The 121,896-nt window shown below is 40.5% G+C and overlaps 2 protein-coding genes across 5 annotated transcripts; one reads left to right on the forward strand and one right to left on the reverse strand.

The window, feature by feature from the left end:
* Nucleotides 1-2,688: 2,688 nt before the first annotated feature.
* On the forward strand, nt 2,689-40,330 carry PLEKHG7 (pleckstrin homology and RhoGEF domain containing G7). The gene is made up of 17 exons (XM_065830444.2): nt 2,689-2,948; nt 4,667-5,409; nt 6,616-6,638; nt 11,679-11,806; nt 13,132-13,172; nt 15,057-15,152; nt 16,267-16,416; nt 18,382-18,477; nt 19,945-20,040; nt 21,289-21,402; nt 23,076-23,250; nt 25,148-25,263; nt 28,111-28,204; nt 31,471-31,550; nt 32,855-33,014; nt 36,090-36,187; nt 39,561-40,330. The coding sequence occupies exons 2-17, from the start codon at nt 4,705-4,707 to the stop codon at nt 39,666-39,668; spliced, it is 2,280 nt and encodes a 759-aa protein (XP_065686516.1). The 5' UTR covers nt 2,689-2,948; nt 4,667-4,704; the 3' UTR covers nt 39,669-40,330.
* Nucleotides 5,257-120,146, reverse strand: EEA1 (early endosome antigen 1). Of its 4 annotated transcripts, none has more exons than XM_071799987.1 (30): nt 119,993-120,146; nt 110,777-110,869; nt 107,807-107,929; nt 95,588-95,715; nt 91,705-91,759; nt 91,512-91,577; nt 90,634-90,673; nt 89,690-89,797; nt 89,482-89,603; nt 87,716-87,871; nt 83,066-83,182; nt 77,990-78,328; nt 73,847-73,996; nt 72,747-72,866; nt 72,313-72,516; nt 71,517-71,717; nt 69,944-70,057; nt 68,777-68,932; nt 66,764-66,903; nt 65,828-66,158; nt 64,298-64,399; nt 62,685-62,879; nt 61,649-61,831; nt 55,301-55,486; nt 54,712-54,843; nt 52,738-52,923; nt 52,204-52,442; nt 50,625-50,745; nt 50,180-50,278; nt 5,257-5,277 (listed from the first exon to the last, which is right to left on the reverse strand). In XM_071799987.1, exons 1-30 carry the CDS (start codon nt 120,014-120,016, stop codon nt 5,272-5,274), a joined length of 4,236 nt encoding a protein of 1,411 aa, XP_071656088.1. In that variant the 5' UTR covers nt 120,017-120,146; the 3' UTR covers nt 5,257-5,271. The 4 variants fall into 4 exon arrangements, with proteins under 4 accessions (XP_071656088.1, XP_065693468.1, XP_065693478.1 ...); XM_065837396.2 differs by lacking the exon at nt 5,257-5,277 and adding an exon at nt 48,004-49,126; XM_065837406.2 differs by lacking the exons at nt 5,257-5,277; nt 107,807-107,929 and adding an exon at nt 48,004-49,126 and having other exon boundaries at nt 119,993-120,145.
* Nucleotides 120,147-121,896: the final 1,750 nt, after the last annotated feature.

Here is a 121,896-nt window from a genome sequence, read left to right on the forward strand (position 1 = left end):
GCTCTGTGGCTGCACCTCTGGGACAAGCCAAGACTTTCCAACTGCAAACAGGAAGATTTCTTTCTTTTGTTCTTCCCTTAGGGATGGGGGAAAGGAGGCTGTAGGCTTTTAGAAGACCAATATTTTGACTGCAAAGATAAACACCCAGAAATGAGAAAGCACCAGTACATAAATCCCCTTTGTTGCGTTTTTTTATCTCTTTGGGGAACGAATGGAAGACGATTCCAATTCAGATGGTTGCACAACCTGCACAGCTGCCTGCCCCACTTCATCCAGTTCTGGCATTATGATGGGTCTTAACTGCACATTCATGCTGTGTGTTGTACGAGACCCTTCCTCGGGGTACAGGATGTCCCATCTCTGGGAATGGATCAGCACTAAGGCAGGTAGGAGGCTGCTGTGTTTGGACCACTGCTCTTTGTTCAAAAGCTCAAGGCGTAAGGTGACAGAGGCTGGCATTCACAGGAAGAGAAAAGGGAGTTCTCATGTGAATGTTTCCCATGAAAAATAGATTTCACTTCTCCATCTACTGCACAGCTTCTTTGTGGTGCTGCCAAAGCCACTTAAAGTGAACTTTTCTCTAAGTGCATGCTCTTTTATTCTCTGTGTACTTGCCTCAGGACCTGAGGTCTGATTACCAAGGGAGCTGAACACTTACAGCTGCAGCTAATGTCAATAGCATCTGTGCTCTGAACCTGGTAAGAGTTATTCAGAGCTAAGTACATGGAAAGAAGGATCTAAGATGCTTTGATTTGAACAGCAAGAATGAGGGGTTTTCGCCAAGTTACTTTTAATTGGTGTGGCTACCTCTACCCTGTCTTGAGAAAGCATCCTTGCTGAGACCACATCTGCCAACTTTCTTACCACAGAAATGCTCCTAGAGGAATCTCACCTATAGACGAAGAGAGAAGATTTCAAGTGTTTTCTGAAGTTTTAAGCCCTCGTTAGGATGCATACACATGCGGAGTGTAGACTATCTGACCTAGAACCTGGTTTTCCCTGACCTGCACTCTAGATGGAAGCCCATAGCCTCACACCATGCCCAGTACTAGTAACACACTGCACTTGGTCTGTTCCTACAAGAGTGCAGCAAGTGCCATGGGATACGCAGACTAATTTTTAAGGCCAGGTCATACTGCAAAGCTGCCACAGACCCCATAGGGCTATTATCAGGACTACAAAGACAAGCCATTTGCTACTTCTCTTGTTTTGGAATGGCAGACATAAACATGTCATATGAACTCAGAAGCAAACATCCATTTGAGAGACCAAGCTTGGGAGCAGTTCTCAGGGAGTGTAATAGCTAGATTATATGTTCAGGATACACCAACCATTTCCCCTTGAATTATTTGAGCTTCGTTCCGCTCCCCATCCCTGTCTTCCAGCTCAGGAGGATAAAGGCTTGCAAGGGGCAACCTAGATACTCTCATATAAGTTGTGGAGGTAAAACCATAGTAGCAGCTTTAAAGCATATTCCCAAGTTTTCCATTAGGCAGCACAAGAGCCTGTTTATGCTCTACATAAAAACAAAAAGAGTGCCAGGAGCAGAGAGCACAGCTCTCAGTTCTCCCCACCACAGAGGTGGTTTCCTCCCCCAGGAAGGGTCTGACTGTTCATCCCCTTCCCACAGAAGCCTGCATGTCTTCCTGAGGAGCTTCACTGCCCCAGCCTGCCCAGCTGCCGTGCACCTAGGTCACTTCTGTGGAATTGGAAGTGGCAGCTTTGAACACTGTAAAATCTCCAGACATTTGCATATTCCATCAGGCAGCAAGGTCTGTTCTGCTCCATCTGATCCTAGTCTCAAACCCCTACTTGAAATAAATATACCTGTACTATCACCTATCAGATAGGGTGATCACTTAAAAAACAAACAAACACACAAACAAATTATCCCTTTTCCTTAGAAGTCGAACAATGAATACTGAATTTAATATTTTCACCATCTTGCAAAGAAAGTCTTCAAGTTCGTTTTCCTCTTTCATTCTCTTGAAAGAATCCACCCTCAATCCGGAATCACATCCAATGTAAAGAAAAATCAAGGCACTTACTCATACCAGTTTTGGAGTATTATATATTGGTTTGTGGATGAGTTTTGGAAAAAAACCTTTGCAGAAAATGAAAATGCCATAGTACAAAGGTTATCTGCATTCTGAAATGTTCACTCAGCCCTCTGAAAATGTGTGTTAATTACACAATAGATTTGACCATTTGTGGAGGTTAGTGCCTCCTCACAATTTATCTACCAAATTAACCATCTTTACCCAAATTTCACTTTCAGTTCACCCAACCAAAGAATACCTAAACAAATTCTGATGGTTTCAAATCAGTTCTGCAGCAAAACAACATAGTGAATTATTGATGTTTGGATTAATTCTCAAATACTCCAACACTAAAATCTGAGTTCAGAATTACTCAGAAACCACACTTCTTGAAATTAAACTCTGATTGCAAATAATTTAAACAAGGGATATATCACTACTATTCCTCCATAAAGGATGAACAATGCATAGTTAGATGCAGCCAAATGAATCTAGACAGAAAAAAAAAAAAAAAAAGGAGGGGTGGAGACTTTTCATCTGCTCTTGCAGCTTATTATACACTTATTATACGCTTGACTGAGAGCTCTCTTGCCAAACTGTATCAAAGTGAAAAGCAGAAAGAAGAAAATATAAAGTGAATTAAGTTTAATAAAATGTATGAATCATGTTACCTTTCATAAATGGGCGTTGATCCTGAAGCCACTTCCGTCTGACCTGATAAACAAATCCCCTAGAAACAAATCTACAAGAAGAAAAACTAGTTCCCTATACCAGCATCCAGTGAGGAGGCTTTAAAAGAGAAAACGCTACTGCTGAGCCTAGTATCAGGTAATCAAGCATTTGTTGAAAATTTGACTTAATTGCATATGAAAAGGATGTGACATACTGGAGGTTCACCTGGCTACTGTGGTAAGTATAATTATATACAATTATTTTTCTGCGTGTATGTGACATGTTTCTGCATGTTTTTTTAATAATTTATTTTCTTTACAAATGTTTTGCTGCTGATTCTAGTCATAAAAGTAACTCACAAGTAATTGTAAAAAAACTAATAAGTTTTGACTTTTTTTTTTAATAAAGCTTGGTGAACTGAAAAACAAAAAAATATATATTTTTAATATAAGACTTCTATGAAAATACACCTTTAATCTTTTCTATTTCTGCAACAGAACTCTATTCACATGAATATCTGGAAGTTCCATGCAGAGTTGCAAAATTCTGCGTGGAGAAGAGATGATTATTTTAAAAAATGCTAAGAGAATACCTGGCTAAAAATGATCAACCTTTTTCTTTCATTATGTAGCTTAGATGTGGTTGCGTTTCAAAAAATAAAAGTCTTGAAAGATTCAAAAACAGTAATAGCAAATCTTACAGCAATTATATGCAATCACATCTTTGCTCAGAAATGGAAAAACATTAATAATTTCTCATTATAGTAATTCATGATATATCTCAAATGTGATTTTTAGTGCTTGTCCGTTTTAATAAACATGTGTGTTAATTAGACTTTATCTATTCAAGAGAAATGGATACATGCAAATATATTTGTGGCTACTTACTGCAGTTGTGAAAGAAACCATTTCCATGATAAAGATGTGCTTTTTCTTCCTGTAAACTTCTGAATGATTGTCTTCTAATGGCTGAAGAGTTCATAAAAAGCAACACTTTGAACTAGCAAGCTTGACAAAATAATTTGTTTCTGATCACTTTATACATCAATCTGATGGGACTATATTATTAGATGAAAATTGTATTCAATTTGTGGAATTCAATAGCTCAAGAAAAAAGTCGTCATATGTTTGAATAAACTCGTTCTAATAAATAAAAGTGCCCAAAGAAGACAGCAATCATGAACAGTTCTAAGATTCCTCTTAACAAACAAAGAAGCTGAATTAAAGAGCAAGTTGAAGAGGTGGAATTAATAAGCTTCAGTTTTAACTTGAAATGTCAGTCCACTTTTAGAGAGACTAGTCATCAAAATACCTTAAAATAGAGCTTCATGAATCACAAAACATAAGACTATTTACTAATTAATCAACAGATAAGTAACTTTGATAAATCATTGCTTTCATTATTTGATTACAATGTGAACATAATGTTCACCACAAAATGCTTTTCCTGCTAAAAATAAAAGCAAGAGTGATTAGACTCACCTTACATAAATGTTAAATTGTATTTACTTAAGCATTCAGCAAGTAATTGCTATTTGTACATAAATGATTTCACAACAAGTAGGAGCCCTGAAGAGTTGGTGACTTGATTTTTATCCATGTACAGCAGTATCAAAATCTCATCGATGGGGGAGTGGCAACAGGAAATTAGGTGGCTGCAGTACCGGATGAACAGAGTCCCTAATCACACAGCCTTTACCATCTAATTAGTTCTTCTGACTGATGCCGACATGGCTTGCACACTCAAAGTTAGTGGCTGTTTAAACATTTTGCTGAAATAAGCTGCTGAAGCTATCGAAACCTGCGTTTAAACAGGATATCAAAGTGCAGGCAATTGTTTCTGAACTGGTGCACATATCTGCATTATTTTGGTGAGATTTTTTCCATTCGCATATTCTCCCATGTGAAAATGTATATGGCAAGTTTCTAAGTACTTTTTCTGATCATGTGTCCTAGGTACACAAAGCTATAAATCTTCAGGCTGCATATAAAGAATGCAAAAACCAAGCTCTGATTACTCTCCGGATCTGGTCAAAGAAACCTGCATCAGCATGGAGCTCCTAAATAAGGAAGCTGAGCTTCATAAAGAAAATATTGCTTTGTCTGGAAGCCGCAGTCCAGAAGATGTCTTCAGTCCCTGTAAAACGCAGGCAGCATCAGTTTGTACGGACACAACCCTGCCTCCAGGTGACTACATTCGAAGACGAAGTTATACAGAGTCTTCACTTCTGAAGCTTCCCACAGGGGAGTGCACTGGGAACCATCATGCACCTTTCCAGTTTGACCGGCATGCTTTGGCCAGAATTTCCACTTCTCCAACTTTAAGACGTCTCAGGATGGCCTCTGCTTCACCAGTGCTGTTACTTCAGGACAGCTCTGACACAGTTCAGCAGGGGAACCAAAAGGAATACACGAGCTCTCTCCACCACATTTGTAAGAGTCCACCTCGGTGCACTACAGCTTCCTCACCGTCGTTGCCTTCTTGTGTCCGTGCAAAATTACTGTCTTCCAAAGCCATGCCTGAGACAAGTATAGCAGATCCAGAGTCTTCCAGCCCCAGATCAAAGCTGCAAAGCCAAAAAGGTCCTCTCAGCAATGGCAGCCCCAATGATACACTCAAAAACTCTTGGAGAGCCAACCATGGTACACTGCCTAGGAGACTCCCTTGCCCCATCCCTACATCACAAGAGGGTGTCCAGGTAAGAGGAATAGAATGATGCAATCTCTTTTTCAGTGTTACATATTCAGCGTTTGTCCCTCATGGCCCAGTGTATAAACAAAACCACATTTCTTAACCTGAACTGCAACCCAGCCCTAGTTCCTTTGATACAACAGAGCAACTTATACTCTCATCAGGAAGGGAGATTTTCCTTCCAAATCAGCAAGAGACAATGGTCTCAGCCTTCTCTCTCGGTCACCAGATTGGCCTAGTATGCTCCTGCACATGGCCACTCTTCTCCACATCTGTTCATTCACCCTGATGGGCCCACATACATGTTTGTGGGGCCATGGAAGAACAAGACCAAGTGATATATCCAGTTCTGGCTTGGATTTTTAGAAGATTGTTGTATTTCCAGGGTCCTTCAGCAGGATTCTCTTTAAGCCAGGTCAGTCCTCTATTCTATTTTACTGAATAACATTACAAACCAAATAAAACAAAGAATGAGGACATTCAAGCCAAATTTAATGTTTGCTACTACCAAAGGAAAACATTTCACTCCCTTTCTTCCACTTACCTAGCTCTACCACTCACTAGCCCCCTCCATTTTTATATTCAGTTCCATAAATGAGTGGACAATTGTGCCATCTTTTCTTTAAAAAACAAAACAAAACAAAAAACCAAAACCAAAACAAAACCAAAACAAAAACAAACACTGATCCAGTGAGTGCCAGAGTCAGCAAAGAGAAATAAGCAGTGGAGGAGCTAGCCCTCTGTCTTTCCCTGGTGACCAGTGACACCAGGGAACTGGTGTCCCCCATAACTTCACCTCAAGGAGAAAAGGAGAGGAACTGCAGAAGCCAGGTTTGCTACTATGTCTACTCTCAAAGACCTTGCATTACTTGCACAAGCAGTTAAATTTGGACACACGCCTGACTCTGTCCTTACACAAAGCACCTACACACACATTTCACTAAACACAGATGGTGTCAAAGAGGTGTATAGCTCTTTGCTGATCAGTTAGTTTCATGCCACAGACCAAAAACTATTCCCAGCCCCCCCTTTCAAATACAGGAAACGTTCTGGATATCAAATGAATTCTCATTTCTTCAGAACAATGAAAATAATCAGCCAAAGTCTAAGTCTATGTAGCACATTTATTTTAACAAATGAGTACCTTTTTCATAAATTCAGATTGTTTGCTTCCTTTCTGACCAAGTAACAGGTCTATCTTGCTTTCTTTCAGAAGCATGGATTGCCAGTACAAAGGTATGCATCTATTTGTTTTGTCATATTTTAAGCTTCACTTCTCCACATTTTTAATGAAACTGCTTCACTCTAAGACAAAACTGAACAGTGAGACATGTATGTGTAACTCAACCTTAATTTGTAGATTTGCTTTGTGAAATGCCTATCACCAGCTTGGTAAACTAAGCTTTTTAATGAGATTTGCTTTCAAAGGTGGCCCTCTCCCTGACATGTTTAGCTTTATTTCACACAATATTTCAGCTGGACCATTGGAGAGCTCTGCATCAGGAACCAACTGCCAAAAGGTCTGGCTGTTTGGATTAGCAGTGTCAAATTTCATCTTGAAGAATGTGAAACATCTCATAATCTTGAGCGACATTCTTCAAAACTTTGTGGGAGGGAAAAGGGAGCAAAGAAGCTAGCAGAACAACTCAATATTGTTCTCACACATGAGCAAAGCGGATCTAAGACTGGTACTGGATGAGGGGATTTCTGATCCTACAAACTAAGAAGAATATTTGAATTTTGTAAGTTAGTACAGCCAAGATAAGGTGTTGTGTACTGTAGATCTGTGCAGTGAACTGCATTAAGCTCTCACAAGCAATTATCAGAAAGTAAAAGCTTGATTAGAAGTAAGTTTGATTCAGCCATGTCTGTTTCCTTAAGATGTTAAAATGTTTACAGAAGGGAAATGAAGTTCCTTTTCTCCCTAAACAACAAGGAAGCAGGAGCTAGTACCTCCCTTAGTTACCATACCTCTCTCACTGATGGTGCAGTGCTCACTTTATTGTGCGATCCCCTTGAACATTTCAGGTGGGGCATGTGGGTGCATGACATGCATTAAAAGCACTGGCACTGGTGAGCAAGGCTTGGGAAACACAGAGACAGCCTCACAACAAATAGCCATACACTGCTTTTGTGACTCTACCATAATGTGTCACACTTCTTATGGCAGTAGACATCATTAGTTGAGCTGTATCTCCCCTTCTTCCCAATGTTTACCCATTTTTCAAGTGCAAGCTGTTATAACCAGCAGTTTGCAAACAGGACCGTGTTTGGGACTGGGTATATTGGAGCAGGCTGGTACAATCTGAGTCATTATACAATGCGGTTCCCTACACAAGGCTTAACAAGTGTGTGTATGTCTACACGTTCTCAGCACAAGAAGCTTCCTAGATTTTCCAAATTGTTCTGATTTCCAGATAGCTATTTAGCATTTTGAATTTACAGTAGAAAAGGGGAGAGGGAGAGAAGGGAAAGAACTTTGCATCTTGGTGTGAAAACAAATGATCTGCACCTATTTTGGGAAGAGTCTGCACTGATTCAACCCAAAACTGTAATACATAAGCGTATCTCACTGACGGGGTGAAGATTTGTGTACCCTGGCAAACTTCAGGGGAGAATTTGAAGGATACTGAATGCAAATGGATAAAAAGGAGAACACTGAACATTTAAGATAAAAATCTTCCTCTTGGTGCCTCTTCCCTGGCAGCTTCAGAGGGAAGCTGCTATATGCCAGCTAGGACACTGGCTCTGGACTCAGACACATTTTAAAATCAAGAAATCACACAGAGAACAACACAAGCTTTGCCCCACGGCCACCAGCAGGAAAGATTAAGAAAAAGTTGTTTGGAAGATGCATTATGATTTTATTTCTTGTCTCACAGGCTGTACTTTCGAAAGCCTTTCTTAAAGTAGCAATGCTCATTTTAAACAGCCTTTCCCCACAGAACCATCAATCAGGAATATCAGTACATCTCTGTCAGCATGGGAACATGCTGAACAGATGTAGATTAAAAATAATCAACCAAAATAAGTAAACAAAAAAGGAACAGAGGGACGGTACAGGGGGAGTTGTGTGTGGTGGAGACAGGTTGAGATACTAAAGCCAATGCTGCCATGGAATAAAATGCTGATAAAACAAAAGCTTTCATTTACTCTGAGCTCATTTTCTCTTTGCCCTGTTCAGCATATCAGAGACTGGGTGCAAAATTGGATTGCACTGTTTCCTAAAGACAATTAGATAATGAGTAGTCTTCTCAGTAACTGCCAAAGAAGCTCATTTTTGCTGAGTTGAGGGAGTTGGGCTCATCTATCTTGAGGTGCTCCTCTTCCTCTTTAATGTCTCATATGCCCATGAAGTGTCATGTTGACTCTTTGAATAAGGGAGTTCAAATACCTCCCGGAGTGGCTTGGGTGACATTGTCATCACCTGGCAGCTATCAGAACTCTGACCAACCTCTAAAGTTGACCCTTGAAGCCTCTTCAGTTTCTTTTATTCCCATCTAGTAGGCATTCCTTTAAATAACATATCCATTATTTAAGTAAGGTGATTTATATAGATGTCTATTCCCTGGAACATCCAAAGGTCTTGTTAGGCTAAGATTATGAGCATATCTAGACACAGACATCTAAAAAGCAATTGGTTGAAACTTTCTGTGCCCTAGAAACAACTGTATACTGAGGATACTTGTTTTTCCAGACCATGAGCTGCTTCAGTGTCTTTAATAATTTTCCATAACTTTGTAATGCAAACGTGTGACATTCTCTTGTTTCACAAAACAAGTAGATTTAAAACTGATACTATTGCAGATGTTATCTGCTTAGGTGTTTGAGCTCATCCCTAAGTACAAGTGTTTCTTTCACTCCAGTGCTTCAGCCCCCTGCCTCTAAGAAAAACATAAACAAAAAACAAAACCACCACCCCGTAGAAACAAACAAATAAAAACAAAACAACAAACAAACAAAAATCAATAAAAAGGCAAAACTACAGAGTCTGCAGGCATGAAAAGATGGTAGAATATTGCACACAGACTCAAAAACTGATCACACAATACTTCAGTAGTTTCATTTTTCCAGTAAAAACAACAAGAACATCTAACTTATCTGTGTACAGACATGAGGCCAGATGATCACAGATACCTGTACCTTCATCTGTGAAGCATGAGTGCACAATTTAGGCATGTAAATCATTAATCAGACCAGACATATTAGATTGCAGAGGTATACTGTAGATACACATCCAAGTGACCTTGACATGCTCCCACACTTCACAGGTTCGCATACCTATGTGAAGAGCTTGTTTACACCTCTGTGTCTCTGAAGTTCAAGGCTTTTTTGATCTAGAGAAATAACACTGTTTAACTCGGTTACAATGAAACTGCGTTTCCCATTACTAATCTTCATAACGTTCAGCTTCAAAATAAATTCTGCAACTGAAAAAGGCTAGATATTTAAGAATCAATAATATATTTTAAAAAATTTATTGTGAATCCAACCTGAAATAAATCTCCTGAATTCCCCTGTACAGGAGTGACAAGTTTTAGAATTATCCTTGTATTATTTTGCAGCATCTGGCTTGTATAATAATCCTGCTGCCCAAGAAACTGCATGGTGGAATTACTAGAAGTTTCAGAAGCATCTTAATACAATTGTTACCAGAACTTAAAATTTGCACTGGGTAGCACTAAGTGCACCCCATCAGGAAACGATCTCCCTTGCACTGGTATGGGCTTGCAGACAATCAAGAAACAGACCCCATCCATAAAAGCTCTCAAACCACATGTTAGGTTCAATTTCATGACAAACTTCAGAGTTTCATTGTAAATCCCCAAAGTTAAATAAACAGATCCTATATTCCCTATTCAGTAGGACTACCAGAAAAGGAAAAGCTTTTAAATAACTCATACATTGCACATTGTAAACTCCTCAACACTTGGTTGTAAAGCCCTAGTATGCCTGTGTTTCAAGCGTTAAGGTCCCAGACCTGTCCTTCCTGTTAGCCTACAGCTCTCTCTGTTGTTAGGAGCAGACTTGCCTTCCACCCACACAATTCAATTGATTAAGATAAGGCAACTGCAAGCAATGTCACTTTCAGATCATAACAAAAAGTATCATCTCCATGTCCTGCTATACATATCAAATTTGCCTCAAAGTTCATCTCCCAGTTGATAAGTTGTCAAGTGACTATTCATGCACTTAAGGGGAAAAATATACCTGCCCGGTTTCACAGCAGGTGTTGGCATATAGCTAAATATTCACAGTAAGGTATCTGCCTAGGCAAAAAAATAAAAAGAATTATACTTAACTGACCAAAAATACTATATGCAATAAATGATGACTAAAAAAGATAATTCTTATATATGCCCAAACATTTCATGCATCCCTCAGCTGCTTAATTACTGACCCTTTGAAATCTGATGCAGTCTTCATGCATAAATTGCTTGAATACAGAAGAAAAAAGCTATAGACACCCATCACCTTGCAAGAGTACTCTAGCACAATTAATTAGGTGTCAGTGTGAGTTGTTAGAAAAATCCAAAAAGGTTTTTGTTGTGCACCGATAATTCCTGTATTTGAATGCAAGCAGCCTCTGGCACAAACACACTGTTGGATACAGAACGCCTGTCACTTCACTTGATGGATCTACATCCTGGACAATGCCCTCCATTAGTTACAACAATAGCTGGAGCCATTTGTTTTCAATCAGCAAGGCCGCTAAGTCATATTATATTCAAAGTACAAAATGTTTGGATTAGCAGAAAAATGCCATAAAGATTCAGAAAGAAAATAGCACAAACTAACCAAAAGGTTACATATTAAAAACCACCAAAACAGCATTTGAACTGTTTCATTAGTATGCTGTCTTTTCTTTAAATCACCTGGGTTCTGGGAGGTTAAAATAATGACAACCCACATATCAGCTAAGGACATGATATTTAACTGCTCCTTTTGACTCCAGTGCCAAAACACAGATTCTGAAATCTCCACTCACTTTTTGCCTAATCTCAGAAGAAACCAGGAATTCCTAATATTTAAATTTTTAAAGTACTTATTATCTGAGGCAAGCCATGGCCGTAAGCACCTTAATCTCAGCAACGATGTGGAGTTGGAAAGATAATTAGATATTCACTGTCAAACAATGAAATTTTCTACTTATTGCTCATTTCACACATTACATCACAGTGACCGTGATTTGGTTTTTTAGCTCATTTCCTCCTGTATAAGCAAGGAGCACCACAAGCAGAGAGAGATGAAGTGTGCTGTTGTTGCATCTCACAGATCGGCTGAGCGCAGACGTAGCTCCGTGGTGGTGAGTCTGCCGGGACTCGAGGTGTTCCCTGGAGACCTCCTGGTGTCAGACGGTGCCATGGACTACCTGCCCCACACGGTCCTGATGCTAAGTGCAGGTCAGACACAGGGTGGGGTTTGCTGCTCTGAGCCCAGCAAAAGCCATGACTAAAATACTTGTGGATGTGGGATGTGGAGGGAGGATCAACGCAATGATGACACACAAAGCAGCACAGCCTCCGTGAAGTTTTCTGTTACCCTACGCTGAAGTGACTGCATCCCTCATTTTAAAATTCTCCGCAATTTACTTTGTTTTGCCTGCATTTTGATGTTGAATGCAAAATGTAAGAGGTAGATGAGGGAATGTAGGATGTGGATCACCTCCCTCCTCCACAGGTTATGAGCAACCAGAGCCCAGGCCAGGATCTTCATTTGCAAGCAGCTGAGTTACAAATTCCTAGCTGCACAGCTTCAAGTAGAGGGAAGAGAATGGCCCATGCCACCCTTTCCACCCTAATCATGAGTGGAGCAGACCCAACTCATGGCTAGAGGTTACTCACAAGCTATTTCAACACTGAAATGTAGACCTGCAAGCAATTTCCACAGATATTTATTGTGGAGTATTTGATAGTGTGCAGCGTGATTTCCAGAGACCAGAAAATGCTAGTGACCAGAAAATAAAATTTTCTCAAAAAATAAATAAGTTAAGGTCACAACCAGCAGTTTCATGACAGTAAATAAGCCAGCCATCCCCTGAAAGTATGACCAAGGCTTTACAAATCCAAAAGGAGAAAGTTTTAACTGTGATGCCCAGTTATACACAGGCCTGGAGGAAGGTACCACATTTAGAAAACTCTTTCAAATTTCTTGCTGAACAGACACAGGCATTCCTCACCTCTCAACAGTGGATTCCTACATCTAGATTCCCAGTTTTCCCTGTGCCTCACTAAGGATCATGAATCACAGCCTGCACTACTGTGGCAGTCCCATGACAGATCTGAGGCTTATGGTTTGTAGGATTTTTTTATCCATAGGAATTTCAAACACCTGCATAGCTCCAAGATGTCACTAATGAGCAGACGTAGCCTAATTCTTGCTTCAAAACAATGGATATCTTCAAGAACTGGCCTGAGGTATGGTCTGTTTTCCCATGTAAAGAATTGGCAACCACACACTGATCATCTGCAGCAAGTGGGAGTGTTTAGCATCATCCAAGATTCCATCAGAGACAGACGTAATTCTTGCTGGGAGGAATTCAACAGGCTTAATAGGTTTTAAGTCTGGTGCACAAATTGCCTAAACACAAGTATTAAATCTGAGCCAAGTAGCGTATGGTGTATCAGGCTTCACCTAAAAATAAATAAGTGTTTAAAATCATATAAATGACAGTTTTATTTTTAGCTATATGTTTCTTTACTGATAACACATTTGTTTTACCCATTAGAGACCAAAAAGCCAAAGTGGCCGTTTGCCAAAAGAGGAATTGTGAGTATTTCACCAAATTTTTTTCCTTGCACTGACATTACCTTCTCTCGCGACTAACCTGAGTAAAAAGAGTTTCTTTATTGCCCTTGAAGAAAAGCAGCCAGCAGATGAGCTGAAATCAGAGGTGCCCGCCCATGCTAGGACTGCTTGGACATTAAAGGTTGGGTGGTTCCAGTGCAGCCAGCAGTGTCACTGCACGTGATGCACGTGAAAACACAGTCGGCACCACAGGTCCCCATCCCCATGGGTGGTGGGAGGAGAGGTGCCTGTGGCACCAGGAGAGCAGAGTGGAGAGCACTCATTTGAGGTGTTCAGTGGTGGCAGCAGGTCTTGTGCAGCTCCCCGGGGTAAGAAAGCACAAGGTGGGTAAGTTAGTTGCATAGTTTCTTTGACCAAATTGTATTCTGTATTTTCTGTGTGCCAACCTAGACCTTAGCACCTTTGGGCTCTGGAGCATCTGCCTAACAACCACTCACATGGAAGGCTCCTAGGCTTTACCTATCAAAGTAGCTTTTAGGATGCCTTCTTAGACCTTTCCTGTCCTTGTGAGAAACCTCACAGTCTCCAGTAAAAACATACACACAAACACAATTCAGTTAATTTCCTTGTTCAACACATTTTCTTGTCTTTTCCAGTTACAAAAGTTTTAACTTACTATAGGATCTGAATTTTCTTTTTGAGTGTTGTTCATAATTTAAAAAATCATTTGCAAGTGGTTTTGATGATTTGCACCCCTAAACATGTAATTGTGAACAGTCCCTAATATATTTTGCATTTTATCTTCTAAACCTCAAATAAGAGTTTGTGTAAGTGAAACCAATACAAATACTCATATTAGCATGTACAGGACTTCCCACTTCATTTGATAGCATTTCTATAGCATTTGAAGGAGCATGGCCTAAAACTGAAAATTTTTAAATTCAGCAAAATATTTGAAATTTGCAATAAAATGCATTTGATATTTAGCCAAAAGCTATTTTGGAGACTATTAAATGTAATAGAATTTAATTTATGAAAGCCCATTTGCTGGTGCATTGCTTAAGTGTGTATATATATAGTCGCATTATTGGTTTTGCTCCATTGCAAGCTATCTTTCAAATCTCGAAGTTGAGCTTAAACTCTGAATTTCAAATATTATAATCAAACACATATTTCAAAATTGGCTTGAGTTCAGTGCCTAAAATTCAGACAATAGAAATCCATGAAGTAAGAGTATACAGTTCCAGAGAGCAGATAAAACTTGGGCAAACACCTTATAAGTCTGTGCTCATGGCACTAAATTAAAGTTCATAAATATTGGTTAAAATTTTTACATGGCACTGTCAGCCTGAAAAACAAGGCCAAACCAAAAGCAATTGTTTTTATTTCATGATCCCTCACACAGACAAACTCTTCCTGCTTTTTAAGCCTTCTAAAAGCTCGTTTTGTAGACAGTGCTCTGCAGATGACCAAAGGAGTTTTATCAATGTGTAGCTCAAATAATTTTTTTAAAAAATTAAATAAAATAAACAAGCAAAATTTGTATACCTATGGCAGAAAGATGATTTCAACTATGGGTTTGTTGTCCCCTACTTCTGACAGTGCTGAAAGATGCAAAATATTTAACTTGTTCTGTCTGCTGAGGGTAGCCCAGTGTCTGTTGCCATACCAATGATTTGCCCTGCCAAAGACTTCTGTGTTACATAAATAAGATTTTACATACCCACACCTAAGCCACCTACACACTCCGCCCATAGCTACAAATAAACTTGCCATCACTGTCTCATCTGTGTGTAGGAGAGCCTGGAAATATGAAGAAATCACTCAGTTAAGGGCAAGCTCCTTACAGATCGTGGCAAGGGGTCCTTGTATGAGTTGGGGCTTTGTTTTTTTGTCATTCAACAGGGTAAAGACAAACAGAAGCAAGCATCTGATCTGGAAAACTGTCTTTCAACCGTTGAGATCACAGACTGCAGCACGTATGATTTTTTCTTCTTTAAGGTATCAAAATAGTATACTATACCAAGGACACTTAGAGATGGAGATTAAAATTCTGTGTTCAAGTCGCCTTTTTTTACTACATTAATCTGGATATAAGACCTTTCTGCAAAACTAATGCATAAGCATAAGGTATATTTGTTGTTTGAAATGGAAGGGCAAGAGGGAAACTGTGAGTGTTGTAGGTGGTTAGCAAGGGCCCTCACAATCATCTGGATTTTGCCAGGCTTCCAGATTGTCCTAAATCAAGGAGGTACCACCTTCAGAAAAAGGTATCAAGGCAACCCTCTCAGGAGTGCCTGCAGATCTGGGGAAAAAAATCGCAGCATCAAAAAGGTACCAAATGGGGCACAGTCACCCCCACTGCTGCCCTAGGGGTATGTTCAGAGGTGGCCACATAGAGGTCAGTGCCAACACCAAGGTTCAGCTGCAGAAATCCCACCAAAGCCTGTCTGCCAGATAAACAAGACTCCCAGCCTCCGAGGCCCCAAGCCATGGACATACCAAGCTTGGGCTACCAGGGTGACATTCAGATAGCCCGCATCTCACACCATTCCCCCTCCAGGGCAAATCTTTTTCTTCTCATGGCAGGCTGTTGTGTGCAGTTCCCCATTGAACTGGTTGTTGAGGACTCCTGTTAGTGCCTAACTTATATGTGAATGTCTGACTTGGGAGCAGGTCAGGAAGGTGATAGAGGCCACTTTGGGACTAAACAGAAGAATTTCCAAGTACCTATGAAGATCTAGTCCTTTGGTACCTTAATTTATCCACCTGGAAAATGGGAAGCTATCCCTGCTTTCCAGGAGCGGCAGCTGCACGACAGATTCAATTCCTCAGCATTTGCATGCTGCCCAGTATTTTTTGATACAGCATCCTACAAACAGAAAGTATCATACTGTGTTACTTTCAGTTGAGTGTGTTTATATTATAAATATCTTGAAGGAGAACGTCAGGGGGTTTTTAATCTTCTTAAAGGAATCTTTAAGCTTCCAGAAGATGAATCACTAATACTGGCGGCCAGGCTCTTTACCTGGGCAAATAGATCACAGATTCTTTTCATAAGGTCTGAAGAAGCTGATGTAACAGTCAGTGGTTTTCTTTCTTCTTCAATCAATAGAATAAATCTTGGCATGAGTTTATAAAGGTGCAACAGACTGAGCAGAAAGATGCCAACAGCCAGTTAGAAGTGAAAAAAGAAGAAGCAGTGTGGGAACTTTTCACAAGTGAATGCACTTACTTTCTGGATCATTTGCTGGTTCTCAAGACGGTAACTTCAGATTTCATTTCTCAAATATAATGAAACGTTATTTGCCTTTCTGTCAGCATGGCAGACATAAAGCCCCTTGTAACCTCTCTATGGGTGTCTACAGGGGAATGACTTAAGCACTTGCTATTTCTCCTGCATCTCGCCTGATCATTTTGTTTCCACGATGTTTTCCTTTGGTTTTTATCTTCCTTACGGCATTTCTTCTTCTAGACATCACTTTCTTATGCTTTGTAAACACCATCTGATTGCAGATCCTTCCAGTACTTTCAGCTGATATTTCACTATTCCTCTGACTAATTCTGAAGGCACTCTCCAATTGACTATACTGGATATTTCTCTACCACTAGTCTGTAACATTATACTCTTCATTTAATTTCATATAGAGCTATGGTTAGATTATCCTGACTAGAGCATGAAAACCTCAGAATTCAGAAGACCTGTAGTTCTACTGTTGCAAGAAAACAAGCAAACTGAAAAACAGCTCCTCTCCCAAAAGTTCCAAATTGCCTCCATCTTGGTGAATTTTGAGAGCTTTGAAATATGGACAAAAGTACTGTACACTATTAGAAGAATAGCCGCACTCTTTACATGTGTTGCACTTCAAAAGTTAGTGCACTCGTTTAATAGGATGGAAGCTTCCCTAAATATCTTCCTGTCATCTTTCTCTTATTCTGCACAGACAATTTCTGTTTTCTTATTAGCCAAAGGAAAAAAGATTAGTGAAACATTTTCCACGTTGCTGAAGAGTTAGCATAAGCAATATAAGAAGTACCACAAAATAAAGGGAATAAACAGAGGAGTGGATTGAATTGGTAGGGCAGAATGGGAAGGGAAAGGGGCAGCAGGACCAGCTACAGTTCCAAGGCAGGATGGAAGTGTCCTTCCCTTGAGAGTCTTTCTTCTTAGAAGATAAAAAAATGAGTGAATCCTGGGAAGGGTGAGGACATACAAGTCGCTTGGTGAGCCTGACGTAGGAACCCACGGACAAGCCTTAGCCAGCCCCGAGTAACCCATGAATGATAAACTTTTCAGCCATGCCCATTTCCCAAACACTCCTGTCAAAGGAAGAATCTATTGAATTTGAGTAGCCAATTTTACAGATACCTTCTACTTTAAGTACTTCCCAGTATAGAAATATTCCACTGATTTTAATGATTCTGAACATGGAACTTTAAGAACACTGTAAATCCCCTTTAAGCTCTCCGGTCAACTGTTCATGGTGACTTAAGAGTTACACAAGGCTAAGCAAATAGTCTTACCAGCTCTTCAGTCTTAGCACCTGGGTGATGGGGTTTTTCATTGATGCTTTTCACACATATACAAAAAAATTCTACTCCGTAATGTACATTTTTAAAGTTTTTTCAGACTTAGGTCACATTCAGCACAGCTCCAAGATCACCATCAGAGTTTAAATAATATAAACCAGTCAATAAACGCACATGTGATTTTCACTCAGTACAGGTTAACAGAACAATCCAAAGAGATTAAAAAAATTCATGAACCCTCTACTTATGCTATTCCAACTTTTTGTTTTTCCCATTGTAACTCTAAACAACTTATATAACAGCTGATGCATGGAGTAGGAATGAAAGCATTTAGAAAGGCCATAGAAATCTGTAACTGCAGCTCTGATGTTATTATTTCCTTCACATGAATCTGCAGGGGGCTCAGTTGTCCCCGTTCAGCCAGAAAGCACAGCAGGGACACAGCTGCCTCTGTGACAGCTGCAGAGACACCCCAGAGACATCACTCATACCCTCTTCCTCACACAAAGCCCAATATTTAGCCTTCAGGCAGGTCAGAAAAAGTTTCTCAGAGTGTCATCTTCTGCTTTCCCCAAATCAAATCATCATTTCATGAGAATTAAAATACAAACATGTTTTTTCAGAAAGAAAAAAATATATTATATATATATACTGAATTGGCAAAAGAAGTTAATAACATGGATTTGTTTTGGTTTTTAAGATATTTATGAATACTCTAAAATACCTCCAGAGTAATGAATTTCTCTTGGATGTGGATTCGTGGAGACTTTTTGCAAATTTAGAGGAGTTAAACAAGGTGAGTAAAAAAATAAAATCTTACTGAAATCAGAAATCAACCAGCCCAATAAAAGGAGACAGGAAACCATCCATAAAACTTCTCTTCAGATTCAATGCTCACATTTGGAACTTAGTTCAAACAATTAGTTTTTCATCTCTAATTGGTATATCAGTGGGGGTCAAATTTCACCAGAACAATTTATTTTCATGTGCCTCCAGCAAAAGATAAATGGGCATTTGAACATAGAGAAGAGCTCATTTGGCAGTTGTTTCTGAAGGAAACATGAATTTGAGACTAATTCTCATAAGCATTATCTTTTTAAAAGGATTTATGAAGATAAACTCCGACTGCACAGTCCTTACAGCAAAACAGTAAGAATGGCAAAATGACTACAATAACAACTTTCCTTTCACAAACAGAAGGGCACAAAGACTTTGCTATTATACCACTCCAGTAGAGCAAGTGAACACAAATTGATAACCTACTCTCTCTAATTTTGCTTTCCAATTTTATTGTCCTTATTAATGAGGATGAGAAATGACCATCCATTACGCATACTTGTGCATGAAACAGTGATCAAATGCAGCAGAACACAGCCACTCTCCACACCTTTTATCCCTTTTTATAATACATTTTATAGCATGAATTTCTACTGGACAGCAGGCTGAATCCATGAAAAAATGCATGCTGTAAAAGGTGCAGAATGCACCCTTGTCAAGATGAAAGAATTAGCATCATCCTATAAGCAACCTTGTCCCCATAAATACACCAAATAAAGCGGTATGTGCAGCTACAACAGCAGTTCATAGCAGTATCACAGAGGGTGATGTTCCCTTCCCTTTGGCCTAAAGCTGAGCTGGGTCATGACTTTGTGTGCAAATAGTGTGTTCAGGAGGCAAGTGTAGGCTTAGGAACAAGCTTTCATCCACATCTAACTGATAATGTGGGCACACTTGAAATCTGATGCAAACATATAGAATTAATTTCTGGGGAGTATGTGATTTTTATAGCACTGTATAGTAATTTCCTGTCCCTCCAATAGTGTGAAACAAACTCAAACTGTGAAAGACAGTCTCTTCTTCAAATGACCATAAACACTTATTTAATTGTCACAGTTCTGTCATACACAATCAGTGTTTTCCAGTAGATACCATTAATGTATGGTAATTTTCCATGCCAGTTCATGTTAAATACAGTTGCTGCCCTAAAATAAGTCTAAGTGGAATAAACGTAATCTTGTTTCAAAACTTTTGTCAAATGACATTATCATGATGTGAGTATTTGTGTATATTTGTTTTAGCTTCTGATTAATTAAAGAATTTCGGGTGTAATTTTGAGGCTAAATCTGGCAATGTTAGAAAGAAAAGTATAGGCACTCCATTAGGCCTGGAACCTTAGGGAGACCAGGGATGGGAAATAAAGTTATTTTAAGCTTAACTTCAGAAGACTACTGATGCTAATTTCTCTTTTCCCCCCTTACTATAGATAAGTCTCTGTTTTCTGAAAACTTTTTTTGAAACTGTGAAGGAGCATGTCAGCAAGTCAGACTCTTCTATGGATTTCAGTTCCATACTCAGAAAGGTAACATAATTAGAAGTATTCTTGCTTAATCTCAGCAGGTCCTGGCGGCAGACCATTTATCATAGTGTGCCAGTGTTTTAGAGAAGTCAAGTGAGTCAAGGACATGTCACTTGTCACAGGCAGTTTGGTCTCAGTCTCAAGCACCTTCATTGACATGTTTGAGGTAGCTGTGGAAAGGTGTTCTCTATGTGTAACGAAGTGTGGGAAGATTTTCCTTTCCTGGGCAACAGTAGCCCAGACCTTGAGTGGATTCTGCCAACAACATACATGAGCTTCTCGCTCTATGGAAGATATTTTCCTGAGACCAGACCCCAGCCCCATCACTGTTTCCTGTCTCCTTCCACTCCACAGCATAGATCCTTCCTCTAATCCATGCAACAGGCCCACAAGTGCGTTTAAGTGCTTCATTAAGAGTCCAGTGGGCCTGAAGTACCTCTTGCCCTTTTGGCCTGTATCTGGTCAGCAAGAGAGAGGCACGGACAGAGTTGTCCTGCCACTGCCAAGCGCTGCCCTGCAGCCCTTTTGGGCACCGTGCATGAGGAACAAGGCAGTTGTTCAAACAGGAGTCTCCAGGGGCTCTATCTCCTGCACTGCTTCCCAATGACTGAAAAGTTGGAAATAGCAGTACAGACAGAAAACCAGCTCATGGACCTAAATTTCCCCTAGTAGCAGATGCCATTAGAAAACTTCTGGGAAAATACTAAAGTGGACCATACCTCAGGGTAAGGACTTTACAAAGGGAAAGGAAGGCTGGAGCTTGGCTTCTCATCCCTTCACCTCTGACTTCAGGCATTCTTATCGATAATGCTTGTGTGAGACAGACAAAATCCCAGACAAAACTCAGTTTTACCGTGGATGGCATTCAACATTCCTAAAAGTTAACACACTCGCATATAAAATGACATGCTCTATGAGGCCATGAAAAGCTGCTGCATAGGTAGTGACTTTTATCTTCAGCTTCTACATGAATTTCACATAATTTCTTTCTAATGAGGACAAAGTCTGAGAATGTTTCACACCTTTGCAGAGCTGTTAGAACTGTGCTCCTATGCATTGCTTGAGCACTTTTGTGGTGTTTTACCATTTTTACTACTTTTTATCTTGCCCTTTGCTTTAATTCCCTCTTCCCCTGTTTTCCCAGGTACAAGGAAATCCCAGGTAAAATGCACATTACAAAACCAAAACTGTTGTTCCAGCCTTTGTCATGACATTTTTCTTTCTTGGTAAGTTTTCAGGTCTTTTCTGTAGTTTTTCCAGGGTGACCTCTGCCAGACACACCAGATTTATTGCCTCAATTATACCTCCGCTGTCTTCTACTTGGAAAACCTGAGACAGAGAGAAGATTTTGGCATGTACCTGAAAGTAAAGTGATGGTTTTGTTGTTGTTGTTGTTGTTGTCTTCAGCCTTCCTGACTTACTTATGACAGGGTTATCACATCAGACAAGGAAAGTTCACTGGAAGCAAAACTGTATAGGTAGCATTTTACACTGGTTTTTGAACTGCAGAGGATATGGCAGATCATCCTTTTGAGTGTATGGTCCCCTGCAAATGTGAAATTCCATACATGTAATTTTGAACAGGCAGCAGGGGAAGCCAAAAGGGAACAACTAGCTGCATTTTTGCAAGGAAACAAGTGTGTAGGGCCAGCCCCTATCATTCATATATCATTCAAGATCATTGATCCCAACAACTAACCTAATATTGTCACTAAACCATGTTGCTAAGAATCTCATCTATGCATCTTTTAAATACCTCCGGGGATGGTGACACTATCACTTCCCTGGGCAGCCTCTTCCAATGCCTCACAACCTCTTCCATAAAGAAATTTTTCCTGATATCCAATACAAACCTTCCCTGACACAACTTGAGGCCATTTCCTCTTGTCCTATCACTTGCTACTTGGGAAAAGAGACCAACACCCTCCATGCTACAGCCTCCATTCAGGTAGTTGTAGACAGCGATAAGGTCTCCCCTCGGCCTCCTTTTCTCCAGGCTGAACAGCCCCAGTTCCCTCAGACGCTCCTCATCAGACTTGTGCTCCAAAATAGAAAGCCAGGAGCATGTCAGTTGTTTCACATGCCTTAGGGTCCTGCGAAGAGAAAGTGGGTTAGCTTTGGTGAAAAAGCCAGGCTGCTTTCCTTGCTCATATGTATTCACTGACCCATGTGCCCACAGGGAGGACACAACGCCTTGGGTAGCACAGCAAGTGCGGCCTCTGCAATAGCCGTGGTTTAGCTCCTCTGACAGGTTTTGCTTTTGCACATAGATAAAGCAAATAAAGAACCTGTTATCATAACACTACCAGCAAGTGGGCATTTATCTCCCTCACATAAGGCTGGAAAGAGCTGCCAGTGATGTCTTTGTACAGTTACAGCACCAGAGCAGGTTCTGTCTGTGCCAGTGCCGTATCTGCCTGAAAGCAACAACTCCAGCCAGTACAGCGGTAGGACTCCCAAGGAAGAGGGCTCTGCTCTTTCTGACTTATGATAAGCAGGACACTGTCCTGTAAATACTTCAGACTGATCTTAAACATTACAGAGTTAGAAAGTGAAACTTAAAGAAGAGGTCTTTTCTCACAGGCAGCCCAAGACTTGGTGGAGACCTCTTTGTAGCAACCACAAGTACTGCAGGTTTCATGGCCTGGGAGATGCACATTGCTCACTACCTGACGAGGATTTCAGACAGGGAAAAAGGTCCCCAACAGGAAGTAGTAAATGACCATAAAACATAAGGTGACCCTCAGATGTAACTGGGGTCTTCCTGATGGACTTAAATTGGCATATAAACAAGAGCATCACTTGATCCCCTAGCATGGCCATAGCATCTAAAATGGGGAGCAGCAACATAGAATGTGAATTTGAAGGAGCGATGTGTGTACCCCTTTAGAGGGTCTTTACACTACCCTCACTCTCATTGTGTGAGAAGCTCATCTTTAGTTGGTCCCTCTCTCATTAAAGTCAGCTGATGATGCAGAAAACTGCTTGCTGCCTCCCTGCCAGCTGAGGCCTAAGCAGGTTCTCCTTGTCTTCAACAGTGGTGTGAACGAAACAAACAGTGCAAGAGGCTGCACCTGCCAGAGCTGCTGGTCGCTCCTTTGCACCGACTGACACGCTATCCCCTCCTCCTTCACAACATCTGGAAGAGGAGCTCTGATGAGACAGAGAAAGGCTTTTACTGGTCACTTAAAGAGAAGGTGGAAAAGTCCATACGTAAGTAGCTAAGATGAAAAGTCAAGCGTGCAATTAACAATTCAAGTTATGTGGCCTTTTTGTGCGTGTCCTTTGAGCGTGAATGGGTCTGGTCTCCCTGCATTAATGCAATGAGGATGTGCATGTCTTTCTACAATCCTGAGTCCTTCCTCATCCTGTAGGAAATGATTGGTGCCACCCTTGTGCTGTCAAAGCCTCTCTAAGCAAGGTCACAGGACTCACAAATCAGTGAGTCACTTGTATTGGCTCAGAATCATCTGTAGTGACATGCAAACAGTTAAGAGCAGATCACAAATGGGAACAAATCAAGAAAGACCTCGAACAAAGAAGTCTCTCAGTTGGATTTATGTCTAGGGAAGATTTTCTGGGGGTAATCCTTAATAGGATAAAATTGTACTCACAAGGGGAATATTATGTTAGTGACCTTGCTCTAAATTACAGGGTTCTACCATATAAAGTAGCTGAAAAAATATCACGGCTACAGATTTCCTCTAGCTATTGTGGAAAAACAAGGAATTGGTCCAGGAAGATTTTTTTTTTCTTGCATTTTGTTTTAAGTAAATAATATATTAATCCAGTCTTGTTCAGGAAGCCATAAATGCATTTCTAAGTGTCTTATGATCATACAGTACATCAGCAGATAGGTGAATTCTCTAAAGGCCTTGTGCAGCTCCCACTGAAATCAAAGATGACTGTGTATCAGCAAAATGCCCATCCTGTCAATCTTGACAGGGAGAGGCTCCAGGCAGTGTGTCATCCCTACCAGCAGCCCACCAGCACCACAGCACTGCCTTGAGCTACCCAGCATGGTGGCACTCTCTCTGCAGCTGTCCTCCCTGTCCTGTAGGCTGAAGGGTCAAACACCTCCTTTGGAGATGAGGCAGAGAGAGAGTTAATGTCTTCTAAAGACAGATAAATCTGGAGGTGCTGCTTTGTGGGTAAATACTCCAATGACTGAATTACCACCTTAAGGAAAGATGCGGGTTCTTTCTCTTCCTGCCAAGTCCCTGTGAGGAGTCTAGCCTAACGGTCCCACAAGGAGCACTCTTTCCAACAGAAGACACATCCCATAGGAAAAATAAGTTGTTTTTATGACTATACTGGAGACTTCTGCTGGGAGGTGTTAGGTATGGTCTCAAAAGACCAAAGGATATCTGGGAAAATTACTGGCAAATAAACAGGTCCTTCCAGAGTTAAAATAACTCTAGGCCAGGGAAACCAAAGATAGAGGGGTGACACATCTTTATTCATAGACACCTGACAAAGATCTGCCTCCATGTTTTGACCAGTGAATCAGTGACATAAGGAACATTTGCAGTCCATCATTATTTGCGATATCACTCTACACAAAAACTTGGAATTTAAGCTTCAGGTTCATTAAAGTTTTCCCCAGAATGGCACTGAATCAGCAAAGAGTCCTCATTTTTTACATTCTGAGGTGCCCCCATCACAGTTAATACTTCAGTCACTTCTGGCACCACTTCCCCTGAAATTAGTTCTCATTAACTTCAACACCATGTTGATCAGGCTGTATGTAATGAAAATTCTTTTTCTCTCAGTACCCCAGACAGTTTAGAAAAGCAGGATTTTTTTTTTAAGAACTTTTGAAGATTACAGTTTTATCAAGTTTTACATGATTCCCCCTCACTGAGACTAGTAAACATAACCTTTGCATTTAACAGTGAATTTAAACCTGTTTAAATGCATAGTTTGAAATTCTGGCTCTGCTGACCTAGGAAGAGTTTAGTAATTTTTTACAATGATACCAAGATTTCATCTAGGGCTTCACATGTGAGGTGCTCTGGCTTCCACTGGAGTAAAATCAGTATTCAACATCTTCTAGAAACACAACTGTTTTTGCCAGTCTTGGCAGTAACTGATGTTTCACATATTTCAGGGGATCTGGAAGGTAAAGTCAAGTGGTTGGACAACTTTCAGAAGTTCAAGCAGCTGCAAGAGGTCATAATTTGGCCCCAAGTTTGGGATCGTGACAGGAGATTTTTTGTCCCAGAGGTAAGTGGGTTTTTTTAAAGGACATTTTTTCACAGTATCACAGTATCACAGTATGTTTGGGATTGGAAGGGACCTCAAAAGATCATCTAGTCCAATCCCCCCGCTGGAGCAGGAACGCCTAGGTGAGGTCGCACAGGAATGTGTCCAGGCGGGCTTTGAATGTCTCCAGGGAAGGAGACTCCACAACCTCCCTGGGTAGCCTGTTCCAGTGCTCTGTTACCCTCACTGAGAAGAAGTTCTTTCTCAAATTTAAGTGGAACCTCTTGTGTTCCAGCTTGATCCCATTGCCCCTTGTCCTATCATTGTTTGCCACTGAGAAGAGCCTGACTCCATCCTCATGGCACTCACCCTTTATATATTTATAAACATTAATAAGGTCACCCCTCAGTCTCCTCTTCTCCAAACTAAAGAGCCCCAGCTCCCTCAGCCTTTCTTCATAAGGGAGATGCTCCACTCCCTTAATCATCTTTGTTGCCCTACGCTGGACCCTCTCCAGCAGTTCCCTGTCCTTCTTGAACTGAGGGGCCCAGAACTGAACACAATATTCCAGATGGGGTCTCACCAGGGCGGAGTAGAGGGGAAGGAGGACCTCTCTCGATCTACTGACCACCCCCCTTGTAATACACCCAAGGATGCCATTAGCCTTCCTGGCCACAAGGGCACAGTGCTGGCTCATGGTCATCCTGTTGTCCACCAGGACCCCCAGGTTCCTTTCCCCTACACTGCTCTCTAATAGGTCATGCCCCAACCTATACTGGAACTTGGGATTGTTCCTGCCCAGATGCAGGACTCTACACTTTCCCTTGTTAAATTCCATCAGATTATCCCCCGCCCAACTCTCCAGCCTGTCCAGGTCCCGCTGGATGGCGGCACAGCCTTCTGGCGTGTCAGCCACTCCTCCCAGCTTAGTGTCATCAGCAAACTTGCTGATAGTACACTCAATTCCCTCGTCTAAATCATTAATGAATATATTGAATAATATTGGCCCCAGTACTGACCCCTGAGGCACTCCACTAGATACTGGCCTCCAACTGGACTCCGCACCATTGACCACCACTCTCTGGCTTCTCTCTTTAAGCCAGTTTGCAACCCACCTCACTACTCTATTGTCGAGACCACACCTCCTCAATTTAGCTGTGAGGATGCTGTGAGGGACTGTGTCAAAGGCTTTACTGAAGTCAAGGTAGACCACATCCACCGCTCTGCCATCATCCACCCACCTTGTTACATTCTCATAAAAGGCGATGAGGTTGGTCAAGCATGACTTACCCTTGGTAAAGCCATGCTGACTGCCCCTAATGACCCTCTTATCCCTGATGTGCCTTGAGATGGCACCAAGGATAAGCTGTTCCATTACTTTCCCAGGGACAGAGGTGAGGCTGACCGGTCTATAATTACCCGGGTCCTCCTTCTTGCCCTTTTTAAAGACTGGAGTGACATTTGCTTTCCTCCAATCCTCGGGCACCTCTCCCGTTTCCCAAGACTTGGCAAAAATGATGGATAGCGGTCTAGCAATGACTTCAGCCAGCTCCCTCAGCACCCGCGGATGCATCCCATCTGGACCCATGGATTTATGGACGTCCAGACTACTTAATTGTTCCCTAACCCAGTCCTCATCGACTAAAGCAAACTCCTCCATTAACCTGGCTTCATCTGGGGTCTCAGGGGTACAGGGTTCCCCAGGACATCCTCCAGCGGAGTAGACAGAGACAAAGGCGGCATTCAGCAATTCTGCCTTCTCTGTGTCTTCTGCCACCAGGGCACCCACCTCATTCATCAGTGGGCCTACATTGCCTCTGGTATTAGTTTTATCTGCTATGTATTTGAAAAAGTTCTTCTTGCTGTCCTTGACCCCTCTCGCCAGCTGTAATTCTAAGGAGGCCTTGGCTACCCTAGCTGCCTTCCTGCATCCTCTAACAGCAGCCTTATATTCCTCCCAAGTGGCCAGTCCCTGCTTCCATGACCTGTAAACTCGCCTCTTCTGCTTGAGCATACCCAACAGATCCCTATTCAACCACGCAGGCCTTCTGGCTCCCTTCCTCGACTTCCTACGTGTGGGGATGCTCTGATCCTGAGCATGGAAGAAGCAATCTCTGTGGAAGGTTTGGTTTCTTGTCTATATAACATGGTCTGAAGTTGGCTGGTTGTCTATATCCTATTTACTGGGGAGTGGCTCTGCTCTCACAGGAGTAGCTGCAGCCTGAGCACTGCAAGCACTATCTAAACGTGCAGGCTCTGCACAGCACTTTAGATGGCTGCACGGGTTGCTCTCTGCTGGTATCCAAGAGAGTACAATCATATGATCCAGGACAACTCTCCAATGCTTGCTTTTAGGGGGCAGAATGAAATTGGATTGATGTAAGTATTACTACCTTCTGGTAAAGATATGAAGTATAATAGAAATTATGCGCTTCTTTCACAAGGTGAGCCAAAGAAATTTCTATTTACATTTAAATAGCATTGTAAAAAATTATACAGCATACCTGGGGACATGTGCACTTTTCTGCTGTGGTTACCCCCTTTCCCATACAAACAGACTTTAAGCATCATTATGGTAACATTATCAGATGGGTGACACATCAAGGATTATATCTGTTTATACGCAGGTCTGCAAAAACCATTAAACTCACTCCAGAAAAGAAAACCCCAGCTTAACATTTCAAAAGCCTAAACAGATTGAAGCAATAGCACTGCTGAAAAAACACAAGCATGCTCGGCTATTAGCTGTGTGATGTATTTAGCCTGAGATAGCAATCCGTGAGTGTTCAGTTTAACTGCTAGTTGCCTCCTATCTCATCATCAGATACGCAAGATTCTCCTTTCTCTCTCTCTCTCTTTTCGGTCAAGTGTTTGAAGCAAAGCTTAAGAGAAAACAGCAGTGAAAACATTTTGTCTTCAGCGAACAGACTTCTCCTTCATGAAGGGAGGCTAACACTAGCAGGTAATGTCCCTAAATGTCCCAATATTAGGAGTTAGCTTAACAGAATCACATTTTGTTAGGCAGGTCCAAAATGAACCTCTGCAACAGTATTTGGGCAGGTGCAGGAAAGAAAAAACAAATGTATAGCTTGTCAGAGAGAGACTGAGAAACAGTCAAAAGGATGGGTAATCTGCATGATGTTCTACTGTCACATCTGGATGTTCAATCTGCCAGGTGCTGAACAAATCAACTGGACTGACCAACGCCTGTCACTCAAAGGGAGAGTTTTACTGTCATGTTCAAGAACATGGCAACAGGAAATCAGGAAGTTTAGACTGCCCTATACAAGGTGTCCCACATGCCTGGGGACTGAAATTAATATACCTTATATATCTGCTATGTGTTTCATCAAAAATTACTGAGAAGTCCATAGGTTTTTGCTATTTTTGTTTCATACTTCACCTGTGGTAAGACTGCTGTTCTGAGGGACAGCTTGGAACAAGAAGGTGCTATCCTGCCAGGTGGTTTCCTTTTTATGAAGAGAGCACTCATACAACATGCCATGAACTCCACGGGTAGCACAGTTGTCCCACCCAAAGATGTTGATTTCTACAGGGCTGCTCGCAGCTGCTGTCACCCCGGCAGAGCAGAGACTCACGTCTCCAGACACACAGGCATCATTATGGAGCAGAGCAGCTGCTTTGCTGCTTGCTGGGGAGCTGCTGCAGAATCTGTACCTGTGTGGGAGAGAAGGGTTTCCTCCTTGCCAAAGCAGGAAGCAGAGCCTGGGCATTTTGGAGAAGACCAGCATCTGAAAGGACGCTGGAAGCTGCATGCCAAGGTGGCTGCAGGGCTGTAGCAACCATTTGACAGAAATAAGCACTGCCCATATCTTACGTTTCCTTCACCACCTCCTCAGGAACAGAGGTGAAGAGAATAAGCACCCAACCCTTTCTATTTCCTACTACCATTGTTGTAAAGGGAGCAGCAAAAGGGAAATGTTCCATTTTTCAGTGTTTTTGTTTTCCTTCCCTCATGAGGAGAATTCTAGCAGCAGAGGAGAAGGCACAATATCAGGGACAGCTGAAGAAAAAGTTGCTAGGATGTTTAGGTGGTGGCAGGCAGAGGAGGAAGAAAGCCAGAGTCCTCTCCCACCAGTCCTTCCCTCTGCACTCATTGCCCTCTTGATGAGACATCAGCCCCCAGTGCAGGAGGTAAGGGTGGCTACCAGGTGTCCACGTCTCTTTCTGAAATACGTCATTAGAAAACTGAGAAGGAGCTATGAGCGTAGCTCTTACCCATCACGACAGCCAGCTGCTTGCAATATGCCTGGGATTTGGCCACTTATCTGAATGAAATATCTTTCAAGACAAAAACGAAATCACAAGTCACATGTAATGCTGCACAACAGAAAAGAGCATGTTCTAAAGTCACAACTCTGAACAGGCTCACACAAGTTTTGTGTTAAGGTGAACTGTGCTTCTTTGAATTAAACTGAGATCACTGAGACCACCATTGCATGAGGTTTTTTGGTAATCCTGTACTTGAGAATAGGAGCAGCTGAGAGAAGTGAGTTCACATGTAGAAAGACAAGGCTCAGGGAAGACATTACGGTTGTCTTCAACTGCCTAATGGCTGATTTAAGGCAGATGGAGCTAAAGGATGAGACATAGCAACACAAGTTGCAGCACAGGGTACTCCCCCACCAGATACCTGGAAAAACTTGTTAACAATTAGGGTGGTCAAATATCGGTACAGGGGAACAGAAAGGTTGTAGTGTCTCCATTCTTCCACATATTCAAAACTTGACTGAACAACCTGTTCTAGCTTGGCCTGCTTGGAGCAGTGGGTTGGACCAGAGACCTCCAGAGCTTCCTTCCAACTGATGCCATTCAATGACTCTCTGAACACAGTATAAATGAAAGAAACAGACAGAGTTTAGGACAAATAATTCTTTCCTGTGTAATGCCCACAAAAGCCTACTGCTGTGTAAGAGATGCTGTGGAGAGCCCTCTAACATGTTTTTGACTTCATGGAAACTTACAGAAGACTAGTTTTCATAAGATGTCTAATACATGTTAACTTGTCATCTTCTGAATCTCCACTGACACATAACAAGGTCCTCTTGGTAGTTTCTTTATCCTCCATGCAACATGACCTAGTTAGAATTTTAGATTTCAGTAGTTACTGATGTTGCTTTGTGCAACATTAATGAGATTAGAAGTTTCCAAACCAAACCTTTCAGAACCAAACACCCAAGAAAGTATTTTAGGATCTTGTAAGATTGCCTGGAAGCAATAGCTCTGACCAGCCTTATTTGCTGTGAAGACTAGCCAGGCATTTCATGACATCTTTTCATGCCGAGAGATATCCTGTTAGTATGGACTAGCCACTGAAGACACTATATAGAATAAAGCCTGCAGCAGTGAAAGGAGGTGATTCTGGAAGTGAATTAGGACAGTAAGTTGAGAGCAAAAAGGGAAATAAAAGAAAGATTCATGGAAAGGGATAGAAGGAGCCATGAACAAGAAAGAGGTCAAAGGACAAAGCTCTGTAAATCCAGTAGAGAGCCCAGGTTTTCTGCAGGAAGTTGTTTTAAAAATACTCTTGCTTTTGTTAAATTGTTCCCTATTGTTTCTTATAATAATACCCAAATTTTCAACATGGCTTGGAGATCAACCTAAAAGACTTCGAAGCATTCTCACAGACAGTTGTTTCTATATTCTTCACATTCTCGTGTCATCTAAGCTAGGAAGAAATGATAAGTCAATACTCTTTTGTGTAGTTTTTGAAAGGCTTTTGTGATACTGTCAATTAACATTTCATCACTGCAAGAGCCTGTGAAGAGGGTAACATAGCAGCATTTAAATGTACCAGGAAAAGTTTGCATTTCCCTGTTTCCTTGTCTCTGCTGTTTTCAGAAGGTTCACTGTTTATCTGGTAGGATTTGCTAGTTCATAGCATGCTGATTGTTGTATTCGACAGTACTCCAGGAGAGCCAGGTCACTTTTCCTAGAAGGTAAGCAGTTGTTTTTTCATAATGAAGTAGCTGCTGCAAGGTACAAGTAATAGTAGTCAAATTCATCAAGAGACATATTATTTTTTTAAGCACTACATTTGAAAGCACAGACTAGGAGATGAGTAATTGTGTACTATGATGGAAATCATGCTTCTTTGATAAAAGTATTTTGTAAGACACAGTGATTCATAGGTATGCCTGATCTTAGATGTAGCATTTCCTTAAAATAATCATGCCACCAAGTTGATTTTTTTTGTTTTCCCCTCAGAAAATACAAGACTCCTTGATGTCTATCTCTTCCTGTTTGATGATCTTCTATTAATTACCAAAATGAAACGTAACAAAAAGGTAATAATGGATAGAGATATCCACTGTTGAGTTATGGTTTTTTTAGCTTGGTAAATATTTTGAATGTACTTTGGGAGATTGATCTAATGATAAAAATACAAGATGTCTAATCGGCTTGAAGGACAGGTGATAGTTCTTTATGCAAAGAGCAAACCATAACACTGATTCTAAACCCTGCTTCTAGGCTCAGTATGTTACAGGAACACTATGACAGGCAGAATTTACATTACAAGATCTTAATATTTTTCTGGTGTTGTTCTGATGTGCTAGATTCCTGAAGCTCAGAAAAGTTTCAGGAATGTAAGAGGTTTTCTGATGACTCGGTCCAGCAAACGGAGAAATTTTTATCCCAGAGATATCGGAACTGTTGGAAAGCTGGTTTCAGTCTCAGTTCCAGCACTGCCTGTTGTATGTTGCCTCTCTTTTCTTTGATTTCCCCTAGTTTAAAATGGAAACAATGACTTTTCTTAAGAAAGTTATTACTGATGAAAAATGCTAGAGAGAGACTTCTATAGATGATACATCCCTGTATTTAGTCACATTAAAAAAAAAAAAAAAAAAAAGAAAACAGATGACCTGACATTCCTAAAGCTTCAATGCAGGAGTTCCTCTAGATAATTAAGTTGATGAAGCTGATGTAAATTAAGGCTAAGTGGACCTGTCCAAAATCTCAGTAAGTTTGTGTCTGATTTAAAGATTTCTTGGTTTTGATTTCTTTTTTTTTTTTTCTAAGAAGCAGGTGTTCTGCTTTTGTAGGAGATAGAGAAGGCAAGTAGTGAGAGATTCTAGATCAGCAGCACCATCCCTTAACAATGGCAGGAGGGGATGAAGGGAGCAGGAATTCGAGGGACCTGGTGCTCACAGGCAAATCTCTGGGGGTTGCCCCATATACATGTGTTAGTGAACCTTCTGTGAAGGGCTTCAAACCCTCTGGAGCCCAAACAATTCTGTGTTCTGCATGTATGTGATGGGAGATGGGGAAGCACACTTCCAAGAAACATAGAGGAAGTCCTGCTATTAAAATAAACGGGGGGTGGGGGTGAAAAAAGACCTTCTAACACCTTAAACTGACTCTTTTCTGCCTGTGGACTTGTGTTGTGTTACTATTGTGCCTTTTTAAGTACAAGGTGTCGCCTTGCAGGAGAGCTCTAGGTACTGAGAAGTTTTTTCTGAAGTTCCTCAGGCAAACAAGCTGTCTGAATACCTTTGATAAGAGAAAGCACATAATTTAGGGCTGTTTAGTGCCTATATTTCATGAGCAGATGGCAGACAACTAGCTAACCAACTTCATTTTCTATTCCCAGAAATACGGGGGCTCAGACACCGGCTTAATCCCTGTCTGTCCTTGCTTCACTCCTGAGCTGCAGTCCTTCATCAGAGAGGGTGGGTTTTGCACAGTCCTAGACCAGCCCATCCCACTAGACAGACTGATACTGAAAAACGTCGATCCTGTCCACAGTACAGGTATGTGCGCACATGCATTGGAACATCTTCATAAAAGCACCCCATGTTCTTTTGCTGTGACTTGCACATACACACCAGTGACTGTCAGATACTATCCATTCGCCCCAAAGGAGGTATCAAGACTCCAATGAATTCTTTGTCAGGAGCCAAGTATTTCCTTGCCCTAACAGTCCCAGCACACTTCATGAAACCCCAAGCATCTTTCCCAAGTACATTTTCAATTCCATACTAGTTATGCAGCATTTTTCCTGTTGTTCCACTGCCTAACACCCCAGCACGCTGCTCTCCTGGGTGTCATCACACATGCACAGCAGCAATTCTTGAGAAGGCTGGAGAGGAGGTTTATCTCCTGAAGCTGCTCTTCCTCAGCTACCCACCAGCTACCGAGAGGATGGAAATCACCCACCATACGTCAGTACCGCTTTTCTCACAGACGTCCAAACACATCGCCAGGGGAAAATGCCCCAACACCTGCTGTTGTGCCCTCGGGTTAAAAAGAGAGGAGAACTGACTCCCACAAAGAGTGACCAGCCTTACCCTGCCAAAGAAACATCCCTGGAGTCACCAAATCAGAGCTTGGGTGAGGGAGCATGTTTTAAAAATCAGGCTTCCCCTTGGTCTGAGCTGTTCTTACAGGCTCTCACACGTTAGCCTAACACTACCCAGATCCCAGGAACCTCTTATATCAGAAATAAAAGAAATACAAATCTCCAGGCTCCAGGGCCTGTCAGCCAACCTAATCCTAAAGAATGGGAGGAAAAGCTCAGGGAGCCAGAATGCTCTGCAGGAAGTCTATAGATGTGGAAAATAAGCCTAGAGCCCATAAAATTTATGATAACTTTGGAAGATATTCACCCAGAGCAGTTAGCATTCAGCATCAATGCTTATAGGAAATAAAGGTAGGCAACAAAAGGCGAATGACTAAAGATGAGATAAGGGGATGAACAAAGGGAAGAATAACCTTTTCATAAATGTACTCCAGACACTGTCTAACAAGTGTCCCTACCAACCCAAGCAGAAATGAATCAGCCACAACAGCCACCCATGGGCAGAGCAGGGGGCAGCCTCACCTTTCTGCCTAAGCCCAGGCCCAATGTCAACAGCTTCTGGGTCCTGGAGAGGGCGGTGCAGCCACACTCCTTTTTGCACATACAACACTGAGCATAAAAAGCATTAAATGGAGATGGGAATAAGATTTTCAGATATTTTTCTTTTTCCTAGACAGAATTTGCTACATTCAGAGATTTATAACCAGGGTCCTTCTTAACCCTGTGACCCACCTGCAACCACTGGTTGTGGCCATTTTCCATACTCTGGACCTCATTATCTGACTTCTCTCCCATATATTCCTACCAGCTTTATTACAGCTGTAGCTATGGCAGTCTCTGTTACTTACCTGGTGTCTTGTAACACCTTGGAAGCCCCATCCCAATACAGGACCCATTGGAGTAGGGTACAATAACTATAATGAGAGAAATTATTGTAGAGAGCTTGCAGTTCAGATTTCCACCATTTTGTGTAAAGCACCAAGCAAAACTTCTGCTGTCAATAAAAAATGTCCCTTTCCCGGGAAAAAAAAAAAATAAATAAAAAATATCTCAGAAATGTGTGACCTTGGGGAATGCTGCCAACTTGTCTGCAGTCTCAAAAAGGAGACTTGTGCTACTGGTGGCAGTAAAAGATTAGTTATCATGTTCTCAGAAAGGGTAGCATGAGTGATCCATCATATTAATAAAAAATGAAACCCTGATTTTTGATCTAACAAGTATTTTTGCATACTTTAGCTTCCTGAGGGTTGATCTCACTTTGGAAAGAAATGCACCTCAATGCAAGGACTAGAAAAGCAATATATTGCAATATCATAGAAATACCCTTTTGGCAGCAGCAGCAGGCTGATAATTATGGAGACCAATTCTAGCCCAAAGCCTAGAATGCCAGGTATCAGTCAAAGGATAAGAGATACAACAATGTGCTCATAACACTGGGAAGATACCCTAAAGGCAGAAATATCCATGAATGCCAGGACCTTGTACAAGAGATGTAACTACGCATGTAAGTTTAATAGTAAGAATCAATCTCTGAAAACAGCTTTCTGATTAGGAATTGTTTTCCTTCTAAAATTCTGCTCTGGATTTCATTTTGCAATTATTATTGCTTCAGCAATAATGCTTTACACTAAGTTTGAAGGAGCGAGGTATGTCACCGTATCAAAGACTGGTAACCTTTACAGTCACAGAATTTCTTTTAGAAAATATTATTCAGAGCCCGATGCTGAGCATTGACCAGAAAATTCATTTTTAGAACTGTAAAGTTGTACTTCCCATTGACCACAGAGAGAACCATGAGTTCTGAAGTGTACCGCCTCTCCAGCTATGAATTTTTGCTGCTAACTGATTTGCTGCAATAATTTAACCAGTCTGTGCTCCACTTTACTTTTCTATAAACATAGGATTATAGGACAATTTATCTTCCAGAAACATTTTGAGATCTGACTGTACAGCACTTGGTAATGCTTAGACAAGAAGCATTACAGAGCAGCAAGATATTCTACATAGTATAAGGCTTCAGAGGAAGCTATATGAACCAGATAAGGTTATCAAAAAGATATGTCCACTGTACTAGACGCAGAAAAGCACTGTCTTGTCTGGGCAACTCAAGATCTTGATATCTCCTCCAGGTTGCATGGGTTCAGGAGCAGAGCTTGGCTCAGGGCTACTGCTTACAGGGAGACAACCCTGCATATCGCTTGCCATCATTTTGTTTACAGCAATGTCAACTCCAGCTGAAAAAAGCAATGCCACACAGATCCAGTGCATTGTCACATGTTGCTGTGCCCTCCTCCCTGCTACTACCAGCCCATTCAAGCACGGCTTCCGCAGGATTTTGGCTGCCTGAGCCAGCGGTGTGCCCAGGTGGCCAAGAAGGCCAACAGCATCCTGGCTGCTATTAGGAATAGTGTGGCCAGCAGGACTAGGGAAGTGATTGTCCCCCTGTACTCAGCACTGGTCAGGCCACAGCTGCATTCATGATATTGGTATCATGAATTGATATCATTTCTCCAAACTTTTCCCACAGTCTTCAACCTGCGAAATGCTTTCCTAATACAGCATGAAAATAGGTATCGTCAGTGCATAGCAGTCCTTTTGCTGCAAGCTCAGACAGAGGCTGCCAAGGTAAGTAGCACACCTTTTTTTCTTCTCTAATTACACAACTACGTTCTCCCTAATGGAGATTCTCAGCCTAAAAGTGGTCATGCTGTGCTAAGAATCTATTACAGTTGTGACATTCGACCAAAACCAAACCAAAACAAATTAACACCCCAGTGCTCCGGCTCACACGTTTATTACAGATTTTTTACTGTTGAACATGTACCAATTTTATATCTGTATTGAAAGCAGGTCGTATTCTTGTTGAAAAAAATTATCACTTCTGATTGCTAACAGAAAAAAAAAGGAAAAAAAAAAACAACCCCAAACATTTATTGCATAACAGAATGAAGATGAGCAGCCCCTCCAGAGAAATCAACACCAAAGCAGCTCCCCTCCACCCAACTCATATGCAGTAGTACTCAGATCAGAAAACTGTTTCATACTCATCTATGCATAACATAGACCTTGTAATTTCAGATTGAACAGATGGTGTAATTAATTCCACTGTTACATAAATACACTCCCCATTTTCCCAGCAAAACACATTTCTAGTAACAGTGCTGTATATAACATCTGAAAGTGTGGTAGGCACTCCACAGAAGTATTTTTTCTCCTGTAAGTTGAATTTCATTCTCTAATACTTAATGCACAGAAATGTGGCTATCACTAATGCTAATTCTTAAAAATAAATTGCAGTAGAAAGACTTTTTCAGGGAAAAGCCATGAGTGAGTTATTTCCATTTCCAAGTCACTGGTTTGTACCTGGAATAGGTATCTACTCAAGATGTTACCTTATCCTGTTACTGAAATATTACCTTCCCCTTCCAAAGCTTCCTTCACATCAGGTGGCTACCCTCTTCTCAACATCTCCCAAGACCAGTTCATCAAAGGAGAAAATTCTGCAGTGAAAGGTTCTTTTCACTTGGATGTGGTGGCATTACCACATTTTGTTGAGCTTGGGCACTCTGATCCTTAGGAAAGGCAGACTCTATCCAGCACCATTTGAGTGAACTGCCTTATTTCAGCTCCTCAGAAGCCAAATCTCAGCATTATCAATGTATTTTTTTAAAGAGACCTACTAGCCAAGATGAACTCATGTGTTTAGCTGATATGACTGCAATGCAGAATGGAAGAAGATTTGGATAAGGTTGATACTGGCGAGGATCATCAGACCAGGGCCTCAAGGTAGCTCAGCTGTATCAAAAGGGAGACAGCAAACTGAAGGAAGCCAGAAGTGCCATATTCCCATTGACTCACCCCAAGCAGAGGGCTGTCACATTGCGAGCTGATCCTGAGACCTCCTGATGTTGGTTAGCAGCCTGCCTCAGCTCTCAGCTCCCCCACAAGACCCCAGCTCACTGGCCAGAGGGAGGGATGCTCTGTTGGGCACTCTTGCCACCATACTGCGCTCTGCCGAATGCACAGGAACGCACACCTGCTCCACGTCTCTGTCACCTCAATTTTCACAGCATATTGAATGCAGACGCGGTGATCTCCCTCTCCCATCTCCTTCTCAGACACACAATACTCAGCAGACACATGGAAAAACAGACCTGCTGTTAGACAGCAGTGTAGGGGAAAGGGACCGGGGGCTCCTGGTGGACAGCAGGATGATCACGAGCCAGCACTGTGCCCTTGTGGCCAAGAGGGCCAATGGCATCCTGGGCTGTATTAGAAGGGGGGTGGTTAGTAGGTCGAGAGAGGTTCTTCTGCCCCTCTGCTCTGCCCTGGTAAAATCACATCTGGAACATTGTGTCCAGTTCTGGGCCCCTCAGTTCAAGGACAGGGAACTGCTGGAGAGAGTCCAGTGCAGGGCAACAAAGATGATGAAGGGAGTGGAGCATCTCCCTGATGAGGAAAGGCTGAGGGAGCTGGGTCTCTTTAGCTTGGAGGAGACTGAGGGATGTCCTCATTAATGTTTATGAATATGTAAAGGCTGAGTGTCACGAGGATGGAGCCAGGCTCTTCTCTGTGACAATCGATAAGACAAGGGGTAGTGGTTATAATCTGGAACACAGGAGGGTCCGTTTAAATTTGAGAAGAAACTTCTTCTCAGTGAGGGTAACAGAGCACTGGAACAGGCTACCCAGGGAGGTTGTGGAGTCTCCTGCTCTGGAGACATTCAAAACCTGCCTGGACGCCTTTCCGTGTAACCTGATCTAGGTGTTCCTGCTCCTGCAGGGGGATTGGACTGGATGATCTTTCGAGGTCCCATCCAAATCCTCATATTTTGTGATTCTGTGATCCTGCCCATACAACGGCCCTGCCTGCCGTTCTTTTGCTGACTTTGACTCCATCACCAAGCAACCCCTGTGTTAGCACCACCATCACCCTGCGCATCACACCCTCCTCTACCAGCAGCTCCAGAGGGGTCAGAGCCATCGCCCCCCACCAAAGCCAGGCTCTGCGCCCTGCCAGGCACACACAGCTTGTGCAGGCAGACTCTGCTCACGTCCACTGCTGGGACTCCTTAGACTTGGAGGTCATGCAATTTATCTCTCCAGCTTTCTAATTCTCAAAGCAAGGTATTCAGCTTGATCAGAGTGTAAACATGCACGAGGAACAAACAGGTCAGTACCAGAATTTATGAATCCCAGGGCCGCATGAAGTTGGACAGGTTGCCCCTTCTCACACGTTTCTACTCTTTGCATCAAAGCTCAGTGTCTCTACATGCATTAGAGCAGGGAGTGCAGCCCCTGACCAGGCAAAATAAAAATCCTGGGGCAGGAGAAGCACAACCAGACCTTAAGCTCATATTGCTGCCAGCTAATTTGTAACATCTAATCATAGCAATTCAGAGGCAACTCAGCTTCTGTGATCCAGACCATCTGGTCTAGCACAGAGAGAAGGAAGTTACATATTTTAAATCCACTTCTGCAGCCATAGCTCCCTGTCCCCATACCTGTATGACAGCACATAACAGAGCTGAATGCTGTCAGCGTGGTGCTAGAAACTGAAATTCATGTGGCAGCACATGACAGATCTCAGAGAGGGACAGAACTTGCTGATAGCACTGGAGCTGTCTTAACCAGAAGAACAGGGAGCCCAAACGGCAGGGACAGCATGGAACTAATAAATATTCCACAAAAAACGGGTGAAATAGTGAACAGCAAACTTCACAATTTCAAGTAAACAGAGCACAAAAATCCTACCTTCCAACCAAAAATGAAATCTCCACCAGAAGTCCCTGACCCCATACACAGACTCCAGCAGTGTGTAGTGACCTGAGCAATGGGGAGGGTCTCGATTCTGGGATAATTAATGTTCACTTCAGGAATTATGAGCATGGGCCTGAAGAAAGGCTAAATAAAACTAAAGGCTCTGGGTGTTTATCTATCTGAATTACGGAAACTTTTTTAGATTGTATTGGTTTATGATTTATATTTTCTTGTTACAGAAAACATGGATGTCACAGATAGAAACTGCAATCTCCAATTACATCACGCAACATGAAACCAAGGAAAGCAGCGCTTTCTGCTTCCCAACTGAATCCTCTGAAATTTAACTATGTCAGTGCAGCAGCAAGTCCAGCAGAAGACTATTGTGGTGATAACACAGTTGTTTCTTCCAGCATGCCTTAAGTTTCTGAAACTAACAGATTTCTGACTTGACAGAAGTGAGGAGTTTTGACCATGGGATGTAGGAATACACTGGAGAGGGAAAATGAGCCATGCAATAAATGTATCACTCCCAGATGCTCCTTTACTTCAGCTAGGGGAAGGATCTTGCCATGCAAAAAGGTTTTAATATAACTTGTTCTTTTCTAAAAAGCAGGATGGGAGAGAGCCTACATTAATGAGGAGAACTTATTCACCAGAGAAGTCTAGAAGGGTTATTCCAAGATCATCCAAACTGTATTAATAAATTCCACAAAATTAAAATTGTATAGCCATAGCTTCCTATAGTTGTGGCTACCTACTAAACTACCATGTTACAAGCTGGTTTTTGCATTAACATTGAATTTATGGAGGCAGATCAGTAAAAGCATGTAGCTGACTCCCCATTAATTTTTAAAATGAGATTATTTAAGTTTCTTTGAAAATGTCATAATTACATTTAACATTCAGTTAGAGATACTACAGAATATATAAAAAGAAATAAGTGTATTGATGCCCTGCTTTATTGGGATTTTTCTTTTACCTGTTTTTTCACAGCTTTATTCACTGCAGATCTGTCATTACGGAGTTCACGGCATTGCCGCCTTTAGAGTTCAAGTTTGCTTCACAAACTCGAGTGTTCCTTTTGGATTAAACCATTTGATTCTCCACTGCTGTTCCAGATCTGTGGCCCACATAGCACATGTGCCCCTATTAATCACTTTTTTTCACCCCCTCTTTTTAAGGTACTGGAAGAGACTCTCAGAACAGGCTGTGGCTGCTAGCCACAACATCCATGCAGGTTGCCACCACGGAGGGAGGGTGCTCTCACCAGGTTAGCCCTGGCTCATCTCCTGAGATCAGCCATAGTCAAGAGACACAAGAGACTTCCCTAAAGCTACTCATACGTTACTCTGTCACTTCTCCCCCTTTCTGTGCCCAACCAGACAGTCTCCCTGAGCAGAAAAGTTAGCTCTTGGAGTATCACCTCCATGTCAGAAATTACTTAGGGGGAAGTGAACACAGACAAGGACTATGCTGAATAACATACGAATGCCATTCCAGTTGTTCACATTATTCATAGGGATGTCAGCACTCTCCTTACATTCACCTCTACTCCACAAATTAGTAATGAGCTCACGTGCTGCCCCTGACCCAGCTTCACTCGCCAGGATGCAGTGGTACATTTTATCCACTCGAGCTGGTTCACCTGTACATACTAGCCACGGTCTGGAGGTTGCATGTACATTATGTACATACTTACCTGGGTCAACACCTCCAGATGCAGCCTAGGCCGCTGCAGCGCACATTCCTGGTCTTCTCCCTGTGCCTGTGATGTGCAGGTTTTTGTCACAGCTTCCTGGGAAAGGAACAGCCACCCGGTGAATGGTGAATGTGTAAGGCAGGAGAGCAGAGCAGAGTGGAGACAGCAGATCAGCTCCAGGACACCACACAAGCCACAAACCCTCAGTCACAACCGGGCTGACACAGCTCTGCTCCATCGCCCCCATCCCAACCTCAGCTGCAAATGGCAACAGAACCTCCCCCTTCTAGCCCTGGTCCCTCACCAGAACCTCACAGCATCTTGAAGCCAATGCTGATAGGACCAGAAGACATTTAAAGCCCAGGGAAGTCACCCCTGACAGAGTAAACTCTGTGCTTCATGCACTGGCAGAAGGGAGGAGGCATTTTACTACTCTCTGTATTTTTTGCCCAAATGAGTTCAAGGCAGGTCTGCTCAGTTTACCAGACAACTAAATAGTCCCAGAGGTCGGTTATTTCCTGGAGGCCAGCACATCTCCAAGGAGGACACCGCAGGGGAAGGAAGAATTCACACATGGGCTGTCTTTAGGGAGACGTAAACTGAACAGACTGCTGCAGTCTGGAAAGATGCCTCAGAAGCAGTTGAGGCAGAATTTAACTTCCCAACTTAAATTGCCTTTCAGGAGACCTCTCCATCTTTCTACAGAGAGCCTTGAGGAAGATCTGCTTCAATAGCTAAACATGGCTTTTTGTGAATGCTCTCATAATTCAATAGCGGCTTTGTCAAGGGACTGATCTCACACACGTTAATCACGTGGCTTCTCTCTGCAACACAGCTCCAGCCTGTAAGAGGTTTCCATGTCATAAGCGAGCCCTTCATTAGCCTAAAAAATAAAACAAGTGCTACTTCTGGGTCTTCCAGTCATGCCAATTGTCCAACTGCATTGAATGCAATGCCTGACCACAGCCAGCAACAGAAGGGCTTTAATTGAATGCAGGATACCCAGCAGCTTTGTATAGTTATTGGGAATGGAAAAACTACTCTGAATTTAACTTGTGAAAAAAAAATATTTGAAAAACAGTCGTTATCACTGCTTCCTCGGGAATGTTAAAGTTTTTGTTGTGGCTCTAAAACTGGAGCGTTTAGCTTGTTCTTAGATGTGTAGCTTCCCAACAGGTCATCTGCAAAATAACAGATTCCCCATTTCAAAGTAGCTTTGCTGTCTGAAGTGGGACAAGGTAGTTCAGAATAACAGAACTAGTCTATTAGAAAGGTCTAATTTATTCTTTTTTATTGTTATTAATCATTCCTTTAGCAGGTTAGAAAACAAAAGTGACATTTCAATATCATTTCATCAGAGTTTATACAGAACTGGTTGATGCATGGTGTCATTTTCTCACCCAAATCCACGGCCACCTTCCAAATCGCAGTTGAGGAATTACAGTGCACGCTGGACTAAATTCTTTCACAATGTAAGGCACAACTACATGGTCACAAGTAGTAAACACAAACACTGAAAACAGAACTTAAGAGAATCAAACTTAAATGAAAAAGAAACAAAACACATTCATGCAAAAAACAAACAAACAAATCTATCTACACCTACGATGATGGTGTGATCCAGTTTAAAAGTGCAGTATGCTGTAGGTAAAACTGCAACATAAGGCGAGTATAATACATTACCTCTAACTACTGTGTAAGAACTTTAAAAATTTCCATATATTTTATACAATTATACAGAAATTAAGCCGTATGAGCAATATTCACATCTGCAATAGTAAACTGGTCATTCAGATTCAGAAAAGAGGCAAACAAGACAATGTAATTTGTTGCACGCATCCATTACAGAACACCATTCATCAAGTTCACATCTCAAGTACTGAAGAAAAAATCAAAAGATTAAATTAATGGTACGTTTGGTGAATGAGGCTATCTATAGCCAAATGACAAAGCTGCATACAAAATTGTTTTTACCCAGCAGACCGTGATTATGAAAGCTTGTGGTTATGATTTATTTCCTGTCCAGCAGCTACAGTTTGCAAGAATGAAACTACAGAAGTTTATGATGACTCGAAGCTATTGGATACTTTCACACATATCACAAAGAAAATCCTTAACTTGTTTTGGTTTTGGTGATAGACTTTTGCAATTTTGGCATCAACTATTTTTACATAACGTGACAGTGAGCAAACCTTATTAAACTTACCTAATGTTTGAATATTATGTTGAGAGGTAGTTTAAATGAGACCTTACGTAACAACTTCAAATGGTGGGGGTTGATTTTTTTTGTGTGTGATCTTTTTTTTTTTCTTACAAAAGTGACAAATCCTATACAAGCAGCATTTTGGACACACTACTACAAAAAGTTCTGGTATTTGCTAACCCAGTGAGACATCCTTTCAAACATCCCTCTTGTGCCAGGAATCAAGCTTTAGTGTGATACAACAAGGCATTTTGCCATAAAGCCAACACCAGGAGCCTGGACCTGCCAGCTCTGGCCTGTTGACATGTAACGATGAACGCTCTTTACCAGCCTTCTTCACCCAAAAAAAGGCTGGAAATACAGATGAATTCGGGTCCAGTTTAGGTCATAGCGGGAGGAAAAATCAGAAAACACTCCTACCAGGCTTCTGCTTTCATAGTAACACTGATCCAAAAGGGTTAGCAGGGCTTCAGGAATCTTCAAATGAGCAGATACTCCTCATCTGCTGCTGTGAGTGCATAGTGTGTGGTGAGCTGAAGACAAAAGGCAGAGTTTATTGCATTAACTAGTACCTATTCTCTCCATTATTCTGATCTTAAGTGGCATCTAATGTTCTCTGCAAATATGCAAACCTCCTTATTCAGTGTCCCTTGAAATAAAATTTAAAAAATAAAAAAAAAGAAACACAAAAACCTGAGTTTCTGTCAAGGGACTTTACTATCCAATTATTGCCGTTTCTGAAAAGTGCACCACATGGTGCTTTTGGAGAGGCTGTGGTTGGACAATAATTTTAGATTTATCCTAAAAGGGGTGCTGAGGTCAAGACTTCAAAAACTTAGAACTGGAGAACTGGCAAGACTCTTGAAAAGACATAAAATTCATGTTTTCTCATTTTATAATCTTCAAATGAAGCTCTACAAAGACAATGTGTGCATGACTATGTGGGTTTTGTTTTTAAATGTGCTCGTAGATGATGATCGCATTTTTGGTACAAAAGAATGAGTGCAACTCTCCCTACTTAGCAAGGGGTCAAATGAAATACAGTGAAAAGTCCAGCCAAAGATAAACCTTGTGTCCATCAATCACAGCTCACACATGCAATGCCAATGACACCATCCCACTTAGTATAGATTATATTCAGCTAGACAGCAAAAAGTGCGTAGTGCAAATGACAGTATGGTTTCCTCGTCCCCCAAGAATATGAGAGTAGGAGGGGTGCAACACAGAGGAGTAATTTATCAGTTTCAGCATACTCAAACCATGGTATCATTCTTTTTGGCATAGTGTATATTCTGTTGGAACTTCAGCTCCAGCAGTTTTCTGTCTGCCACTGAGTACTGGTCATAATTTTTTTAAGTTTTGCAAAAAAGCATTTGTTTCCACTTTGAATTTAACTGACATTTAACAATCCAGAAAAGTACTTGAGTTTTCCAGGTCCCTACTTTAGGAATGTCACTTCTCTTACATCTAGGATGAGAGACTCAATTGTTCTTGCTAATATAACACAAACACAGCAAGGTTACTTCGTGCTTCTGCTCCCAAATCCCCTCTTGCTTCACTAAGAAAGTTTTTCCAGTCAGGATTCACAAATAATCCTCATCGTCCCAAAACCAACAAAAATAGCTATTCATTGTTCTTGTGTACCTAGCGCTCCACACTCCATGGCAACTTGGTTACTTGACACCTTCCAAAAACAGAGGAAAAAACCCACACTGTACCCTAAAGCCTCGGACTCTTGTGCCAGAAAGTGAAGCCAGCTGAAAACCAAGATCCCTCTAAACCTCTTGCCTCTGCTGGAAGCTGCAGCACAAAATTCCTTTTGTCTCTTCATCTGCAGACAGCAACTTTTCCTACTGCGACTCATTAATTTTATCCTCTTTGTTCAACCTTTGCAGAAAGGAGAAGATTACTGGAGGGGAGGAACACATGGGGAGAAGAAATAAATAACAGTGAAGCACAGCCAGCTAAGATCAAAAGCTTGTCACTGACCTCCACAATGCAACCTTCCTCCAGAGGCCTCGCAGGATGGAAGTAAGAAGTTTGTATTGCTGACATGATTTTGGAAAAGAACAGTAGGATTTGGCATTTGAGAGGCAACAGCCCAAGGGATTGTGGCTCTTCGACTGGGAAAAGAGATGATGTCTCCAGAACATTAAAGAACCACTCCTCACCTTTAAAAAGACTCTCCTTTGCACTTTTCCACAGCTAGTCTCAGCCCACGGCGCAGCTGGTCTCTCGTATTCCGCTCCTTCAGTGATTCTAAATGTGGATGGAGTGTCCTGTAGAGGGGACAGCTTCAGGAACAAACCCCAGAGTTCACTGTCCCATTCCTGATGCCATGGTAATGGCTAGAAATCAAAGGCAGCATGAGGATTCCACACACCTACTGCTTCAAGCGCTGCCTTTACCATTATTTCCACCTCTTGCTTTATAATGGTCTCTCTCTCCTCACGACACCTGAGCAATCTGGTTCTTTGTAGAGGCTGTTTGAGTCTCTTCTGCCGTTTTATTAGCGTTTCCCTCTGTTCCTGTGTTTGCAGTCTGAAAACTCAGTGCATTAAACTATCTGGTCTGGAATCCTTTAGCTCAGTGTGGGAAAAGTTACAAGGATTTTTACTAGGTTTCCTATGATTTATGTTTTAAAGCAGTGTAATAAAAACCCCACACTCCTACTGACAACACGCCCATCAAAACAGCCAGACTCTGCAGTCAGATTTTTAAATACAAAGCTTTTTGCCTTCCAGTTTCCCTTGTTATGTATCTCATAGGTCATTTCACTAAGCTCGAGCACCACTTCCGATCGAGCAGTGAGACCTAGAGCATTATAGGGTCTATTATAATATCAATTTATCAACAAATGCAGACCAGCACCAAGAATCACAAGCACAAAAGGAGGAACGCAAGATTCAGCAATGAAATCCTACATTTACTCCAGTGAAAAGCTGTAGAAATCCTAGCCTATTGCTGCAGACTCAAAGCTCAAGCATAAAAGTTTCTAGCCCAGCACTGTTCCTCCAGGTTTTAACAATCCCTCTTTCTAAAAATGTGTATTTAAAAAGCATGCCCATCCTTGCAAAAAGTTGGTCATACAAGTTGGTCAGCAAAAAACAACCTGCAGAAATTGAGCTGGTTTTGCCCCTGAAGCTGAGGAGCTTTAGACTGTGGTCTGATCTGCAGTCAACCAACCACCCCGCTTCAGCAGCCAGGGAGTGAGGTGACTCTGCTTGACTTTACACCAAGTTATCCCAAAAGGCTGAATTAAGAACCCTACCAGAGCTTCTACCATTTCTTCTTCACTGCAGAGCGCTCTCCTCAGCTTTCACACGTTCCCATTCAAAAGCAGAAAGCCTGAACACAAGTGAGTCTTTCCAAGTATTTCCCTACCTCCCTGAGAAATTTCCATCTTCCTCTGCCTCAGGTGTTTTGTCATTGTGCAATTGTGGGAAGCTTCTCTCTTCCCTCGAAAATCCCTTCTGCTCCACAAGGTCGTCCTTCACCCCAACAGCAGCACGAGGCTCCGTGTGTCACCCAACAGGACAGAGTGGATCTGGGTTGGAGCACGACTGTCACATCTTTACCTTTCCTGCATTTCTGAAGTCTTGTGTCGGACAAAGAAAGGGTCGAAAGCAAACTCTTTGGATTCTCTCAACAAATAAGTAGATAAAAAAATTCCCAGAGGCAGAGATTCTTTTCATGTTTTCTATTCAAAAGATTCTTATGCCAAACTGTTACACTGACGGGGAGAAACAGCAAGTCCAGAGGCTCTGTTCATATGGAACCGCTGCAGCAATTGTTTCTTTCGAGCAAGCAAGTTCAAACCAGAACATCAGGCCAGTATTTCACATGAACCACAATTCCATCCCAAACCCTTTTACAGCAACGTAACTCAGTTTACACAACTCAGCTGGCTTTTGGGAAATAATTTAATTGTAAGAAAACTCCTTGAGGAAGACTTCTTGAGGCTGCAAAGGTAGGACTAGACAGGTAAGCTAAGAAGGGATATGAAATACATAGAACACTACTTCTGGAGAAGAGGGATTAGGAAGTTTTTTCACTTGAGGGTTAATCAGGACTAGACATTTTTCATGAAAAAGACTCTTCTTTGTTCACATCTAGAGCAGTCAATAGATAAAAGCACAGGAACCTGCCTAATGATGGCTGAGCTTCCATCATTGTGACAGAATTTGGTTCCTCATCTCGGGAAAGAAGCAGAATAATTCAGGACACAGTCCTTTCCTCTGAACAGCTGGCACAATTTTGTAAGACACTCAAGGGCTTGGGGTGTGGGGAATTTATTAGGATATTTAAGACAGAGAGTCCCTAAATATTGGAATGCATAACCCCTGCCCAAAGAAATAACCTTAATGGTTTTGACATACCAGATACCGGGGGAAGAAAAGTTAGACAAAGGCAGGCAAGAATGAACAGGTGTAAATAAAATCACAACAAAAGAGAAGTTTGGAACCTACACAAACTCTAAAAGAAACCCCTGTTGCAAGTACAGAAAAGAACATACAAATAAATACCTAAAGACACATATATTGTTCTCTTATTTAGAGCTGTTTGGCTCATAACTAAGCCAGTAACAGGAGATTCACACCACTGTTCTGAGCAGACTAAATCCCATAACCAACCTAACATTTAAGACCCTTCCAGTAACAGGCATCAGATGGAGGGACAAAAAACTGAGGTTTGTGAGGCGCAGCAGAAGTACGGCTTCTTCCACCAAAAGCTGAGGAAAGGGACAGAAGAAAAGACCAGATAAACTGCAGCAGTCTCAAAAAAAGACTTTTTATTATTCGGATAACTAGCATTGAAGGTCTGGATGTCCCTTAAAACCCCAAGAACCGCTCGGGACTTCCAGGGTATGGGTAGGGGGGGAAGTACGCTAGAGGCTACTACCAGTATTGTCTGTTTGCTTTTTAAAACCCACATGTAAGGGTTTCTGGAATATTAAAATCCATCCACCGAATATGTAAAAGTGAAAGCAATCAATACGGGATGCAACATCGTGATGTGCCATGTAACATTCTTACAATGCCAGCTACACTTTGTCTCATCGTTTGTTCACACGGACTCCCAGACACACACACTCACACACACAAACTATACAATACAGTGTGTGTAAAGATGCTCCAGTATCCAAGTGCTGTAGTTGGATTCAGGTGCTGATACTACAAGAAGTTCTAAGTGAACAAACAAAACTGAGTTGGAGTCAAGTCCAGCCATTATGCTCACTGTGGAGTTTGAAATTTAGAGAGAAAAGTCAGAGAGACAGAAAGAAAACAAAATCACAAGGGGTTATAAAGAACATCAGATATGCAATCAAATGCAACAATTAGTTCTGCTTTTACAGCAACATTTGATACATAAATTCCTCACAAGTTTTTGCATCTTCCTTTTTCTTTGAAGGAAACAAGAATAAACTGCAATATCACGTAAACGCTGTTTCTCTTGAACAAAAAAATAAAAGATAAAAAAATACATTGTTACTCCTCTGTTTAAACTTTATTTACAAATAACTGGGTATTTTCTAATCTAGACATAGAAGCTCTTTCCAGGATAAATGGCAATAAGCTATGGATGATCTGAGCCCATGTCTCACAAAAAATACAATAGTTTTACTTGGTATCAATAAACATTTTAAAATATACTAAATTTTGCCAAGTGTCACAATCATTGTCCAAACTGAATAGTAGTCTGAGTGCTGAATGAAGTGCATCAACAGAAATTATAGATTTTAGTGTAACATTTCCTTTTTCACTCAAGATCGCCAGTTATCCTTGCAAGTCATTAAAGCAAGTATCACAGACCCGGACAGGCTTCTTAGAAGAAGGAGTTAAGGCATTCTTTGCTGAGCACTCGGCACAAAAGATATTTCCACACTGTCTACAGTGGTGCTGTGGAAGAAAAGAAACACACAGGCTGAACAGTAATGACAGGGAATCGATCACTAGTAGAGATGACTATCATATCAAGTCAACTCTCATGCTTCAGAAGTTGGTTTGAATCTTCAAATAGTAGTTACACAGCGCACAGAAGGGCACAGGAGTAAATCCTTTATAAAAGTTATAGGAGCAAAATATTCAGCAGCACTCCAGTGAGCCAGGAGGCTACACCAGTTTCGGAAGTGAACTGGTTGAATGAAGTTCATTCTCCTCTGGAATTTCTCCTCTTGAACTTGTTTTGGTCACATAAAACATTGTTCTCCTTACTTGTAACTACCTGCTGTCACATGGGAAGTACCCTTGAATCAAAGGATCCAGCAGCCTTTGTTCAAAGCCTACCCAAAGACATCACTATGGATACTGCAAGACAGGGAAAGCTACCTAAAACCAAGTCAGGAAGCGCTGCAAAATTAACCGCATGAATATCCCTCATCTCTTTCATTGCCAAGTCACTTGTTGAAGGGTTGGTAATCTCTGGATGAAGGGCAGACCCTGCTAATAGAGGGATGCTGACACCTTGGCTGACCACAGCTGATTTTACAAAAAAGGTCTGTCTACAGACCTAAAATACATCCAGTTGTTTCTTCTGTCGGTGTTTATAAAGTAATAGTCACAAAGCACCAGATCATGTTGATCCCTCATATTGTCACATATCTAATTTCAACAAATTCACATTCCTTTAATACCTGTAAATCCAGCTCAGACTGCTTATAAATAAGTTTACTGTAAACACCCTTACAACAGTGTAATTTTGCCTGCTCACTTGGAAGACTGAACTATTTTAATGCTGTTTATAAACTGATGCTGTTAAAATGGCAAAAGAATAATTAATAAAGTAAGCTCTGCAAACTTTAATGTTCAAGGCATTGCATGCAATAACTGTATTCTGACATGTCCTGAGTATCACAGCACTAGTAAGGCTGGTTTTGGAAGTTTATATCCCATCTAAGAGTTTGAAAACAATAGAAAAAGCAAATCCCCACAGACACAGTAAAACACACCTACCCTTCTCACTGTCACTGAAAAGCCTTTTCCACAGGCCATACAGTTCTGTACCTCGTTGTCTTCTGCCCACTTCCTGTTGAGAGCTTGGGTGTGTTTGATCTACACAGAACATATAAAGAAAAAAAACAGGTTTTTAAAAATTCTTATCTGATTCCTACTAATTTCCTCTATTTTTGCTGCACACACTACCCAGTGCAGTATAAAAGCACCAATTCTGCCATGATACTGAGAGCTTATATTTGTTCAGAGAGAAAATCTTGCAAGTTTCAAAATCATGAGCAGATTTAAGAACCCACAGACAGCAATATCACCCATGTACACCACAATCACAACATCTTAATCACTCTGGAAAGGTAACCCACCACCCATCTGACACAAACTTGAAATTCTCCTAAGTTCCCACAGAAAGAATCAACAGTTTTAACTGCTTCAAATCAAACTATACCTGTAATGACTGGTTTTCTCGGCCAAGTTCCTGCATTGCAGCAGTAGTGTTGTCCAGCTTTTTCTTCATTTCTACAAGTTTGGCTTGAAGCTTTTCAATTTCTCCCTCACTTTTTATACACCTGAGGAAAAACAGTAAACCGTCAGCTCGAAGCATATGAGGCAACGCACACTGCCTCCTTTGGGCAGGTTGTCACGACTGAGGAGTTACTCATAAAATCCAGCCAAAAATATTCTTGCTGTGAAAAGTTTTTGGATGACTTAAGTGGAAAAATGTTCTGTTGTAACAATCAGTTTAAGATCATCTGGCATTTCTCCCAAATATCTGTGGCTTATTATTACCTGGAGTAACTCCCAAAGCCAGGGACAGTACTGAATGCAGTCCATCAGCAGCAAACGCCAATGAGCACCCCTGTGCAACAGCACACTCTCGCAAACCAGCTGCAGCAGATCAGGTCAACAACAGAGCAGAAAGGAAACCTTTTTCTTTTAGCAAAGCCACCTCCCATCAGCTGAAATTTAGCTAACTGTTGAAAGCCAAATTTCAGAGGGTGTTTTTCTGCCAAGCTGTAAACAGCTGCTAGGTGAGTTAAGCACAGTATGGCAAGGGATTGCCAAAGAAAGAGGATCTTACTTGAACTGATCCCATCCTTTTCCAAGGTCTACTGCTCAAAAACCAAATCAGCAAGCTTGACAGTATCGAAAAAAGTTTTCCACTCAGCCTTCACCAAACATGTCAGGAAATAAGGACAAAGAAATTTTCCTGTCTCACAGGCGTTTCTTCCACCCTTGTAATGGCTGCTTTCAGGCAACTCCTGCTGCCTTGCATGCCTCCTCCTGCCTGAAGGCAAGGTGCTCTGCTCACCTAAGTTTTAAATATATTGTACAGACAATAGCAGACCCTGGAGAAAAGATGACTGTAGGTTTTGAAGAGGAAGAAAATGCCTCTTGTGTGAACCTTAGCCTACCTAATTCAATTATAAGTTCGTTCTTCTAACACTGAGCAGTGGGAGCACCTGGAAGTCCCTAAGCAAACTGGATACTACTGGAGGCACTAAAGAGGCTGTTCCAGGCTTCTGCACGACTCTTCTACTCCAAGACAGTCACGGCAGGGAAGCCTCAGAGCAGTGGAGAAGGGCTGTTAACTCAGGTAAGAGAAGCTCCCTCTGTCAGGCCTTGCAACATTCATACAACAGATGAGATAAGAAGCCACAACCTACACAGCTTCAAGCTCAGAGGAGCCCAAGGGATCTAGAAGCCTCTTAATGGACAGCCATAAATCTTCAAGTTCAGCTCTGGCTTTGGTGATAAGTAAGGTCCTGATAAGCTTGTCTGATTTTCTACAAAACAGTCACCCCGTCAAATCCCACAAAGAGCACAGTTTGTTCCCAACACCCTTGCTGTGCTTTGGCAGGGAAGACAGAAGTTTGCACTCTGGAAACTGCACTCCCAGCCTAGGCACTGGGAACAAACACGGATTTAAGTAAAGCATGCACCGAGAATCCCAAATCAACAAGTTTTCAGCATGAGGGTATCCACTGCCCAGACTACACTTCCACTTTGTCAAGACCGCAGCTCACCTCTCCAGTAACGCTCTTCTCTCATCCTGATTGTTCTGCACCGTTGCTTCCAAGACAGCGATGTCCCCACGTAAATCATCTGTCTGTTTCTCCAGCTCGCTCACTCGCCTCTGACTGCTTTGCCACTCTTTCTTCATAGTAGCCAGATTTTCATTTAGAGCTGTGACCTGCATCGTGAGTTTAGTCTCCTTTTCCTCATGTCTCCGGCTTTCTTCTTCTTTCTCTTTTTTCTCTGTGTGCTAAGAAAACAACGGAACAATGAAGAACAACCTTCCAATTATTCTTTCCCTATTCCCTGCATCTAATTGAGGCAAAGAATCTTACTGTACCAGAATCGCTATTTTTAATCAACAAACCCCATTAGACAAGGCTGTCATCCCACTGAACTTTCCTACAACATTAAATGCCTCAAAAGTTTCTGACCTTGTAATTTAAAAACTACTGTAATGTGAAACTAATTGCCAACCCTTTGCTTCCCTGAAAGAATCCACAGGTGGGTTCACAAAACAGTCTTATACCCTCTAACATACTAACCAGTTTAGCTTCAATTTCAGCACATTCCTTCTTCAGCTCCTCTTCTCTCTTTTTCAGCTGATCTTTGACAGCTTGATGGGTTTTCTTCTCCTGTTCCAGAGCTGAATTCATATTATCTATTTTACCCTGCAGCTCTAATTTCTGTTGAATCAATAACTGCTTTGCATCCTTGAGATTTGCCACCTCCTGTTAGGATACAGAGCTCAAAGTTAAAATAGCAATATTGAAAGAGTAAACAATCTAAATTCAAAATCACTATAATTCTTTCCAACAAGAGGACAGGAATAATTTTTAATCACTGAAAGAAAGGATGATTTTACAGCACAAAGTATCAGTGACTTTCATGATCAAAGATTTTAAACTAGTACCCATATTATGAACAACATTCAAATTTTAAAGTAAGTTTAAAATATGCTTCTACTAAACTAGTGGAAGCTCTGTTGGGTTATTTTCTACAGTTCTTTGAAAAGATATGTCCATCGTAATTTTTTACACTCTGCTCTAAAATGTACTTCACATTGTTCTCTAGCTGCAATCATGAGGTTCAAGGCATTGTAATGACAACGTAAAATCCACACACTGATGGAAGGAAACTAATTTCTGTTAGTCTTAAATGTATAAAGAATTACCCTATGTTTACACAACTAGGATGATACATTTGGTTTTAAATATTAGTTTTACTTGTTCTTCTGCAATAAAACATAAAAATCCTGAAGCAGAACAGTTTGTTCAATTTACAGGAATCCTCTTCCTTATAATTGCACAGCCAAGTATGCAGGTACTAACAGACTAAAATCAAAGTCAAAATTTCCATCACAAGCTAAAATCAAAACAAAGGCAGCGAGGTAACATATCCTGAAGACAGGGGCCTGGCCTACTGATGCTCATCTATCCGTACCCTGGCAAGAGATGGGTAACAGCATGGACGGCTTTAGGAGGCAGCTTCTAGTTTAGTCTGATTGCTTGTACGGAGATCAAGAGATTAATATTAAGCTGCCATTGATGTGCACACATTCTACATACATACTTCTAAATTTTCTTCTTTAGAATAGAGATTTCAAGAATGACGAGAATTACAATAACCCTTCCCCAAAATCCAGGGAAGTACTGGGCATAGATTGCTTGACAGAAACAAAGTACAGACTTCTATCCAAAAATAAGAGACCATTTTCTAAACAGTGGAGAACAAAAGAACATCTGAAATTCATAAGATATCATGTTACTTTCTTTTTATTAGCATACAGGGACTGTACCTTTACTTATACTTGTGCAGCAACTTGAACTTTAACAGATGCAAATGTAACTCAAAATAATAAGGAAAATGCGAACTACAACCTTTGAGGAGTGTTTACTTCTACAGAGACTAAAAAACGAAATATGTAAAATGTGGCAATAAACAAAAATAATTTAATTAAATCCCCCTAACATTTACCCTTTAGAGAACTCATTTGATTGTTACGATTTTGGAAGAGAGTTAGTCTTTTATGAGGCTCCTGACATTGTTTCCTCCCCGAGTGTGACTTTTTAGGGCATTTTAGAAACCGCAGCACATCAAGGGAGTTTCAACTCTACCATGCATCTTTGAGAAGTACCAGATGTGCCTAGAATATGTGGGAAAGTTCACATTCATGACACTTTTGGACATCTTTCTGCACTCCACAATAGTTAAGCAAGGGTATGCACAGTCAATCTACAGAGAAATAGGAAAAAAGTCAGGATGTACAAACCCTCTTGAAGCTGAGTTATATGGTTCACCTGGCCAATAACACTGGGCACCAGTGCTCCAGGATTATCACTAACTTAGTCAGCATTACTCAAGAACCTCATCAAAATCTGTGCCTTGCTTCTCTTACCTGTAACACTGATACTTACAGCAACCATCTTTGCAAAGCCATTCCAGATAACATCTACTGAGTGTGCACATATTTCTTATCAGATAACAAACCACATGAAGACCAGTTTGTCTCAATATACCTTCTCAAATTCTTGCTTGCAGGCTCTAAGCTCTTCACCCAGTTTGGCACTTTCCTTCTCAAGTCTACTCCTTATTTCCTGGAGCTCTGTTGTTTTACATTTTTCATTAGCCAAGTCTTTCTCTTTCAAAATCTTGAAGAGAAACAAAAAGTGCTAGAAAAGTCACTTCTTCCAAGTTCACAAAATAAAAAAACCATCAAAACCAAACAACGAAACAAAAAAACATCCACGGTCCAAAACCCACTTGGAGGCTGTGTAATTAAGAGGGAACAACCACCACATATCTCTACCCACATTTCATAGTGCAAACAATTAGCAGCATGTTTGCAGTTTTAGATTTAAAACTAATAACATTTTCCCACACGTCCAGCCACCTAGAACAAATTAACAGCTAATTAGATCAAATTCACTTCAACTGTCTATTAAAAGTCCCGCACCAGAGGTTCAGTAAAATTGCCACTGCTATGCACTACAACATTGCTCTGCTCCCAAAATACCTCCTCTTTCAAATTGTAACAGAAATTCATAAAGGGTGCCTGTGTGGGGTGGATGTCTCTGTGTGAAGACTTCAAAAGGCAGAGGGACTTACCCTGTCATTCTGAAGATCCTGTAACATTTTGCTCTTCTCACCCAGCTGCTGGTCCTTCTTTGACGCATCCTGCTCCAGCGTAGACTTTGCTTTCTTCAGTTCCTGAATCTGCTGATTATTGCTAGCGATTCGATTTCTGCTGGAAACTAATTCTTCTTGAGCTAGAGCAAGCTTTTCTTCTGTGGACTAATTACAAAGAGAACTCTGCAAATCACCTCGCAGTTTAAGAGCTTCAGATACTCAACAGGCACTTAAACATTTTCCACATGGAAAAATCATTATCTAGTGTGTAACATTCAGCTTCAAATGTTGACAAAGCACAGGTACAGAAATTTTTAGGTTACAAGCTTACCCTAAGTAAAAAGAAATTACCCCAGAACCATTTCCAGCAGCAATACCTTACTGTACATATTACCATTTGCATTCTTACATGGCGAAAAGGTAAAAACTTGCAAAAGGGCAGAGAATGAAAGGTGACTGATGAAAAGAGAATGAACTTGAATTTGCTCACACAAATTTATTTTATTCTTTGGGCAAACCGACTGTTTTATAACTCCAACCAGCTGTTACTGAAGAGGCAGTGAAGCTGCACTGAAGATACTGAAAGTTATTCGATGTTATTTTTTACCAATGACTCAATGAAACGAGTTCTAGGACAATAATGACATTTTTGCAAATCCTAAAGTGAAATGTATAACCTAAAAATGCCAAGATCAGGATAAAACATGTCACAGTCTCAGCTGCATCAGCATTTTAAACACAAATTTGAACATCCATTCAAACACTACTCCAGATTACATTTTAATTTGCCTCCAACTCTCAACTCTCACCATTGCCTAGAAAAAGAACTTGGATTTCTCTCTCTACAACAGGTCACAAAAACCCAAGAAACAACATAAAACTTGCACCCAAGGTTCATTCTATTTGCTCACAGCAAAGTCAATCTTTGGGTTTCTTCTTGAGTTAGTATTCTGAAGGTTTATTTTTAAAGCCTTCACCTTAGGCAAAGACTAGTTTCACTTAGAAGCATGTTCTTTCACAAAGAACCAATGAGAAAGAAAAATACCAAACTCATCCTCCACTCCAATATAATATTGGCATTTTAAGAAAAATTTTGATGTCAAGACAAAGAATGTGAGGGGAGGACATTTATTATTAGTGACAAATTTATTAGGTTCAGCGCACCCGTAAAGATTTAAATTCTTTCAAGATAAACTAAACTCTTTCTGAAGCTCTTACTTAAACCCTAATCAAACTTCTTGTTGAAGGTTAGTGATTTTAAAAGGAATAATAAACACACAACTTTGACTTCACCTAATTATGCATTTGTTTTAGCAGCTCTTGTGTTGATTTAAAAATAGATTGATTTCTGATGCTTTCTAACTGTTCCTTGTCATGTCTAAAGTGTTCTGCCTGTAGAGTCAGCCTCAGTTTGAAACACCAATGATGGAACACTGCTGGTTCAATAGCATTTTCAACAACTCCTGTGGCTCTCTACATGCTCAGACTGGCTTTTAAAATTAATTTGCAAACAAATTATTTGATTTGCTTTCTGAATTATTGGAGTTTACTACTTAACACTTTGCAAGGTGTTAACTCAGAAAATGTTTTAAGCAAAATAGGAGGTGCATTTGCAATTTCAAGCGTCCAGCAATCTGGGTCTTTCAGAAAGCAAAACTATCCCTTTCTGCTCCGCTGTGGGCACTGCAGGAACCTGTTTTCCTAGCAATGAGAAAGGTTGGGAAGCACAGCATCCTCACAGAACATCTTCACAGGAAAACCCAGCAGTCTCCGCGGTTTTAGGAAGAAGCATAATGAAGACACAGCTTTTATTCAAATCCAGTTCCAGTAGAATAAAAGTGGTTACATCTGATTTGTTAGCACAGGATGATGAAATCTGGCTATGAAGTGGATCGTGATACCCATATTAAAAGCCTCACCTGGGGTATATTCCTCTCTCAATGCCACCCCCCAAAGCAGCTACACTGAACAGGTTATCTCATTGTGCCTATATCCTGGCTAAGACAACGTAAACATCATTTTAAGGGGAGCCAGTATTCAGCACACTCTGCACTGCATTATGCACAAACATTTCTATAATTCAGTAGTTTCTCATATAAGAGACTTGGAACTTTGCATATAATTCAGCATACGATAACTTACATATGTAAGTGCCTCTTAACTGTGCTGTGATTAATAATGATGCTATCTACGTTAACTGGGAAATCATTCAATATAATTTTAACAGTAAATGTACCTTCTATCTATTTATGCCTTTCTTTCAGAAGTCCCCCCCAGCAACCTTTCAAAATGAGTAGAAACCTTCGAGCACACGTTAAATGTTCCATTTATTATCCTTGCTCCCAGCTCAGTCTCCACTGAGACTGTAATTCAGCCTGATTATTTTGGAATGCTGAGCCGTTTGCATCTTTAATATAAAATCACCTCTCAATAACATCTGATGCCATTTACCTTATTTAATTATCACGCAGTTTTACAACTGCTCCCAGAATACAATAGGTGTTCTCCCAACAAGATACCCGCAATCATCAGATTGCTTTTTGAGATGGCAGACAAAACTGAATGCATGGAAAAAGCACACTCAGAAGAAAAGAAGGCAATCTGTAGTTAATTTTTGTAAATAAAACCAGATCTTAGGATGACTAGTATAGAGATAAGTAAATAAATAACAAAATATCACAGTCTGATTTAGTACAACTTGGGCTGTTCTAGTGCAAGTAACAGTGCCAATAGCAGAATTAGCTGGGTTTTAGGACCTGGATTCCTTCCATCTAAGTGAGGTGCACAAATGAGCATGTTAGTCTTTGTGTCCCATCTTCCCGCCTCCCTGACTCCAGCCCACAAGGAGCAACAAAAAATTATTCAGAGACACCTGATCTCTCCTCACTTCCTAAGAAAAAGGGTTAGACTGACTGTAGCCAATTTAGGCTCTTGACTTGGGGTTTGGCAGCATGAACATTGTCCTAGAACACCCACTGGAGACACACTGACAGTGATGCCAACAGTGGAGGCAAAGAAACATTCTTTTGAGAACACAGAAGAAACCAGGACTGACTACAAAAAGCACAAATGCCAAGAATGAAGAATATTTGGCAGAGCTCAGGAGGGCAGGATTCACAAAAAGTATGTTTGCACTAACTCAAAATCAAGGCAAAAATAACAGTTTGGCATTTTTATTAACTCTTGCATACAAAAACTGGCTTTTCCACATTAAAAAAAATTGTATGTGCATATATATATAAAAATGTTAATATGTTATATATACACACACATATATATGTGTATATATATATTTGTGTCTACATATACACACAAAAATATTTAACGGTATTTTTTTTTGATATATATATATTCTTTTTTTATCAAAAACTGTAGCTTTTATAAGCACTCAAATCTTGCCGTTTCTTTTTCCTGTCACAGAGACAAAAATGTGTGAGTTCAATTACTGTTACAGACGGTGCATTTTTTAAAACAAAGTAAATCTGCAGCAAATAGTATAGACAGCATTATAATTACATTCTCACTTCCAAATTTGTTACAACACTTCTCACTTTTCCTCTGCGAATGTTTAACCAAGTTTGCACCTGGCTACAGCTACATCACTAGGATCTTCCCTTACTGAACCAGAAACCAGGATTTTAAGGGGGTGTTTTGCTCTTCAGTCATGCCGACAGCGATGCTGACAGTGCTCCAGAGAGCAACTGCTCGCTCTACGTCTCTCTCTCATGCAAAGCCGTATCTCCAAGTGGAAAATGCAAAAGCATTCGCTCACTTTCCAATTCCCCCACAGCCCCTCAGCCTGAGACAAGCCGGCCATCCCAGCAGCGATATTCCAAACAGGTGCCAGCAGATGGTGCTCACTGCTCAGCCCAGCTCCTGCCAGCCCCTCCCAGGAACCAGACCTACCACCCTACTCACCCACACCCTGTACAGCCTTTTATGATCTATCCCCACACCTCAACAGTAGCGTGGTGCTACACCACATGGGAATAGTAAAGTTTTCCCTTTTTAACTAAAGAAAACCCAGCACTGCTGGGATCTTATGATGCAGCCAGGCCTGGGCAACGCTGGGCTTCAAACTGTGCTGACTCCACACAGCTCTGCAGGGAGCTCATTTCTCTGCTAAAAATCCTACACTGAAAGACACCAAAGCTTCTCTTACATACAGGGTTTAAAAAGTTCTACTACTGCCTACTAATATGATTAAGATCAGTCTGAACCTCCGCCCACCACCAGCTTCAGTTCCAAACTTTAACCAAAATCCACAGCTCTGGCTCCAATTACCTACTTTTATTAAGTAACTCCAAAGTAACAAAACACTCCAGACGACTGACTTTGAATTGGACTGTGAAACTCTACCATAAAGTTCTTCTGACTTGCGCGGTATTTTGATATTCAGGTCTCCAGACTTAACAGTATCATGCTGAGGCTTTCTGAACATCCTTTTTCGTTTGCAGTCTTCTAAGACAAGTTATCACTGCTTCTTTAGGTTAACATTGCAACAAGGCAGCACCTCCACAATTAAGGATCTGCTCCTCACCTGTTTCCTCTTCTACATTTTAAAGATAAAAAGTGGTGGCAAGCAGACCTCACTAATAGTAACTAATCTAAGTTTAAAAAAAAATAAATGAGCAAACAGCCTCCAAGTTGGTACATCACTTCAATACTGAGGACCCCAATCTTCCTCAGGCTCTCTAGGCTCCACAGAGACTTAGATAATAAATCAAGTTACCTGACTGCTCATCTTGAAAATCTTGTTTACCCATTGCCATCATTTTATTATACTTTTTTTTACATGCATGGTCTCTCTCTCCCTTGCTACCATCCCCATTCAGGTTTTGAAAGCACGTGGGATGCTTACTGTCCTATTTTATACTTGCCAGAAGTCATCGAAATGGTTTAATAATACTTTTTCAGAGCTATTTTTGCAACAAGCGATACTTAAAACTATGCCCAAAAACCCAGTTATTGAGCATATCCGATGCTTTTACAGGTCATTGCATTACCAAGCGCTGATCTAAATGCATTGCAGGAAATCAGCTCACAGAGATACATGTGCTGTAGTAACTAACCATAGTTAGCAAGTCATGCTAAAGTTCTTCACACTTTGACATAGCGCTTCAAGCAAGTAAATAAGTATGATAAGCTGATAAGTAAAGCTGCTGTAACATGCAGGAAAACATGGCAGGTAACCCAATGCTATAGAGGAGTAGTATGATTAATAAAACTCCAATGGCCTACATGTAAAGGAGCTATTTCTGTTTTTCTTAAAATAACCCTGAACCTGGAGTTTGGCTAGGGCTCCACAGCTCACATGGGCCTCCCCGAAACGGACACAAAACCTACAGTGATTTCAGTGGTGGGACTGAAAGGCCTCCACTGGGCCTCTGAAATCTAAGCAGTCACTAAAGGCTCCCTTTATACATAACAAAGCAAACAGAAGCTGACATCTAAAACAGATCAGATGATCTGTCCTCCCAAAGTGCCCACTTCTCTCCATAAACTTCATTAGAGCCTCGAACAACAGCGTCAGACAGACACAGACAAGGCTGTAGTGGGATTCATCTCAAGTGAAAAGTGCCAAAGCTCCACATTTTGCCAGCAGACAGTCTGTCTCTGCAGCACAGAATGTCCTGGGACTAACTGGAGCATTGGCTTAGCACTGGCATGGAGGGGGGCAGAAAAAAAGAGGACAAAACCCACATTTTCTGACTGACTGAACTTTCAGCAATACCTCTTTCAAGGCACTACACCCTAACACCAAATCACATAAACTCAGCTTAGGAACAGCAAAAACTTCAAGGACTAAGTTCAGATACCTGTATTCCAGGCAGGTCCCTAAATCTACTGTTCCTATTAGCTCGATGTCTCTCAAATGTGGAAAATCAGCCAGGAAGAAGAGGAAGGGGCAAGGACGTGGTAAAAGATTTGACAACTAAAATTCCAGTCAAATCATCTAGAAGACAGCACCTACTCACCTGGTGGTAGAGACTTTGCCCTAATTAGGTACGCTGTTTAAATTAGTTGAAAGTTACAATATATAACAAGAAAAAACAACGTGAAAAAATAACTCTTAAAATAATACAAAACCAAATCACCTTTTACTTTGCTGCTGTACAAATGCAACGGTAGTTCAGGTAAGCTGGCAAATACCCTTGGCTTTAAATTAGTTTCAGGATGTCCTCTGTCCCAGGGAAAGGGATTGAACACTAAATTCTCTATATAACTCTTTTCCCCCTATACAGTTCTTGCACTGTTTCTTGGTCTTCAAAATGGATATAAAAAGATCTACTAAGTCACATATGACACTAAAATTACTATAAGTACCTTAAGGTCTTGCCTGGTTGCCAGCAGCTCAGACTCTTTCCCATAAAGGTCCAGCTGCAGCTTCTCCATGTTCTCCTTATGTTTTTCATAGGTCTTCTGTAAGTCTCCAAGCTTGACTTTCTCTGCTTTAAGCTCCTGTGCTGACAAAATCGACTGTTGTTGCAGTTTGTTCTCCAGTTCTGCCTGAAACACAAGCATAGGAAGTTTCAATTAAAGTTACAGACAGTAAAGTAAGTTTAATAATTTCAACAAACTGCATTTCAACTGTAAGATGAGATTTTTTTTTCCACTTACGAAATAGCAGTTCAGTAATCTAATGCTTATGATTTTACAGTAATATTTTGTAAATACTTTTAAAAAAATTCATGTCAGAAGACTAAGTCTAACACATTAAGACTAAACATTAAAAATCTAAAGTATGTTTCCAAGTCCCCGAAGTTTCCACAGTCTGACTAAAGCACAAATATGATCACGTAGCATAGGGCAGCCAAAGCTGGAGCAACATTTAACAGTGCATGGCACACAAGACAACATTCCCTAACATTGTAAAACATTTGAACTCTCTCCATTCTGGTTTATGAGTTTCAAACTGTCACTCAAGAGAAATTCTTATGGTATAGTAAGAGAAGACTTGGTTTAAAGCTGCCGTGGATGTTCCGAAACACTGCAGAGTTTGTCTAAACTACCTTCAGAAAACTATTGGTTTACAAGAAAAGGGCAGCTCTTGCCTCATAGCACACTCCTGAATTAAAATAAACAATCTAGCCATTTTTATTGGTTTATTGAAACTCATTTCCTACAGAATCCATACTTCAGCACCGGTTCTTTTTAATTTGTTTTTGTTATTTTTTATGTTGTTCTTGTTTCAGTTTCCAACAGCATCTGCAGACCTTGTTTCCACATCCTGACCTTATAATTTCCAATAAGACTACAGCAAAGAGCTGTTTATAACAAATATATTGACATAAATGCCAAAGCATTTATCAGGGAAATTCACATTAGTTTTCTTAAAGGAGTTAAGAGAGGTTAGTCTTACCTTTTCTAGAAGGGCCGTTTTTAATTCAGCTTGCAGTGTCTCACTATGTTTTTTCTTCTGCTCAAAAGACTCCTTCAGCTCTCTAAGCTTTCCCTGCAGATGTTGCTCACTTTTCTCTTTCTCTTTCAGAAGACCCTGAATTTCCAGTACTTGCGCTCGTGCTGAATCGAGTTCTATCGACAACTGCTTAGAAATCTGCATTCAAAAATAGTAAATAACTGTATATAATTTTAATTTAAATCACTATTCGTACAACTGCCTATTGAACCACATGGATGACCAATTACATAGTTCAATAAACAGTTTCACAGATGAAAAACTGGTCAAAGCTCTTAAAGCTGAAGATACAGCCTCAGAAAATTACCTCCCAAAAGATCGCTACAAGTTGGAGAATCCCTTGATTGTAGGAATTTGAAAGGCTTGCCCTATTCTGCTTTTCTCTAGACACCTGCTATTTCCCCCTGCTAGAAACCAGATACCAAGCTACACCTTTCTTGTGGGCCAGTATGCGCACTCTTAGGTTTTTATAAAGAGCTGCAAATTATTTGCAGCAGCTTCCAACCATGCTGCTATTTCTTGCACAGAGAACCAGATCATCCCACAGTACCACTGCGGCTACTTTCTGCTTCAGAGCTAGGTGATCCAACACTGGCACATAGGTTTAAAGAGCTACTAAAACACATCAAAAACATCTGTTATTCCCAACTTCCTACCCTTAGAGCAACTTCAGTCATTGTTCACCATTCAAAATTAAGAGCAGGCAACTTTTCTCCAGCCAGCGGTGGTCTGGGCTCTCCTGCTGCCAACTGTAGCAGATACCAACCTCATCCTCCTGCACTTGCCACACAGCACCATGGTGCTTCTGCCAAACGAGAGAGGAGCCAGGGGAGTAGCAGGAGGAGTCACAGAGCAATTACAATCACACCTGTCCATCCACAAACACTCTTTTACAGAGTAAGAGTCCATCGCAGCCTGTCAAACTGCGTCTACTGATCACCTCTTTTCTGATTCCTTTAGGGAATAGGTCACCACTTGTGTAAAGAAATCCATGAAAGTGGATTTCGGCTTCAGGCTGACAGCTGGACTACCTGATTTTGCAGTCTGAATGCTCATCTTTGAAAAAGAAGTACATTTGGTCCTTATACACTCACAGTCAATTACACCAGTTCGCAAAAGCAACTAAATCCTTCAAGGATATCTGAAAAAGTCCTGCCAACCACATGGAGAACAGACTGATTAGGCTTGAGACTAAAACAGATCTAAGGATGTAAGAGAATAATTTTTATTGTTCACAGACCGTAACTATGAAAAAGAAATGAGCGCATGGTCATACAAAATAACTGTTTCACTAACGAAAAAACCTGAAGGGCTAAAATTACCTGTTAAGGTATGTGGGACACAGAAAGATATGAGTAAAACCTGTATTTTAAAACTTCGTATTAATATCTTGGAAATTTTAATATCACTTTCTTTCAGTGCTTCAGGTAGGTTCCAATTCGAGAACTGCAACCTCTTTATCTTTCATCAGTCCCAGCATGTAAAACTGAAAATTAATCTTTTAAATGTGTATTATGACTGTTTTCTAGATTTTTGCAACTAGGTGGACAGCTTACCCCCTCCTTTTTTTCCAGCGAGTTTTTCAATTCATTCCTCTCTTTAGCTACAGACTCTGTTTGTGCCTGGAGCTGGTGTTTTACTTCCTGGTAAGACTTTTCCTAAAGAACGGAAGACAAGCAAATATTTCTGTGAGCTTCTAAGACCAGGTACCAAGTATTTCTGCAGGATCTACAAAGCCCTGAAAAATGATGCTTTCCTTTCCAGCAAAAAGCTTCCCTTCTCAGCTGCAGACATATTTTCAGCTAAAAACTTCTCAAAACTTTAGAAGTGGTAAAACTAAGCTGAACACAGCTGATACCCCGTACTTAACAAATGCAGCCATGTGCCAAAGAGTTTTTCTGACCAGGGACAGTGACCCTGTTTGAAGCTGCGTTTGCAGCCCTTCTCTTTCTTGTGGGAAGCTGTAGCCTCATCACTCTCCTCAGGATGCATGATTTCTTGATGTTCTAAAATTCACAAACCAATAAGTTTGGAGGATTTGTATGCAAATACAACTACATTTTAAGGCCAAATACGACATACTTAAGTCAGCGGCAAGCCTCCAAGTGACTACAGAATTAGAAGCAGAATTTGGACTCCTATCATTAAGTCTAAATTGGGGAGAAAATCTTCAAGTTTTTAGGAGAAACAAATATTTAAACAGCAGTAACTAAGTCAAGCAAACAAAAAGGCTTATCTTAAAAAAGGTGAAAGAGTAAAGGAAAAAATGTTATTTTTAACTAGGAGCAGATTTTTCTTTTTAGATCAGAATAAAAACAGTTGTGAACGGGTTCTGGGAAATGGTGATATGTAAGATGAGAAGGAAATCAGAAAAATACCTCTGCTATGTCTGAGGCAGGGGTGGCAGCAACTGTGTAAGAAAATCTATAAAATATACTGATACAGTGCTGATTCACAATAAAGCAAAAGGGGGTAGAAAAAAATGTATTTCTAGGCTACTGAGTGTTCACCCTCATTACCACAGCAGGTTGCTCTGGTAGTCAAGCACTTGTTCCTGTATCACCCTGAGACCTCTCTGAAATCCAAATAGTTCTACTACTCTGATAACACCCTCAGCGAGACACCTCCCCAAATGACAGACGATGTCACTCTGTCTGCAGAACTCAGCCTTCCAGTGTGTCCACACAAGCGCACAGCAAGGATCTGTACAAAAGATTCTACAAAGGATTTAAAACCGTGTTTTATAATAATAAGGTTGACGTATTTTTAAAGACGGGGACATTTCCCATCAAATTGTTTCTCCACTTGTCTTCACTTGGTTTTCTTCACCATGTTAAAGGCACGCAGCAAAGAAAAACAGATCCTCTTGTATGATATGACTGACATTTAGCAGGGCAAACATCCAGACAAAAAAATTTTAAGGTAGGCTACATGTACGAACAACTAAAAATCACCATTTCTTTTTCCTTAAGGTAATTAATTTCCATGCATTGTCATTGTATGTACATTGTTTTGAGAGAGAAAAAAAAGTCATTTCATCAGACTGTAATTGCAACAAACAATGTCTAATGAAAGAAACGACTAACCATTTCTGCCACAGCTGCTTTTCCTTTTTGTATTTCTTTTTCTAATTCCTCCTTTCTTTTTTTGAAGGATTCAGAACTTTTTGAGAGCTTGTCTTTGGTAGCTGTAAGGTCCTTTAACAGAGTATCCTTCTCCAATTTCACTTGTTGCAGCTCTGATGTCGCTGCTTGCATTTTACAGTCTAATTCCTTGAGTTGTTTACTTGTATCTTGATTTGATTTCTCAAGGTTTTGTTTGAGGCTGGTCTTTTCCTCCTCCTGCTTTGAAATTTGCTGTTTCGCTTGTTCAAGGGCCTCAGATTTCTTCTGTAAATCCGATTTAGCACTAGACAACCTGCAAATGAAAAGAGAAAAATGAAGTGTGGTTTTTTAAAATTCTTCTTCACAGGTTTCTTTGTATCATTAAATGTCTCTATTATTTAACATATTAACTGTAGAACTACTTCAAAGTATGTCTTTTTCATCTAGAACATGGGCATTTTGTCTCTCCAGTGAAGACATCCCAGCATCTCTAAATGCTACTTTGAGATGGATTTTTCTTCCTCAAATGTTATGAACAGAAACTAGCCCTTACGCTTATGCATAAATTACAAATTAGTCATTGAAAGTTACAGAGCTGTGGATATTTAAAGATGGGCCTCAGTACTTCAAACTGTTCAGCTATTAAGCTGAAAACAATCACAAAGAATAAACTGAAGAAGTGTACTGAATCACAGCAGTGATTCACATGACACAACATGGCAGATGGAATCTGCATGGCATACAGAGTGAAAGAAAACAGGTGGAATGTAAGTGGGTTCTTGTAGCAGAGAGAATATATTGCTTTTATCTATGATTTTAAGAAATCACAGGAGAGAAGAATAAAATTTAAACTCTAGTCGAAACCACTCTAGTTTTAAGTCTGACTCTGAAAAGTCTTATAACACAGGAAACGCATACGCTTCTTTTGCTCCTTCAAGTTGTTTACTCAGTTCTGCTGTTCGGAGGTCTAATTCTGTATATTGCTGGCGCTGCTGCTGTAACTCCTGAAGAGTTTGTTCTTTGCTTGCTTTAGCATCAAGAACATCAGCTTCAAACTTCTGAGATAGAAAAATAAAAAACATAGAGACATCAGAACACAACCAGCAAAATAAAAATAGCAACAAAAAGCACAAGTCATCTAGCCTGTGAGTAACGTTTAGTGTAGAAAGGGGTCACAATTCTCACAAACCATCCATCTCTTTCATTAGTTTGCTGTTTATCTTTCATTAGTCAGTTGCTGCAAATCTCTTGCTCCACCAGAAGTGATCTGTTTTGGTAAAAGATTTTAAAATTAAATGCCAAGCAGACATTTTACTGCGAAGTAAGCAGAAATCTTCAAAGAGCCTATCCAAAACATGTATATAAAAAAAGGCGATACACAGCGCTCAGCTTTGGGGCTGGGATCTCAGCCACCACCAAGCCATTTCAGCAGTTTCAAATGGCTGATGATTTACATATCCCAGGAACTCTGACATTCTTTACAACAAAAACAAAGACACGAACTAGAGCTGTAAAGAAATCCTACGCTCACCTGGAAGAGGTTTTTCTTGTTTTGTTTATAGAAGGTATTTGTTCATTTACATGGAGTATAAAGAACACAGGAGTATTGAGCAGATGAGCACTGCTCAGACTCTCTAACACACTGGTTATTTTACAGGCACTTCTGCTTTCATGCAGTGGTCATAAACCAAAATGCCCAAGTTTATCTGAGAAAATTCCTACGGGCTCTTTGGTTTCTATTCTTTTTTTTTTTAATACCATGCATTCAACTGGAATGATCCCAAAGAATGGTGATGACACCGAGATTTTACACAGAATTGCATTCCTGTTGACAGCATCAACAACCCTGCTCAGTTTCACACTTCAGCTACCAGGAACCTCATAAAATCTTGTGCGAGAAAGCACTGTATTCCTCCCAAGCATTTGTGTCTGTTGGCTACTTGTGAAATTTTAGCAAAAGGATGGCAAATAAAGACACAAATGAAAGCAGACAGGGAAAAAAAAAAAAGTGTATGAAAGAAGAGAGACGAAAGCACAAAATAATTATGTTAATAATGCAAATGTCTGACTGCTTTATTTTTTAATAGCACTGAATTAAAAATTTCATCTACGGAAAACAACCTTCCTTCTCTTCTATAGAGAAAATAAGCTAAGAAAAACACACAGTCTTGAGCATAAGGACTGCTATCTCCCTCAAAACAGACAGACACCACTGCAAAATGAATTCTGCATTGCTCCTATGACCAAAAATTCTGACCACCAAGAATGCTCAACTAATATTGAACAAAGGTTAAAGCCCAAATTTAAAAGCTCCCAAACATTAGGACTAATTCATCTCCTTAACTGAAAACATTAGCATCTCAAAACACCAAAAGGTTCTGCAAACCTTCTGCCAGAATTATGTGTACTTTAAAAAAAAAAAAACTGATTCCAGAAATGGAATGCCAAATTCAAGATCAAGTTAGCAGAAAAACACTAATAAAAAAAAGTCTTGATTATTACCCTCTGTAGAAGCTTACTGAAAGGCTTTACAAATACATTAAATCAGGTAGTGTAAACTTGGGCTAACCAATGTAACACATATTCCTTGCTACCACAAGTCTATAAGGTTGAACTCAAAGACTCTCATTTTGGCGAGTATTCATGTTCTCTCTCATAACACTTTACAGTTAGAACAGAGGTTGGCGGAAGCACATGTACAGGAAAATGACAATGTCCTAAACGTCTCTTCTTAGTATGATATGCTAGCGTGGAAGAAGAAAAACAAAAAGGATTAAAGGTGGATCAGGATATATTAGTGTAAAAGAAAACCTACAAAAGTGGTACTGTTATAATCCTTCCCCCACAATTTGAGCACAGTTTTTATGATGTACTATCAAACAGGAAATAACACCAGTTTCTGTAAGCTCAGAGACTGTTTTTAATACAAACCTTAAGCTGCCCCTCAAGTTCTTCAGTTTTCTGTTCTAAATAAAGATGTTTCTCTTTGTACTCTTTAAGATTGGCTTCCAGCTGAGCACAGTATTCCTGCTTGTCATTCAGCTTAGCTGTAACCTGATCCAACTGAACGCTGACCTTATTTAACTCCTGAGGTAAAATAAAAATATGAGCGTTGTTAGTTTTTAAATAACATCCAGAAATGATTAATGTCACATGTGCTTCAAATGATCTAACTTGTTCAAATTTAAAAGGAAAATAATGTTTCTTTTTAATTTTGAGGGGCAGGAAATTGAGGAGAAACACAAACACGTGCACAAATTCTCTTTGTTAAACTGATTAAATTTCTTTTAAAGCCTCAATATTTCTCTCAAACTTCACAGCCTGTGGGCTAAATCTTAGCAAAGGTGTTTTAAGCTATAAATGGAAGAGGCACTGTAGGTAATAAATGCACTAGATCCTGCAGTTAGCACAACAGTAACTAGAAAGTAATGCCACAAAACCTCAGAGAAAATTTTTGCTGTCTTCATGAAATCAAGCACCACCAAAGAGGAAAGTCAATACCATGGAAACAGTCAGTTCTCCACATACCAGAGATGATTTCAAACCATTTAGTTTAACAGAAAACAACGTAATTTCTGCAAGAGATATCACTAAGGTGACAGCTACATTGAAGCTCATTGATCTCCAACCAAGCTGATTTATTTCTTAATTAACTATTTAATAGTTGCTAAAAGAGGTTTTCTCTTTATAGCAATTAATTACATTCCCACCCTAAAAAAAATGCTGCTATATTAGCATCTGCTGGATGTTTTCACAAAGACCACAGCAGCAATAATTCTAACAATGTAAATATTTGATTCAGCAGTCAGTGGAATGCTTCATCAGCATTAACAAACATTAAAAAATGCCGTTTTAACAACAGTCTTTCGGGTTTTGTGTCAGTTGGCACACAGATAACTATTTCTGAATACAGGCATCTGATTCTGAATTTATCTGAATCTGCAAAAAGAACTGAATACATAGCATGTGGTTAAAATACCATAAATTATGATTTCCAAATGCATATTGCAATGCGTAGTTTGTAAACAGACTATTCTTAGGTTTTTAACCAGTTTATCAGGTTAGATAGAAACTTTCTGCTTATATGTTGCTCATAACCTGTTGCTTATCTTGCAGTGCATGTTGGGCAGTGTCGAGATGATTCTGAAGATCCGCTCTCTGAGCAGCTTTTGATGCTTCTGCTGAAAGCAGCAATTCAGTCTTTGCTTTTACCTGAAAGACAAGTTGCATTTCACTACAATTTCTGGTTTACTGTAGCTCATTTTTTTATATTAATCAGTAACTTTAATACTAAAATCAGTAGTTTTCACGTGCTATTCAAAAAAAAAAAAAAAGGAAGAAAGATTTTCAAGGTTTAGAAAAACATCAGGATATTAAGCCACAGTTCTTACTTTGAGCTAAAAAAACAGACAAACAAACAAAACAAAACACACACACACAAAAAAAAAACAGTCTCACTCATCTTCTATTCTAGGAAAACATTTTTACTTACTAACTAGGAACAATGGGATAGACTTACTGCATTCACACCCCTGCACACCTTGATAACCTCAGACTACATGCACATTTAAGTGCCCCTAAATTTTTGAAAGCAAAAAGAAAAAGAAACAACCAAAAAATGCTTCTGCATGCATACTATCTTTCTCTGCTCCTATGTGCCTGTTACGGAGAGACCTGCTTTCCTTTCAAAACACTCACCAAATGAAAATGCAAAAGGTGGGTGTAATGGTGTTGGTGCACAGAGGCAATGTTCAGGGTCACTTGCTATTGCGGTTTACTGATTTTCTCCCTAGTATAGAAACACTGCTTCACTGAAGACTGTATGTAAGGAAAGCTCACGCTGCCTTAAAAAGCAGTTACAACACCCCATAGATCATTCAGTTCTAGTTCTAATATTGTGGTGAAAATACAGCCCAGATAGTGCAGCGAAGCCCAATAAAAACATCACAAAGCTCCATATAGGAAGAAGTTCCTAGACCTGTTCAGAAACCGAGTAACACTAATTCAAAAGACAGCCCAGTGCGTTAATCCAACAACAGCACCAGCTGCTCCAAGTGTACCGAAGCAAGAACTTCTGATCAAATGTTATTTATTCTTTGGGAGAGCTGAGCATAATTAGCAGCTTTTAGCTTAAGCAGCACTTAGCAGTAGCAGAGTCCACACTGAGTCCACAGTGAGGAATCGGCTTGTATATTGGATTAAATTGACACCAAGGTGGCCCGCAGCTTTTTTGTTTTTTGGCAAGACAGCAGCAGAGGAAATTTCTAGGCAACAAGAAGATATTAGTGACTTGAAAGACTTTTACTCTGGTACACAGAATCCAGGACTGATAAGAACAGGGTTTTGGATGACTAATCTTACAAATACAACATGACATGCTTGAGCACAGGTTTTCCCACCTCAATTATGAATGCAGGGGGTTTTTTTAATTAAAAAAAAAAAATCTCAAAACAATACAGACAATTACAACACCAAAAAGCAAAATTTGCCATCTATTGCTATTCCAAATCCACCTACATTTTCCTCAGTTTTAACTGCCTTATTTTAATTCATTTGTCTGTTAGTAGAAACATGCAATTTTTCCCAAATTGCTTTGTACGTCCTCTGGAGAGAATATGGAAATCAGAAGTAGCATTTATCATTACCAGATGATAGTATAGAGTGCCATTACCTGTACATCCAGTTGTGAAACTTTCTCTTTACTTTCATTTAGCTGGCTGGTTAGTTCAGCGATGTTTGTTTCCAGGGAAAGCACACGGTCTTGAGCAGCTCTTAGATGTGCCTTTTGCTCCTGCACTTGCTCATGCAAATTCTCTTGGGCTTGTTTATGACTTTCTGATTGATTCTTCAGCTTTTCTGTTAGCTGAGTTACCTGCAGGGGAAAAAAAAAAAAAGGAGGTAAGCAGAAGAAAAGGCTGGAAAAACATGTTCAAGGAAGTAATTAATCTTTTGACTTCTAGCATGTCTTTGGAGACACAAAACTATCACATTTCTTTTTCTAAGCTATGACAGTAAAGCTATATTGTACACACTACCAGAGTTTAAACAGGTTACCAGATGAAAATGGAAGTGAAACAGAACCATTAATTTGGCCTTACTGCAACAAAAATAAACTATTAAGGTGACAACAGATGCATGCTAAACTGAATTTAGTGTTGAAAGCAGGAATGAAACTTCTTTTTAAAATAAGAGAAACCAACATGTATATGTAGCCAAAAATTATTTGTAAGCACATATTACTAGCATTTGTACATAGAAAATATCTAGGAATTCTTTCCCTTATGCTGATAGCAAGGAAGTCACCAAAACACAAGTCCTGTGAAATAATTTACAGTAAGATCTTTAAAGTAAGTATCAAAGAAACAGCAAACTATAGAAGTTTGGTGTCAAATGTATGAGACAGAAGAAAAGGAAACAAGATTCAATAATGACAATGAAAGAAACGAAACAATTCTCCAAGTTCTTACCTGTATTTGCAATGCATGGTTTTTCTCTTGCAGCTGGTTAAGAACTGCAGTTTCTCCTTCACCAGCTTGAATTTTTGCATATAAATCCTCTCTTTCCTTTTCTAGCAGAGAGATGTTTTCCTTGCTTTTCTGAAGCAAAGCCTCAAGATTTTGAATTTTTTGGTCCTTATCTCCAATTTGTCGTAGAACTTGCTCCAAATCATTCTAGAAAATCGCATAATAGCTTCCTTAATTATAAGGACCTTAGAAGTTATTCCTAATGCATAAAATGTTGAATAAATTAATTAAACACTTTCCGTATATCCTGTTCTAGATTTGCAAGTTAATTTATTGAAACTAGAACAAGTCATGCAAGTCACTTTTACAGAGAAAACGTATTTAAAATAATGAAATCTTGAAATACACTTTGACATGAGGATATGTAACTATGTTACCTGGGCTTCTCGTAGTTTTGCTGTAGTATTTTGCTGAAGTGTCTGCTGTTCCTGGTGCTGCTGTTTTGCTTTATCTAATTGATGCTGCAATTCAGTGGAATTTGCTGCTTTTTCCTTTAGCTGAAACAAAACCAAAAAACAAATAAACAACCAAATAAGACAAGCACCATTCAGTGTGCCAATAGTGTTCCATGTTCATTCTAATGATAAAAGATTTTAGTCTATGAAAACTGGTATAAAAATAGTGTGTAATGCTAGCTAAAGAATCAAAATCTAACCAAAGCATTCATTACCATTAATAGGTGAGATTCTATACCACAAGTGAGAACTACGAAACAACTTTCAGACATATGTATTTTTGTTCTCAAAAATCATGAGATTTTTAGTACATTTTTTCCAATAGTTGTTAGGATGTAACATGATTGATAACATAGACACCTGTAAAGCAACATTATTATTACTATTATTAGCAGTTTTAGTAGCAACTTCAGTTTAGCAGCGTCTCCACCTCTATACTGGTCAAGGCTTTGAGAATTAGCTACAGAAAAGCATTAAAGTTTTGACAACATACCACTCAGTTATTTGGCCAATCCCCATAGAGGCAGCAGAAAGTCAGCAATATATACAAGATACTCATTAAAACAAACAAAAATTAATAAAGCAAGTGTTATCTGCCCATCCACCCCACACAGGCTATTAACTATCCAAGACCTGCTCTGTTATGTTCACTTTTTCTTTATGTAGGGCTTTATCTCACAAAAATAGCCACACACAAAACTTTATGCATATGGGCTTAGGTACACCTAGGTCTTTTTTTTTTCTAAGATCTTTGGAGAAAGCTCATAAGTGCAAAAAGCACATCTTTTATTCATCTGTAAAACGTCATGAACACACATGCATCCAGTGAGCATTTAGCCTTACAAAATCTGTCACGTAAGTGGCATTTTGGCAGATTTTGACAAGTTCACTGTGAGATTTGAAAAACAGTAGTCAAGTGAAATTTCTGTAAGGACAAACTTTAAAAACTGCAACATCACAACAAGTGTCTACAGGCTACCATCAGAACTGGAGGAAACCAGAGTCTGCAGAAAAGCCCCTACCTCCTCTTCAGCACGTGAAAGTTTTAATTGCAGCTCAGCCACCTGCTGCTCTTTGTCCATCAGTTTCTCACTCGACAGCTGCCTCTGCTCCTTTAGCCGCCCGTGGGCTTCCCCAAGCTGGCGCTCTGTTTCTAGAAGTTTACTGTGCAACTGAAAAAAAAAAACAAACAAAACAAACAAACAAAAAGTCATCAATTTTTTCAGCCATTCTTTAGCCAACAGTACTGTATTTTAGACTCACTTTGTGCAATGTTTACCCTAAAGTATCCATAACTCAAGCATCAAACAACTACCTGAGCTCCTGAAGTCATGCATGCACATCATACACCTCAGAAACACAGATCATGTTAAAGAACAGCATCAATGGTACGAGCATGAACAAATATTAAAAAAAGTAGGTTGCAGGGACCCAGAAACATCTTCATTTACCTACAGAAGCCCTTCAATATGAGTTACAGAGATTTAACAGAAACACAAAGAGGTCAATCCTTCAGACACATATGTATTATCATGTAAAAATAGTGATGCTTAGAGCAATTTCATCTTACACAGTGCACACCCTCGCTCCTCCAGATACAGCACCATGTCTTTACCTGCTCCGTTGGCTCCCACCATATACTGTTCTGCATTGCTAGACTCATTAAGAGTATGATTTTTAGCTTGATCTGGCTACATCAATGGCATTCATTCTCTGCAGAGAAGACATACATGAACCTCCAACATACGGAACACCGTAATTTTCGTGGCTTGTACCCCAGGACATCCAAGCAGCAGAGAGCTGCTAGGGGGGTGTGTTCTTCCAGCTGGACATAAGCCTGGCATATAATTTTTTTAGTCATCAAAAGCAGTTCTGTAACATCTCCAAAGTGTGAGGATGGCCTTTTACAATTCACTGTTATAACAAGCTCTCTCCATAAAATCAGGTTTTCTTTTATTTGAAACCATCACTGCAGGCCCCGGGTTACCTCTTGCCTACTGCCACATGAACACATTCACAGATGAATTGATGAATACGAACTTTCAACTCAATGCAAAACCAGGAAATGGATCAGGCCTTGCAGCACATTTGGGCCATCTCTCAAAATTTGGCTGTGGTCATCAAAGAATGCAAAAGTTATAGGGGATGAAGACAGGAAAACAAATGTGTGTATGCCTTATTTTGTTAGGAAACCAAGCTAAATTATTTGTTTTTATGCCCACAACCACAAAAGCTGTGAATGATAAGCTGTTCGGCCTGTGGTCAAGATGCTGACTGCTAAGTATGACTGCACGGTTAAGAGAGAGGTAGAAGAAGAGGGATGACAGGGTGGAGAAAGAGATCATAATCTTTCTTCCAGGAATCAAAAACATCTTTTTCACAGAAATTACCAAATTATTAACATTTCTCACTAAAAACACAAGCAAGATTTTGAGGAAAAATCTAACGAAGAAAGGGTATAACAAGATTTTGAAAGACTTTAAGATTGATTTTAAGTAAACAGAATAAAATCCAGGATTAACCTATGTCACAGAACACAAAAATCATTAAAAATATTTAGACTTTCAAAGGTGCAATCAAGTAGATTCAAACTTTCTCAACAACAGTATTTATCATCAATTAATGTTTCTTCAAGACTGAAGCAGTCTTCAGAAGTAGTTGTGCTACCCTCTTCCTATTGTTGTACTGGAACCAACATTATCATTGAAGTTTCCTTCCATTGTGACGATCACTTCCTTCACATCACCCAAATTCTAAAATATACAAATTTCACCTGACATTCATCTGTTCAAATGAATTTTGAGAAGATGGGAAGGATTCTTTGAAAATGTGATTTGACTAAACAACCATACATGTAGCTTCATAAGCAACATTCATTGTGTCAATATAAGCTATTGGCCTACAGGCACAAAAAGATAATATCCATTAAAGTACTAAATGAACAAATACGAGTAATTTAATATTTTCATGACCAAACTTCAGTTTGGAGGGAGAGAGAGGAAGAGAAGTGTTTGCTTGGCTTTATTTTATACTATGTAGGAAGGGCTTTTTTTCCTCCACTATTCTTTTACCATACAGTTCTAAAACAAATCCTGAGATCCAGCAGCTTGTTCAGGTTTTCTTGCTTTGACAGTCTTCCTTCCCAACGGTATCACCAGAGAATGTGCAACACCTCTCTCTCCTCTCACAGGAATTAATTCAGAAATGCATTATTCACCTTCTTCCTCCTTCATTTTCCCACCCCAAAAATCCTTCCCAAAAATGCCCTCTCAGGCTGAAGCCAGATTTCAGCTCAACCTCTTGGTTGTGCTTCTGAAGCTTCAATAAATGTTGCCTAATCAGACCAAGGCAGTTTTATCAAGTGAGGATTCCTAAGGACATAACTAAAATACTTATCTCCCTTCCTACTGACAGAAGACTGATGGGAGAAGTCATTCTGGGGATGTAATACATACATAAATGAAGTTTTGGCAAGCCACCGTTCTTCCACACGCACAGCTTGCAACTTAATCTATTTCAGTCTTGACAAAGGGTTGAAAATTGAGAAACACTCACTTCAAAAATATGAAGTTTTAGCAAAAGATTAAAATGAAGTACATCATACTAACAAAGAAACAGATTATTTTTTCCATCTTAGGACTGGACATGATTCCTGATGCACAAATATTTTTCCAGTCTAACACATTAGTCCCCAAGACAGAAGATAAAACAGAGTCCAACCACCCTCAAATGTCAGCATGCTCGATGTTATATGGAAGTCCTGCTTCCATAACTCATTGGACTCAGCAAAACAATATGTAAATGGTGTGGTGGGTGTATGCTCTAGGTGTTCTAATTTTCAGAAACATAAAGAGATGGCGTTTGTGGAGAGACACAAAGGAAGCAATATTAAGACTTCATATTACCCCTGCTTTTGATACTAAGCATTCCCTCCTGTATTCACTACTCAATTTTAAAGCAAATCAAGAATTGTTCAGTTCTAATGTAAAACAAAGATTCACTTTTCTCAAACTTCCTACAGAATAGTAAAATTACTAGAAGTGAAACTACTTCTGATACTCTATTTAAATATGGTTTTTTTTATAACCTGAATTCATTATAGCTTCAGCTATCTTACTGAAATAACCAGAAAAAATAACCTTGCTGACTTCTTAGGTTGGCCTACAGGCACAAATTCCCTCAAACTTCCTACAGAATAGTAAAATTACTAGAAGTGAAACTACTTCTGATACTCTATTTAAATATGGTTTTTTTTATAACCTGAATTCATTATAGCTTCAGCTATCTTACTGAAATAACCAGAAAAAATAACCTTGCTGACTTCTTAGGATTTATCTTTTATCACATTTGTCATGGAAATACAATATTCCGAGTAGCCCTCTCATTTGACAATACTCTCCTTATTTCAGGGAATGCATCAACAAAAAAAAGGAAAGGGGAAAAAAACGTGGGATGAAAGTAGAGGTCATTTAACACTGTAAGAGAAAAAGAGTGGACAAAAAAACTTGTTGTAGATCAGCTCAAGCCTTTTTTATTCACATACAAAAAAAAAGTCAAGTCAGAACATGAGAAAGAAGCTACAACGTTTATGCTCATTCAATCTTAACCTTCAAAACTGAAAGTATAAAGATAGCTTTATGAAGAGGTCCAGATAGAAAAGTATTAGTAAGAAATTTCTGTTTCAGAAAAAGGGGAATTATACTACAGATAGATATTACGCGAGCCTTCCCAGAAATAAATATGTGGAAAGGTGGTTAAAACTGTCGATCTTGCTGACTTTGATTGTGACACCGGGGCTACACCTATGCTCATTTCCCACTGAGAAGAGTTTGGACCTACTAAGAAGATTCAGACATAACGACATACAAATACCAAAGAGTTTCTGCACTTTTACTACAGCCTCTTCTTTTTGCCTGTTCTTTTTTTTTTACTTCTCTCAGGTGAAGAGGTGATTGTATTTCATTCTCTGCAGCATTAGGAAGAATGCTTTGTATTTATTCAAATACCAGCTAGCTTTATATTTATTCAAATACAAGTACTGGTTAGCTACTCCTCTTTAATAAGGAAATGCAAATCCATATGCACACAAAATACGCATGGACAGTTTAAAAAACGTTAATGGGATGGTATAAGGAAGGAAGTCTAGAAGGCTTCAGGAACCTTACCTGACTCAGCTCACTTTGGAGCTGCAGGCCATGCTGCTCTTTTTCCTCCCTCTGCTGCTGGAGCTGTTTACATTCCGCCTTGAGATGCTGGTACTTTGTCTCTACTTCAGACAACTCTTCTTTAAGTTTCTGGTTTGCTTCCCCCTTCTCACCCAGCTCTGTCTGTAATCTCTGTATTGAGGCTTCAGATGCAGACAGCTTTGCCTGAAGCTGCTGGCAGTCCAGGTCTTTCTGGTGAAAGCTTGCCTGCACGTTCTTCTTACTCACAGATACTTCATTGTGTTTTTCTTCCAGCTGGGTGTAGTCCTGTTCTTTCTTCAGCAGCTTCTCCATCAGACTCTATGAAAAGAGTTACACAGCAATTCAATTGCAGTGCTGCTTAGAGCTGTTCAATGCATTATTCAAATTTCTTCTCAAGTGTTAATGCTGAATGGCAAAGAACTTGCTCAAAAACATTATTAAAGGAAATATTGCCCTGCATTTTGCATTACACAAGTTGATTCTGGAACCCATACACAGCATAGAGTTTCAACTGGAAAGACTGGTTTTCATATTCTCACATAAATACACTTCCTCTTACTGATCACAGACTCTATTTCTGTATCCTGAAGACTAATTTGCTTTCCCAGAACGTTCAGATTCTAGGTCATTACAACTGCATTTGCTTGGGGAAAAGTTAAAATAGTATTTCGAGCTATTAGTATACAGAAGAGGTTTTCAAGTCTCACTGTCCTTCACGCAATTCCCTCAGCAACAACATTTGTGGATTAATTCCTGTCTAATCCTGTGCAGTCATCATGCTGGTCATTTTTAGAAGCATCCTAATTTTGCCTTGTTACTATACCTACAGCATGACCTGGTATCCAAACTATGGAAGAGAACCTGTGAAAACTAATCAAAACTGTGATATTGATAAATCAAAGAATGAAACACTCATGATTTAACCTTCATTTTAGAAGATGATGTTTTTACATTTTAATTCAAACGATCTAACTTCCTTCCACACAAATCAGATCAAAGAGGATGGTTGCTTTGAGTTTAAAAACACTAAAAACTGGGATACCCTAAAGGAAAGACATGAACATCACTGTCAGATTTTTCTTACCACATCAACAACAGTAAATATTGCAGGGTCTAAGGTCTTACTATCAAATTTACATGCCATTTTTTTCTGGGAAAAAAAATATTTACAGGTAATATTCAGCTATTACACATTGCTTTTTATCAAATATCACAAACTAATCAAAACTATATTTAGAGAGAAATTAAATATCTTAATGGACAAGACATAATTCCAGAAAGTTCAGGTTTTCCCCCAAGCTTAGCTGAGGCACTAACTAGAATTTCAATGATCTCCAAGCAGAACAAAGAAGTCACAAGAATCATTTTCATTTTCCTGTGGCATTTCTTGAAGCACAGAAACAGAGTTGCAGGGAGGCCCTGGTCACTGTGCAATGTAGGTAATCCATTCCATCCTCTTGAAATGTACCATCAGGTTCCATTTATTGCAGCACCTTCATCATATCTCAGTGGAGTATTACTATGCACATCTTTTAAATCCTTGCATTCTTTCTGCAGTTACAGGGACTACTGTATTCTCTAGTGACCCTTTCAACTAAAATACAGAAAAATAAAGATCACTTCTAGCATGTCAACCTGAAAAAAATACTACTGCTGAGGTCAGTCTTATGTATCAAAACTTCAGACAGTTCTGCAACTTTGGAATAACACTGTTCCAAAAATAACACAGATAGTGCTGCAATTCTAGCAATGCTGGGTATCTTGAAAGTGTACTTCTAAACAGTATCCAGGGGTGAAACCTATTTTGCCAGAAGAAAAAGCTGTAAAATTATTCAAATAAGATGAACAGTTTTGTTCTTTACAGATTTTAACAAACAATTACTATATTGGCCCTTGTAAACCATATGCAGACACTTCCATTTTATAACCATAATAAAATAAACAGAAGAATCTATTAAAAAAAACAGAGGTTACAAAAGAAGCAATCTTGCAAATGACAACTCTAGCAGTTCAGCAACCCATGTGAGAACATATATAATTAGTGCCCTATGTGTCCATCTAAAAAAATATACACTTTCTAAAGCACAAAATTTAGCTGTTACGGGTAAGCACACACTCTTATACATGCATATATAAAATGCAGGAATAGAGTACATAAAGCACATACTGAGGTCAGGTGTCATCTTTATCCTCCTGAAGCCAGTGACAAGGCTTCCACTGCTTTAGAAAAGATTTCACACTCAGAATGTAAAATAAAGTTGTAATTCCCTTTTCATTAAAGAGAAATGGCCAGGCAGGATCATTAACATTTATGCTGAATCGTGGTCCTGAAATACCAACAAACTAAAGCACCTTTTTCATCATAGCTGGGCAAGCAAGAACTAAGGTTTTTATTACTACTACTTCATAACTAGATCCACATGTCACAAGTAGAACTTTGTGAAGAGTCAGTGCAGGGCATTAACTTAATTTTTCAAGTAAAGTTTGTGGGGGGGGTGGAAAGAAGAAAGAGATACATTTAACATTGTCCTGAAGCAGACTGAGACTCTGGAAAGTTTTCAGGAATGCTATAAAAAACAAAAAAGATGCAAAGCCTCTTCACCATCACCTCACAAGCTATCCAGAAGACAGCCAAGAACAGCAGAGGTTCTTCACCATCACCTTCCAACCTGTCCAAAGGACAGCCAAGAGTAGCAACTACACATGGCTGGAGATGATGCTCCCCATCCTGTGCTACTCTCTTCCTCCCTGGTCTAAATAGTAACACAACCACGAATACCAGCGTTGAAAGCCACTGCCCCTCAGAGCTGAACACCTTCTGCAGTCACCAATGGCCAGACAAAGCCACAAAGACCTGCTGCTGCTTCCACTCAAGAAGAGTTGTGTTTGTCGCCAGCCTGCAGCCTGTGTGTGACTGAAGCCCATGAGCAGGCTCGAGGCCATGGAGCTGCCAGGCTATGGTCATTCATGTCACACCAGTGGACCTAGCAGTGTTTTCTATCTGGATGCACATGCCAGTTGCATCCCAGATATATAAAGGGATACATATACACACACCAGCCACCTCTCTTCCCCAAGCCTTGATATCCATCAAAAAGTAAGAGGGAATGACAGTATGTTCCAGAACTCAGTTAAAAGCCCTGAGACTTCAAAGCTCACAAGATATTATACAACACCACACTGATCTCTTCATTATAACTCCTCCATGGAAAAAAACATGTAATACCTGTCAGTAGTGACAGTTGCTAAATATTAAAGAACAAACTCTGTGGTCACTGACCAAATTTCAGAATAGTTACATGAGCAGAAGGCTGGAAACTAAGCATTTGTCCCTGCAGATAATGCATCACAATTCTTCTGAAAGAAAACAAATGAAAAACCCCACGTGCAATGAGTGTGGAATTACAAGTCCTACACTTCAGGGAATACACTGGATTTTCACACATTAGGTCTCTTCTGGGCTACAGACCATTACGGGCCCCCGCAAGGCAAGCCAAGCTCCATAATTACAGTGCTTTATAAATGAAGGAAAGGCAGTTCCTGCTGATCTCAGAGAACTGATCTTATCTACTTGTCATCTGCTCTTCTCATTATAGCTCCTGAAAATATAAGAAACAGCTTGCTCGCTTGAGGTTGTGCATGAGCTTGAAAAGCTCTGCATCAATGCACAGAAATATCTTCCTGCATCGCAATGGAATTATAAACGGATACACATAGCAAAAGGCACAATATATTCTATCCTGGCTCCTCCCCCCTCCCTGACAGCTTCTTCAAGGAGTGAAAACTGCTCAAAGGGGAGTAATTTCTGTTATTTGGGAAGCTAGTCTCACTTTTTCCAATTGTAGGTCCAAGACCTCCAGGGCCAAGATCCCTTGGCTAGCACACCATCTCATAGATATTGCGTTTCAAAAAGCTGCATAAAGAGGTGGTTGTAAACTGCTTTAGGTCACTGAAACTGAAAGAGGAAAGTAGCTTGCTGCTACTTCTTCCTATTCCTCAAGTGGTGCTTGGCATTAACCCGACATAGCAGAGGATTCTCTCTTGAAGTATGATTATCTTATGCATCAATCTGTTTCACTCCACACTGTTAGTGTTATATTCAGGCAAGGGCTCTATGCTGTACAGCAATAATTTCATCAAAAGCTTGATTCAGTGTAGCTGCTCTGTGAAGTTCAGCATGACAATTCTCACCATCTCAGTTCTGCATCTGATTTAATGAGCCAAACGAAGAGTCATCCTACCAAAGGCAAGCTTAATTTACCAAATTTTAATTGCACCTTCTTATGTTCTTTGCAAATGCTGCTTTAATATTAGATTACATTAAGTTCACACTGTTTGGTCCCTGCCCCTTCCTATTTTCCAAGACTGAAAATGTTGCTGGTAAACACACCTATGTAATGTGTACAGTTCATATACAGTGTTATATATACACACACAAAAAAAGCAGCACGTGTCTTTGTCTCCTTTCCTCTCTTACCTCTATTTATTAACCCAGAACACACACTTTCTTAATGCAAATACAAAATGCAGCAAGCTCAAAAGGCTTTGATAAAAGCTCTCAAGGAATACTTATAAGCTGAGAAGCTTCTGGAGTTTATTTCAATTTTCTACCATTCATGACTGACAAAAAGGCCAAAAAATATGTCAGGGCTACAATCTAAAAGCTGAGGAAGAACAATTAAGAAAGTTCAAAATGTCTTCTGAATTACGATTTTAAAGCAAATAGTGTAATATTTCAAAAACTACTGCTTTTTCTTTTATAGTGTGAGATAGCAATACTGCTTAGTGATAGGTAAGCATTAACTGCAGCAATTTGAAATCTGCAATCATAACAGCCCTGAGGATTTCAGTTGTAACATCCTGATGATTGTTAAAATATAGTGTTTGCTTGTACATAACGATACGCCTCGCGTTAAGCAAAACGGTAAAAGAATTCTCAAGTTCTGCAACACCAAAACGTGTTTTGTTACAGTCTTCAGCACTTCCGAAGGCAATGTGTGAACGGTTTCCATTTTAACGTGAACTGACAAGCAAAGGAAATAACAGCATTCTCACCTGGTTCTTCTGTTCTAGCTCTTTGACTGAACTTTGAAGTTTTTGCAGCTCCTGAACATACACAGCTACTTCCTGAGGTCCTTTGGCAAGTTCAGCTCTTAACTGGTTAATGGTAGCCTGAACAGACAAACAGAAAAATTCACATTTTAAAACAAAGCTTTGCAGGTATAACCCAACAGAAGCAAGATGTCTGGCAGCAAACTAACAAGCATCTTGTATACAAATAAACAGCTATAGAAAAAAATGACCTGCAAACTCACCTCAGAGCACCATCAGCTACAGAAGTGTCACTGAGCATAACTCCTCAGATAAGATTAATTCATGTCCTATTGGGGAGCACAAAAATTGGTTGCAGTCCAATAGCAAATGCCAGGTCGGGCCCACAACCAATGAAAATCACAACAGTGATTGCAGTTACATGGCCAAAACCTTTGCCTCCCTGGTTAGGAAAATGTACTAGAAGAGCCTCTAGAAGCGAGTCTGGCATCTGATGCAAACTTGGTGCACGACTTCTGGACACATCAACCCTGCAGGTCAGCATAATCAGGGGAACAATACTGCTCCATTAAACAGGATTAGTACAAAACAGAATATATCAATGACTGTACAGTATTTGAACACACTAATGGAAGAAAACAAGAAAAGCACTTTAGATGGGTAACAATGGGTGCCCTAAAGCATGCTGTGTATGAATGCGCTCATTTTGAATACACTATATAATAGTGACCTTTTCAAAGAAGTTTTCTTTCCTGTTGTTCTCATAACCACAGATTTCAGCACAAAGGTATAAATACTGAATTCAAGAATGAACTAAAGCAGAAGTAGTAGACAAACATACTATTTATAAACTTTCTACAGAAAAAGGGAGACCAAAGAGAACATACAGACACACAGACACATTATATGACTATATATAGTTATTAATTCTGACTTTCTGTAATGCTGTGCTTTAAAAGGCTATTTCATTACAGAGCTGTTAACTAAAGCACATCCTGGTATCTGTCTTTGGCAGACAAACATTCCAGAATGTTCTCAGAAAACAGACTATGGGTATTTCAATACTGAGAGGATATAATGCAGAAAATGTGCAAAAGCTTGCTAAGGACACCACAGCAGCCTTTCAAACTAGAATTATAATTTATATGTATAAAGATACATTTCCCTCATTCATAAGACAGTAAGCCCATCCCACACTTCATTCTTAACATAGCAATACATCATGGGTGAATATTCATTCCTGATATTGTCTGGCTGATGTGTCTGTATGATTAATGAACTAATATGCAAACAGGAAGGCATCTCTATAAAAACCTCTTGAAATTATCTTTATTCAACAGAAATCTACTGTAAGAATAAAAAGCTTTCAAAAAATTTACCTCAAATTTAAGTGTCTCCATGAGATAGCAGAAAAAATAAAACGGACGGATGAAAGATGGAAATAAGCAGTCACAAAAGCTTTTAGTAGACACACTTTGTCAAATTTGTTTTCAAATATTCCAGTATTTTTAATGCCTTTGCTTAATGGAAAAAAAAACCCAGTCCTGTCTTTATTAAATCTGCCCATAATTTAGTCTACTAATCTTGTTTAATTCTGTAGGCACTCAAATTAACAATCAAGCCTAGGCCCTGTATTTTATGAAACAAATCCCAATCTGCAGGGATTCATAGAAAAACTCAGTTCCACAGCAGCACAGCTGTTTTCACCATGTGTTTACTATGCAGGAATCACTATAGTGAAAGACTAAACATGGAAGGAGTAGCACAGAATGAACATGCATCTGAGAATACCCCAGAGTTTCAGGTGCAACTCTGAAATAAGGCACATAAACACACACAAAATAAAAAACAACATACACACAGAAAAAAAAAAAAAAAAAGAAAAAAAAGGAAGGACAGCAATGAATACATTTAGGTGACAACTGCAGAGCTATACTACTCTTCACATCCCTCTCCTGCAGCAATTGAAGATGTTCATATACGGTTAAGATGATCTTTGCTATTCTTTTCACTTACACCATAAAATTTAACTTATTTTAGAGACATCTCACATTAGAAACTAATATTAATTTAAGTATCCTTAACCAGCTTGGTAAAATAGCGAAAGATGGCGTAAGAACCACCTTACACTTTCAGCCCTTTAGGTGGTCTTAAAAAGAAAAGCTGAAATATGGCCAAACTTTAATGGCCAGAACTGTTCCCATCCTGCCAATGAAGGACTTACATTTCTTGTTTTCTTATGGCTATCACTTTTCACAATTGTGGGGTTTTTTTAAGAAGAGCAGAAAAGTTTTCACCACTATGGCTGAGTAATTATTATTTTTTTAAGAAGTCTGATCTGTCACTTTAGATCAACATAAAAGATTTTATTCTGGACGCATCTTGCGTCATTTTTGTCATATGCTGGAACTAAGCAGAGAAGACGGACACACTTCCGAGAAGAATCAGACTGTTACTGCTTACCATGTTCTGCCACACAGCATCTTGATCTTCTCTGCTTCAGCCTACATACTGCTGATATTACGCAGACATCTGATAGTATTACAATTGCTGCAGTGTTGTTTATAATCCTTCCATGTATCTAAGACTTCTTATATGAACACATTGTGACAGCTCAGGGAATCATGCAGCCTTCTCTCCAATCTGCCATTACTTCCAGAAGGACTGAAAAAACCTTCACTTGCCTTTTTTCCTGTTAAAGGCTGCACTTTAAAACTACATTTTAAAATGGCTAGTTATGTCAAAACTTATACCTAATTTGGGGGAACTGGAGTAATTCATGCTTCTGTGAGAATGCTTTAAGATGAAAGATTTTTGTTACAACCATGTCACTATGTCATTTTATCTTCACATGAAATCTGAATATCCAAAACCACAAAAGACTACAGAGACAGTACTTTGAAATGAAATTTAAATTCTGCAGCATAGTTGTGGGATCTCACAGTTAAAACCAAATTACAATTATGCAGCAACTTACATGGCCACATAACCACATTATATCCATAACTCCAACTGTGATATTACTTTTTTCACATCTGATGAAACTCTTGGCATACATAATTGTAACTAGAAAACAATGGTAGATTCATGTGTAGCACAACATTGTGCCCTTGCACAATTTCCAGAGCTCAACATATCTGTTGCAGGGGGAGGTGGGAGGGAAAGCCCTAAGGAGTTTAGAATAATGCCAGGCAGCGCTTTTCTAAAGCTCTGTAGTGCAAGGGAAGAAAGTTAAAACTGCAGTTCTGAGATCCAGGGTACATGAAACCCCAGAAAAACAAGATGTCAGGAATCTTTCACATCCACAAATCTGAACAGGACAGGGGATACTAGGAGTCCTACAGAAACTTTACGTGTTTCCTTACATAAGCTGGGGAATTCTGCGAGGACCCCATTTCACTGGGGACCACAGCTCTGCGGTGACAAGTTTTGTTGGCATTGCCACATTGGTGGGGGACAAGAGGAATTGGGGAGGGCAAAATTAAAAGGTCTCAAACACAGCTGACAGTTTTCAGTAAAGATTGCTACACTGTCAAATCATCCATTAGTAAAACTAGACCAACCAACCCACAAGTGAGAATTTTTCTGCAGGTATGGATTCACCAACTCCTCAGTAGAATCCATCATATATTAGACAAAAGCCTTTTCAGTGATACTGGATTTTTATCAGGATTTCTTGTTATTCTCTCTGTCAGAGATTTCCTTCACTGTTATGGTAAACAACATCAAACACATTTGAGGAGGAAGGTTCCCTCTTAAAGATTCAAGTCAGAAGTGTTACATCTCATTTTCTCCATCTTGCATGAAAGTGGAAATGCTCACTGGCAGGAAAGCAGAAGAATCAAAACCAAGAAAAACAAATATTTGCTGTGGGAGAGGCAGTTAGTTTTGCTTCCTTAAACACAGAGATATCATCAATTCCATATGTTTTCAAATCTCCCATCAGCAATTTAAAGCATCTCCCACTGACTCAGCCAAAGCAAAGGCAAGCCTTCACAAAGCACTTCTGAAGAAACCACATATTCTGCAGTTACAGTAGACAGCAGAGTCTCTTTTAAATGGGTTGAATTTAAAACATTAAAATCCAAGAAAAGGATGAAAAAAGAAAAAAAAATTAAAAATCCATTGAGATTTTTAAATCTTGTGTAAGTTCAAGAATCATATGTCCTATAAGAAGATTCAAATTATTATCCATTTTGTATCAATGATATCTTTTTATATATTTTGATAGTCTAGCATCCCTTTTCAGACACATCAACTCAAATATTAACCAAAATCATCATTTTCAGCAACAACTATTTTTACCCACGTGTAGCTCAATAAGGGAAATGAGTGTTCGAATCACTCAGATATTGCTCTGTCTCCCAATAGAAAGAGTAAATCTGTCAGGTGGCTTTTTCCTCTGCTATTGGATTGCTTGTAACAACTTTTTATTACAAGGAAAGGCTTTGCAAAGAAAATCATGGGGGCTTTTGGAGGGTAGATATTGACAGAATTATGCAATTTACTGTAATCAAGAAACATGTCTATTAGACAAATTAGAAGATTTGGTGTAAGAAAGAGGCTTTTTCATTATGATGAATTAATAATTTTCCATTTTCATATGAAAATCATGCCAAAGCTAACACACACATCTTTAGGTATGACTATTACCTCTGAGTTAGCCTGCTCTGCCTGCAAGTGCTTGCACTCATCTTTCAGCTTTTCAGATTCTCTCTCACGTTCCAGTGTCATTTTGTCCATCAGCGTCTGAACTTGGACGAGCTCCTTTTTCAGAACGGCTACATCTTCCACACCAGGCCTTTGTAGCTGAAAAGTAGAAGAGCAGCAGTGAGCAACATGCTGTTGGCAGACGTGCTTCCAGTGGCAATCATCTCTGAAAATCTGTGAATTCATCCATTTATAGACAAGGTCACAGATATAGTATTGTGGCTGTGGGGAAAAAAAATATAAGGGAAAACTAAAACAAAAACAAAAAACACCCCCACTCCACCCCCCAATCCCAAATACACTAACCAAACAAAAAACAAACCACATCACATAAAAGTACGTGTCATTCCCAAAGGAAACAGGATATAACAACTGGTTGTCAGTTCCTGAATACTAAACTTCGGACTTGTTGATTGATTTCAATCAAATCTGACAAATGGGATAAGGACTCAAAAGATTAAATTTCTGTAATTTTCATGTAGATAGATGGCTAGACACAGGAGGGACACCTTCCCCGAGAGAAAACACTGAAGTGACAGGAAATATGTGCAAGAAATTTATGTGAAGTCACAAGTCTCTCAGAAGCAGGTGGTATTGACTCCACTACTCTACAGAAGAGATAACTGTATCTACTGTACTGCTGCAATGCTTGCAAGCCCCTCTCAGGACTCAGACACATAATAATCCAGTGCTACACAGACTTTCATAATGATACTGCCTCTGCCTTCAAGAAATACTTCAGAAAATCACAAGAACAGACAAAAAAAAAGGCAGCTGAAGGAAACTTCTTGAAGGAAGTGTCAGGCGTGCCTCACACCAGACCCATAGGTAAAATCTACTGGTAATTATATCTAAAAAGTACCATAACATATCTATATACCCTTAGAGTGAAAAGTTAGGCAGGGAAAAGGGAGGGGAAAGACAATACTGGGCACTGAAGAAAGCAGAGAAAGGAAGTGCTGGCATGTAGGAGAGAAAACGTACAGGAAAAGGGTGAAAAGGGTAAAAATGCAGAAGGAGAAAGGAAGACAAGAAATAACTAAACAGATAAGGAGGAACTGATAGGTCCAGTGGCTATGCAGGGCCAAGAGGCATTCATGAGCCCTGTGGGGCAGCCAACTACAGGGAAGAAGGGAGATAAGCAAGTCCTGCTTTCCTCCAGAGTCTAAGTAGTGCTCGAGTGGGAAAAACTAGGAAGTCCATTTCACTACTGCTTTAGAAGTGGCACAACAGCCAAGTCACTGGGATTGCTCCCCGGAGCCGTGGCTGGATATAAAAGTCATCAGGAACCAAAATCCTGGAATACACACACACAGGTATTATCAGCCAAGCACAAGAGGGACAACATGCATGTAAGCACGGTGATGACAGCTGCCAGCCTTTCAGCCATCGTGTCACAGAACACCCCTCTGAGCACTTCTGATGAATGCAGCTGTCCAGGGACAGTCGGCATAACACCTCATGGGAAAAGGGCAATCTAAAGACAGCTGGGGAGGTCAGCAAGCAACATGTATTTCCTCACTGGAAAAACACTGGAAACCTAGACCAGTGAAACAGATCAGAAACAATGGTGTTCTGAACTTTTTCAGCCCACAAGCATACATCTCCAAGTTCAACAGTCTGACTGCTTTAAAACTGCATTTGCAAGCATTTAAGTAGATGCCTCTCTTGACATGAATAGAACAAAAACAGGAGTGTGACATGAATACCAGCTCTGTCTTTAAGTCTTCCACTGTACTTCTCTCCTTCTGCAGGTCCTGTGTCAGGTTGGTCACTTTCTGTTCCGCGCCTTCCCGAAGGCTGATTTCTTCATCGTACTTTGATTTAAGATCTAATAAGAAGGAAGTTGAATAAATGATCACTTGCATAAGTTGCACAAGTAGAGGACAATATCAGACCTCAAGTTAATATACTTACCCACAATTTCAGTGGCCAGTTGTGCCGCTTTTTGCTCAAATAAGTCTTTCATTTGCTTAATATTAAAATTTTCTACTTGGATCTCTTCTAGCTGCCGTTCTAATGATTCTATTTTCACAAAAAAAGAACAGTATTATTTTCTGGAAGAGCTAGGACAATAAATACAGTTACTCACACACACAATGAACCACCAGAGGTAAATAAGCAATCCAAATTCACCTAACATCCAGTTAGCTTAGCAAAGTGAACAACTGTATTGAAGGTAATCTACAAGCATGAAGCTGGAACCTGTCACCAGTTAAGTCCTCTGCAGGATTATTCGTTTTCACCGATCACAAATATCCCTTCAGATCACTGCAACACACTGCTGAACTGCAATTAAAAACTCCTTAATCATGATCAGTCAGACACTTTATGCACACATAAGGAAAATTTTATTCCATGACTGCCTCATGGAAAAAAACAGAGCAAAAATTATTGGCCTGCAAAACAAAAAACAAAAACAAAAACAAAACAAAAGTTTTATTTGCTAGTGATGTGTACAGAAAAGCACTAAATAAAACCAGCGTGGACAAATGCTATAGTGTGAATATCAACAAACCCTGTCTCTCAGCAAAAGACTCCTACTGAATGCCTGAATATATGAAATTATTGAAAACATATTTAAAACTACTTCTGAGAACTGCTTTCAGGGTCAGAACTCTTTTCTTGCTTCTGGAAATTATAAACCCCAAGGCTCTGAAATGTTTCCCGAGACTATAGCTATCAAGAGCTCTCTATCTTAAGCACTTACAATGAACCTTTTTTCCAGTAATTGTATCATTCCAGCTTTCTAGCCCTTTAGTTTAACAAAAATGCTTTTCCACAAACCTAAAAGCCACACTAAAAAAAATTTCAGAAATTCCAGAACAAGGCAGAAATTAATATAATAAAATGTTAGCCACCTGTAGATGTAGCCGTTGTCAATCCATCAGACTTAGAATCCTTAAGAAAACAGAATAAATGCATCATTAGACAGTAGGAGTAAAAACTACTACATCTGAAGTTCATTCCATTTTTGGAAAAGACAGGGAAATAAAGACTTCTGTGCTCAACTACTGCACAGCAGTATAAAAATATCTCGTTTTAAACAGTTCTATCTGGAAGGCTGGAAAAGGCCCAGATGATTTTCCATTTCATGTATCACTACACTATCAGGCTTCCAGACTTGCAAGACTCCAATAACAAACCACCCTCCCTTTCCTCAATATAGAAATCTGCCCTAAAAACAGAGGTTACAGACATCATTAAATACATTCTGAGGAGGCATTCTGTCAGAATGCAATTTCTGAGATTTGTACCAAGCCAGTATCTAAGTATCTCGTAGTAATAAAACAAGTGAGAGCTTCCTTAGGGCACAACACACAATTTGCCTTGGCTTGTTTGTTCAGTTCATCTGGACATCTGTGAAATCACACTATTTGTTCTCCAAAAGTTCTTACAAGAAAGACCCCATCACCCTTTTTCATAAAGAATCAGATCAAACACCACAATCGATTTATTTTCTTTAATAAAGCGAGTTCTGAATAAGCCAAACAGAAAGCAAAGTCTGGACTGAACTTGTAATGAGTAGTATGGAAGAATCATTATCTACTCTGAATTCATTCTTCAGATTCATATACACAGTTACATTATGAAGAGATAACTAGCTTTGTTTTCAAGAATATGTCAATATTTAAATTATGGAACTAACTAAATCAGGCCACGTGCCTTACAAAAAAGGTATTAATCTTCAATGTCAATGCTGATGATAAACCTGCTTCAAGTATTTTAAAGCAATTACTTGCTGCCGCTGCCCCTGCAATTTCTCTAGTTCTTTCTTCAGCTCTTCCGAATACCACCTCTCCTCCTAGGTCAAAAAAAAACACAAAAAAAGGAGATGGGGGAGAGAGAGCTGTAAATTTGGTTGCTTAAGACAGTGGACCACTTTGCAATTTGAAACAAAGAACCAAGTGCAAGTAAAATACATTTCCAACCTTCAGCGAAGCTTGTAAGTCTTGGACTTCTTGTCGGAGCAGTGATACTTCATCTCTGAATAAATATGTCCATGGAGTAGAGAAAATGAATATGCAGTGGTTATATTTTGTCAATTACATACAGGTTATAACGTGTATTAAATAAATGGAGTGGTAGCTGCATACTATATAAGTTAGGTAGCTATAGTTATTCGTAGATTTTTTTTGAAACTTGGAACAAAACAGATAAATAGATACTTATTAGTTCACTTTGCACATTACTTGAAAAATGCTAAACATATTAACTGAATAAGCAAAGAAAGAGATCTGCAAAAAGTATCATGAAAACAGAATGCAAATCTAAATCAGTGCATCAGCTGAGTTCAGAATGGCAATGCTGTGCATTGGGATATTTAACTGTTTTGCACACATTTTTATGAAAAGGACAGGTCTATTCTCCTTCACATTCTGTATCATGTAGAGGAACATGGCTAAGAGACAGCAGGCTATCTTTCTCCTTGTAAAAAATGCAGTTACATAATTTTTCATCCACACAGCAGCTTGGCCTGTCCCACAGACTCATTCCCTTAATGGTCTGAATGCTTAAAGCCTTGGGATTTTAAATTCTCAAATTTCATGCTCAAGCCCCCAGCCACGTGAGAACACAAAATCCAAGGCTAAATAAAATTGTCACTCATTGATTTAGACAGCACCCTTCCATACAAGGATAATGTTGCATTACTGAGATACAGCCACTCCAAGTTTGCAAGACACAGGTCGTTACAATAATTCAACATATCCTTTCTTGTTGTTTGTACAGTGGTAACACCAAGGAGTACAGAGAATATATGTGTGGGGGCATCAATGCCAACAACTTCTCTCAGTTTTATACCATACAATTTTATTGCTGCTGTGCTGCATTATCACCTTCTCCAGAGATGTTCTTTTAAATTATCTCAGAATGAAAAATAAATAAAAAACACCACACCAAAGCAAGCTATTCCTTAGCTAAACTGAGAAGGAATAGATTCAGCCTGCATTGACATATTAGCATCAGGTCAGTCATCAAGAAGGAACTGAAACACACATTTGAACCAGTGAAGCAAGAACTTCAAAGTGGACGAATTTTAATAGCAAAACAAAACACAGGACATTAGGAAGTTAATTTTTTTCAGAGGAATATTTTCTGCTATTTACACGTTATTCCACCTGTGTGAGACATTCACTGGAGGTTCTCAAAAACAACTATGCTGAGACAGGTGTACATGCAATCCAACACCAGTTTGTTGGTTGTGGGTGGAGAAGAGGGAGCAGCTTTCTCACCAGTATAAGTAAAGCAGCTAATATTTACATCTAAGTTTATAAACAAAATCTCAGGCAAGTGAAGCAGTCAAATATATTGAAGTGAGGCCCGATTCTATATACCAGATCTGCAATACTAAAGCATTTAAGATGCTCTGGTCTTCACAGCAGATAAAAGGTTTTGATCTGTATAAAAATAGTTTGTAGCAGAGAGGAAGGAGGAGGAGAGAACGGCAAGGCAGAGTTTGTAATGTAAGGATGCTTCTACAGTAGTTGCCTTTGTATTCCTAACACAGTTTTGCTTGACAGTTTTAAGATGAAACAAACCTAAATTCAGTTTAACTGAGCAGAGGAAATCAAATGGGGGGAAAAAAAAGTGTCAGGGATCACTGTAGACACTCTAACTTTGTATTTCTTACTGCAATCCAAATCCTCATCATTTCTCACTTTCTGCTCAGGCTGTTACAATCCCTTCCTCCTCTCAGCACATCTGGGCATCACCATCTGATAAATCTTTCCTGCTTTCTCCTCCTGTTCCAATCTGCTACCGACCTGTAATGCCAGTGCCTCCATCCTAGAACTACATACGAATTGCACTGGGGAGAGTTACATGATTTACTCTTGGCACTTGATCATGGTAGGTTTTTTGGGGGGATGAGGGGAAGAGGACACAAATGTAATTGACAGTACCTAGCTTTCCCTATTGACTAAATAAGGAATTCCACCTCCCAATCTTGGTCCTACAAATTACATGTAAGCTTCACTCCTAGGCCACTAACAGAGTGGCTCCCAGCTGAAGGCTGCAATATTTCTTTAATGTGCAATTCCAGCTCTTGGAAAAACATGTTTATGTTGAATAAGAGTTTTCTCAAGCGAGCATGCAACTGAGAAACATTAAAGAATGCCACACTAATAGGAAGAAATAGCTCATGTGTTACACAACAGCTCTCACCAGACTCCCTTCACTCCACCCAAACTCCCTGACCTTGTCCGCTTTTTCAATTATATGAAAGAAAACAAAACCAGTTGTCCTTTAAACTGTCAAGAGCCAGAAAAAAATAAATAAATTTCACCAGCCAGCATCTGGTTGACATGGGAAACTTGCAGGCGTAAAAATAAATCTTTCATAAACCATATAAACAATATAGTTATGACCAATATTCCCTGATGTGAATGCTATTAGGCTACTAACAGGATCATTTCAGGTCTAAGTTGTATCACCCCAAAAAGGCTTAAATCAGACAGAGAAGAAATACTCAGTTTCGAACACATGTGCACAAAAGAAACCCAACATAACTCCACTGGTACCCTACCACTTTCTCCTATGTAAAGCCCTAATTTTCACTTCTTTCGTTGCAGCAGCTGGGAAACAAGGCAGCTACCACAAGGGAGAGCCTGTCCATGCATGAAGACATGACCTGTGCTAATGCTGGTTCTTACTGGTTTGCCAGCACTGCTCAATACTGGGGAGACACACATCTGCATTTGGATAACAACCGAAGTATGTTACCTTCCACACACTTTCCTCACCAAAGAACCACCCTCTCAAGTTAGTTACATAAATACACATATTTCTTTCAATGTAATTATTTATCATTTGGGGATGCAATTCTACTAGTGGCAAAACATTTGAACCATTTACTTCCCAGTACAGGCAGACACCAGCTGCGTTAGCAGGCTGTGCGGTGTGTACCCGTTTGCTGAGTGAGGCCACAGGCAGCTGCTTACTCTGACACTTGGTGTACAAAACAAGGGAGTCTGGGGGAGTGTGACAAAACAGCAGCATGGACAGTCATCTACAACAGTCCAAAATAAACACTGAAGAGAAAAAGAACTAACAGGAAGCAAAAGGAAACCTATGTGAATTTTAGCCCTAAGAAAATCTCCCCAAACCAACACAGGCAGACGACTTAGTTAAACTTCTCCTGAGAAGGTTTCACATTATCCGTTCCTGCAACATACCACTGTCTCAAAAATAAAACAACCTGACATGTTTCTTAGGAATATGTTTAACAATACAATTTTGACTAAACAGTTAAATAAAATAAATTAGAGAAGATTTCTGAAGATCAGCATGGAGTTTCTAGATGAAGGAGAATTAGTGACAGACAGAAACTTCTCAGATTTGCAAACAACTAGGTAATATAGGAACCTAATTAGGCAAATACTGATGTTATAAATACCCAGCAAGTACCCTAACTACCCAGGGACAAAATCAGGTTTCTTCTCTATCTTCAGGGTTGTCCCCCCCAACCTGCAAAAGCTGAAATTTCAGCTCTCTGCTGAAAATTAGAAGAAACCTGCATTTTTCTGCCACACTCCTAAAAATCATTCCAGTGCATAATACTGCATTACCAGCTGCATGAGAAACAGGTGGTTTAACTAACAATATTAACATGTGTATCTGATTTTCATTTATTGTCAGATCAATAGCACCCACTGTGATGTTCAAACTGCTTTTTTAATTATAGTTGGAAATGGGGCATGAACATTTAAATACTTGACTACATAATGAAGCATTCAAGTTAATACAGCCTTCAGTGTAATTAGAGGCAGCTCAACACTGACACAAAAGCACATGCACAAATGAGTACTGTTGCACCTTTCCGGTGACAGATGACCTTCCCCTCCATGGGTTGAATCGATGCCAGAATTATGAACTGCTTCATAGTGCTTGAACAGCTCCTCAGCTGATCCATGAGACTTCATGCAGAGAGGACAAATAAAGCCCTATTATAAAAAGGAAAAGAAAAACAAGCAAACAAGATAGAGGTGAGAAATAAAACCTTATTTTTTTCCATCTTATTTTTACACAGAATTGTAAATTCTAGCTGCACATCTAAAAGGTAGCAAATAGAGTTGTTAAGATTCATACCAACTATTTCATGCTCTGATAACAGTTTTGGCAATTAAAAAGTTAGAAAGTGCCTACAAAATTAAAATTCCATTTTTCAGTGTGTATTTTCCCAACAGCATTACAAACTAGCAACAAAATCTATATTTAGAAAAATAAGAAGCCATTTCAGAAGGACTGCTCTGCAATTTCTTCCCCCTCAATAAAATAATTTTCCATACAACTTTTCATGAAATCTGATTCTTCTTCCAAAAAGGAGGCAGGGTTTGGAGTATGGTCTTAAAAAAAAGAAGATACAAAACCCCACTCTAAAGCACAGCTATTCATATACCAATTACCACCATATTTAGGCTACTGATTTTAATATGGTCCATAAGATTAAGAACCAATTTTACCTTGCCCAGAAATAGTAAATGCGATTCAGATAAATACTACCTCAAGAAAACAAGAACTCTACAGCTTAAAGAATCAGAAATCACCCTTTTTCACTGCAGCATATTTACTGTGAGCTTAACAGAGTGAAAATTTAGCAGAGCAATGCCCTGATTTACCCATTAGCCCACAGACAAACAAAACCAGTAAATATTATGTACCTCTAAACATTTGTGGAGTGTCCAAACTGCCATTTATCAGAAGTACCATCCACCTCATTTCACCTAGCTACCTACTACACCTGCTTTTAAGTGCTGGACTTCATATTGGTTCTTTATCTATTTGGTTATCATGTCCACTCTGAGCACAAACCCATTTACGCTACAGCCCACGTGCACCACAGTGGCAAAACAGACATTCCAGAGTGAAAGGAAACAATTTAGTCTCACGTTAAATGCTCCCTGTCATTCCAAGCTGTGCAGAGAGAATCTCTGTAAGTGAGATAAGGGCCTGCTGTTTCTTAAATACAAAATTCTTAATTTCGAAAAAGCTTTTGCATATATGTATGTTACCCTTAGGTCCCTTATGCCAGTAAAAATTGTAAGACATGCCAATACTAAACCAAGGTTCTCCAATACCCAAGATGACAGTATTCCTGTGGGATTATCACACTTCACATAGCATATGCTCCCGTACAATTTCTGAGGGACATACGATGAGTTCAGACACTCCTTTTCTTCTCTCAACTTTGTGTTTGTATGAGACAAGCCATAAGACTTCACATATTAGCACAAAATCAACATACTGAATGCGTATGCTGATAACCACATTAACACTCATTTTCTAACTTGTCATTCATAGTATTTTGTTTCTCTAATCACCAAGAATTCAACAAGCAAACACTTACATGGATTTAACCCAGGAGAACCATCAGGTTCATAGAATCATAGAACCATTTTGGTTCGAAGAGACCCTCAGGATCATTGAGTCCAACCATAACCTAACTCTAGCACTAAACCATGTCCCTAAGAACCTCATCTAAACACCTTTTAAACACCTCCAGTGATGGTGACTTCACCACTTCCCTGGGCAGCCTGTTCCAATGCCTGACAACTCCTTCCTAGTATCCAATCTAAACCTCCCCTGGCACAACTTGCAACCATTTCTTCTCACCCTATCAGTTGCTACTTGGGAGAATAGACCACCACCCTCCACGCTACAACCTCCTTTCAGGTAGCTGTAGACAGTGATAAGGTCTCCCCTCAGCCTCCTTTTCTCCAGGCTAAACAGCCCCAGTTCCCTCAGCCACTCCTTATCAGACTTGTGTTCCAGGCCCCTCACCAGCTTCGTCACCATCCTCTGCACTCTCTCTAGTACCTCAGTGTCTCACTTATCATGAGGGACCCAAAACTGAACACAATATTCAAGGTGGGGCCTCACCAGCGCCAAGTAAAGTGGCGCAATCACTTTTCTAGTCCTGCTGGTCACACTATTCCTGATACAAGCCAGGATGCTGTTGGCCTTTTGGCCACCTGGACACACTGCTGGCTCATTTTCAGCCAGCTGTCAGTCAACACCCCCAGGTCCCTCTCTGCCAGACAGCTTTCCAGCCACTCTTCCCCGAGCCTGTAGCGCTGCCTGGGGTTGTTGTGACCCAAGTGCAGGACCTGGCACTTAGCCTTGTTAAGCCTCATACAATTGGCCTCAGCCCAATGCTCCAGCCAGTCCAGATCCCTCTGTATGGCCATCCTACCCTCCAGCAGACCAACACTCCCATCCAGTTTGGTGTCATCTGCAAACTTACTAAGGGTGCACTCAATCCCCTCATCCCGATCATTGATAAAGAGATAAGGTCCAGCTACTCAAACATGGACAGAGCTCCAGAGCACTGAACAGGGACTTTGTAACTGCTATTACTTGTTTAGCGTTTCAGATATAAGTAACTAAATACAGTGGCTTGTCAAACCCACCACATATCATATTGAAGACTAATTTTGGCACAACTAGACCAAACAAAATAGTACTCTCCTTCCTAAGTAGACAACAGTCATTTACTTTTAGCAACCATTTATTTATTTCCAGAATTGATCAGTACAATTTCAAACCAGCTAAATCACATTAACTCGTATTTATGTGTATATGCCAAAATGGTCAAACTACTAGGTTCCCAGTAACATTTATGTGATACAATTAGCGTATTATTATACAATGCCAGTGACAGTCACCCTAAGTAAAAGAATCAGAGAGAGATTCCTGGCAAATAGCAATGGCAATGAACTATGGGAGGCAACAAAAAGCAAGGGATTTCTTTTTTCTAGTAGGTGACAGCGGTCAGTCTCATATGGTGATGCTGCAACAGCATCCTTTTGGGATGAAATGCTATTCAGAGGTTCTCCATGTTTAGTTTAGTTTCCCAGTGATGGGAAGGTCTGCTGTTCAAAGAAAAAAGCAAATGTTCCTCCTAGCACCAGTAACTGCATCTAGAAAGAACGAGTGTAGAAAATTGCTCTGGCCTCTCCTTCTTTTCTCCCTTTATTTCTTTCATTTAAACAGCAGTGTCTGTTTATTTGCTTGTTTTTTTGTGGTTGGGTTTTACTCTGTGGAAATAGGAGTCCTGGAGAAAAGGAAAGAATAGATTACATGTGCAATTAGTCCAAGGAGAGAGCAATCAATCATTTGTCTCAATTATTAGGCAAAGCCAGCCCCAGATTTCCCAGGCAGACAGATCTGAAGGCAGTGGCTCCAAGGACGAAGGGCCAGGGGCAGAGCAGAGCTGCTGAGCCAAGGGAACGTGCTGTGGCTGGGAGCCCGTGGGGCATGGGAGCTCAGGGGAGGCAGCCATGCTGTAAGCAGCATGGGGTGGGGAAGCAGAGACAAAACCTTCTCTTTATGGGAGAAACTGCCTCTCACACAGGCAGGGATAAAAAGAGCATCACCCACCAGCCTCAGCCTCTCCAGCGGGACTGCCATGATCATAGCTGGCCTCGCTTTTGAGGGACCCCGCGCTGCGTTACGGCTCTCACATATACCCTCAATCTAACACAACATTTCTCGGAGGTCTGACACAACAAGCTCTAACAGAGTAGGATGTCACCCTCCTGAAACAGGGCATCGTCGCCAGGGACAACGTCATCCTTCCCATGCAGAGCTGGGCAGGACACCAGCTCCTGCAGCTGCAGGCACCACCGCTCACACAGCGGAGCCATCAGCTGCACGAACCCGGGACACAACTGCATCTCACAGATGCCGACTCTGACGCCAGAAGCATTAATTCAATTCTCTTTAGAGAAAGGAAAGTAGCATCACTGGGATCTTCCTGGGCACCAGACAGAAACTGACAGAAGTTACACAGAATCACAGAATGTCCTGAATTGGAAGGGACCCACAAAGATCATCGAGTCCAACTCCTGTCCCTGCATAGGACAACTCCATAGTTCTCACCATGTGTCTGAGTGTAAAGGTTTCCCAGGCCTGAAACTATTAGCCCCAGGTGACAATCTGGTTTGGTCTTCTCTCTTCAAAAAAAAAAAAAAGTCAAATACAGCCATAAAAATATCTCTTTCTCGGCCTCATCTTCAGATGAATTTTGAAAATACTAGCACAAGTGTATTTTACTAATGTAAAGACAAATGTATGAGAACAAGGAACTGGGGAAGAAACCTGATGGTCTCAGATGTTTTAATTTGGTAAGCATTTGTGTTGGTTTGCAGGAATTTATACCAAGTGTAAGCTATTCCTGTATCGGGACCATACCTGCCCTGGATAAAGAGGAGATTGCGCAGTTACAACCATGAGATGTAACACTGGTCACTGCAACCTGGGGAAGCTGAGATGTCCTTTCCACTAAGTCTGCACTTGGCTCCCTTAACTAACAGATTCCTTCACAGAAGCAGCAAGTATGAGAGTAATCTCCTTGTATTTGAAAAGGGAAGCTACCCTATAAAACATGCATACTTACACTTTTCTAAAGGTTGTCTTTGCCAAGAGACACTTGGTAGGTTTCATTCTAAAATGCATTTAGGAATTACTCTGCATAAAATACAGCCACAGAGAAATGAAAGGCGATTCGTATTCTTAATTTAATAAAAGCAAAGACATCACTTACAGCCCCTGCAGTGCTGCACTCTAAGTCATAACTCCCTAACTGATGTTCCTAATTGGGCTTTATCTTTTGCTTTACACAGGGAGAAAAGAGCCCAAAAGAAGTTCAAGGATGATTAGTTGGGGCTTGTTTTTATAAATACAGAATCTTTCCACAATTTATTGAATCCAAAGCTTTTTGCAGACGCCTGTCAGTTAATGGAAAACAAAAATAAAACCACAGCCACCACATGTACAAGTTTTTAATCAGGAAAGAGTTCTTATCATCACCACAGAATAGCTGAAGCAAGTCAAAGCAAGAACAGTAAAAAAGAAAACCAGTCCAAACCCAAACCCCATATACATGCACAAACAAGGCACTAGAAGCCAGCACACAATTCACAGCTCAAAATAGCCCCTGGCCCAGTGGTCAAGGCATTCCAATGAGAACAAGAGGTGCTCAACTTCAAATTTCAATTTTTGATCCCAAGAGAAATGCTTCTGTTTCGGGTGGCCGCCTGTGAGCCAAGCCCAGCACCAGGCACCTCCACAGCACCACGCTGTTTGCAGTGGGACAGGCCTCACTCAGTGTGAACACTCAAAAAAGTACTGGTTTCACTCAGAGCAGAACAGAAATTGCTACACACAAGTTTTGGTGGAAAGTGTCTTGCCTTGGCTTGAGCTGTAATGCCAAATTTCACCAAAGATCTCAGACTCCGTGGAAGCCCCAGAGGCTTGTTTACGCGCCTTTCTCAAGAAAGACTTAAGAATAAGGTGAATCTGCTTCAGCAGGTGGGTTGGACTAGATCTCATGAGGTCTCTTCCAACACCAACCATTCTGTGTGATAAGCCTGTAGAAGGACATTTGTAGCTACTTTTCCCCTCTAATAGTAAAAATTTAGTTTCAGGCCTAACAAACTTCAGCTTCTCAGCACTTTCTCTCCTAAAAGGCATTTGAGGTAAATGACTCCTTTTGGGTAACATTAATATTCGTATGAATCGTTAATACAGCATTCTTTGGGAAGTACGCCAGGATCCTAAAAGTGGCACTGTAAGGAAACTCTCACCACAAGAACGATTTTATTTATTTTTATTGTGCCAATTTACATGGCTATTAACTGTCGGAAGAAATTTGGCCTCTCATACAGAGGGCCAGTGAGAGCAGGGGCACGGACCCATAGGAACACAACCAGGCTGAATCTAGGCTACCATAGACCCCTCCTAATCCTCAGACTATTTTAAAACTGATTCAGAAATAGTTTACATAACAGAAAAAATAATGTATAGGACTTAGTGGATTCTGTTTCCCTGTCATCTTCTTATATTTCTCTGTACAACTAGGGAGCAGGGAAAGGTGGTGGTGTAAAAATGTATTTCTGAAAATTCCAGCCTTCTCAGAATATTGGTTTACTTGTTTGTAATTTTTTTCCTCACCATTCTGCACAAAACAGATCTAATGAAGTTGCATAGTGTGACAAGACATTTTGAAAACCAATGTGTTCCTCAATCACGAGCAATGAAAACTGAAGATTTTCAAAGATATTCCCTCAAGAGCCTGAAGGCTCCAGCCTGAGGTTTAAAAAATAACCAGATATTTACATGTAGCTCTCTACTCCCCAGTCACTACCAATGAAGAGATATGCAACACCACTAATGGAGGAAGAAACTATTCATCTGACCTAACAAATGCATATACCATATATAGGGTTCCCTGGGCTCCATCATCAATAACTGGAGCTTGAGACACCTACATATACATGCATTAAATCTGCCTCCATCTGCCAACTGTTCTTTTTACCTCAGAGCTTTAATGAAATGGTCCTGTAGAGGTAATACGACATCTTAAGTAATTAATGAGTGAAAACACAGCTTACTTTATTCAAAGCTCATTTTCCGCAAATTAAAACTGGAGTTATCTGGCAGAAGGAAGATGACACTTCTTGAAGGACAGTCCCATAAGCAAAACAGTTTGACAGGATGGAGTTCAGATTTGCTTGTATGTTTGTAATGCAAGAAAAAAGGGACCTTATTTAAGTTTGAAAGTCACAACCACAGCTACTCAGCTTCCTTAGCTTTTTCTTAAAATATCTAATGACTGTCTAGTCCAGGAGTGACAAACAGATTTTCACCGGGGACCACATCAACCTCGTGATGTGGCCCCCAGTGAAAATCAGTTTGACACTCCTGGACTAGTCTGTTCTCCAGTCCCACTTTAAAACTGCATAAAACTGAACAGGTGGTCCCACTTAGGCTGCTATGATTGCTGCTGATCTACAGTTGTATGTGGTAGAGAGTCATATAGCACGGATAGCGAGCACAGAGTTCTATGGCCAACACAAAGAGAGCTTCTGCAACATCTTGAATTTTTATCCCAGGAATTATAACGTGGCCATTTTCCACTGATAAGTCAATTCTATTCCACAAACACTCTTCTTGGAAAATATTTAAGTACTGTGGTCAAGAAAAAAAAAAAAAACAAAATACCACACACTACACCAAACCTCAAAGAATTTCAGTATAATTGATACTTTTACCATATGGAAAAGATGAGTGACTATACTACTAGACAGCTTAGGCCAATCCAGTATGCACTTTAACGTGCTTGACATTCACCTAACCAGGCTTTAAGTTTAAATAAATCTGAGTTTCTGGGCTTCATCTTTGACCTTCCAGAAATACTGAGCCAGCACCCCAACCTACCGCCTATTTCCAGTGAGCCGCATGAACAAAAAGCAATAGCTGTGATTCAAGCCCAGAGCTGTAACACCTTCCAGTCAGGATCTGTGTTTGCCCACATCTCAGAATCCAGACATATATTAACAACCCTTTCACAACTGTATGGTATTATAAGCTGTGTGCTGTGAACAGAGTCCAGCATGTTTAAAAACTGAAACTAAGTTCAAGAGCTGTATGGCATGTTCACGTGTTCACAGGCAAGCACTTCTAGACTTGATTTTAGTTTTTGTGTGTCAGGAACACTTGGAAAAATTCTAAATTTACCATTCACATTTTTCCAGTCCAGGTAAACCTTCCCTGATAGGAGATACACATCTTCATCAGTTTTAAATAGTAAGTCTAAGCTTAAAATCAGATATTCTCCAGTTACATGGTGATTGAAAGGCTGAAATATTTTACAGGGCAATAGGTTAAGAACTGTATATACTTTGGGTTAGAGGACAAAAACATACTGATGTTTCAGAGCTGAAAGATGTTTCAAGGAGTTTCTAGGTTTTATTACCCAAATACATATCGAAGCAATTAACCAAATTCTCAGGAAGTTCTGAGAGGCAGATTAGACTGTCTGACCAGACAGCAACAGCAAGACCACATTTCATTATTTATTTCAGGAGTCTTACACACTGACAAAAAAAAAATCATGACATCTTTTAAGTTAACAAATAAATAAATCAGGCCACTCCCTTTACATATGATTAATAGGAAAATATAGTTGACATTTTTCCCACACCTTCCACCAGAAAAAGCCCTTTTTCCTGTGTTTACATAAACAGTAAGACAACAGTGGCTTCCTCAGATAAAACCTCTGTTTCATTATTAGAAAAGTAAGTTAAAAGGTCATGTTTTATATAATTAAGACCTGTGGTCTATTTAAATTTTACAAGTATTTACCTTTCTGGACAAAAAGAAAAAGAAAAATTATTTTATACCATACTGCAGACTCAGTGTCTTCCCAGAAACTAAGCTGGATTCTTCCTGAGAAGAATAGAACCAACACAATTTCTAGTTCAGTTCTCTTCTGGTTTTATTGCTATTGATGAGTAAGACTACAATTCTGTCACAACCTACAAGACTACAATTTTGTCACGAATTGAAAATTCTGTTCCAGTGGTTTGTCTGTTTTTTTAAGAAAAGTTGCATCACATGGGCAAGTCAAATCAAACCAGTATCTCTAACTCTTCATTTTCTTAGTATTGTTCAGATGTTGAAGCAAATTAATGTACTAATGTAGCTCAACCAATTATTTATCTTCCTGTGCAAAGCAGGCAAGTACTGCTGAGGTGAAAACAGCCACTGCAACCTAATTTGAGAAGCAACCAAAAGAGCAGCCAAAGAGAACAAAATATCAACATTGAAGCGGTAACACGATGTTCTGTGCAAAATCAGTCTGCAAAATTCCAAGGGCATCGATAAGAACAGAAGATGCAATCAACTCCATCTACAATAAGAAAGAAGTAGGAAAAAAAACAACACATGTGTACACACATAAAGAATGGGGTATTTTCAAAGAAAGAAAAAAAAAAAAACACACTTTTGCCCAACTACTATGGTGATTTACACTTTAGGCAATCCTGCTATGAGAAGTCTGTTCAGAAAATATCAGGGTCATATCTTGCTTGTATTAGCTAAGAAATACATATTTACTAAACACCTGGAAAGTTATGAAGACTACCCAAAAGAACTGTTTAAAAATTGCCTTAGATTTAGCCTAGTGGTAGATAGGACAATAGATTTTAACAGCCACTATATTCTAAACATTGCAGGAGTACTATACAGTCTTTTTTTTTTTTTGATGCCTCAGGAGAAATCAGGAAGGGAAGTCTGAAACTGAGCCTTTCTGACTCACTGTCTAGATGTCCTGACCGTCCAACAGAGACAGCCAGGAAATGCTGGACACAGTTTGGAAATGTATCATTCCTTCAGGAAAAAGAAAATAAAACGGAAGAAGTCACACAGCTTTTGTTAGTGACACCACTTGATACATCAAAGTTGGGGAACAATGTCCCAGTTTGGGAACATGGCAATGTGTGTGATTTCCATATGGCGCTTGTTTGGTTGAGTTGGCTATATACAGACAGACACTCGCCAAGGATTTGATGGTTGCTCCTGCAGCTGAATAAGTCTTTGCCTTTTAAAGTAAGGCTTCATCAGTGCTTGGGGGGCAGGGGAAAGTATTTCACTGTCATTTTTATCAGTGCAATCCCTAGTTTGAAAACCAAAGGCTGCACAGAGAGGCATTTAAAAGGAAGACCACAAACAAGGCTGCAAGGTGAGTAGTGAGGACCTTTTCCTACAACAGGACACCAGACACCTCTGGGAACTGCAGGACTGGATGCGGTGACTGAAGAACGAGGCCCACTCTCACTGCACGGAGGATGGAGAAGAGGGGCAAATGACCCAACGTACTGAAGTTTTCATCAGTAGGGAGGGTTATATTAGCAGAAGACAGGTCAGTGAAGAAAGCTCCAGGTAAAATTAAAAACAAGGTACCAATGCTTTTGTCAACCAAGTAACAATTTTTCAGGTCTCACAAAGTGTGACCAAACAGTGCCCTTGCAACATATCCTGTCTACGTGTTTGAGTAGAATGCATTGGCAAGAAAACTGAACTCAGGAGCTTCTTCAGCATTGTTTCAAAAAAAAACACATTTGAACTTTTCACAGTAGTATCCACAAGCAACAGAAAGCCAGACACCAGCCTGAGTACCAAACAGCAGTCTAAGTAAGCCAAACTCAGCAATGTTTCATGTCTGCCACATCAGATGTCACTGGTAACAGACGACATTCTTCTCATAATGCTGACTCAGGAATGGCAAAGATGGAACAAAAGGTGCCAACCTGGTTTTGTTGCTGCTTCAGGATCACAGTGCGCTTGTTGAAAATGCAAACTATTGTTTTCCATCAACAAATGCAAACCATCAGCTTTTCAGCAGTCAAGTACTTTAAACTTTATATATTAGTATTTACGATAATGCAGATTTCCCCACTTTTTCAATGTTTCTACGCATACTGATATAATAAAAGATAATACTGGGGAAAAAAATATCAATATATATTCACATTCTTTGATTCTCATCTCTTCCAGATATTTTACTGAATGACTGTACCAAGAAACACAGCTTTAGCAACAGGAAACAGCAACAGCTAGAAAAAAATGAATTTGCATTTCATGTGCTACACTCAATACACAAGTTTTATCAAGTTAAAAAGTTGCAATCAGCTATTGAGAAGTAAAAAGTATTGACGAGTAACTGCTGGTGGAAAAACAAAAACTCAAATTGGGCAAGAACCTGCAGTCACCTCCTTGAAACTATGTTAAACACAACCCAGCTTAAATAAAAGACTAAGTTTTCCAGATAACCAAACCACCTCTGATGGTTCACATCCCACAATCCACTGATATCATCACATCAGGAATGCCACAATCTGTCACTGGTCAGCCACAGCCTATTCAAGTAAGGCGCTTGCACTGTGACCAGATAATAAAGAAAATAAAAAGCTGACCTGACCAAAAACAGAGCACTACAGATGGTCCCTGCTTCAACAGGAGGTGGTGAGGTGTCAATCAAAAGCCGGTTTCCAGTTGTCCTGGCTCTGAGGAGGTTCCCCAGCACTCCAAGAGAGCAGCCTGGGCCAGTTTTACCACAGATACTGCTCACTTTAACAAATGACACTTCACCCTTGAAAACAGATCTTAAGTAACTCTAGGATAATCAGCATATTGATGATTTTCATCTTCTTTGGGAATAACATCCCACAATTCGAAGTTTTCTCTTCAAAAATAAAGTGTAAATACACATTGAATGTAGAGAAGGAAAAAGCCCCACTACTTATCAAACACACACAGCAACAAACAAAATAAAATCACATCACTTGCACAGCCTAGAATAAACACTTTGATTCCAAAACTCAACAATAGTAACATCAGCAGACAGAACACAAAATCTCACCTCCATACAAACCCATTTAATGCAGAAGTCAAGTCTACTCTCTTACAGTTCACAGCAGAAAAAAATTCAGGTAGCCTTGTGCAGCTGGAAGTTGTTACCTTACAGAATCCAAATTTTTCCAACTGAAGAATGTAAAACTGCACACTTAGATTAATTGTGCAGTTTTACATTCAACAATTGGAAGAACTTAGAAATGCACTACTATTTATAGTGGTTATTAACTGAAACAGCCCTTGCATTTGGTAGAGGGCATAAGAAGATTCCACGAAACTCTATATTAAAAAAATTGCTTTTATAATTAGTTTTATAATGTCACTGCAATACGTGAGGCTCAAACATGTTCAAGAAGTGAAGCTTATAAATTTTTTGTATTCTCTGTTCCATCTTTTACCCAATGCACCTATCTCCCACTAGTATCTGCTTTAAACACAGTTAGCTAATGAGAGCTCAAAACATTTCACAAAGCATGTACAAGATGCAATACTGTATTTATCACTACATTGAGTGTGAAGTAAATCAAATAATGTAATAGTTCTGTTTACAAGAAAATCAAGAAAAAGCTGTTCAAAAAGAATATATCCATGACCACAAGTTTCACAGTACCACAAATGTTCTATGTGAGAGACAACTGCAAAACAGAAAGTTAGACACAGATTAATTCTTCTGCCAAATGTATACTTTGGAATCATGCATAAGAGATCAAATTATGTTTCAGCAAGGAATCAAAAGAAACAACTTAAAAAGTTGACACCCAAGCCATGAGAAAAGATGTATGTTCATTTAAAGCAGCCCATTATCAAGGCTATTGAAACAAAATAAACAAGACCCACAGTAACAGCTGGGAGGTCACGAAGCTCCTGTCCTCCTTCTGTCCCAGTGTGCTCATGCTGGTAATGTTCAGACAGATCAGTGGGAGTTACACACACTTTCATACATAGTGGACAGATGAAGCCCTGTGAAATGTATATTTGTTTTTAAGAAAGTAATAACAACAAAAAAGCAGATCTGGAATCAAACACTGTTCAAATCCTTACATTGAAAGTTCTCTACAATTACCAAAAGCAAAGTCCGTTTTCCTTTTAGAAAGATAGTTTTTGCAAACTACATACCGATACCATGGAGAAGGCAAGAAGGGAAGAGTTATTAAGGACACGAAACATACTTTAAAAACTAGCACCGTGCTTCATACTACTAAGTGTTCTCCAGACACCCGTGGTATTCCCTTCATGTGACAGAGCAATAAGATGTATAACAAATCGTGAATAGACCATTATGAGGCAGCACGTCAGATCAATCATGCAGTTTCCCATAAGGGTGTTCAGGTGTTTCACGGAGAGAGACAACGGTGGTGCAGTGAGATGGCAGAAATACCCCTGTAAATCAATAAGCAAGTCTGCAACAGCAAGTGAAGCCCAGGTGCCAGCACAGTTGCTTGCCAGGCAAGCATGCTCATTCAGGAGAAAACATGCACCTTCCTCGGAAGAATTAAAAAAAGACCTCAATCATGTTCACCAGAGATCTACCAAAGCCAAAAGTTAAACTGATTGCTGAAGAACAGCTTTACATCTTCCAGACACACGTTACATGCTTGAACACCCAGAAAAAGCAAGGAGGAGAGTGACATGCTCGGGCATCTGCCTATGCTGGGGGCTGGAGGACACATGAGCCCCAAGGGGAGCACAACAGCAGCAGAAAAGACAGGCTGAGCACAGCCCTCCATGCACACATGGAAAGGTTAAGGCCCCGTCCAAAAAGGATGTTTGAGGCACACCTGTCTAGCTAACACAGCCATGTTGCACTCATTAAAGCATCTAGTGGATGCACTGCAAGCATAGAATATTTAGCAAACCTGTACTGCAGAGGTTGCACTGGGACCTCAGCTACAAAGATAAGGCAGACTCAAACGTTTCCTCCTTGGGCAGATTGCACAGTGAATAAAAGATGTATATAGACTTGATTACACGTCCATGTGTGATCTGAAGCACTGACATGACCACAGAGGGGACTAAAACAGATTGTCACCTCTCCTTGAGCAAGGAGCAGTTTGAATTCAGACGTCCCCACTCCTTTTGTTTCATACAATTCTCAAAAATCAGGATTGACTTCAACCAGGACTGAGGAGGTAGGAAACACGAGAATCTGCACAGATTTAACAATTATTCTCCATTTGAATTTTGCAGCAATACAAATTAGAAGGTCTAGCCAAGAAACTGGAGTGAAACAAGTTAACTGGATTTCTGACTTGATGTAATACTGGAGAACTAGGTGGGAACATAACAAATGGAGAGCAAACATTCTGCAAAGTCTGGCTACAGCACTCCTGAAGAGAAGTTCTCAGAGAGACACCACCTTAGGCCAGCTGCACAGGAAGATCAACAGAAAGGCTTTAATGCATGAATCTCCGGAGTGAGAACCCATCACCAGCTTCAGAGCACAGTGTCAAACAGATTTTGAAGTTATATGCTAAGGAGAACACCCCACTTGTAACTAATGCAACAGATGGTGGAATATTGACTGGTAAAATATACTTTTTCATGTTATACCGTATTAAACAAAAGTGACCTTTGGCCTGACCTAGTTTTGACTCAGTAGCAAGAAAAGCCAACGGCGCAATAGTGCAAGCACAACACCACTTTGAAAGCTCATCCTATGTCAAGAAATTACCACTGTAATAGTATTGATGTACAGAATATTAACAGAATTGTGCAATTTCAGCCAAACTTTGGAAGGTAGCAACAATCTCATGGCATATTTTTATGCCTTAATTACTACAAAAGTAATGAGATTTTAGTCTGCAATTAAGAATATTTGTTTGTTTCAGGGATGGTGTAAATATGCATGCAAACCAGATTTGGACTCACAAATGCATGACATGTATCACATGCAGCAAAATATTAAGGAATGTCTAATTATCCTGGTTGAAATAAGGCTTCGAAAAATAAGAAAGAAAAAGATGCACAGATGGAAGACGATTAGGATTTTAAACAGCACAGTGAAAATGTCTCTTATCATAGCAGACATAAGAGTATTTGAATCATCATACTTTATTCAGTGTAAGAAAGGGCACTTTGTTTCCTTTAATTCTGTAATAGGAGTAATTTAACCTTGAACTGCATTTGTATGCTAAGCTTGAAACATTTTCAAGCTAGGTAATCAGGCTACATCAGCACAAACTAGCTTCAACAGCCAGTGAAGTCAGTTTGCATTTTTCAGAGTTAATATTTGACAACACTGTAAATCGAAAGACATTGTAATATGGGACCGAAGCAAGAATAACAACTTATTCTGCTGGTTAAGTATGGCATACAGCACATAAAAAACAGATAGGGTTTACAAGTGGTGTGTTTACGCACCAACATCAGACATGTTTGATATGTCACAAGGAAGAAGTGGTTTCCAGTATACATTATCGCTTAGCAGAAGCAAGGTGAAAATGGAGTACAAGTGTGATAAAACGTTATGCCTCATTTTTCAGAACTCTCAGAGAAGATTTATTAACGAGGAGTCTTAAGTTTATTTCTCATTGCTTTTAATTTTAATGATTCCTCTCTAGGATTACAGGAAGGATTGCTTGTGATCATTTAGACAGATAAGCCTAATTAACAGTTACATATAAATATGGCCTCGCCTTACTTTTTGATTTAAATAACAACCAATTCTTAGAAGATGCTACTTCTGAGCGTTTGTCTAGTACAGCTGTTTTTTAGCTAAGGAATCAAAAGTTACTCTCGACAGCTTCACAGACCAGAGAAACAGCACCCAAGGTTTAAGACTGCAGTCCCACGTAGGGTTTACAGTACCTCAGAGGAGCCCTCATTGTTCACGTCCACAGCATTTCCTGGTGTGGCAGACGAATCTGAATCCGAGCTCTGAGACCCACCTCTACCTGGAGTCTGAAAGTGAGGAGGGAGAGAAAAATTAGTGTCTACAGACTGCATGGCACGTATCCTATGCAACGGACTCTCTTCCACTTGCTGGAATACAGAAGCACTTTCCTTCCACGAGAGTAATGAAGTGAACAAGCTGACAAGTAATTATATAATTTTCAGTGCAATACTTCAATAAAAGCTTTTATTCAAGACTCACCATGCATCAAAGAACAAGCAGACACCAGAAACAAAGGCCAGGATTTTAAACCACTTCCCCTCATGAGCACCCAACACAAAGCATTAGGTTAAACTCTGCCCTTACATAACTCACCCTGATGGTAAATTAGGTCTCTATATCAAATCGGAAAACTCTAAAAACTACAATCTAAACAGCTTCAGAAGTAGTGAACTAGTATTACACTACTTTCTTGATAACCTGTCTTCAATCCGAACAAGACTTTAAATATTTTAAAGATGGAAAACTACAGAGTGAGAACCCTGTTGACAGAATAAGCACACAGGTACACTGCCTTGATTCGGAAAAAATAAAAAGCAAGTGTCAAGGATGTGGTAAGGTTAAACTATGCTAATCAGTAAGACAGACAACCTATAAAAATAAACTCCTATGAATATGTTAGAAATCAAAATAACAGTACAGATTTGAAAGTACAGATTTAAAGAAAATATGCAAATAAATTTGAAACACTACTTGATTCAAAATCTGGATGGATGGATCACAACTTCAAATCCTTGAACTCTAACTTTGACTGAGATTTGATTTAACTTCTCTTACTGTTCTCCAGAATGCCACAGCTTGGCAGATGGCAGAAGAGTTAACATTCTCAAAGTAAACATCAGCGAAGAAGTTACCTTCATACTGATACGCAACCCTAGTTTCAACGAAGAATAAAAGTTCATTATCCAACTCCATTATGACAATTGCAAATGGAATGAATTTATGCTACTCTAATATTATACCTCATTTGGAAATACTTGTAATACTTTCTAATTTAATATGACGAGATTAAAGATACAGAATTGTAAATACATAGATTGAAATCTACAGAGAGACTGACAGAAGTAGATAAATAGTTTTACTTTCTAGATCTTGGTGTCTCCAAAATTTTCTTTGTTTTAGAAACATTTTTGCTCAAATACATCTTTTTTTTCATACAAGTTAGTTTTTATAAGCTATTTGCAGCACATAGGCTTTTTCATACTTTGAAAATTAAGTATATTTTCCTTCTTTGCTTCATAAAGACTGTTCTATTTCCAACTTTCATAAAGATTACAGCCTTTTATTATTAATCAAATTAAAAAACTGTAATAAAAAAGGTCAAGTTTACTGATTCAGAACTTAATTCCCAGTGACAGAGTTCAATTTCAGAAAGGCTCTGAAGTCTGGCCAAAGGGGAGTGTCCTGGTTTTGTTAAAAACCAAGTTTCTCTTTTAGTGAATTTGCCTGTCAGCTAAAGCCTTCATATTAGCTGCATTTTCCTGGAGAACCAGACACATGTTTTGGTAAACCTAGCAATGGAATGCAAACTTATTGATAAGCAGGGGCAACGAGAAACCGGTGACCAAGGAACTGATCAACGGTGTATAACATTCCGTTCACATGAATACTTCATATAAAAGTGGGAGATCACGAGTATCTCGTCCCTTTTCCCTTTTCCTTCCCTTCTGCTTATGGCCGACATTAGGAGAGGACCTTGCTAGTCATCCCTGCGAACTGAGGCCTAGTGAGAGACTGAATCCAGCTCCAGGTTGGCTACGGAGTCTAATCCAGGACTTTGGGTGCTGGCTCTGCAGTTGCCGAGACTTTCAAGATTGGTTTTGTATATTTTGTATTATTTTCTCTATTCTTATTCGTAGCATTAGTAAAATATCTTTAATTTTTCCGACTCTCTTCTCTCTGTCCTTCTTTCCCCCCCGATTGCCTCTCCTTAGTGGGAAGGGGGGTGAGGAAGGGGCAAAAGGGTTAGTGGGGGGGGAGAGGAGGTTAACAATACATCTGACAGGGTTTGATTGTCACCCCGCAATCTTAACCCTCGACAGGGAATGAGGAGGGCTCAAGTAGCGAGTTATCGGGGCTGGTAAGAATAAGTATAGGAGGAGACAATCTCTCCTCATTCCAGCCTTCTCTGAGGTCATCAATTAAGAGACCAACATATGCTGGTTTTCCTACTCCCATGTCTTTTTTATTTTAGCTGTGTAATTCTGCTTTTTTATGTTTCTAAAGAACATGGAAACACAATATAGTTTCTTTCTAGCACAGCATACAAAAGCAGTAGGCAAAGTGATGCAAACTCTTCAAGTTAATAATAGGAGAGGCAAAAAAGGGTGTAAGCAAAGAATATGATGAACATGCAAAGTACATCAAAGTGAAGGCACTAACACTTCTCCAGGTCACTGATACAGATGGTAAACAAGGCACATCCCAGCAGGGACCACAGGTGTACACTCATCAAGTTTTCATATGACATCAAACTGGGAAGACCAGCTGACACACTCAAGGGAAGGGTGGCCATTCAAAAGGACTTAAATGAGCTGGAGGAACGGGCCAACATGAATCTTGTGCAATTCAACTGGGACAAATGTGGAGTCCTGTACCTAGGAAGGCAAACCCCTGGCTGCTCTGCTGAAAAGTACCTGGGACTTGTGTCGGACAGCAAGCCAAACAGGAGCCAGAACCATGTCCTGGCAGCAGAGTGGGCCACCAGCACCCTCGGATGCATTAGCAAGAGCCCAGCCAACGACCAAGGGAAGCGATCAGCCCCCACTGGCCAGCACCCCTTGGACCACATCGAGATACTGCATCCAGTTTTGGCTCTCCCTGTCCCAGGAGAACATTGGTAAATGCAAGTGAGTTCAGCAAAAGGCCCCCTGTGGGGAGAGGCTGAGGGAGCAGGGCTGGCTCAGCCTGAAGTAGGGACAGTTTTGGGAGCAGTCCCACCACCACCTAGGAGGAGGTCATCAAAAAAGGAAGCCAGGCTGTTCTCAGCAGCACACAGTGGGAGGACAAGACACAAAAACTGAAACAAGAGAGGTTCTCACTTGATGTATGGAAAAGCTCCTTCAGCATGAGGCCAAGGAGCAGCCTGCTCCTCATCTCTGAGCTGGTCCCACTCGCAGCAGGAGCTCTGACTAGAGAGCTCCTAAGCTCCCTTCCCACCCAAATTGTTCTGTGACCCATGGAGCGCTGCCCTGTGGAAACACTTGTCTGGCAGGAGAGCTCCAAAATACAAGCTTAGTAACTCCACTAATGGAGAGATAGATTGCGTGCATTGACAGTCTGAGGAATAATATCTAAAGTAATTGGTAAGGTGTGGCCAAGTTTCTCAGTAAGACAGATAAACTGGAATATTGCATCTAATGTTATAAACAGTTTTCTTTGGTTTATATAGTTCAAAAGTTCCTTTCCATGCAACCCACAAACCACAATCATGGAATCCAGAGGTAAGGCTCACTTGTGAATCCTTTTTGTGTTTAAAAACAACCCAAAGAAGATGTATACACACATATGTCTACATAAGGAAACATCATGAGGTCACGTGTCAAAGCTTTCTTCCATAAAGGAGTTGAACTTTCATGAAGCAATGATAAATTTCTTACTGAAAGGAATTTTCAAAAAGGCTTTAGAAATCCAAACACGATAAAAAGATTTTTTGTATGGCAGTTAGCTATGGTGGCTGTTCTGTTCCAGAACGCCTGAGAATTTGGACCCCTATCTGTCCCAACATCTACATCCACAAGTAGAAATAGGATGTTTTGAAATGAAAAAAGTGTCATTATTAAGGGATATGCACTTCTTTACTGAGCCTTTACAAGAAATTGAAGCCTTTCGTTCTACTCTTCGGCTCCAGAAACTGAAGAATGTGCCTTCATGTAGCCTTGGACAGAAAGACACGAGAGCAGAAGGAGAACCTGAACAAAACATGATGGCCTGAACAATGACAGTAAGAGATGGTCTCACCATCTCTTTAGACAGGCAGCATATATCTCCAGTTCTACCACACTTGAATTGATTTGTCACAAAACCAAGAGCTTTCTGTGACAATTAACACAATATTTTCTTCACTTGGTATCGTAACTTCTTATACAATGCTACTGTGTATTGTTAATCGTTCATCACATTTCAGCCCAAAGTTGGCTGCATTTCACAGTTAGATTTGCACATTAAGTTCTGCAAGTTCCAGCACTACAAATTGGAGATTATTACAACCTCCAGGATGAAAGCTCTTCTATTAAAAGTATCGTGTTATTACTACATGGTTGATTAAAGTATTTGCTTTATGAAACACTTCAGACATGCTATGATCACACTGAAACACGCTGCATGACACGCCTTATTATATGCAATATATAAAACAGAAATTATTAAACAATACCTGGTAAAATCCTTTTAACTTTATACAAAACAATATGCCATCTTTGAAAGAGAAACCATAATTCCAAGCTAGATTTAGAAAACTTAGTACAAATAGGTGGCATCTTCTGGTGAGTGGCATGCACAGGGAAGAAGAGCGGCAAGGAAAGAGGTCATAAAGCAACTTTCAAGATGGGGAGAAACACCCCATAGCATCCATTTGCAAAGTAACACAGGTTAACAAGAAAAAATAAACACAAATTTGGAAGGATGTTATGGAAACTGAGACCATAAATGCAATTAACTTCTCTTTCAAGGCTGTAAGATAATCTAAACATCCAGCCAAATAAAGGACGGGGAATTTGTAATATTTTTAATTGACCAATGTTTAATGAAATAAGTCCACACACATATGTAAGATAGGCTCCCAGACCACTATTATTATCATGTTCCATTAAAAAAAAAAACAAACCTTGAACAACTCAGACTTTGTGAACTAAGGAAAGATTCAGAATGATGCTCATTGTTTTCAGCTGGAGTACACAGGGAATCAAAAGAATGACCTATGAATCCCATAGGAACAGTAATTTTTCAGAGACTTCTGTATACATGTTTTTGCATAAAATATGTGACACTTACAGGCACATCTGGAGTTGAAAGACTGATGCAAAGTTAGTCTCTTAACCAGAATATTTCTTTCTTAGTTGTCGGAGCTACATTTGTTTACTTTGCAGAGAAGCATTTGTTTCTACAACCAGCACTAGAGTTGCAGAAGTAATATGCTAAACTTCATAATGTTCTCCATGTTTTCTCAAAACTGCAAGCTAATAAAAAGAAACATCATTAACAACAAAAGGACGACAACGATTGCTGCTTGTTTTCTGAAAAGGAATAGAAAATTATCTAATGAATGAGTTGAGCTAATGCATTAAAATGACAGTGTATAAATATGGATCACTACCGTGTCATTTTTGCACAGTCATTTATCTGTCTATAGCTACACTCCATTCAGTTATGTTACTCTTTTCAGCAGTTTTAAATTCAGAATCAATTAAACCTCAGAAAAAATATGCGAAGCACTAAGAAAGTCTGAACAAATATGGATTTATACAGTTTTCCCAGCACAGATTCAAAAACTGCAGAAGGGTACTATTGCCCAAACATACTAATGTCCTGAAGCAACAAATAAGATGCAAGAATGAGAAGGTCAGAGCCATTGTAATCAAACAACTCTCAGTGGTAGTAACAGAGTATAGTGCCATACAGAACAGTAACACTGTTTACTTCTAAAGAAGTGTGACAGCTTCTTTATAAGTTCGTAAAATTACTCCTGACTCCACGGGGCACAAAGCCCTTCTTTTCCATCACGCCTTCAGTTCCACACAAGCAGATCCTGTGCCTGGGCAGAGGCACATGAGCCCCCTTGAGCCCAACAGGGACAGCATGAGCACAGCTGCAGCGCAGCGCCCATCAGAGCAAATGCACTATTTGGCAAACCCTGCAATTATACATGTAAGAAAGAAAATTATAGGCAAAGCACGGGATGCAATGCATCCCAGGCAAGTAAATATTTCTGCTCCTGAACGTGGAGTATGAGAAAAAGTGACTGTGCTACCTGAGTTACAGAAATGCCTGCAAAGCCCTGTTCACCTAGACCCCAATATCTCAGCACCAAGAACTCAAGCATTGCTAGAAACAGAGCAATAAGATCTTACCACCCGAATACAGCACAACCGCTAACAGACAACCAGTTAAACACAAAGAAAAAGGCAAAACCAAATGTAAACAGCAGTCACACTGGTCAGGCAGACAAGTCCTTAACTATGAAGTACGGGAAGAAGGCTCAGAAGAAAGTCAAAGTAACCAGTTTTCCACCAGTTGAAAATAAATGCCTCCTCCCTATAATAAGTGGTTTTTTTCTTCTTTCTTCAAGTTTTGGTATCTTGTAAATATAAGAAGCTTTAACAGACCAGAGGCAACAGTCACCGTCCCACTAGCATAGAAACAATTGAGAGGGGACACAATGGCCACAAAGGACGTTCAGAGTTGAATGCAGTGAAGAAAATACAGGTCTCCAAAGAACACATATATAGAGAGCTGACAAAAATCAAAATATCTGGCCAGGAAAGTTGTGTCTCAGATGTTCCACATAGATGTGTTTTGGGAAAGATGATCTTTTTCTAGATCAGCATAGCGATCAGCATGACAAACGCATGAAAACTAAAAAGTTACAAGAATGAATGAAAGGAGGTTTTATGGTGCAATGGTAGAGAACGGATAGATCCCTGAAAAGTCACATTGAAAACATACACAAAATTTAGAAACACCTTGCATGGAAAGGACCTAAAACAAGGACCTAGGTGAAGACAGCATGGAGATACTAACTTCAAAAAGGAGATGAGCAACGTTCAGTGTATACTGGATGTTCATTATATACTCATTACTAAGAGTATACAATGCTTTCTATTTTGAAAATATACCATTCAAAGTTACCATAAAAATGCTTTTAAAAACAGAAGGTGATCACAGAACAGAGGAAGTATGGGAAAAAAAAAAAAAAAGCTTTCATGTTTTAAAACTTCAGTAAACAGAATTTCTAATAAGTGACTAAAACTATAAACAGTATCTTTGTAGCTTTTGTCTTCCTCCTTTGCAGTTTGATGGCCAGCTGAGTCACCAAAAAAAAAAGTTTAAAAAAGTAACAAAGAATTCCTTTTTTGTTAAGCATACTTTCATAACTCAAGTTATATCACCAATAACGACCAGCCATCCGGATAGAAAGGATGGCATCATCTGTAATCAAATCAAACCCAACAGATAGACAAGATATTACATTTCAGTGACTGCAAGGTGGGGTGGTTTTGCCACCTACTTTACTGATGCACAAGAACAGGGTCAAGAGAAGATCCCTTGGCCTTCAAATGACTGCCTGAAACATGAAAGATATACTTAAGCTCTTTATGAACAAGGTTTGACAGCAAGTTAAGGCTCACTTTTAACACTAAAGTACATCAGAAGTCTTTTTCATACTTTTCCAACCAGTGGTTTTAAGTCAAAAAGGTACGTATGAGGTTGTGCAAGCAATTACCACTTTTATAAAAGGCCTAAAGCCCTTTTAGTAAGAGGTAGATTTTTAAAAGCATAGTTATTTGCACCAGTTACAAGATTTACACCTCTAAAAATCTTGGCATTTCTCTACTTTTGGGGCAGGAAGAAGTCTGTTTCAACTTTGTTTGCAATTAGCTCTGCTATAATCCTGTAATTTTTGAGAGCCACTAGGTAACAGTTGTTTAAACTCTTCAGAGGAGATTGCTGTTTCTAACACATAACTTTCGCACTGACTTCAGATTTTTATAGGAAGTGTTTAGCTGAACTCATACGTGGGGGCAATTTTCCTTTGGCACTGTATCAAGCTTTTTGCTCCATCACAGAAGCTTTTCTTGATGGTCTGCTATTTCTCAGAATCAACAAACACCCAGTTACATGCTGCCAATATTTAATTAGAGCCGTACTCAGTTTCCCTGCTTGTTAGCAGGGCTTCCCATCAAACTTCAGGAAGGAAGTTCTTCCCTGTAAACATGAAGCTCCAAACAGACCAAGAACAATATTCACCTGCTCAAGGTATATGGCCAAAAAAAAAATGTGAGACATGCTTCACACTGAAAAAGCTGGTGGTACGCATACCGATGTACTTTCTTCCCCTCTGTTAACTCTCATTCTTGTAGCAGCACCTCCTTGCACGGCAGCTAAGAAAAGCACGCCAGCATTTACAATAAAACACCCTTTCACAGAGGTGTTACGGCTCACAGCACGCATCGGAAGAAACACCAGATAAAACACCAAGGGCAGCTGGCTTCTGCTCTATTCATGAGCGCCTTCAGCATGACACCAACTCGCTGTGTTGCAGTGTGGGATCTGGAGCACTGCCTTCCCACTACCACCGTGACTCAACCCTTTTTGGTGCATCCTCCAGCCAAGCGCCAGGGATGAAGGACTAGAGCCCTGAGCCACGCCAACACCTGCTCTTCGCCAGCACCTCCCTGACAGCCTCCACCCGAGCCACAGGCGAACTGCAAGGCAGCCAGCACCGCCGCGGAGGATTTTTGAAAGCCAGAAGGGTTTCACAAACGAGTGTCACAACTTGGCTTCTCAAACCAGCCAGAGCTGCCGGAAAAGCCGGTTCCTAAAATAAGGCAGACAGGTGGCTGGTGGCCGCCGGGCCGGCTTGTGGCGATAGGAGCCTGTTTGCCAGCTGGCCTGCCGGGAAACGGCCCCAGCTCCCCGGTCACCCCAGCCCGGGCTTCCCTTCAACCTGCCCGAAGCGACGGCAGCCGCGCCAAGGGCGAAGGCGGCGGGCGGAGACGCCGCGGCGTTGCGGGAAGGAGCCACGCCGGGGCAGGGCCGCCCCTCGCCCCACTGACAGGCCCCTGGCCAGGCCGCGGGGGCCCGCCCGCCGCCGGCACCCCCGCCCAGCCCGGGGGAAGCCACCGCCCCCAGCCAGGACGCGGGATCGCGGGCCTGTCCCGTCCCGCCGGGACTCGGGCCGTGTCCCGTGCCGGCGAACAAGCTCACGGCCTCCGCGGCCGCCACGGGCCTCAGCCCTCCCCTGCGCCGCATGACGGGCCGGGCCGAGCCGGCGGCTTCGGCCCCACCGCGGGGAGCCCGGCCCCGAGCCCGGCCGGCACCAGGAAGCGGCACCTCCCGCCATGCCACGGCAAGGCAAGGCATGGCACCGCACGCCGCCCTCGCCGCCGCCGGGGCAGGTCTCGCTGCCTTACCCGCTGCAGAATCCGCCTGAACATGGTGGCGGAGCCCGGATGCCGCCGGGCGGCCGCCGCCAGGCCGAGGGGGAAGCCTCGGGGCCCCGCGCAGCGCCGCCCCCGCCCCGCAGGAGCCCGGCGCGGCCCGCTCGCCCCGTGACAGCCGCCGCGGCCGGGGAGGCGGAGCAGCCGCCGCGCCGGGGCGGGACCGCACCGCCCCGAGGAGGGGCGGGGACGGGGCTACCAGCGCCCGGCCGTGGGTAGCCGTGGGTAGCCGCGGGAGAGAGGGCGGGGTGTCCGCGGGCGGAGGACCGCAGGCCGGCGGTGCTGCCGCAGGTCGAGGCGGTTGTGGCCGCGCGGAGTCTGCGCCCCGATCTCCTCCGCGGGCTCCGGACCGCGCTCCTTCCCGGCGCGCCGGGCCCAACAGCGCAGCTCTCGATGCGCCACCTGCGCGTTGGTGTCTCTGCCGCCCGGGAGACGTGCCGGCTGCTGGGGGCAGGGGCGGAGGGAAGACCGCAGGATCTCCCCTCGTCCTCTGCCCGGGTTTCCCCGGCCGGTTTCTCCGCAGGGGCCGGGCAGCTGTAGGGCGCCATTGCTACTGTCATTTCTCTGGAATCGGGCGCTGGGCAGGCGGAGGAAACAAAGTGTGGTTTTACCTCGCAGCTGGGGGCTCACTGTGTGAGGCAATGCACAAACGCAGCTCCGTATTTATTTTGTTAGTCGTGCGGTGTTGAAAGTACTGAGGAATGCACGTTAAAGGGCATTCTGGTTTGCATAATTAACTGGAAACTTAATTCTGAAGGAGCAGTTGCTTTCTTCAGGCTCTGAAGTGAACAGGTGACCTTGTTGCACGACCCATGAGGTGTTTTTGAAATATCAGAAAATAACATTTTGCTCACACAGGTGCACACCTATCTTCAAAAAAAATACAGACCAAAAACATCAGTTCAACAGAGAAAGAATCTGTATCATAGAATCAAGGAATGGTTTGGGTTGGAAAGGACTTTAAAGGTCATGTAGTCCAACCATCTGCCATGGGCAGGGTCACGTTTCACTGGACCAGGTTGCTTGAAGTCCTATCCAGCCTGACCTTGAACACTCTCAGGGATGGGGCATCCACAGCTTCTGTGGGCAGCCTGTTCCAGTGTCTCGCCAGCCTAATGGCGAAGAATTTTTGATTATGCCTAATCTAAATCTACCCTATTTCAGTTTAAAGCCATTACCCCTTGTCCTATCACTACACGCTCTTGTAAAAAGTCCCTCTCCAGCTTTCTTGTAGTCCCCTTTAGGTGCTGATAGGTTGTTATAAGGTCTCACTGGAGCCTTCTCCAGGCTGAACAACCCCAACTCTCAGCCTGTCTTCATAGGAGAGGTGTTGATCCCTCTGACCATCTTTGTGGCCTCCTCAGGACTTGCTCCAAAAGGTCCATGTCCTTATGCTGGGGGTCCCAGAGCTGAACGCAGTACTCCAGGTGGGGTCTCAAGAGAGCGGAGTCGACAAGAGAATCACCTCCCTCAGCCTGCTGGTCACTCTTCTTTCAATGCAGCTCACGATATGGTTGGCTTTCTGGGCTACAAGAGCACATTGCTGGGTCACGTTGAGCTTCTCATCAACCAACATCCTCAAGTCCTTCTCATCAGGGCTGCGCTCAACCCACTCTCTGCCCAACCTGTATTTGTGCTTCGGGATTCCTCTGACCCATGTGCAGGACTTGCACTTGGCCTTGTTGAACTTCATGAGGTTCACATGGGCCCACTTCTCAAGCCTGTCAAGGTCCCTCTGGATGGCATCCTGTCCCTCCAGCATGTCAACCACACCACTCAGCTTGGTGGTGTTGGCCAACTTGCTGAGGGTGCACTCAGCAAGTATCTGTAGGTGCTGAGGGCAAAATCCACGTGAGACATGGCAGAAAAGGGGCTGG

This window comes from Patagioenas fasciata, chromosome 1 (genome assembly GCF_037038585.1).
Source record: "Patagioenas fasciata isolate bPatFas1 chromosome 1, bPatFas1.hap1, whole genome shotgun sequence".
NCBI classification, from domain to species: domain Eukaryota; kingdom Metazoa; phylum Chordata; class Aves; order Columbiformes; family Columbidae; genus Patagioenas; species Patagioenas fasciata.

Coding starts and splice junctions, on each gene's coding strand:
- PLEKHG7 (XM_065830444.2), top strand. CDS start 4,705: ATGCAAAAACCAAGCTCTGATTACTCTCCGGATCTGGTCAAAGAAACC. Junction 11,807..13,131: donor GGTCCTGATGCTAAGTGCAG/GTCAGACACAGG, acceptor TTTACCCATTAG/AGACCAAAAAGCCAAAGTGG. Junction 31,551..32,854: donor AAATGAAACGTAACAAAAAG/GTAATAATGGAT, acceptor TTCTATTCCCAG/AAATACGGGGGCTCAGACAC.
- EEA1 (XM_065837396.2), bottom strand. CDS start 120,016: ATGTTCAGGCGGATTCTGCAGCGG. Junction 89,798..90,633: donor GACAACGGCTACATCTACAG/GTGGCTAACATT, acceptor TTGTGAAAATAG/AATCATTAGAACGGCAGCTA. Junction 62,880..64,297: donor CGCTGGAAAAAAAGGAGGGG/GTAAGCTGTCCA, acceptor TTTTGAATGCAG/ATTTCTAAGCAGTTGTCGAT.